Below are 144179 nucleotides of genomic sequence, written 5' to 3'. Positions count from 1 at the left end.
TCTTTATGATAGATAATTGCATGCCCTCGTACCTAGACTGTGTGACACCTGAAAACCCTATAATAGTGAGGGGACACGACCACTGGCTCCCTGCACTTAATACGGAGGGAGTCAGAGTCACCTAGAATCAAGCCAGCACGGAAACACAAATAAAGGAAAAGACTTATCTGAGGAACCAGCAGTTGCAACCGCTAGCAGTGAACACAATCCAGGAAGTAGTATAAACCGCAAAGTGAGGCAGTATGGGAGGGAATATAAAGGGAGGCAATCAGTGTAAATAGATGACAGTTGGGAGAAGGAAAAGAGATGACAAAGTGAAACCAAAACAAAGAACATCATGCAAGAGGTACAGACGAACGTCTGCCAGAGCTTCTCAGAGAGCTGGCGGTGACAACTCCCTTAGGAAGGCTGGCTTGACCGCTAACCCAAAAAAGTGCAAAATAGGGTTAGAAGAGACTAAATACCTAGGGTATGTCATTGGGCGCGGAGTCATCAAACCCCAAGTAAACAAAATAGAGGCGATACGGAATTGGCCCCGACCTGTCACCTCTAGGCAAGTAAAGTCGTTCCTTTGATACGATAGCCGAGCCATTGACAGGACTTTTGAAGGGACAAGTCCGTGATGGTTCACTGGGATGATCAGGTGGAAGAGGCATTCTCCACTTTGAAGTCGGCCCTGTGTGGGTCCCCGGTTTTGGTGACACCCGACTTCAAGTGAGAATTTATAGTACAGACGGATGCCTCCGAGGTGGGCCGAGGTGCTGTACTGTCCTAGGAAGTCAACGGGGAGGAGCATCCCGTTGTCTTCCTCAGCCGTAAGCTCACCCCAGCCGAGACCAGGTACAGTATAGTGGAGAGAGAGTGCCTCGCTATCAAGTGGGCACTCGAGTCTCTCCGCTATTATTTGTTGGGGAGAAAATTCAGCTCGGTGACCGACCACTCCCCTCTCAGGTGGATGAGCCAGGTCACCCGATGGTGAGCCAGGTCACCCGATGGTTCCTGTCTCTACAGAACTTTAAATTTACAGTGGAACACAGGGCAGGCCTGTTACAGGGAAACGCAGATGCCCTGTCCCGAGTACATTATCTGGCGAGTGTTCGCCCCCTCAGGGTTGAACAAAGGGTTTGTTTTTGCCTTGTGTGCGTCCGCTTACCCTGCCTACCAGAGCGAATCCCCACAGCCCTCGCCAGATGTTTTAATACTTCAAGTCGGGGTCAACGACATAGGAAAGATAAATACCTTGGATTTGTTATTTGAAATGAAGCGAGATGTAGGGATCTTGCGCTGCATTTTTCCAAATTCATTTTTAATCTTCTCGGAAATTAGTCCTAGATTGGTAAGGGCTTTTTTCTTGAAAGAATTAGGAGGAGAGTCAATCGAGCAATGTTCAAATTCATGCCATTGCTTGGTGGATTCTCTTACCGTCATACTGATCTAGAGGGTTTTACAGTTGGTTTATACAGAATTGACAATGTGCATCTATCAGATTAGGTCTGGATATCTTTAACAATGGTCTCATGAACATGATTAATCAATGGCTGCAGTGTTTTGGGGGGGGGCGTGGCATGTGGGAGTTTGTCACCCAGCTAATGCTGGGTGGACTGGTAGTTATGGTTTGCTGGAAGTTTAATTTATGATTTTATATGGGATGAATTTTAATTGATTAATTTATGCTAATTATTATTTATTATGGTAATTTATTATGGTAATTGTTAAGGGGGGCGTTATTAATTACCAATATTTATGTCAATACCAATAATACATTTTCCTAAATAGGCGTGAGTCATCTACTGTGACCCCGGCTATTTATTCCCTCAATATAATATAACATATGCACCCTTGCCTTGCCTGCACGCTGCGCTGAAAGCCAACTGCCTGCGCCTTACTGTAGTATAAAAATGGACCAGACACTGTGCCCTTAAATAATAAAATATTTATTACACAATAGTCTACAAATACGCTATATCTATATATGTCTATAGATCAATGGTTATAGATATATATACATATAGACGCACACATCACAGTACAGTAAGATTATTACAATAAACACCTACAACACAGATAATACTACACTACACTACACACAATCCCAATTCCACCCCACACACTATCTATACAATAACACTCACATACAAAAACCGCCCCAGCTCCTGTCTCTAAATGCTGTCCCTATGGGGGGAAACAAGAGGTTAATGGTGGCACTGTAAGAGTTAATGCAGGCCACAGATTCAGGGGTACCGCAGGGGTAAAAGAGATAATGTAGGACAGGGCCTGCAGGGCCTGAGGCTCATATATCAGCCTCAGAAACAGCTCACCTCCCTCCTCCTCAGGGATGTGACATCATAGTGTGACTGTGACGTATGCCTGCACTCAGGACAGCCAGTTGGCTCCCCTGAGGCTAGCAGCACCACACGCCCAGCCATGTCACAAACACAAGGTGGGGGAGAGCATAGTAACTAGGCTGATAAGCTAGGGAAACTCAACAAAAGGCCTCAAATCTATTGATCCCTTAACCTTTGAAGTCACCAGCCACCTGGAGAAATATCCACCCCTGCAGGAACTGGCATGCAGGAGGGGGCTGGTTAGGAAAATTGGCCGTATTTAAGTATATACAGTACAGACCAAAATTTTGGACACACATTCTCATTCAAAGAGTTTTCTTTATTTTCATTACTAGGAAAATTGTAGATTCACACTGAAGGCATCAAAACTATGAATTAACACATGTGGAATTATATACATAACAAACTCTCTGTATATATATACACACACATATATACATATATATACCTGGGGGAGAGCCATGGAAGATACACATATACAGATGTATGCACTGCATACACACATCTCCATATATACACCTACATAAGAGGGAATATATACATGGCCATACAGGGAATATATATCCCTATTGGCCATATAAGGGGGCCTATATACATACATACATACATACACATATCAATGAAGGGGCAGATACATATATACACTCACCTAAAGAATTATTAGGAACACCTGTTCTATTTCTCATTAATGCAATTATCTAGTCAACTAATCACATGGCAGTTGCTTCAATGCATTTAGGGGTGTGCTCCTGGTCAAGACAATCTCCTGAACTCCAAACTGAATGTCAGAATGGGAAAGAAAGGTGATTTAAGCAATTTTGAGCGTGGCATGGTTGTTGGTGCCAGACGGGCCGGTCTGAGTATTTCACAATCTGCTCAGTTACTGGGATTTTCACGCACAACCATTTCTAGGGTTTACAAAGAATGGTGTGAAAAGGGAAAAACATCCAGAATGCGGCAGTCCTGTGGGCAAAAATGCCTTGTGGATGCTAGAGGTCAGAGGAGAATGGACCGACTGATTCAAGCTGATAGAAGAGCAACGTTGACTGAAATAACCACTCGTTACAACCGAGGTATGCAGCAAAGCATTTGTGAAGCCACAACACGCACAACCTTGAGGCGGATGGGCTACAACAGCAGAAGACCCCACCAGGTACCACTCATCTCCACTACAAATAGGAAAAAGAGGCTACAATTTGCACGAGCTCACCAAAATTGGACTGTTGAAGACTGGAAAAATGTTGCCTGGTCTGATGAGTCTCGATTTCTGTTGAGACATTCAAATGGTAGAGTCCGAATTTGGCGTAAACAGAATGAGAACATGTATCCATCCTCTGATGGCTACTTCCAGCAGGATAATGCACCATGTCACAAAGCTCGAATCATTTCAAATTGGTTTCTTGAACATGACAATGAGTTCACTGTACTAAAATGGCACCCACAGTCACCAGATCTCAACCCAATAGAGCATCTTTGGGATGTGGTGGAATGGGAGCTTCGTGCCCTGGATGTGCATCCCTCAAATCTCCATCAACTGCAAGATGCTATCCTATCAATATGGGCCAACATTTCTAAAGAATGCTATCAGCACCTTTTTGAATCAATGCCACGTAGAATTAAGGCAGTTCTGAAGGCAAAAGGGGGTCCAACACCGTATTAGTATGGTGTTCCTAATAATTCTTTAGGTGAGTGTATATCCATATACATACGCCCACCTGACTTCCCTCTACAGTAATGTATTTATTTATTATAAGGTTATCCTTAATAAACATCACGGCCATTTATTTCCACATAGAATGTGTCTGTGTGTTTATTTTTATTAAGGATGGATTATTGACTATGTGACTTGGGCCACCATGTACTACGCTGCTGTGTTACATAATCCGCATTATGTGCAGGTACCCTTTCATTACGTCCACGTACCTTCAGTGGCTTACCTACTGCAGAATTTGCAGGAGATAACCTGCTGCAATATTCATTGCTAGGAAGTGAATGAGATGTATGGAATTGTGCATAGTGTGGGGTTCAGATGTCATTTACTGGCACCAAATATCACTGCACGTTATAAACAATGGCAGATATGTCCTGTGCTGGTGTAACCTTAGAGTATACTTGCAGGCCTTCCCCCTCTTTCCCATAATATCCATTTGGGACAATTGTATAGCTGTGTTTTTTGTTCTCTTCCACTTGCTCATTGCTCTCGTTACCGTGATCCTTCCGGCTTAAATGCAGGGTGGTCCACAAAAAAGTAGCCGCCTCCAATATCTACAAATCAAACTGCCTAATAGTAAATCTGCCTTAGTTGTTATAGCAACCAATCAGAGCTCAGATTTCATTTTTTCAGAGCCCTGTAAGAACTGACAGCTGAGCTCTGATTGGTTGCTATGGGCAACTAAGACAGATTTACTATTAGGCAGTTTGATTTGTAGATATTGGAGGCGGCTACTTATTCGTGGGCCATGTTGTATGAGGGTACAGCCACCCTGTATAAGGGTACAGCTAAGTTGAGATGTGTCGTGCATGTAATGTTTGTCAATGGTGCTGCAATGCGACAAGCAACCTGCCACAATATATTTTCAGTCCATTCATGGAGATTACTATTTTTAGGAAGCAAAACATATTTTCAGGTATTTCTTCCATAGCCGTCATTTCTTGTAAATCATCTAAGGAATTTGATGGGTGAGTCACAACAAAGTTTGACAGTTTGTTTTACTTTGGTTTGGTTAAGGCCTCTTTCACACTTGCGTTGTCCGGATCCGGCGTGTACTCCACTTGCCGGAATTACACTCCGGATCCGGAAAAACGCAAGTGTACTGAAAGCATTTGAAGACGGAACCGTCTTCCAAATGCTTTCAGTGTTACTATGGCACCCAGGACGCTATTAAAGTCCTGGTTGCCATAGTAGGAGCGGGGAGCGGGGGAGCGGTATACTTACAGTCCGTGCGGCTCCCGGGGCGCTCCAGAATGACGTCAGAGCGCCCCATGCGCATGGATGACGTGATCCATGCGATCACGTGATCCATGCGCTTGGGGCGCCCTGACGTCACTCTGGAGCGCCCGGGGAGCCGCACGGACGGTAAGTACACTGCTTCCCCGCTCCCCGCTACACTTACCATGGCTGTCAGGACTTTAGCGTCCCGGCAGCCATGGTAACCACTCTGAAAAAGCTAAATGTCGGCTCCGGCAATGCGCCGAAACGACGTTTAGCTTAAGGCCGGATCCGGATCAATGCCTTCCAATGGGCATTAATTCCGGATCCGGCCTTGCGGCAAGTGTTCCGGATTTTTGGCCGGAGCAAAAAGCGCAGCATGCTGCGGTATTTTCTCCGGCCAACAAACGTTCCGTACCGGAACTGAAGACATCCTGATGCATCCTGAACGGATTACTCTCCATTCAGAATGCATTAGGATAATCCTGATCAGGATTCTTCCGGCATAGAGCCCCGACGACGGAACTCTATGCCGGAAGACAATAACGCAGGTGTGAAAGAGCCCTAAATACAGTAAAGTTGTTTTAAAAAAAGTTTTCATGAAGTCTGTCTGTTATTTTTCAGTTAATGCATGCCACTGTGGTATAGACAGAGATTTCCTTTTGAAAGTTGATTTTCCTGTTTGTTTGTTTTTTCACTCAGAAGCAGGAATTTTTGGTGTTTATTACATTGCATTTAAATATAACCTCAACAATCAGTTGTAGACGGACTACTGAGTAGAAACTCACAGCATCTCAGATGAGTTCTGTCAGCAAAGGCTGGGTTCACATCACATTTTTGCCATTCATTTAGCGTATACAAAAAAAAGTATATGTTAACAGATGCCTGTGATGGATGTTGATGGAAAAGCGTGGTGTACTACGTGTTTGTATCCTTTTTACCCCCAACATATACGTTAAATGGATGGCAAAAATGTGAAGTGAACCCACCCTAAGGGTCCATTCACACGTCCGCAATTCTGTTCCGCATTTTGCGGAAGGCAATTGCGGACCCATTCATTTCAATGGGGCCGCACGATGTGCTGCCCGGATCCGGAGTTGCGAATCCGCACTTCCAGGTCCGCAATTCCGTTCCTGAAAAAAATAGAACATGTCCTATTCTTGTCCGCAATTGCGGACAAGATTAGGCATTTTCTATTAAGTGCCGGCAATGTCCATGTTTTGCGGATCCGTGGATCCGCAAAACACACACGGTCGTGTGAATGGACCCTAAGCCAGGGCGCTCTGGCAAGTGCAGAAGCCACATGGACCATATTTTCTAGACCACATACAATCCTGTAAGTAAACCCTTTAAAGGGTTTACTATCTCATCTTGCTGTTACTAAGGTGAGATGAGACACAGTTCCGACCACTCCCCAGCCGGCAGAGATCTCCAGTACTCTGCTGTTTCAATAGCTTCCATTGCCGTGCATGAGAGCTACAGAAACAGCGTAGCACAACAAGCTATATACTGTCTCCCTAACTCAGAAACAGTATAGCTTGTTGTGCTACACTATTTTAGTAGCTCTCATGCATGCAATGGGAGCTACTGGAACAGCAGAGTGTCGGAGCACTCTGCTGTTTCCCGGCCGGGGGGTGGTCAGAACTTTGTCTCATCTCGCCCTAGTAACAATGAGATGAGACAACCCCTTTAAGGGGTTTTCTGGGATTCATATACTTATTAGTGTTGATCGAGCACCAAAGTGCTCGGGTGCTCGGGCCGAACACCTCACAATGGAAGTCAATAGGAGAACCCGAGCATTAAACCAGGCACCCCCTGCTCTGAAGAGGGAAGGGTGTCTGGTTCACATAAAAAGGTCAGAAATTGATGAAAACACCACTGAAATGGTTCGGAAACAGCATCGGGAAAATGTCTAGATGCATCTTGGACTCCCAGGTCGCTGCTGGGAATGATGTTGTCAGAGTAGTACACTTTAACAGGCTGACTATAATACGCACAAAACCAAAGATAAAATCGATTTTAGAGGAAAATTTGTTAGGAAACATTCTTTCCTGTATATTTACTTGTATATAAAGTGCAAGTGCTGCCAAAAATTACAAGGAAGAGGCACTCCGATACAACCTGTATATCACATAATGGAGGGCCTCATTCACATTGTGGTACAATTGTTCAGGTAGTGGGACTCCTACACTTATAAAGCCTATGCACTAAGTGAAAGGGCTGCCAAAAATTACAGGGAACCGGCACTCCAATACACCCTTTATTACACATAAAGGAGAGCATCATACACCCTTGAAAAATTATGATTGATGGCCTGCTGGTGAGCTGACCCTCTAAAAAATTATATGCGAGGGCCTGCAGGTGAGCTGACCCTCTAAAATATTATATAGGAGGGCATGCAGGTGAGCTGACCCTCTAAAAAATTAAATGCAAGGGCCTACAGGTGAGCTGACCCTGTAAAAGATTGTAGGTGAGGGCCTGCAGGTGAGTTGACCCTGTAAAACATATGCGAAGGCCTACAGGTGAGCTGAACCTGTAAAACTTTATATGCGAGGGCCTGCAGGTGAGCTGACCCTGTAAAACATATGCGAGGGCCTGCAGGTGAGATGACCCTGTAAAAGATTGTAGGTGAGGGTCTGCTGGTAAGCTGACCCTCTAAAAAATTATATGCAAGGGCCTGCAGGTGAGCTGACCCTGTAAAACATTATATGCGAGGGTATATATGCAAGGGCATTATATGCGACTAATAAGCATGTTGATATGATGAAAGAGGAGAAGGAGGATGAGAAAAGGAAGATTCAACCATATACCCTTGTTTGTGGTGGAAGGGGTGCATGGGAATACAGTGTATTCAGTACATTATAAACAACACATTTAAAGTGCCTTTGTTCATCCGCTTTACTCTGGTGGAGTCGAGAAGTCATAGTCAATCCAGGCCTTGTTCATTTTTATAAGAGTCAACCTGTCAGCATTTTCAGTTGACAGGCGGATACGCTTATCTGTTATAATGCCACCAGCAGCACTAAATACCCGCTCAGACAAAACTCTGGCGGCAGGGCAGGCCAGCACCTCCAAGGCGTAGAGCGCCAGTTTTTTGCCACGTGTACAGCTTGGACACCCAGTAGTTGTAAGGCACTGAGGGATCATTGATGACGCTGACAGTCTGCTATGTACTCCTTCTCCATCTTCCAAAACTTCCAAAACTTTTCCTTCCTTGTGACAGTAGGCCGCGCATCAGGGTGAGGGTGCTGGCGGGGTGTCATGAAACTGTCCGAGGCCTTGGAGAGTGTTGCCCTGCCTCTGTTGGAACTGCTGTGTGTTCCCCTCATCTCCCCTCCTCGGTTGCCCAAGGAACTACGGACTCTGCTGCCAGCGTTGTCAGATGGAAATTTTTGGAGCAATTTTTCAACAAGGACCTTCTGGTATTGCACCATTTTGCTCATCCTCTCCACTAGAGAAATGAGAGATGAGAAGTTCTCTTTGTAGCGGGGGTCGAGAAGGGTGAACAACCAGTAATCCGTGTTGTCTAAAATGCGTATAACGCGAGCGTCGCTGGAAAGGCAGCCTAACATGAAGTCAGCCATGTGTGCCAGAGTACCAACAGGCAAGACTTCGCTGTTGTAATCAGGAGGATGACTCTCAATCTTCTCATCCTCTTCCTCCTCTTCTGCCCACCCATGCAGAACAGATTAAACTTCCATGGGTACTACCCTCTGTAGCAGAGGCAACCGTCTTCTGCTCCTCCTTCTCCTCTTCATCGTCCAATTTGCACTGAGAAGACGAACTGAGGGTGGTCTGGCTATCACCCTGTGTAATGTCTTCCCCCATTTCCACCTCTTCCACATGAAAAGCGCGGTCCTTAATTGTGAGCAGCGAGCGTTTGAGTAGACACAGAAGTGGGATGGTTATGCTAATAATAGCGTTATCGCCGCTCACCAAATGTGTTGATTCCTCAAAGTTTCTTAAAATCTCACAGAGGTAAGACATTCATGCCCACTCACCGCTTGTGAATAGCGGAAGCTGACTGGAAAGGCGACGACCATGTTGCAGCTGGTATTCCACAACTGCCCTCTGTTGTTCACAAAGCCTGGCCAACATGTGGAACGTTGAGTTCCTGAGCATGCTCACGTCGCACAACAATGGTGAGCTGGCAATTTCCAGCGCTGATGCAGCATTGACAAACCGGCGGAAGCTGTCCATGACTTGCGGAAATGTGCCCACACGCGGCGCATCTTCACCAGTAGCTCAGGCAAATTGGGGTAGGTTTTGAGAAACCGCTGAACCACTAAGTTTAGGACGTGCGCTAGGCATGGAATATGTGTGAGCTAGCCGAGTTCTAAAGCCACCAAGTTACGCCCATTATCAGACACAACCATGCCTGGTTCTAGGTTGAGTGGCGAGAGCCACAGCTCAGTCTGGTCTCTTATCCCCTGCCACAGCTCTGCGGCGGTGTGCTGTTTGTCCCCTAAGAATATTAACTTCAGCACGGTCTGTTGCCGTTTCCCCACTCCAGTGCTACACTGCTTCCAGCTACCGACTGATGGCTGACTGGTGCTGCATGCGGATAATTCCGAGGTGGAAGTGGAGGAGGAGGCGGAGGAGGAGAAGTGGGGGTTGGAGCCACTAACGTAGGTGCTGTCAAAAACCCTGATCGACATAGGGCCCACAATCCTTGGCGTCGGTAGGACCTGTGCCATCCCAGGGTACGACTCGCTCCCGGGCTCCACAACGTTCACCCAGTGTGCCGTCAGGGAAATGTAGGGTCCCTAGCCGGATGCACATGTCCATGTGTCTGTGGTTAAGTGGACCTTCCCAGTAACTGGGTTGGTCAGGGCACATGTGATGTGACGGGACACATGTTGGTGTAAGGAGGACATGGCACACCTTGAAAAATAGTGGTGGCTGGGGACTGCGTAATGCGGGACGGCCGCCGACATCAGGCTGCGGAAGGCCTCAGTGTCCACAAGCCTAAATGGCAACATTTCCAGGGCCAGTCATTTTGAAAGTTGCGCATTTAGTGCTATGGCCTGTGGGTGAGTGCCTTGATATTTGCGCTTGCGTTCAAATGCCTGGGGTAAGGACATTTGTACACTGCGCTGGGACACGGAACTGGATGTGGTCGCTGATGGTGCTCGCGAAGGTCCAGGTGCAGGGCGTGAGGCATCTGGGCCTGCGTCTTTGACAGGGGATTGGCCAGCATGTAACACAGGGGAAGAGGAGGCAGTGGTGTGTCCCACAGACACTGATTGTGGACCCAGGCATTCGTCCCACTTATTACGGTGCTTGGATGCCATGTGGCGGATCATGCTGGTGGTGGTGAGGTTGCTAGTGTTCACGCCCCGGCTCATTTTGGTACAGCACAGGTTGCAAACTACTATTCTTTTGTCATCAGCACTTTACTCCAAAAAGTGCCATACTGCGGAACACCTACTCCTTGGCAAGGGAGATTTCCGCAAGGGGGTGCTCCATGGAACAGTGCGGCTCTGTTTGGTGTGGCCCGCCTTCTCCCTTTTGCCACCCCACTGCCTCTTCCAGCTTGTTGCGGTGGAACAAATCCCTGCTGTCCTAGCTCGGCTTTTCTCCTACCCAGGTTGGGTCAGTGACTTTGTTATGGAATATATTAATATAATGGACACTTGCTTGTCACTTATAAAATGGTGTCTGTCCGAGAGACAACCCCCAGTATGCATTCTATGATTTAAACAGCAAAAACTTGAAACTGTCAGGAATTCCTCTAATTCTTTCATACATATGCCTTAAACTTATTTCCTGTTTACATTCCTTCTTGCTAAAAAACCAATCATGTGAGCCCACTGCTCCCACTTATATAAAGAGTATATAATGTGAAGCCCCCACCTAATAAATTAGAGTTATGCTTTGACCTTATATAGAGTGTCAGTGTTATCTCTCTCGCCGTGCATGCACGTATCTATATATCTAATTTGGAGCAGTGTATCAACCTACCTGACCATTGATCAGAACCAGAACAACTTCATGGTTCACCATCTCCTCTTCCACTTCCTCACTCTGCTCATCCTCCTGACTTGTTGACCTAACCACAACCTCAGTGATTGACAACTGTGTCTCATCCTCTTCCTCAGCCTCTTGAGACAGTAATTGCCGTTAACTTATTGGCAACTGTGTTTTATCATCATCCACCTCATTAAACAGTAATTGCCGTTCCCCATCGTCATCTTCCTGTGACTGTGGATGCTCAAGAGTTTGGGAATCAAGGCACAAGATCTGTCCCTCTTCAAGCGTGCTTGGCGAGAGGGCTAAATCAAGGAATGGGGCTGAAAAGCGCTCCTCGGAATATAGGAGTGTGGGATCACTTGTTTGCCCAGACTCTCCATGGTGGGAGGAAGGAGGATCAGGGTGAGGATTGTGTTGAGCAGACTCTTGGCTGCTGAGACTGGACTTGGTGGAAGACAGGGTGGTGCTTAAGCGACTGGAAGCATTATCTGCTGCAATCCAACTGACCACCTGGTGGAACTGGTCTGTCCTGTGCCGCCCAGCACACTGGGACATGAAGCTAGATATCGTGGATGATTGTTTTTCTTGTGCTCTGGCAGCAGGCACAGTTTCACCGCGCCCAGGGCCACGGCCTCTGCCCCATCCCTTACTGCTCGCCTTCTTCATATTAAATGTTATATATGCTTGAAAGTCTGTCACAGGTACAGTAGCGTAAGATTTGGAAGTGTATACGCAAACAAATTTAAAAAGGTATTTGGAATGTGAAAACGTCACACAGGAGATATCCTGCAGATAATGTCAATGTTGTCACCAGCGGCTAATAAAAAATTACATTGAATGTCACAGGTATTTGGGATGAGGAAACGTTATACAGGAGAGGTACCACCAGTAATGTCACTGTCCGCAGCGTCTGCGAAAAAAGTACACTGTATGTCACAGATAAAAATTTTCAACGCACACGTTACATGGCAGATGTGGCCCTGGTAATGTCATTGTCAGAAGCGGTCACCGTAACATAGTAACATAGTAACATAGTACATAAGGCCGAAAAAAGACAGTTCGGCCTGTCATCCTACAAGTTGATCCAGAGGAAGGCAAAAAAACCCTGTGAGGTAGAAGCCAATTTTCCTCACTTTAGGGGAATAAAAAATTCCTTCCCGACTCCAATCAGGAAATCAGAATAACTCCCTGGATCAACGACCCCTCTCTAGTAGCTATAGCCTGTAATATTATTACACTCCAGAAATACATCCAGGCCCCTCTTGAATTCCTTTATTGTACTCACCATCACCACCTCCTCAGGCAGAGAGTTCCATAGTCTCACTGCTCTTACCGTAAAGAACCCTTTTCTGTGTTTGTGTACAAACCTTCTTTCCTCCAAACGCAGAGGATGTCCCCTCGTCACAGTCACAGTCCTGGGGATAAATAGATGATGGGATAGATCTCTGTACTGCCCCCTGATATATTTATACATAGTAATTAGATCTCCCCTCAGTCGTCTTTTTTCTAACGTGAATAACCCTAATTTTGATAATCTTTCAGGGTACTGTAGTTGCCCCATTCCAGTTATTACTTTAGTTGCCCTCCTCTGGACCCTCTCCAGCTCTGCTATGTCTGCCTTGTTTACAGGAGCCCAGAACTGTACACAGTACTCCATGTGTGGTCTGACCAGTGATTTGTAAAGTAGTAGGAATATGTTCTCATCACGGGCATCTATGCCCCTTTTGATGCAACCCATTATCTTATTGGCCTTGGCAGCCGCTGCCTGACACTGTTTTTTGCAGCTTAGTTTGCTGTTTATTAAAATTCCTAGATCCTTTTCCATGTCAGTGTTACCGAGTGTTTTACCATTTAGTATGTATGGGTGACTTGCATTATTCCTTCCCATGTGCATAACTTTACATTTCTCAGTGTTAAACCTAATCTGCCACTTATCTGCCCAAGCCTCCAATCTATCCAGATCCCTCTGTAGTAGTATACTGTCCTCTTCAGTGTTAATTACTTTACACAGTTTAGTGTCATCTGCGAAAATTGATATTTTACTATGCAAGCCTTCTACAAGATCATTAATAAATATATTGAAGAGAATAGGGCCCAATACTGACCCCTGAGGTACTCCACTAGTGACAGTGACCCAATCTGAGTATGTACCGTTAATAACCACCCTCTGTTTTCTATCATTGAGCTAGTTACTTACCCACTTACAGACGTTTTCTCCGAGTCCGAGCATTCTCATTTTATATACTAACCTTTTATGAGGTACAGTGTCAAATGCTTTGGAGAAGTCCAGATACACGACATCCATTGATTCGCCGCTGTCAAGTCTAGTACTTACCTCCTCATAGAAACTGATTAAATTAGTTTGACATGACCGATCCCTCACGAAGCCATGCTGATATGGTGTTATTTGCTTATTTCCGTTAAGATGCTCTAACATAGCATCTCTCAGAAAACCTTCAAACAGTTTACCCACAACAGATGTTAAACTTACCGGCCTATAGTTTCCAGGCTCTGTTTTTGGACCCTTTTTGAATATTGGCACCACATTTGCCATGCGCCAATCCTGTGGGACATTCCCTGTCAGTACAGAGTCCGCAAATATCAGAAATAAGGGTCTGGCTATGACATTACTTAATTCCCTTAGGATACGGGGGTGTATGCCATCCGGTCCTGGTGATTTGTCTATTTTGATTTTTTTAAGTCGCTGTTGTACTTCTTCCTGGGTCAGACAGGACACTTTTAATGGCGAATTTATTTCAGCATTCAGCATTTCATCTGACAGTTTATTTTCCTCAGTGAATACACTGGAGAAAAAAATATTTAACAGCTTTGCTTTCTCCTCGTCGCTCTCTGCGACTCCCCCCTCATTACTCTTTAAAGGGCCGACACCTTCAGATTTATACTTTTTAACATTTATATAATTGAAGAACATTTTAGGGTTAGTTTTACTCTCTTTGGCAATTAATCTCTCGGTCTCTAGTTTGGCCGCTTTTATTTGTTTTTTTACATGTTCTGTTTTTTTCCTTATAGTTTTTCAGTGCTTCCGTGCTACCCTCCTGTTTTAGTGTTTTATATGCTTTCTTTTTGTCATTTATTGCTTTCTTTACAGTTCTGTTTATCCACATTGGTTTCTTTTTGTTCCTTAACCTTTTATTCCCATACGGTATGTACCTCTCACAATGAGATTTTAGGATGTTTTTAAAGATATCCCATTTTTTGGCTGTATTTTTATTTTTGAGGACTTTGTCCCAGTTAGTTAGGCCTATGGCCTCTCTTAGTTGGCTAAATTTAGCTTTTTTGAAGTTTGGTATTTTTGTTCCTCCCTGTAGAAACGCTCTTTTGAATGATAATTGGAAGGTTATTACTTTATGGTCACTATTTCCCAGGTGTCCCCCAACCTGCACGTCTGTTGTTCTGTCAGGTCTATTGGTTAATATTAAGTCCAGTATGGCCGTCCCTCTAGTCGGGTCCTGAACCAGTTGGGAGAGATAATTGTCTTTGGTTATTGCCAAGAATCTGTTTCCTTTATGAGATATACAAGTTTCAGTTTCCCAGTCTATATCTGGGTAGTTGAAGTCCCCCATAATAACCACCTCATTATGATTTGCCGCCTTGTCTATCTCGTTTAGTAGTAGATTTTCTGTGGACTCTGGTATATTAGGTGGTTTATAGTAGACTCCTATTAGTAATTTATTGTTGTTTTTAGCTCCATGTACCGTCTATTGAAAAAGTACACTGTATGTCACAGATACATTTTTTCAGTGCACACGTTACACTGCAGATGTGGCACTGGTAATGTCACTGTCAGAAGCAGACACTGTCTATTAAAAAAGTACACTGTATGTCACAGATATTTTTTGGATGTGCACACTTTACACAGGAGATGTGGCACAGCTAATGTCACTGTCCGCATCAGACACCGTCTACGGAAAAAGTACACTGGATGTCACAGATATTTTTTGGAAGTGCACACTTTACACTGGAGATGTGGCGCAGCTAATGTCACTGTCCGCAGCGGACACCGTCTATGGAAAAAGTACACTGGATGTCACAGATATTTTTTGGACACGTACACTTTACACTGGAGATGTGGCGCAGCTAATGTCACTGTCCGCAGCGAACAGCGTCTATGGAAAAAGTACACTGGATGTCACAGATAAATTTTTTCAATGCATACGTTACACTGCAGATGTGTCACTGGTAATGTTACGGTTTAGAAGCGGACACCGTCTATTGAAAAAGTACACTTTATGTCATAGATATTTTTTAGATGGGCACACTTTTACATAGGAGATATGGTGCAGCTAATGTCACTGTCCGCAGCGGACACCGTCTACGGAAAAAGTACACTGGATGTCACAGATATTTTTTGGATGCGCACACTTTACACAGGAGATGTGGCGCAGCTAATGTCACTGTCCGCAGCGGACACCGTCTACGGAAAAATGACACTGGATGACAGATATTTTTTGGATGAGCACACTTTACACAGGAGATGTGGTGCAGCTAATGTCACTGTCAGAAGCGGACACCATCTATTGAAAAATGTCACTGTTTGTCACAGATACATTTTTCAGCACACACGTTACACTGCAGATGTGCTAAAGATATATATTGCTACTGCCACACACAACAATAGTCTTTAAAAGGACTTTTGGGTCTCTGAAAAGTTTTTCTAATAAAATTATTCCTATATCACTCCCTACACTGTCTGTCCCTTCCTCAGCTCTCCCTGACTAAGACTGAGCCGAACATGCGTCATCGGGTGCTATATAGCACCCGATGAGGCGTTCCGGCCAGACAATTACTGTAATGCCAGTAACCAACATGGCTACGGCATTCCAGTGAGGGCAGTATTTACTTGATCGTTTATTGGCTGCGTAGGAGACTCGAGCATTGCGCTCGAGCACATGCGGTATTCGGCCGAATACCGCCATGTGAAGAGCATCAAGATGCTCGAGCCGAACTGGTGTTCGGCCGAACATGCTCGATCAACACTAAGGCCTCATGCACACGACCGTTGTGTGCATCCGTGTCCATTGTTCTGTTTTCCATGATTTTCTGCGGACCCATTGACTTTCAATGGATCCATTGAAAACTCGAAAAATGCACCGTTGTTCATCCGCGTCCGTGACCCGTGTTTCCTGTCCGTCAAAAAAATAGGACCTGTCCTATTTTTTTGACGGACAACGGTTCACGGACCCATTCAAGTCAATGGGTCCGTGAAAAAACACATTGTCATCCGCGTCTGTGATCCGTGTCCGTGGCTACTTTCACACAGACGGATCCGCAGATCCGTCTGCATAAAAGCTTTTTCAGATCCGACAGTATATTCTAACACAGAGGCGTTCCCATAGTGATGGGGACGCTTCAAGTTAGAATATACTACGAACTGTGTACATGACTGCCCCCTGCTGCCTGGCAGCACCCGATCTCTTACAGGGGGCTGTGATCAGCACAATTAACCCCTCAGGTGCCGCACCTGAGGGGTTAATTGTGCGTATCATAGCCCCCTGTAAGAGATCAGGTGCTGCCAGGCAGGAGGGGGCAGACCCCCCTCCCTCCCCAGTTTTAAATTCATTGGTGGCCAGTGCGGCCCCCCTCCCTCGTATTTAATTCATTGGTGGCCAGTGCGGCCCCCCTCCCTCCCCTGTATTTAATTCATTGGTGGCCAGTGCGGCCCCCCCTCCCTCCCTCCCCTGTATTTAATTCATTGGTGGCCAGTGCGGCCCCCCTCCCTCCCTCCCCAGTATTTAATTCATTGGTGGCCAGTGTGGCCTTCCCTCTCCCCCCCTTCTAATTAAACCCCCCCCCATAATTGGTGGCAGCGGAGAGTTCCGATCGGAGTCCCAGTTTAATCGCTGGGACTCCGATCGGTAACCATGGCAACCAGGATGCTACTGCAGTCCTGGCTGCCATGGTTACTTAGCAATTTTAGAAGCATTATACTTACCTGCGATGTCTGTGACCGGCCGGGCGCTCCTCCTACTGGTAAGTGACAGGTCTGTGCTATAAGCAATGCACCGCACAGACCTTTCACTTACCAGTAGGAGGAGCGCCCGGCCGGTCACAGACAGCGCAGGTAAGTTTAATGATTCTAAAATTGCTAAGTAACCATGGCAGCCAGGACTGCAGTAGCGTCCTGGTTGCCATGGTTACCGATCGGAGTCCCAGCGATTAAACTGGGACTCCGATCAGAACTCTCTGCTGCCACCAATGATGGGGGGGATTTTAATTAGGAGGGGGGGAGAGGGAGGCCGCACTGGCCACCAATGAATTTAAAACTGGGGAGGGAGGGGGGTCTGCCCCCTCCTGCCTGGCAGCACCTGATCTCTTACAGGGGGCTATGATACACACAATTAACCCCTCAGGTGCGGCATCTGAGGGGTTAACTGTGCAGATCACAGCCCCCTGTAAGAGATCAGGTGCTGCCAGGCAGCAGGGGGCAATCATGTACACAGTTCGTAGTATATTCTAACTTGAAGCGTCCCCATCACTATGGGAACGCCTCTGTGTTAGAATATACTGTCGGATCTGAAAAAGCTTTTATATACAGAATCATTGTTTCTGGGCAGCAGATCACTGTTTAATCACCTCAGCTCCCCTAGCTTAAACCCCCTTAATGACCAGACCACTTTTTACAATTCTGCACTACACTACTTTCACGGTTTATTGCTCGGTCATATAACTTACCACCCAAATGAATTTTACCTTCTTTTCTTCTCACTAATAGAGCTATGATTTGGTGATATTTCAATGCTGCTGACATTTTTACTTTTTTTGTTATTAATTGAAATATACTGAATTTTTTGCAAAAAAATGACATTTTTCACTTTCAGTTGTAAAATTTTTCAAATAAAACTACATTTATATATAAATTTTTCTCTAAATTTATTGTTATACATGTCTTTGATAAAAAAAAAATGCAATAAGTGTATATTTATTGGTTTGCGCAAAAGTTATAGCGTTTACAAACTATGGTACAAAAATGTGAATTTCCGCATTTTGAAGCAGCTCTGACTTTCTGAGCACCTGTCATGTTTCCTGAGGTTCTACAATGCCCGGACAGTAGAAACACCCCACAAATGACACCATTTCGGAAAGTAGACGCCCTAAGGTATTCGCTGATGGGAATAGTGAGTTCATAGAAGTTTTTATTTTTTGTCACAAGTTAGCGGAAAATGATGATTTTTTTTTTTTTTTTTCTTACAAAGTCTCATATTCCACTAACTTGTGACAAAAAATAAAAACTTCCATGAACTCACTATGCCCATCACGAAATACCTTGGGGTGTCTTCTTTCCAAAATGGGGTCACTTGTGGGGTATTTATACTGCCCTGGCATTTTAGGGGACCTAAAGCGTGAGAAGTAGTTTGGAATCCAAATGCTTAAAAAATGCCCTGTGAAATCGTAAAGATTCTCATTGGAATTTGGGCCCCTTTGCGCACCTAGGCTGCAAAAAAGTGTCACACATGTGGTATCGCCGTACTCAGGAGAAGTAGGGCAATGCGTTTTGGGGTGTATTTTTACATATACCTATACTGTGTGAGATAAATATCTGTGTAAAAGACAACTTTTCCCATTTTTTTATACAAAGTTGTCATTTTACAGATATATTTCTCTCACCCAGCATGGGTATATGTAAAAAATACACCCCAAAACACATTGCCCTACTTCTCCTGAGTACGGCGATACCACATGTGTGACACTTTTTTGCAGCCTAGGTGCGCAAAGGGGCCCAAATTCCAATGAGTATCTTTTAGGAGGGCATTTTTAGGCATTTGGATTCCAGACTTCTTCTCACGCTTTAGGGCCCCTAAAATGCCAGGGCAGTATAAATACCCCACATGTGACCCCATTTTGGAAAGAAGACACCCTAAGGTATTCCGTGAGGGGCATGGCGAGTTCATAGAAGTTTTTTTTTTTGCCACAAGTTAGCGGAAATTGATATTTTTTTGTTTTTTCTCACAAAGTCTCCCTTTCCGCTAACTTGTGACAAAAAGTTCAATCTTTCATGGACTCAATATGCCCCTCAGCGAATACCTTGGGGTGTCTACTTTCCGAAATGGGGTCATTTGTGGGGTGTGTTTACTGTTCTGGCATTTTGGGCGGGGCTAAATTGTGAGCAACCCTGTAAAGCCTAAAGGTACTCGTTGGACTTTCGGCCCCTTTACGCACCTAGGCTGCAAAAAAGTGTCACACATGTGGTATCGCCGTACTCAGGAGAAGTAGGGAAATGTGTTTTGGGGTGTATTTTTACATATACCCATGCTGGGTGAGAGAAATATCTCTGTAAAATGACAACTTTGTATAAAAAAAATGGGAAAAGTTGTCTTTTACAGAGATATTTATCTCACACAGTATGGGTATATGTAAAAATACACCCCAAAACACATTGCCCTACTTCTCCTAAGTACGGCGATACTACATGTGTGACACTTTTTTGTAGCCTAGGTACGCAAAGGGGCCCAAATTCCAATGAGAATCTTTACGATTTCACAAGGCATTTTTTACGCATTTGGATTCCAACTACTTCTCACGCTTTAGCGGGGTATTTATACTGCACTGGTATTTTAGGGGACTTAAAGCGTGAGAAGAAGTCTGGAATATAAATGTCTAAAAAAATTTTACGCATTTGGATTCCATGAGGGGTATGGTGAGTTCATGTGAGATTATATTTTTTGTCACAAGTTAGTGGAATATGAGACTGGCGTCTCGCGAGATGACGCGCCGATGCGTCGATGAGGAAAAAACCGACCGCCCGCAGGACGCATCCCTGCGTTAGGCGGTCGGGAGAAGGTTAAATATTATTTTATTACTGTACCAAAAAGTAATTTGTTGATAATTGTTTGAGATATCATTTAAAATGTAGCTGCCACTTACATAATCTGCCTACAGGGACAGACCCGCTCTCCAACATAATGGCAGTGTATGACAGGGACAGGTCTTCTAGATCGTTACCAAAAACAGCACAAAAAATATTACGAGCACACTCGTGGATTTCATCTGAACTTACAGGGGGTCAAGTCCTGGGAAAAAAAAGTGTGGGAGCTCACCCAAAATCCACTGCCAACCCCCCCCCCCCCCCCCCCCCCAAAAAAAAAAAAATATTTCGCAGAAAATTCAGTGCAACATAAAACGTAAACAAAAACTGGAATTTGCGCTATATGTCTGTTCAGGCATAATTCGTCTCTTTCATATTATAAGCTCCCCTTATATATAATTTACTTACAGTTCTGAAGAGACTCAGGGGTGCTGGCAGGCTTGGCCTAAGGGGTGCTGGCAGGCTTGGATTCAGGGGTGCTGACAGGCTTGGCCTCAGGGGTGCTGGCTCGCTTGGCTGGGCAGAAGGAGTGTGGGAGACTGTGAGGCCTTTTTTCTCCAAGCTGCTCCGGAAAAAAAAAAATTTCATTACACCTCAGGTCAGACCACCAATCAGACCCCCAATATTAATCAGACCTCAGCTAACAGCCCCAATAAGATCCCCAATGTTAATAAGACCCCAATAAGACCTCAGATCACACCTCAGCTCAGACTCCAATATGAATGACCCCCAATCAGACCTCAGATAAGAGCCCAATGCCTCATAGCAGCCCTCAGTAGCCTCATAGAAGCCCCCAGTAGCCTCATAGCAGCCCCCAGTAGCCTTATAGTAGCCCCCAGTAGCATTATAGCAGCCCCCAGTAGCCTCATAGCAGCCCCCAGTAGCATCATAGCAGCCCCCAGTAGCCTCATAGCAGCCCCCTGTAGCCTCTCCATCAGCCCCCAGTGCCTCTCACCAGCCCCCAGTGCCTCTCCATCAGCCCCCAGTGCCTCTCACCAGCCCCAAGTGCCTCTCCATCAGCCCCTAGTCCCTCTCCATCAGCCCTCAGTCCCTCTCCATCAGCCCCCAGTGCCTCTCCGTCGTCCCCCAGTGCCTCTCACCAGCCCCCAGTCCCTCTCCATCAGCCCCCAGTCCCTCTCCATCAGCCCCCAGTACCTCTCCATCAGCCCCAGTGCCTTTCCATCAGCCCCCAGTGCCTCTCACCAGCCCCCAGTCCCTCTCCATCAGCCCCCAGTGCCTCTCCATCAGCCCCAGTGCCTCTCCATCAGCCCCCAGTCCCTCTCCATCAGCCCCCAGTCCCTCTCCATCAGCCTTCAGTCCCTCTCACCAGCCCCCAGTGCCTCTACATCGGCCCCCAGTGCCTCTCACCAGCCCTAAGTGCCTCTCCATCAGCCCCCAGTGCCTCTGACCAGCCCCCAGTGCCTCTCCATCGTCCCCCAGTGCCTCTCCATCAGCCCCCAGTGCACCCTCCTCGGTATTAAAATCATTGGTGGGCACTGCGCCCTCCCCGGTATTAAAATCATTGGTGGGCAGTGCGCCTCCCCCCGCCCCTCCACAGTATTAAAAAAATCATTGGTGGGCAGTATTCCCAACCCTCCCTCCCCAGTATTAAAATCATTGGTGGGCAGTAAGCCCCCCCCCCATCATTGGTGGCAGCGGCAGTTCCGATCGGAGTCCCAGCAGTGTAATGCTGGGGCTCCGATCGGTTACCATGGCAGTCAGGATGCTACTGAAGTCCTGTGTGGCTGCCATGGTCAGTTAGTCAGCAGCATACTTACATGTGCTGTGGCCGGCCGGCGCTCCTTCTTCTTGTAACTCACAGGTCTGTGCGGCGCATTGTTTATGCTTATGCAATGCGCCGCACAGACCTGTGAGTTACAAGAAGAAGGAGCGCCGGTGTTCTGCCAGATTTCTATACCTTGCGAAAACTCTATACCGGAAGTGACGCGGCCGCACTGGATTAGCAAAAAATCATTCGGGAGAAGGACTCCATGCGCATGCGCGAAACTGTACACCGCGCGTGCGCCCTTAGGGGTAGGTAGATTTTTTAGCGCAAAATATTCCATCAGATCTCCCTACCACTGAGTGCGCACACGCACACGCACAAATCATCAGGAGCAGTTCATCCTTACCGGGGAGATCTGATGGAACATTTTGCGCTTTAAAATCTACCTACCTCTAAGTGCGCACGTGCGGTGTTCGGTTTTGCACATGCACATGAAGTCCTTCTCCTGCAGCGCTGCAATGATTGCTAATCCAGTGGATTTGCGCTTGCGCAGCACCGCACACCCTCCTCCAGCTGATTCCTGTGCGGCCGCGTCACTTCCAGTGTGGCCGCGTCACTTCCGGTATAGAGTTTTTGCAATGTATAGAAATCTGGCAGAACACCGGCCGGCCACAGCGCATGTAAGTATGCTGCTGACTAACTGGCCATGGCAGACAGGACTTCAGTAGCGTCCTGGCTGCCATGGTAACCGCTTCCATTACTGATAATACAACCATCTGCATCCGTTTGAACGGATCCGGTTGTATTATCGTTAACATATTTTTAACAGTGCCAAAACGGATCCATCATAAACACTATTGAAAGTCAATGGGGGACGGATCCGTTTTCTATTGTGGCAGATTGTGCCAGAGAAAATTGATCCGTCCCCATTGACTTGCATTGGGGCCATGACGGATCTGTTTTGCTCCGCATCCCCAGGACGGAAAGCAAAATACAACATGTTGCGGTTTGCTCTCCAGTCTGGGAACGCAACTAAACGGAACAGAATGCATTTTGGAGCGTTCCGTTCGGTTCAGTTCAGCTTTGTCCCTATTGACGATGAATGGGGACAAAACTGAAGCGTTTTTTTCCGGTATTGAGCCCCTATGACGGAACTCAATACCGGAAAACTTTAACGCCTGAAAGTAGCCTAATAAGTCAGTGTTAGGTACTTTACATTTAGGGCACTCTTATTGTCTATCTGGTTTAAGGGCTGTGGGGGGTAAATTAAAGGTGTATATTGCCCTGTGTATTATCTTTAACTGAGTTTCTCTCCAGCTCTCAGAAAGTACATGTCTCCTAAAGTCTACCCACCCGCTTAGGATATCCTGTTCCAACCCTACCTCTCCTAGTTGGTTAGCCTAGCCTTTGAATGTTGAGTGAGAGTCACCCTGTAGTAGTTTTAGGCCTCAGGAAAGAGTAGATGTCCGATATGGATATGGAATGTCTGTTTTTGGATGTTAGGAGTCTGTCAAAATCGTTTGAAGGAGCTTCCCTAACGATATCTTTCAGTTTTGTCGTACAATAGTGCTTGATTTGCTGGTAAGCGAAGTGTTGTGGTCCCTGCAAGTCATCATATTTATTGCATAACTCCTCTAATGTAATCTAATGAGTTACTTGAACTCAGATGACCCCAATAAATGGAGGTGCTTGGAGCATTGAAATGAAAAGTTGCATAACTTGCGTGTCTCCTTCCATGTAATTAAAGTGTCTCTATGCTAGGTTATACCCTCTTATGTTGGGGAAATTAACTCCCCCTCCATTTTGGGCCTCATCAGATTCTAGGTCTTTTTCCTGCCCAAATACATGATATGAAGTTTGAGTTTAGAGCTCTAGCATCATTATGTTTTAACAGCATCAAAATTGTTTGTGGGGGGTAGAGAAGTCGAGAGAAGCAGAACATTTTGACCAGATGACATCTTTCTATTAGGTTGAGTGGGAGTTGGGCCCATCTTCGCAAATCCACAAATATCCTCTCTAACAAGGGTCTATAATTTAGGGTGTATAGAGATGAGGGGTGATGTCCTATTTTTATTCCAAAGTATATGATATTCTCCTGTGAACAAGGCAGACATAGCAGAGCTGGAGAGGGTCCAGAGGAGGGCAACTAAAGTAATAACTGGAATGGGGCAACTACAGTACCCTGAAAGATTATCAGAAATTAGGGTTATTCACTTTAGAAAAAAGACGACTGAGGGGAGATCTAATTACTATGTATATATATATCAGGGGTCAGTACAGAGATCTATCCCATCATCTATTTATCCCCAGGACTGTGACTGTGACAAGGGGACATCCTCTGCGTCTGGAGGAAAGAAGGTTTGTACACAAACCTAGAAGAGTATTCTTTACGGTAAGAGCAGTGAGCCTATGGAACTCTCTGCCTGAGGAGGTGGTGATGGTGAGTACAATAAAAGAGTTCAAGAGGGGCCTGGATGTATTTCTGGAGTGTAATAATATTACAGGCTATAGCTACTAGAGAGGGGTCGTTGATCCAGGGAGTCATTCTGATTGCCTGATTGGAGTCGGGAAGGAATTTTTTATTCCCCTAAAGTGGGGAAAATTGGCTTCTACCTTACCGGGTTTTTTTTTTTTTTTTGCCTTCCTCTGGATCAACTTGCAGGATGACAGGCCGAACTGGATGGACAAATGTCTTTTTTCGGCCTTATGTACTATGGTACTATGGTACTATGGTACTATGGTACTATGGTACTATGGTACCCACAGTTTATGCATCCGCCTCCATTCTCCCTCTCCCAGGTGTGTTTCTTGCAATAATGCAATATTTGCCTTCAGGCTCTGTAAATGGCGAAGTACCATCATTCGCTTCTCCGGGGAGGGTAGCCCTTTAAAATTCCATGTAACTATATGCATTATGGGATGTGACTGTAATAGTGTGGCTAAGTAAAGTATCTACCTGTCGCATGGGGGACCTCTCCGTGATACTCTGTGGAGGAGTGGTTACTCCTGATTGACTGGCTCTACATTTGGAGGTTAGACCCAGAAAGTTTAAAAGAGTATAAAGTGTGAACATTTATATAAAACTATGAACCTTAACATGGACATACAAATACAGGAAGGTATGTTTGCATCTAGCACCTCTCCCCTCATTTACTCCTGTCTACCTTTCTTGGGACTTCACTTTTTTCTGGGATTAAAGCCTTTCCTTCTTCCGTTCTCCTCCCACCCTCCCTCATTATCTAAGCAGAGCAATAAAGAACTAAATAACTGCTGCAAGAAAATATCTAGCATTGCATTTGATTACTGAAAAAGCAATGCCTAAACTATTATTTTCCCCTCCTATACTTCGTAATAGATGTAAAGATATAAACGCTCCAAACAGAGTATTCAGTACTTATCAGTCCACGGCCAACAAGGAATAGCGGTTGGACTTCTGGGCTCTCCGTGACTTCGGGGCTGATCCGGAGTCAGTTGCCATATAATCTCTTATGGGTGCCTTTGTCTACTCGATCCAGCAGGTACCAGCTCCAGAGGGTTCCCTTGATCTTTCTTTATCTCCACCTTGGTGCATGGCCGATGTGCCAGCTTATGCAGTAGGGACACGGCTGTCAGTGACTGCCGGGTCCGTGCCGCTGATCAGGCGGGCGCAACTCCTGCACCCGCCCGATCAGCCCGCCGTACATGTACGGTGCTGGTCCTTATGTCACGTCCACCAGTGCCGTACATGTACGGTGGGGGTCCTTAAGGGGTTAAATATCCCCCAAACCACCAATCAACATTAGTCTCCCAATATATTACAGTTTACTTCCTGACAGTCCTTTACCTCCAACTGGTCTAGCTAGCCAAAGGCTCCATTGGAAACAACTTCCCTGTGGGCCAAAATCAATAACTAGCTATAGCAGGGAGTATAAAGCCAACTGCAACTGATTAAAAAGTCACTAACATTGTCCCAATCTTCCCTCAGTAATAGGGGTGGTATACAAAGTGGAGTAACATCTCCAGACAGCTAGGTAACTTAAAGATGCACCAAATGGTCTTGAGGCCTATGCACACGCCGTGCGGCCTAGCAGTACTGCCAGACGGAAGAGGAGAGCGGGAGAAAGCTGAGGAGAGCGGAGCTGTAGCGGCTGTACAGCGGACAGCGCCTCGGTCTTCAAAATGACACAGTTATTGCCCCCGAACTTGCTTGCGTTGTTTGCTCCCAGAGATTCAATTCCATATTTGCCACCGTTGAGGAAACTACCTCATGAAAAGCACCACAACCAGCCATACTGTGGAATAGCTCCTTATATTAGAGAATTTGAGGACCCCATAGATCATGCCCCACCACCAACAAGAGCAGAGACTCGTGATGAGCAGATGGAAAGAAAGAGGAGAGAGAAGATTGAAAGAAGACAGCAGGATGTGGAGAATGAGCTGAAAGTCTGGGATCCTCACAATGATCCAAATGCGCAAGGAGATGCCTTCAAAACACTGTTTGTCGCCAGAGTGAATTATGACACAACAGAATCAAAACTGCGAAGAGAGTTTGAAGTATATGGACCCATCAAACGGATTCACATGGTTTACAACAAACGATCAGGAAAGCCCCGTGGATATGCCTTTATCAAGTATGAGCATGAATGAGACATGCACTCGGCGTACAAACATGCAGATGGGAAGAAAATTTATGGAAGGCGTGTTTTGGTTGATGTTGAGAGAGGACGTACTGTGAAAGACTGGCGCCCATGCAGGCTTGGTGGTGGTCTTGGCGGCACCAGACATGGGGGAGCAGATGTCAACATACGGCACTCAGGCAGAGATGATATGTCTAGATATGATGAGAGGGATCGTAACAGAGAAAGGGAAAGAGACCGTCGGGACAGAAGCCGGGACCGCGATAAAGATCGTGAGAGACGTAGAAGTCATTCCAGGGAATGTCGGAGGAGGTCCCGCAGCCGTGAAAAGGATGAAAGGAAACATAGCAGAGAAAAGAGTAGGGATAAGGATAAAGACAAGGATAAGGAAAAGGACAGAGGCCGCAAGCGTAGGAGTCGTAGTAGGGACCGGAAACGAGATAGAGACCGTGACAGGGAGAAGAAAGAAGAACGTGTTGAAGGGGATTCTCAAGAAGCTGCAGAGGTTACTGCTGAAGATTTACAAACAGATGATACAGGCTTTGATGGTATTGAGCTGAAGCCTGATCAAGAAGAGAAGATTAGGGATTGTGACAGGGACAGAGAAAAGGACAGGGATTGAGACCGTGATTGAGACAACAGGAGACGCAGTCATAGAGACAGAGATAGAGACACAGAGATAGAGACCGGGACAGAGAACACAAACGGGATAGAGACCGTGATGACCGCAGCGAGAAGAGGGAGGAGCAAGTTTCAGATAACGGTATGATTCCGGAGCCAGTTGAGGAGACCAGCCATGATATGTATTTAGACCAAGAATCCATGCAATCTGGAGACGGCTATTTATCCACAGAGAACGGCTATGTGATGGAGCCTCCTAAGGAGTGACCTTGTTTAAGCTGAAGAACTCTCCATCCTCAAATGAACTTCTCTTCAATAGCCAGATTTCTTAGTGTACATTCAAGATCCACAGCCACTGTTCTCACTTGTGAATATGCAGTACGCAGCCCTGCAGGGTATTGCGATGGTGAGGTCACGAGTTACTAGGCAATCGAGGGTTGCTCTTGGTTACTCACAGTTTATAGGAAGACCCTGGACAGGCATACAGCAGTGATGGAGAGGCTGGCACAGAAGTCCTCTGGGGCACTCTCAATGTATAGGGACCAGGCCGGTGGTAGGTGAGGTGCCCTGGGTGTTGCAGGTTTAATGTGCCGGTGGCAAGGTCCCTTTAAGTTCATGACGCCAGTGCTGGTGGCACACCGATTTGTAATGGGAATAATTGAGGAACACGTTGTGGTGAACCAAAACTTCCTTTTACTGGAAACAATGAACTATTTACAGTCTTAGGTTCAGTTCCATATGACAGCAGCAGTCACAAGCAGGCTTATACAATAATGGCAGGCACAATGTTCTTGCAAGATACTCAGAGGGTTAACACACTTACAGATCAGGCTGCACTTTTCCTCAGAAATCCTGTCTGTCTTTATCCCAAGGCCCGTATGCCCTATTGTTGGCTTTATCCTTGGTTAGGGAAACTTCCTCAGGTATATATCTTTGCTTTCAATTAAATCTTTCTGCCCTTCAGCTCTCTTGTCTAGCTGGAATACTGGCTCTGCTTTGCTCTGTTATGGGAACTTGTTTCTCAGGAGGCAGGCTCTTCTCCTGGTTGCAACTAGAAGCCTGGGCTATCTAGCTGCATATCAGAGGCTAGATCCCTGCTACCCTCTGCCTAGGGTGCACACAGACTTCAGGAATCCACAACTCTGACTACTCTCTCTCTCTGGTCTAGACCTGGCCATACACACCAAGGGGTCCCCAGCTCCCTCTAACGTCTAGGAGGAGGAACCACACCCCCAACAGGCCTGGTACCCAGGAGATACACACAAACAACATAAAAATATACATTAAAATGACATATAAAATACAATGGCCCTGTTCCACGGGAGGTGGAGAACAACGTGGCCCAATTGACCCTTGTGTAGTGCCCACAATTACCTAGTGGGAAACTACAAATACAACTTGGATTCCTTCAACCACGAGTAAATGTGCAGTTACTAAACTAAGTAATGCTGTTCACCATGAGTTTCAGATAACGCCATTGGAATATTTTTTTGTCTCGCAGGTGGGTACAGTACAGACCAAAAGTTGGGACACACCTTCTCATTCAAAGAGTTTTCTTTATTTTCATGACTATGAAGGCATCAAAACTATGAATTAACACATGTGGAATTATATACATAACAAACAAGTGTGAAACAACTGAAAATATGTCATATTCTAGGTTCTTTAAAGTAGCCACCTTTTGCTTTGATTACTGCTTTGCACACTCTTGGCATTCTCTTGATGAGCTTCAAGAGGTAGTCCCCTGAAATGGTCTTCCAACAGTCTTGAGTTCCCAGAGATGCTTAGCACTTGTTGGCCCTTTTGCCTTCACTCTGCGGTCCAGCTCACCCAAAAACCATCTCGATTGGGTTTAGGTCCGGTGACTGTGGAGGCCAGGTCATCTGGCGCAGCACTCCATCACTCTCCTTCATGGTCAAATAGCCCTTACTTTCAAAGTTTTCCCAATTTTTTGGCTGACTGACTGACCTTCATTTCTTAAAGTAATGATGGCCACTCGTTTTTCTTTACTTAGCTGCTTTTTTCTTGCCATAATACAAATTCTAACAGTCTATTCAGTAGGACTATCAGCTGGGTATCCACCTGAATTCTCCTCAACGCCACTGATGGTCCCAACCCCATTTATAAGGCAAGAAATCCCACTTATTAAACCTGACAGGGCACACCTGTGAAGTGAAAACCATTTCAGGGGACTACCTCTTGAAGCTCATCAAGAGAATGCCAAGAGTGTGCAAAGCAGTAATCAAAGCAAAAGGTGGCTACTTTGAAGAACCTAGAATATGACATATTTTCAGTTGTTTCACACTTGTTTGTTATGTATATAATTCCACATGTGTTAATTCATAGTTTTGATGCCTTCAGTGTGAATCTACAATTTTCATAGTCATGAAAATAAAGAAAACTCTGAGAAGGTGTGTCCAAACTTTTGGTCTGTACTGTATGTGATGTCATGATATGGGCAGATCATCTGATAAGGGGCGGCGGCAATTTTTATCTTGCCTAGGGCAGCAAAAATCCTTGCACCGGCCCTGACTATGTGTTGCTGCTCTCCGGAAGGGATGGTAAAGTGTGATGCACTCCAGTGGGGTCAGGGTCTGCAGTAGACCAGTGTGCTTCTTTTCTGGAGGAATTCAGGTGCAAAACAATAAAGGTGAGGCAAAGGGCTAGTTTCTCCAGTCTCCTTCATGGCAGACGAAGGGTTTGATGCTGATGAAAGGCCTGAGCTAGCTGTCCCTCTCTCTCTCAGAACACTGGTACCCTGGGCAAAGGCTGGTGATACAGGGTCTGTGGGAGAGTATCTGTCACGGCTGTGTCATTGTCTGGTGTAGTGGACCATGACACTTTTCCCGTGCATGCTTGTTGCTGGTGGCAACATGTTGTTTTGCATGTTTTGACACTTTCCCTTTAAGTTGTGTGTCCTTTACCATCCTGGTGTGTTTGGGGTTAATATGTGTGCTTGGTGGAGCTGGGTGTGGCCTCTGGCTCTTCTTATACTGTGTTGTGAGCCTGAAGGTCAGGTGGTTGTTTGCCTGTATATGTGTAGGAGCTCTGCTCCTTTCTGGATGTGTCATGTTACCTGTGTGAGGGCATCCTAGTTGGACATCATTTGTCTCCCTTTGTCTCCTTTCCCCTCCTCACCTGTTATGTTGTTTGGTGTGGTTTATGTCATGTCTGTTGTTCCATGTCAGGTCGGTTTGGTGTTGTGATCTGAATGGATGATTGATATTTTCCCCAGTCTGTTGTTGAACCTAAAAGATATTTGCAGCCTTGACTGGAGCCACCGTGCATCGGTGTCCGCATGGGGGTCCAGATTGTTTTGGTGTTTTTCCATCTTTGCTGCGACAGGTAAGTGTTTTATGTTCTGGTGTGCTGTTGTTTCTCCAGGTGCTTACCTACCTTTCAAGTTGCTGCTGATTGTCTTTTCCCTTCCACCTGTTACTAGGCAGCTGGAGACTCCTGTTCGTCTGAGTCCCTGAGGAACCAGTTGTCTCCTATTCCTGACCCCTATGCCAGGGACCGTTAGGATCAGTAGGATCCAGGTTCAAGTGTATGAGCCCTCCCACCTTTAGGGGGCGCTCATACGGTCAGAAGATCAGGGTCAGGCTTAGGGCGGCTGTAGGAGGTGACCTGCTCCCTATCCCTGTTTTGTGGCCTAGTATCAGTTCCCATTATATGGTGGGGAGTTTCTCCCACTCCCCACCATGACAGTATCACCATCTCAGCATTTTCTTCTGGTCACTCAATTGTTTGCCAAAGACTCCTCTTCTAAGCACTGTTCCCTAACTGTAGAACACTAAGTTCTCTGACTGCTCTTCTTATATACAGTTTCTGGCTGTACTAGAACCTTCTAGTGGGAGGGGTGGAGTGGAGAAACTCAGCACAAACAAATACAATGTTACAACTCCTGTGTCTCATAGACTATACTATACTACTCAATGGCAACGACACAGCAGTTTTTCCGGACAAAAACAGATTTTCAGACATAACCACAGAGCTAAACCAGTTAATCAAAAGGTCCATCTGTCTGGTTTTGGTGGTAAACCAGTCTACCCTTTTCTCTCAAAAATATGGTCTTCTTTAAAGGGGTATTCCCATCTCAGACAATGGGGGCATATTGCTAGGATATGCCCCCATTGTATAATAGGTGCGGGTCGGCAACGTGAAGAAGGTCGGGCTACCCTCCACTCATTTCTATGGGGCTGCCAAAAATAGCTGAGCACTGGCTCGGCTATTTCCATCGGCCCAATAGAAATGAACGAGAGCCCACCACACTTGCGCGGCCACCGTGTACATTCACTTCAATGTGGCTGACGGAATTATCCGAGCTAGCACTCAGCTATTTTCAGAGGCCCCTTAGAAATGAATGGGGGGCGGACGCGCATGCGTGGTGCGCACTCCTTTACTTTGTCAGCTCAGTTTACGAGACCCACACCTATCAGACAATGGGGGCATATACTAGCGATATGCTCCCATTGTCTGAGATAGGAATACCCCTTTAAACCTCATAGTAGCTGTGGAAATTTACCAGCTTCTCATTATTAGCTAGAAAGTCCCAAAAGCCTCTCATTATTCATTAAACCTTTTCACATTGCTGTGCAAAAACAGTGCAAATGAACAGGATATATATCACAACATAAATATAAAATGCAGTTACACAGTAAGTCAATGCAAGTCAACCCTTTAAAATGAAATAAAGTAAGGAGTTGATGACTTTGCATAGGGAAACAGGTAAATGTCCATGAATGTCCAGACTTCAAAGTACCCCTGCTCCACAGCACTACATGTACCATGAGACTATGCAGTCACCTTATACCAGGGATGTGGAACCTTTTTGCTGCCGAGGGCCATTTGGATATTTGTAACATCGTTCGCGGGCCATACAAAATTCTCAACGCAAAAATTTGACTACTATATTTGGTCAAACATATAACCGACTTAGGGGTAAGTTACAGAAATTGCACTTCAATTTTAAAAAATCTATAGCGCTATATTTTTGCAGCACTAAATGGCACCTGCACTATATATATTACATATAGTACAGCCGCCATTTTGACAACACATAGCAGTCTAATTTTTAAGTTCAGAAAGTTATTTATTTAGTTCTTTATTTGGCATTAATGGCAGCCAAGCTAAACCCGAGGGGAGGGGGGGGGGGGGGGGGGGGGGTTTTCACCCAAATTTCATTCTGCCACTGTCTCTGCCTCTTTCTTTGCAACTGTCCCTGCCTTTGTCCCTTTCTAAGTCTCAGATCTGCCCCCCACCTCCATCAGCCTCCTATCAAACACCCTAGCCTCAAATCTGACAGCCATCAGACCTCCCAGCCTTAGATCAGACCGCCATCAGACCCTCCCCTGCCTTAGATCACACCCCCATCAGACCCTCCCTAGCCTCAGATCAGACCCTCATCAGCCCTCAGCCTCAGACCAGCCCCCATCAGACCCCCCAGCTTTAGATCAGCCCCCATCAGACCCTTCAGCCTCAGATCAGACCCCCCCAGCATCAGATCAGTCCCCATCAGACCCCCCATCCTCAGATGAAACCTTCCCCACCCTCCATTAGCCTCAGATCAGCCCCTATCAGACCCCCCAGCATCCAATCAGACCTCAGATCAGACTCCGAAAGGCACTGCCACTTGGCAGATTCACTTACCCTCCCTGGTCTTCTTCCCGCCGTGCTGTACTGTGACCTGACCCCACCCCTGCCTTATACAGTCACTAATATCAATGACATCAGCCAATTGAAGCCAGCCAATATAAGGAGATATCATGGAATCTTTTTTTTATCAACTTTGCACAATAACCTTTTTTTTTAGCTTTTTGTTCATGCGCGCAGCCAGACGAATCCAGTTTTTTTACCTATTGTTTAAGACATGTCATGATTTCTAGAATAATCCCAAACAGAATTTTAACAACATGCAATACTGTATAATGAAGTGTGGCAATTTGTTTGACAAATCGCTATACATAGCTTTACCATCTGCTGTAATAGTCCTTGTCTGCAGAGCTGTTATTTCATTGTGCACTATGCAATTAGAAGTTGTTAACAGAATTTCACGTTTCCAAACTTCTCAGCCCACATGATATAAATAGCTGTATGCAAGCAGCTTTAGTGCAATTTTTATAATTTCCCTAAATGTATTTTTACAGCACTAAAATTGAGCACCATGATATTTGGACATGGTGTCACACTAAAATTCACTGTCAGAAAGGCAGTGCACTGTGGCCAAGGAGTGTCAGAGGATCCTGTAAAGAGGCTGTTGCAGGGACCTCCAACTCTAGAGACTCCCACTCTATGACATAGGATTCAGTGTGCTAATATAACACATTATTAGCACATTGAATCCTCCTCGTATACCAGGCACGATCATGGTCCCAGTACATGGCGAGCCGAGGCCTATTGGACGCTTTAGGGTCCATTCAGACGTCTGCAACTGTTTTGCGGTCCGTAAATTGCGGATCCGCAAAACACGACACCAGCCATGTGCGTTCCGTATTTTGCGGACCGCACATGGCCAGCACTATAATAGAAATGCCTTTTCTTATCCGTTGATGCGGACAAGAATAGGACATGTTCTAGTTTTTTGTGGGGCCGCGGAACGGAAGTGCGGATGCGGACAGCACACTGTGTTCTATCCGCATCTTTTGCGGCCCCATTGAAAATGAATGGGTCTGCACTCATTCCGCAAAATTGCGGAACGGATGTGGACCCATTTTGTGGACATGTGAATGGACCCTAATGTTAAGCCCACAAGGGTGTTGTACCTCCAGTACAACCAGAATAGGTGAGCAGTGCACCCTATTGTCACCTTCTTCTTTTCCCTTCATTTACAGTCCTGCCCATATTGAGCTTATCTTGTTTTGCATGTATCACTCTATGCCAGGGATGGCCAACCTGAGGCTCTCCAGCTGTTGAAAAACTACAACTCCCAGCATGCCCAGACTGCCTGGGCATGGTAGGATTTGTAGTTTTACAACAGCTGGAGAGCCGCAGGTTGTCCATGCTCTATGCAATGTCACAATAATTATTTTTTTTGTCTTCAAATTCGCATTATACCAGGGATGCACATGAACGGCTAAAATCTCCTCCTTGTACCGTTCTTTAATGCTTCTCTGGCTTTCTGCATGGGTCTGCTCATCCATCTCTTCTGCAATTAAGTTAAAGGGGCTGTTCCATAAAAAAAATATTCAACATTTTTTCAAACCAGCACCTAAATCTGAATACTTTTGTTACTGCATGTAATTATAAATTTAGTATAGCCACTGAGTTTATTCAATAAAATCTTTCCTAAACAGAACCACCTGTTTTGTTCTTTTCTTTATTTCTCTGTCCACTTCAGTATCATTTCTCAAGAGGACATACATGCTCAGTTCCAACCTTGAACTGCCACCAGCTGTATCTACTGTTAGAAGGCATGACAGTTCAGGAGAGAAATCTGTAGCACAATTGCAACGGGTGCCTCCCCCTAGGGCCCTCTATATATAAAATGCACGTCGCAGGTGTAGGAATGCCGAGTGGTATAGCGCGGCCTAAAATGTCCCTTTATGTGTGTCACAGTGCTCCTACCTGGATACGGCTGGACCACAGGCTTTGGCTCCGAAGCAATACATAGGGGGAATAATTGAGGGATTTGAAAGAAAGATTGAGTCCAGACCTTGTATGTAGTTGAACAGCAACTTTACTTTGGTAAACGTTTCTCCAAAACAGTTTACAGACCTTGGTCCCAGCAGGCTTAAAGGGCTTCTGTCAGCCCACTAAACCGTTTTTTTTTTTTTTTGTTTACTAATAATCCCTATACTGCGAGCTCTGCATACAGTCGTGGCCAAAAGTTTTGAGAATTACATAAATATTGGAAGTTGGAAAAGTTGCTGCTTAAGTTTTTATAATAGCAATTTGCGTATACTCCAGAATGTTATGAAGAGTGATCAGATTAATTGCATAGTCCTTCTTTGCCATGAAAATTAACTTAATCCCAAAAAAACCTTTCCACTGCATTTCATTGCTGTCATTAAAGGACCTGCTGAGATCATTTCAGTAATCGCCCTTGTTAACTCAGTTGAGAATGTTGACGAGCACAAGGCTGGAGATCATTATGTCAGGCTGATTGGGTTAAAATGGCAGACTTGACATGTTAAAAGGAGGGTGATGCTTGAAATCATTGTTCTTCCACTGTTAACCATGGTGACCTGCAAAGAAACGCTTGCAGCCATCTTTGCGTTGCATAAAAATGGCTTCACAGGCAAGGATATTGTGGCTACTAAGATTGCACCTCAATCAACAATTTATAGGATCATCAAGAACTTCAAGGAAAGAGGTTCAATTCTTGTTAAGAAGGCTTCAGGGCGTCTAAGAAAGTCCAGCAAGCGCCAGGATCGTCTCCTAAAGAGGATTCAGCTGCGGGATCAGAGTGCCACCAGTGCAGAGCTTGCTCAGGAATGGCAGCAGGCAGGTGTGAGCGCATCTGAACGCACAGTGAGGCGAAGACTTTTGGAAGATGGCCTGGTGTCAAGAAGGGCAGCAAAGAAGCCACTTCTCTCCAAAAAAAACACCAGGGACAGATTGATCTTCTGCAGAAAGTATGGTGAATGGACTGCTGAGGACTGGGGCAAAGTCATATTCTCTGATGAAGCCTCTTTCCGATTGTTTGGGGCATCTGGAAAAAGGCTTATCCGGAGAAGAAAAGGTGAGCGCTACCATCAGTCCTGTGTCATTCCAACAGTAAAGCATCCTGAGACCATTCACGTGTGGGGTTGCTTCTCATCCAAGGGAGTGGGCTCACTCACAATTTTGCCCAAAAACACAGCCATGAATAAAGAATGGTACCAAAACACCCTCCAACAGCAACTTCTTCCAACAATCCAACAACAGTTTGGTGAAGAACAATGCATTTTCCAGCATTTTCCAGCACGATGGAGCACCGTGCCATAAGGCAAAAGTAATAACTAAGTGGCTCGGGGACCAAAACGTTGACATTTTGGGTCCATGGCCTGGAAACTCCCCAGATCTTAATCCCATTGAGAACTTGTGGTCAATCCTCAAGAGGCGGGTGGACAAACAAAAACCCACTAATTCTGACAAACTCCAAGAAGTGATTATGAAAGAATGGGTTGCTATCAGTCAGGAATTGGCCCAGAAGTTGATTGAGAGCATGCCCAGTCGAATTGCAGAGGTCCTGAAAAAGAAGGGCCAACACTGCAAATACTGACTCTTTGAATAAATGTCATGTAATTGTCGATAAAAGCCTTTGAAACGTATGAAGTGCGTATAAATATATTTCACTACATCACAGAAACAACTGAAACAAAGATCTAAAAGCAGTTTAGCAGCAAACTTTGTGAAAACTAATATTTGTGTCATTCTCAAAACTTTTGGCCACGACTGTACATAAGTTAAATAATCATTTTTGTTCAGTAGAATTTGATAAAAAGCGATTTTTAAAATATGCAAATTACCTTGCTACCAGCAAGTAGGGCGGCTACTTGCTGGTAGCAGCCGCATCCTCCGATCCTAATGACGCCCCCTCCGCATTGTGATTGACAGGGCCAGGGAACGGAATCGTTCTCTGCTGGCCCTGCCTGTTAGCATTCAAAATCTGGCGCCTGCGCCGCGCCCGTACCTATCTTCAATCTGCGCAGGCGCACTGAGAGACGGCCACTCGCTCGGCCGCTCCATCCTCAATGCGCCTGCGCCGATGACGTCACATCTACACCCGGCGCAGGCGAATTGAGGAGCGAGCGGCCGCCTCTCAGTGCGCCTGCGCAGATTGAAGATACGTACGGCCTGGCGCAGGCGCCAGATTTTGAATGCTAACAGGCAGGGCCAGCAGAGAACGATTCCGTTCCCTGGCCCTGTCAATCACAATGCGGAGGGGGCGTCTTTAGGATAGGAGGATGCGGCTGCTACCAGCAAGTAGCCGCCCTACTTGCTGGTAGCAAGGTAATTTGCATATTATAAAAATCGCTTTTTATCAAATTCTACTGTACAAAAATGATTATTTAACTTATGTATGCAGAGCTCGCAGTATAGGGATTATTAGTAAACAAAAAAAAAAAAAACGGTTTAGTGGGCTGACAGAAGCCCTTTAAGCATGAAACTGGCAGGCAAACTCCACCCTGCTACATCTGTCCCTCCTAGCTCCTGAGGCTCTAAGCTTTGGCCTCCATGGCCAGCAGAGCTGAGGGTGCTCTGGCCATCTTGGGCACGTCCAACAGAGACGTGCCCTGCACACCTTCCCCTAGCAGGGGGTTAGCTAGACTTACTCGAACTCGTCCCCACCCTTCCTGCAGGAAGTGGGACTAACCCACTTCTCCAGGGGGGTTAGAATAGAAGATAGTTCTGCCATATCTGCTGCCACCTGCTGGTAAACCAGGCACATTACATTTGAACATAACAGTTGCAAACAGATTAGGAATGCACAGTGTGGAGGACCTGGAATAGAATGCATAAAATGACATTAGGTTAGACCAATAAAGACAGTAGCAAGTTGCAGAAGTTGTAACACCACTCTGGGGTGTTACACAATGGACATCCCCGCCTGAATTGCCAGTCTTAAAAAAAAATCTAGCCGAGCATTTGGAACAATGAGTGAGGAGCGTTCTGGAACCATGTGAGATTAGTTCTGGTTTTGTTAGAACAAGATTGTCATGTACTATATGATGTTTGATTTTCACAGTTTTTTACATCAATCATGGGATAACCCTTTTAAATCAGTATGTCTTTGGATTTTATGCTAGAAAATACTCCTAAATTGCACAGAGTAACAATATAATTTTTTTTTTATTATTAAATATCTTTTTATTAAAAGGATATTATTACAAGGCATTATACATAATGCAGGACATGAGACATTGTAAGGAGGTAACTGGTGAGCTGTTTGTGAGTCGGCCTTATGCTCCTGTAATTTGCCCACTGGCTCCTGGTATCGCCCATACGGCTCAGGTAGGAGAGTGTTAGGTCCCGGGCTACTTGAGAAACCTTGGCGTGGTGCCGGGCTTAGACATGTTCTACACCGTAGAACATGTTGACTAATCTCTCAATTTTAAAATCAGTTTGAGGGTTTAGTGAGATTACAGAGTGCACCTATGTTTGTTATTGTTTTGTTATATTGTTACATAAGACATTGTAGAATACATAAAATATAGGGGTAGGTCAGTCCAACCTTTATAACATACAGCTTAAGACATAAATGATGAAAATAATCAAAGATACAGTGGTACATTTGATGCTGTTATCAGATATGCAAACAAATGAGCAACTCGAAATCCCTTGAAATGAATTAGACAATATAATTTTTTGAATGGACAAATATGTTAAAAGTAGTGGCCATAACAGCCACACATGTCGCATACATCATTTAAGACATTTTGCGTATGTGCAGTGCGCCAGTCCTACAGGGTGAGCGAATGTGAGGTCACAGGGGTAGTTAATAAACCGAGGGTTGCTCTTGGTACTCACATTTTTTATTTACCCTGGGCAGGTGTACAGCAGTGATGGAGAGGCTGGCACATGAATCCTCTGGGGCACTCTCTGTATATAGGGACCAGGCCAGGTGGTAGGTGAGGTGCCCTGGGTGTTGGAAGTTTAATGTGCCGGTGGCAAGATCCCTTATAGTTCGTGACGCCAGTGTCGGTAACGGTGGCACACCGATTTGTTGTAGGAATAATTGAGGTACACAAAGTTGCAGTGAACCAGAACTTCTTTTTACTGAACAGTTCAACTATTTACAGGTTTCAGTTAGTTCCACATGTACAATGTTGGTCACAGGCAGGCTTCACATAAGTGGCAGGCAAAGTCTTTGCAAGATACTCAGAGGGAATAACACTTACAGATCAGGCTGTATTTTCCTCAGATCCTGTCTGGCTTTCTCCAAGGCCCGTATGCCCTATAGCTGGCTTTATCCTTGGGTAGGGAAACCTTCCTCTGGTGTAAATCCTCTTGCTGTAAATATCCTTCTGCCCTTCAGCTTTCTACTTAGCTGGATAAAAGTGGCTCTGCACTGTACTTTTCAAGGTGCTAGATATCTTCAGGAGGCAACTTCTTCTCCTGGGTGCAAGCTAGGAACCTGGGCTATCTAGCTGCATGTCAGAAGCTGCTCTTCAGCTAACCTCTGGCTAAAATTCTCACTTGGCTTCTGACCATACTCTCCTCCTCTCCTGAACTGGACCTGACTATATATACTAGGGGTTCCCTAGCTCCCTCTACAGCTTAGGAGGAGGAACTACACCCCTAACAGGCCTGGTACAGGAGATATTCATGAAATTATACATTACAATGTAATATAAAATGCAATAGCAATTTCCCACAGGAGGTGGAGAACAACGTGACCCAATTGACCCTTGAGTAGTGCCCACCCTTACGTAGTGGGATACCCCGCTACTTTGAGGTTGCCCGACCTCGGCGCAACATAGGGGGCCCGCCCAGCTGGACACTGTGACCTGAAAGACAAAAATGCAAAGCAGGCATATACAACCGAAGGAGAAAACAAAAACGAGCGGCACTCACCGATTGTAGAAGGTACACTTTATTCCAAGGCAGGAGGGGGGTGCATGAGGTGCAAACACAGCATTAACAAGCACATAAAACCAATAAAACAATACAAATACGAGAATACAAATAATCCAGAGATAATTCATTATAGAAATACGCTCATATCTATTTTTTCATTTAGTCCCAAGGGACCCATTGCATCTGTGCGTAAGATCCATTTTGTTTCTCTTCTCAGAAGCTCCCTCTCTCTGTCACCACCTCTCTCTGTGCGATTAACTATTTCAAGACCGGCAAAGGTTAATACACTAGGATTTCCATTATGTACCCTGTTAACATGATCTATTAACCGCGGAACCCCCTTTCCTGTTTTTAAAGAGTTTAGATGTTCACGGAATCTTTTGAATAAACAGCGGATGGTTTTACCAATGTAGAAGCGTCAGCATCTACATAGAATTAAATAAACCACAAACTTGCTGCGACAGGCAATAAGTGGAAAAACCCTGTGTTCTATCCCTGCAACAGAGATCACTTGCAATTGGGAATTAAAGCTGCAGAAGGAACAGCTTCTGCATCTTTTATTCCCTTTTGGTCTTTGTTCAGACAGCCATGTAAAGCGTTTTTTTCTAAAATGGCTAGTTACTACTTGGTCACGTATTGTGTGGCACCTTCTGAACGCTATCACTGGTTTTGTATCTTTGAGTTGTGATAGTGATTCATCCCTCACTAGGATGCTCCAGTTTTTTCCTATGACCTGTTTTATTTTTTCGGCCATGGGACTAAATTTAAAGGAGAAAGCAAAGGGTGGGGGGATTTGGCTGTGGATTTTCCCTCCCTCAATTCTGTCTGGTGTACTTTTGACGCTTTTTGCATCGCTTGATTAAGCAAATCTGGGGGGTAACCTCTATGTCTCAGCCTAACGCGCAAATCCAGCGCCTGTTTTTCATAGCTCATTGGGGTAGTATTAATCCGCGCAAGTCTTCTAAATTGGCCATATGGCACTGATTTTTTCACTGTATTCGGGTGATAACTGGAGAAGTGGAGGAGGGAGTTGGCGGCGGTCGGCTTACGAAAACCCTCCGTCACCAACTCCCCCTCCACCACAGACACCACTACATCCAGAAACTCGATTCTATTGCCCCCAAACTGGTAAGATTATTGCGTTTGAAGATTATTTGCAAATCCACTATTGCTACAGGCTGAGCACCACCGTGAGGCATCACTCCTGGGTATCTGGATCCAGCATAACTATAGGTTCGGTGTAGTGCCACTGGTATACCTCTTCTATATTTTGATATGCAGGCATATACAACAATCACTACATTTGCAAGGAAAATATCAGGCAGCTCCGCTGGCAAAGGAACAAGTGCGGTGAAAAGGGGCGTCGTTCTCTTCACACAGGATAGTACAGGGAACAGGGGCGCTGACCTGGTACAGCGTATCAGAAATAACCAGGATAGTCCATAATAATAAAATATGATAGTCCCGTAAAACAGCATCTCAGAGGCATTGTGGTCATCTCTGGGCACAGTTCTTGAATTAAAATTGCATATAAAAAAGTCACAGCACAGAACTCTACACCTCAGGGATAATTTCCCCTGGCAAGTCCCGGTAGATAAAAGTAGTGGTGCAATATCCCTATTTAACCTGATAAGTGGGTTAAAAGTGTAAGGTGCGAAACAACAGGCACAAACTTGGAAATGGCACTTGAAGCAGGCAGGATGTCCTGAAAAACAAACATGGGAGAAAAGCTATTGGTATTCTCAGTGGCTTTTCAACTACCACTGGGGCGTGGGTAACTGGCAGCAGCTCATGGGGCCAAAACATAGGACTCCTGTCCTGAAACAGTTAAATTTACTGTAAGGGTCCCTCAGCAATCATGGCCTAGCAGTGTCCAGTTCATTCTGATCATCAGACGTGGTGCATCCTGGTTCCGCTCTGAGTCTTAGCCTGGAACGGGAATCCACACTTGGCTGGGCCCACAAAATAGCATTAACAGGCAAATGAAGAACAAATGGGCCTGTCAATTGCACAGGCTCCGCAAGCCTGGGGGTTAACGATGCAGGAGGCTCCATAGGTCTGGGTGTCGCCGGCTTTATGCGACGGACCCGACTCCTGGTGTAACAAAGTTTCTCGGGCACAGGCATGGTGGTCGCCAAGCTGGTGGCGACGGGATCTTTCACTGCAGGCCCGGGGACATCAGAGTTCTTGGACGAATCGCTATTGTCCGGTGGTATTGGTGCCACTCTGGACACAGCAAGTTGATGCAGGCCATCGCGATGGATTTCTAGCCTGGCGATCTGGTCCCCCAAAGTCTCATGCAATGCTCCGCTGCAGGGATCCGTACTGTCGCAGCAGGGGCAGATGCGGAGTCATGACTTTTTCCTCGCCGCAGGACATCAAGGGTCTAATGGAATTTCTGCATGTTTTCCATCTCCACTTGTGTCTTTTCCCTGCGGGGAAGCACAGTAGGCTGCCAGAAGATATTGGGGCCGGTGAAGGAACCCCTCTCCTGGTAAGTATTGCGAGCAGGCTCTGCCGGACTCTCTGGCTCGCATTCTGGACTGGTGGGCTCTTCAGGCTCTTCCCAATCCTCTGGTCCCGGCTTGGGACGGGTAATTGCCGTGGCATAAGGACCCCTCAGGCCCTCGGCGGGGGTAAATTCCACTTCTTCTCCTTCGCGGAGGTTATGCAAATGTTCGGGTAAGTAACTGCGTTTTACAGACCTCCGATTCACAAAAAGGTCTCGGCCTGTGGAGAAGTCCTTGATGAACCCGAAACCCCGGCTTTTATCAAACGTTAACACCACTCCCATCCTTCTCTCCAGACGGGGCTGAGTATTCGCATGGTGCTCGTACACCGTCTTCGCGAGCTCCTTGAAGTAGATTTTTTTCTCTGTAGTCTTTAGTATTGCCGCGGCGCGTATCTCGGCCATCAGCAAGGGCCATTGCGCACTAGGCTGGGCAAATCCACCCCGCGAGCCAGGGCACGGCTCGGGCTGCGACCGTGGTGGGAAGCAAGGTGGCCTCTCCGGTCCCGGAGTATAGGCGGATGGTGCTTCTCCCTTCTCGATCATTGCAGGCTCTGTAGTCTTGACTGTAGGTGAAGCCATTCGGTTAGAGAAATCCTCACTCTCCAACATGCTCGATCCCTTTACTGTGTATGACAGGGCGGCTCTCAGTACTTCACACAAGACCTCCCACTGCTCCGGGAGGCCGCCCCCTAGGTACTCCAACATGGGGGAAGCGGAGTCCATCTTGGCAGACATGCAAATTAGATGATAAGGCTGTGGCGCGAACATACAGTCCTTCCCGCTCTTTCAGCAGAAGGCGCCAAATTCTTCCCGCCAACAAAATACAGCGATGGCGCAGCAATAATTCCAGTCAGCTTAGGCGGCCATCTTTAAGCATAAGGCTGTCAATTCACTGACAGCAAGCGGTGACTCAGAAAGCAGCAAACAGTCCACAATATACAGTTTTTCACACCGCGATTGTCCACAGTTCTTTAGCCCAACAATTTTTAAATAAATGGATAGGGCATTTATCACTTAATAAGCAATTATGGCACACAGTTCAGATTCCACTATGGAGTCGGAATATTTTGTTCGTGATGCCAAAATATGCAGTGCGCCAGTCCTGCAGGGTGAGCGAATGTGAGGTCACAGGGGTAGTTAATAAACCGAGGGTTGCTCTTGATACTCACAGTTTTTATTCACCCTGGCCAGGCGTACAGCAGTGATGGAGAGGCTGGCACAGGAATCCTCTGGGGCACTCTCTGTGTATAGGGACTAGGCCAGGTGGTAGGTGAGGTGCCCTGGGTGTTGGAAGTTTAATGTGCCGGTGGCAAGATCCCTTATAGTTTGTGACGCCAGTGCCAGTAACGGTAGCACACCGATTTGTTGTAGGAATAATTGAGGTACACAAAGTTGCAGTGAACCAGAACTTCTTTTTACTGAACAGTTCAACTATTTACAGGTTTCAGTTAGTTCCACATGTACAATGTTGGTCACAGGCAGGCTTCACATAAGTGGCAGGCAAGGTCTTTGCAAGATACTCAGAGGGAATAACACTTACAGATCAGGCTGTATTTTCCTCAGATCCTGTCTGGCTTTCTCCAAGGCCCGTATGCCCTATAGCTGGCTTTATCCTTGGGTAGGGAAACCTTCCTCTGGTGTAAATCCTCTTGCTGTAAATATCCTTCTGCCCTTCAGCTTTCTACTTAGCTGGATAAAAGTGGCTCTGCACTGTACTTTTCAAGGTGCTAGATATCTTCAGGAGGCAACTTCTTCTCCTGGATGCAAGCTAGGAACCTGGGCTATCTAGCTGCATGTCAGAAGCTGCTCTTCAGCTAACCTCTGGCTAAAATTCTCACTTGGCTTCTGACCACTCTCCTCCTCTCCTGAACTGGACCTGACTATATATACTAGGGGTTCCCTAGCTCCCTCTACAGCTTAGGAGGAGGAACTACACCCCTAACAGGCCTGGTACAGGAGATATTCATGGAATTATACATTACAATGCAATATAAAATACAATAGCAATTTCCCACAGGAGGTGGAGAACAACGTGACCCAATTGACCCTTGAGTAGTGCCCACCCTTACGTAGAGGGATACTACATATGTTCTTCCTTGAAAAAGATACATGAAATGTGCTACGGAGGGTACGATGTGGGGACACTGCAGGAACTGTGCAAACAGACAAATAGATCATTTAGGTAGGTATTGTAGACATGCAGTTTTGTCATTGATGTGAGACTGTACCCTTTGGTGTAGGCACGGTGCCCATTGTATCTTGTCTGATTATTTTTAAGGAGATCAATATAGACGATTTCCTGCTGCGTCCACCCACTGCTCTTTTTTGTGCTATGTTTTTTAAATCTCTTATGTGATGTATGTGACCTGTGTGGCTGTTATGGCCACTGCTTTTAACATATTTGTCCATTCAATTGTTACTTTTTGTAATCTAGTAGTACTGTCTTGTCTTTTTTCATATAACTAGGCTGTTTTTGGTTCGATATATCTATGAGTATATGTATAATATCTGTGGAGTGTAGGTTTATTATATTCAAGAAAAGGGGCATAAGGAAAAAGGGGGGGGGGGGGCTCTTACATTTAGCTCTCTGTATGTGATACATTTTGCCATCTGCTGGTAAAACAGAACATTAATTTGGGGTCTTACAGAAAACCAGAAGTCCAGTCCTAGGGGTGGGAGTGCTTCTTTAAATCTCCAACATCATGGATTGCTTGAGAGCAAAGAGCATGCTCTTAGCGAAACTATAGGGGATAAGGAACAATGGCTCCTGCTACTTGAGGAGGACATCTTGTATAGCAGAAAAATGTGTAAGTGCATATGTAGTACCCCAGAGCGGGCACTACCAATCCTACACACTGCTACTGTCACTAATGGCTAGCAAATAATATAATCTATGTATTTGATTCCTGTTTTTTTGATACGGTGCCAAAATAGTATTGCTATGTAACTGTTATTCGTTGTATTTCATGCACTGTGCCTGGTTTATCAGCAGGTGCAGCTCTGTCATTTTATAATTGCAGGGACAAAGAACAGGGAAAAACCAAATGAACTTCCAGCACAACAGTCAGCTTGATGCCAGCAGTAAACCATCATTATCTTTATTATAAAATAATTGACATCCTGCTTACAATCTTGTATTTCCACTTAACTTTATTAAAAAGCCTTTGCATGCCTGCACAGAAAGCTTTCACAGAATAACAACATGACTTTGGCGACATCATATACATGTATTTCCGAATCATTCTAAACGTCGAGAAAGCAGTAGCTCAGCCTGGGTATAAACTGGTCAGCAGCTTGTGCCTAATGGGCCTCATGTGTCAGGACCCTCTCAGAGAAGAAATGCCCCAGGTGCTCAAAGCAACCAATCAGAGCTCAGCTTTGACTGTTCCAAACCCAATTTATAAAATAAAAGCTACACTCTGATTGGTTGTTATGGACAGCAAGGGAGCTCATTCACTGAGACCGTTTTGATCCATGGCCAGGGAATGTGCTATAAAATGGAGTGTGAAATTATCTATACAAAGACAGAAAGGAGATAACATACAAAAGAGTTTAAAGGGAACCTGTCACGTCTGTTTTATTGACAATGGCAGTCTATGGGGTTATTTACATAGCTGTTGTTTTTTTTTTGACGGCCAGTGATTAACAAAATTGTCAAAATGTTCTAATGCTGTCCAGTCTGTTTTTAAGGTTGTTTTTTTTTTTCACTGGTGCCTGCTGGTCGGTCTGTGAAAACGGACAATATAGAAAATGTTCTATTTTTTTATGTCCATTAATCACTGGCCATCAAAAAAATGGGAGTGTGAATAACCCCATAAAAAAGACATGTGAAGGCTGTTAAAAAAACAGACGTCACACGTGTCGTGTGAATATAGCCTGAAGTGCTGGGACACATGGTTGTTGTTTTTAAAAAGAACGCTCTTAGTGAATGCTCTAGTCTGTGGTGTGCACCCCCTGTATATCCAAGTAGGACCATAACAGGTGAGCAATGAATTTTCCAGGCAAAGAGAGAATATGAGTACATTTTATTGTATGCATAAAAACCTTTCCTTTGAATTTCCCACAGTGCTTTACTTGGGAGCATTAATTAGAGAAGAAAAAGATATGGAAGATCTGCTCACCGCAAATATCTGGCTCCAGTCCATATCACAATGCAGGAAGGGAACCACGGCACTCAAGCATCTGGTTAATTTCCTACGACATGCCGGCCGTGAACAAGGTTCCGGGACGAATCCGAACCGCGTCTTTCTGATGAAAATTGGATGGAAACAATAAACTAATTATCCAGATGTTTCAGTGCCGTGGTTGCTTGATGATAAATGTACATGGATACTTTCCCTACCACTGAGGACCAACAATCATTAGTGCAAGTCGGAGTTCCAACCATTCTCTAACAATACAGGAAGGGAAGTCCTGGGTGGGTCAGAGGAGCAGTCTCCCAATAAAGTAAGAAGACTTATGACAAACGTATGGACAATATCTCATTGTATAAAAGACTGATGCAATAGTGTTGATTAACATCAGTGTACTGTGACTATAGGAAAAGTGAAATCAATATTTTACTAAGACCAATGCTGACTTTACTGCACTCTATTATTTACTAATTTTAATAATGATAAAGATGATTATGAGGAAGTGATAACAAAATATAACAGAAGATATGAATACCTTTATACAGCACCCTGAGAAAATGTGGTGTGACTCATAAGATCCAATGATGTTTATATCGTAGAGCAATTTTTGGAAATTTCCTGCTGTTTTACCCAGGAAACTTACCTTACTCTAAAAAGAACAGCGACTCTGTTGCCTATTGATGCAAAAACAGGTTGATATTATCATTTGGCTTTGGCAAGTCTTGGAAACGGAAAAACACAGCAGCTGACAGACAACAGTGGCAGTATCATTATAATATTGTCCCCAAAAAGTAGACACTAAATTAGCTTTCTGGGACAAGTCATTCTGTCATACAAATGACTCTTCAAACTCAAGACAAAGGAGGGTAGTTTTGGTTCAAACACATATCACTCCGCACAGACAATTCATATATACTGTACAAATAGATCTAATTACAACAATCCTGAGTTTTGCTTTGGCACAAACAAAATAGAAACATGAAATACACAAAAACATCAATACAAAAAAAATCATCAGTGCATTGAACATTAAAGAGAAATGCTTGGCGTTTTCAGTCATTAGCATTTAACACATTTGGTGAAGGTTTGCGTGTCGGAAATAGAAGAGAACAAATGATTGTATGTCATTACATTCCAACATGTATAACTGAATTCACAGGGAATGATGATATTAATGAAATGACATTACCTCTTGAAACAGAAATCATACACATTCTCAAAAAAAGAAGATTAAAAATGATAAGTAGTAACATCTGTAACTGCAGAAAGGAAATGAAAGGAGTTATCCAACCCAAAAAATGCCCCCTCAAATGCCTGGGCCCCTCAAACAGATTGTACTTACCTCGGTCCCTGGCACCCCCATCTCTTCTGATCCCTGCATGGTCGTCTCTGCATCTCCCTGTTGTGCGGATCAAAACATCCAGCGACGGTGGGGGATGGGTCAGCCATTAGCAGGCCGCAATGGGAACGAGCTGAGGTAAGTACAATCTGTGTGAGGATAACCCCTTTAATTAGGTAAAATCATCATACATCATTCCTATAGAAAATGAATTAAGTAAGAGACAAAAATCACCATCAATGGTGATCAACTCTACCATGTTAAGGCATATAAACCAGGCACATTTTCTGATAGCTTGTACTTTCGGGGTAAACCTAAAGAGGCTGTCCACTTTGGACAATTCTATTTTTCTTAGAAGGGTCTCCTGAATATAGGCTGATCATAGGGTGTTGTGCTTCTAGGATGTCCAGTTATCAGCTGTATTAGGGAACCTGGCACCAATTGTTGTAGTTAGCAGGGGATGATCTACAGAAAATACCACACTTAAGGTGGAGGGAGCTGTGGCATGATTATTATTTTTTAATTTTCAAAATCACCACTGAAAATTATTTTCAAGATGGAATCCAAGGACATATGTAATTTTTGAGCCTCATTTATCGAAACTGTATAACATAAAAACTTCACATGTTCACCAATCAGAGTTTGATTACATTACTTAAAAAGGACCTGTCACCAGGATCAACCCTATATAGCGTAGTAGTGTTGATCAAGCTGTATGAAACAATACCTGTCTTTCCTTTGTAGGTGACGGCGTTGTGGAGAAATTCCAACTTTTATACCTATGCAAATGAGGCATTGGAGCACCAATAGGCTGGCTTCTGCAGTTTGAGCACCGCTCCAGCGACGCCCCTGGTGCTCCAAAAAACAACTGCGCAGGCGCGAAAAATCAGTGCTAGAAGTGAAGTCTAGCACTATCAATCTAAGGTGGAGGGTGTGTGTTTAAAACACGGGAGGCATGTGTACTCAGCATCATAAAGTGGTTCTCAAACTTCAGAATCCCGCCTCTTGGTGCTCCAATGCCTCATTTGCATAGGAATAAAAGTATGAATTTCTCCACATTGCCGTCACCTACAAAGGAAAGGCAAGGATTGTTTTACACATCATGATCAACCCTACCAAGTTATATACCTGTTTTAATAGGGTTGATCCTAGTGACAGAGCCACTTTAAACTGCACCTGTCACCAATTTTTGTGTATAAACAGTAATAATTTATTGTATTTCCTATTGTGGTTATATTTGCTTTCTGCCGTTTTTTTTTTAGTACTTTTCACTTTTTTTGTTAAAATACATACAGTAGGCCCCTTTCCTGTTTTCTTACTTCCTTCCTTTTTTCCCCCACCATGTTACATGCTGTGAAATTTCTTTTATTTTTTTTTCTTTTCTCTCTGTTTTCCTTTTTCTTGATGAATGCATAAATATATGGACACATATTTATGTATAATAACAATAATGAAAAGATACATAGGTCAAAAAATGAGCAGAATATAGACCAGAATATATTTAGAATATGATTCTATAATAATTGCTTCAAAGACAGAGAAAAACTGCAGTTTGTTGCAGACACTCTTTAAACTACTCTATTAAATTAAAGCTACCCTGTAATTAGTCACTATGGGCAACAAGGCCAGCTTTTTTTTTACACCATTTTGATAAATGAGGCCTATTGTGAAAAGCGAGAGACAGAACTCAGGAAATATTGTGTCCATAGTGCAAAGAATAATATGCAGATAAATGCCTAATTCATCGCTTTTTATTTATTTATATTGATGTCCTATACTCAGGATAGGTCATCAATATCGGATCAGCGGGGGTCCGACACCCGGCAATCAGCTGTTTGAAGAGAAGGCAGTGCTCATATGAGCGCTGCGTTCTCCTCACAGTTTACATGCTCTCTGGCACAATTGCAGCAGTGAACAGGTATAATTACAACTCTGCCATCCCACTCCTTCCTATTCAGATGAATGGGATGGCAGAGTTGTAATTAAACCTGCTCACTGCTGCAATTGTGATGGTGAGCAGGTAAATAGTAAAGAAAAGGCAGTGCTCGCACAAGCACTGTGGTCTCTTCAAACAGTTGATCTGCAGGGGTGCCGGGAGTTGCCCACCTGCCGATCTGATATTGATGACCTGAGGATAGGTCATCTATATAAAATAAGCAGAGAACCCCTTTAAGCATTTTGTGAACAGTTATCATTCTACAAAAATGAAAATAATTTATAGATTATGGATAAAAGACATATTTCCCTGAGCAGGATATATATAAATTCAAGAAAAAGCTCATTACTTCCCATAACAGTAGGAAGTCATCTGAATGACATGGAAACCAAGTCCCTCTGCTGCTCTTCAATCTTCTCAATCAAGCATTTAATTAATATAGGGTCTACTTTTGGGTCAAACTTATTTGCAAACCAGTGACCTGAATGTAGGAGCCATCGAAGTTCAGCCGCCCCATAAATGCACACACTTCGGACATGTGTTCCTGTGCAAGGTGGATAGTGATTTTCCTCAAGATATATCCATTTTACTAGTCGAGTTTTGCTATCAAGATCTGTAACCTCTGATTCTGTCCTTGAAAGTCCCCCTGGTGCACCTGGCACCCGAATTAGTGTAGCCCAAAAATGCTCATCTGGTGAATAAGTGTCTTTACTCCACTCTAAAAATTGTGCAACTAGCGGTGATTCAAAGACATACTGAATAAATGGACGGCTTAATACAAAATAGGCACTTCCAACATACATCTCAATACCTTCAGGCGGAGGAGATTTTTTTGTAAACGTTTTCATTGGCATCTGTGCATAAACAAGATTTCCCACAAAGCTGATCTCATGATGGAAGGTATAGCGATCCCTCTTTATATCTGTTGGTAGTGTTGTCTCCAACATATTATTTCCATTAAGCTTTTTCAGCTCAGAGACAAGTTCATAATTAGATTTTAGTGGCATGTCCTGGCCGCACAAATTGATGACATATTTCCATTGCACAGGTGACTTTAGCAAGTCAGACAAACAGTTGAGATCAGCTTGTAGTCTTGAAAAGTGAGCATAAATTACTGACTCAAGTTTTGACGCAATGAAAACATTGGGGAAACAGTTGGCTAGGTTTATCATGGCTTTCTTGAAGCTGGAGGAAGATTTTTGGTCATAATGGATACAATAGATATTAGTTGGACTGTATAAGGAGTACAGGAGGCGTTCCACACTTATAGCATCTTTATGTACAACCAGTGAATAAGCTATTGGAAAGTCTTTCTCGTCCTGAGAGATTTTTGAGAGTTTTTCATGGTAGTGACGTACTTTTTTATAGTCATCACAATTATTTGTCATTGTCACAACGTTTGAGTCGTCAAGATCATATATGCGTCTTCTCCTAAGTTGTAAACTCTTTCCAATCTCCATGGGTTCCAGTTCGTATATGGAGGTACAGTTGATGCTGCTAGTCAGGTCATTGGGTATAAAATTGTTGGTAACAGAAGAGAAAATATTTGGCTCCACAAAATAACTTTCAGTTCTAGGAAATATTAACTCAACTCTTAAAAGCTTCAAAATACACAGCAAGGACACAGCGATCAAGAGGACGGTAACTTTCTGTCGTTGAAGACATGATAAGCAACTTTTTGGCTTCTTCATTCTGAAAGAATACATATCACATGTAAGGAATTCAGTGAATGTGCACATTAAAATGTCTTATAAAAATAATTTTAAAGGCAGTTTAAAAAGAAAGACAACATAGACAACACCTTGGTAATGCTGACAATTAAAGAGGTTTTCTCTAAAAAAAATATTCTAGTTTTTAAACCAGCACCTGGATCTGAATACTTTTGAAATTGCATGTAATAAAAATTTAATATCACTACGGAATTATTCAATTAAATCTATCTGTATAGCTCCGCCTGCTGTTAGCTCTTTTTCTAATTTTTCTAAACCGCTACTGAGATGTAAGCACATGCTCAGTTCTATCCTTCTAATGGCACCAGCTGCAGCAGAAAGGACATGCCCTGTGAGAAAGAACACGCCACTAAGATTTCTTGAAATTAATCTGGCAGAGCAATTGGAGAAATAAATGTGGAGATCTCTGGATCCATGTGAGGTACAGGGCTGGTTCTAGCTTTGTGAGAAAGAGGTTGACACTAGATTATGTAGATTTTCATTTTTTATATTATTCATGGATAACTTCTTTAAGGACATTCTACATGTACAGCAGAAGTCTGTTCTTTAAAAATAGCGCCCACTCCACAGCACAGTAGGTGCCAAAGCCACCAGGTTTTTGCTGTTTTAAACAGCAGATACCTGGAGCCAATTTCTGTGATAAGTGACAACGTCAATCACCGACATTTAACCCCTTAGGGACACATTACGTACCAGTACAGCATGTTTCCCGAGTCCTTAAGGACACATGACGTACCGGCACGTCATGTGCTGTTCCGATCACCGCCGCCCGGCGGGCGGTGATCGGAACAAGGTGCCTGCTCAAATCATTCAGCAGGCACCTCGGCTAAATGCGCGGGGGGTCCCGTGACCCCCCCCCCGTGTCGGCGATCGCCACAAACCGCAGGTCAATTCAGACCTGCGGTTTGCGGCTTTCTATAATGCGGCGGCGGTGCCATCTGGTCCCCATGGGGCTGTCGGGGGGACCCGATGGCATGGAAGGCAGCTCGATGCCTTCCTGAGGCATCTGCGCTGCCTTCCGGTGAAGAGCCTGTGATATCCAGCCCCCTGGATCTCACAGGCCCCGGAAGCTGTATGAGTAATACACACAGTATTACTCATACAGCCAATGCATTCCAATACAGAAGTATTGGAATGCATTGTAAAGGAATATACCCCCAAAAGTCCCAAAGTGGGACTAAAAATAAAGTGAAAAAAAAAGTTGAAAAAATAAAGTTTTCCCCCCCCAAAAAATTGAAAGTTTAAAGTAAAAATAAACCAAAACGTCATTTTCCCCAAATAAAGTTAAAAAAAATTGGTAAAAAATAGGGGGGGAAAAAAAGTATACATATTGGGTATCGCCGCGTCCGTATCAACCGGCTCTATAAACATATCACATGACCTAACCCCTCAGATGAGCACCGTAAAAAATAAAAAATAAAAACTGTGCTAAATAAACAATTTTTTTGTCACCTTACATCACAAAAAGTACAACAGCAATCGATCAAAAAGGCGTTTGCCCACCAAAATAGTACCAATCTAACCGTCACCTCATCCCGCAAAAAATGAGCCCCCACCTGAGACAATCGCCCAAAAAGTAAAAAAACTATGGCTCAGAATATGGAGACACTAAAACATGATGATGATGATGATGTATAGTCTTGTGTACACGCAGTCTTACCCATCGGGCCTCGATGCGCTTAGCTGACTAATTCAACAGGGAGGAAAAAAGAAAGCATGACACATTGCCATGGGCCACAAAGGCCTAGAGAATAAGGCACCTATTCCAGAGACCAATTTCCTAGCACTTATCAAATGGAGAGTCAAGAAAAAGGGGAGAAAGGTAGGGGGATCTCAAGGTTCAAAGGGTTCGGACGAGATATAGAGAATGTGAAGAAAACAATTTAATAATCGTGGGGAAAAAGTATCTTTAAAATAAAAGAACATTACCAACCGTGAATTTATAGACTAAGATTTAAGAAAACCCCCAAAATGATATAAACCAAATAAGTGTTATATAGGAAGATCAACCGCCTGTTTGAAAAGTAAGGTTTTCAGTGCACGTCTGAATGAGAGAAGACTGGGAATCATTTTCAGGGCCAGAGGTAGGTGGTTCCAAAATCTGGCCCCTTGAGCCGAAAAGGATCTACCTCCACGTCTGATCTTGTTAACTTGCGGGATGTTAAAATTCATAGAGTTACTAGACCTCAATGTCCTCAAAAAGGGTTGCATCAGGGGGGCTTCAAATGGGACATGGTTTAAAAAAAAACAGTCCATCGGTTTACGACCACATATGTGGTGTTTCTGTAAACTAAAGAATCAGGGCCATAAATATTGAGTTTGGTTTGGCTGTTAACCCTTGCTTTGTAACTGGAAAAAAATTATTAAAATGGAAAATCTGCCAAAAAAGTGCAATTTTTAAATTGTATCTCTATTTTCCATTAATTCTTGTGGAACACCTAAAGGGTTAACGACGTTTGTAAAATCAGTTTTGAATACCTTGAGGGGTGTAGTTTCTTAGATGGGGTCACTTTTATGGAGTTTCTACTCTAGGGGTGCATCAGGGGGGCTTCAAATGGGACATGGTGTCAAAAAAACCAGTCCAGCAAAACCTGCCTTCCAAAAACCATATGGCATTCCTTTCCTTCTGCGCCCTGCCGTGTGCCCGTACTGCGGTTTACGACCACATATGGGGTGTTTCTGTAAACTACAGAATCAGGGTCATAAATATTGAGTTTGGTTTGGCTGTTAACCATTGCTTTGTAACTGGAAAAAAATTATTAAAATGGAAAATCTGCCAAAAAATTGAAATTTTGAAATTGTATCTCTATTTTCCATAAATTCTTGTGGAACTCCTAAAGCATTAACAAAGTTTATAAAATCAGTTTTGAATACCTTGAGGCGTGTAGTTTATAGAATGGGGTCATTTTTGGGTGGTTTCTATTATGTAAGCCTCGCAAAGTGACTTCAGACCTGAACAGGTCCCTAAAAATTGGGTTTTTGAAAATTTCAGAAAAATTTCAAGATTTGCTTCTAAACTTCTAAGCCTTGTAACATCCCCAAAAAATAAAATATCATTCCCAAAATGATCCAAACATGAAGAAGACATATGGGGAATGTAAAGTAATAACTATTTTTGGAGGTATTACTATGTATTATAGAAGTAGAGAAATTGAAACTTGGAAATTTGCAATTTTTAAAAAAATTTTGGTAAATTTGTTATTTTTTTTATAAATAAAAATGAATTTTTTTTACTTCATTTTACCAGTGTCATGAAGTACAATATGTGACGAAAAAACAATCTCAGAATGGCCTGTATAAGTCAAAGCGTTTTAAAGTTATCAGCATTTAAAGTGACACTGGTCAGATTTGCAAAAAATGGTCTGGTCCTTAAGGTGAAATAGGGCTGAGTCCTTAAGGGGTTAAGGGGAGCCATTTGTTTGTTGTGGTAGCTTTGGTCCCTTTGAAGGATCTGAGGCCATAACAGCAATAGTTCCTAACGACTGCATGTTCAGGTTACCTAAGTAAAAAAAAAATATACTAATATATTTTTTTTTAAATCAAATCACCCTCTTTCCACATAATACAAATAAATAAACAATAACAAATAAACATAATTAGCATCACCACATCCCAAAACGCTCTTTATTCAGGCTACTTTCACACCTGCATTCGGGTGTCCGCTCGTGAGCTCCGTTTGAAGAGGCTCACAAGCGGCCCCGAACGCAGCCATCCAGCCCTAATGCATTCTCAGTGGACGCGGATCCGCTCAGAATGCATCAGTCTGGCGGCGTTCAGCCTCCGCTCCACTCAGCGAGCGGACACCTGAACGCTGCTTGCAGCGTTCGGGTGTCCGCCTGGCCGTGTGGAGGCAAGCGGATCCGTCCAGACTTACAATGTAAGTCAATGGGGACGGATCCGTTTGAAGATGACACTATATGGCTCAATCTTCAAACGGATCCGTCCCCCATTGACTTTCAATGTAATGTCTGGACGGATCCGTTCAGGCTACTTTCACACTTAGAAATTTTTCTAAGTTATAATGCAGACGGATCCGTTCTGAACGGATGCAAACGTCTGCATTATAGGAGCGGATCCGTCTGATGAAGCATAGGAGAAGAAGACCGCGGCAGGCTCAAGTGGGTGGAGCCTGACTAATTACATACCGGAGGCTATACCGGGCGAACGGAGCGGCGCCCGGGGATAACAGTAAGTGCAGCGGGATCCCTGGGCGCCGCTCTACACTTCTGTATAGTTCGTTTAGAGGCTTTCCTCTGGTGAAAGGTCCTCTTTAATTCCTCTACTAAGAATATTCCAATTCTTTTTTAGGATCTGTCCTATCTCTACACTGTAATTAGAATATGTAGACATAAACGGTATCCTCTGAATTTTTTGGGGGAATAGGTTGTGCACGTTCCATATTAGTGTCGAGGATTATACTTTTCTGTTCATTCAACAGTTTACGAGGATAGCCACGTTCTCTGAATTTACCAGCCATCATATCCAATGTGGCCGGCAACTCAGTGTGGTCAGATACAATTCGTTTTGCCCTCAAAAATTGAGATTGAGGGAGGTGTTTGATCAGGCTACGTGGGTGATTGCTTTCAAATCGTAGGATTGTATTTCTGTCCGTCGATTTGACGAACAGACCCGTACTAATTAGGCTTTCATCCAATTTCACATTGGTATCTAGAAATGACAAATTGGTTTTAGAGTAGGATATAGTGTACTGAAGATCAGCGTCTATACTATTAAGATAGTCAATCATCCCCTTTCTGCATAATAAATACAAATCATCCCCAATACAAATCATCCCCTTTCTGCATAATAAAAACAAATAAACAATAATAAAATACACATCATTACCAACATCATGTCCCAAAATTCTCCTACTATTAAAAAATAAATATATTCATCTCGTTCTGTAATGAAAAATGGCCAATTTGCTGTTTTTTGGCGCTTCACTTCTAAAAAAATAAATAAATTTAAAAAAAACTACAGATTGCTCTGCAAAAATGACCCCCATACAGCTCTGTATATACTGTGTGTGTATATATATATATATATGTAACCCTGTGAAGTTACACCGGCTGCGTTATCTGAAATGCCCAGTAGATGGACTCAGTATGCTGTTAATAAGACATTGAGCATTGATCACATGACTGGCTGAAATGAGTCACATGGTTAGTGACATCATCGCAGGTCCTAAAACGACGCTGGCTGCACAGCTCTAAGGAGGAAGGTCCTGGAAGTTTCTGGAAGTTACGATTTGCTCAGCCAGAGAGAGGACATGTGTCTGGCATTGAGAGACTGCAGCACAGAGATAGAACCTGGCGGAGAGAACTTGCTTCACCCAAGATCACACCTGCTGAGAGAGGGACCGCTGGCAAAGACAAGCACTGAGTCCAGACGTCTGGTGAATCCAGTGAGAGGAGATTGCTGCGGACTGGCCTGGTAAATGGTGTTGTGAGGGTAAGTCAAACCTCTCCCTGTATCACCACAGGGCACCTGTCTCCTCACTCACAGTAAAGACTCTGAGGTCCAGTGACGGACATTACACAGCTCAGGCTGCTTCAGTGACCCTGCGGAGCAAGAGCTTATAAGGGCCCCAACTCTCCTATGTGCACCAACGGCCATTAGGGCGAAGATAGGGGGTGGGACGCAGGTGTGCTGGTGGGTGGGTGAGGAAGAATCCACATTACCCTGTTATTTGTGTTACTCTATTGTATTTTTCTATGTATGTTGGTTCATTTTGTTACGCATTATATAAAGTTAATTCCAGTTAGGCTGTGTCAGTCTCATTTGCACCAAGTATGTTCCCAGTGGAGCCTCACATCCCTACCCCGGATGCTCCACTGGGTGGAGGCACTGCCGCAGACATGTACCCCAACTCCCAGATAGCGGAGGCTCAGGATCCGCCTGTCAGGCATAGTGAGTTAACTAGGGTTAGGGACCCCATAGACACTAGGGGGCGCCCCCAAAACCCCGTTACATATGGAGGCACTGCTGAGATGAATTGGGGTACAACCAGTGAGAATAGATTAAATCCTCAGGCCACTCCCTCCTTTGCAAAAGAGTGGGCCCAGCAAAGAAATGTACCATTGCAGCAAGCTGTGATGTTATGCAAAGTCCCATCCTGCTGTGAGATGAATCACGTCATCTTGTGTATAGAACTTCGATTGGGAATAGGAATGGCGACCGTCAGGGATATCCTGCAGGATTCTGAAGGCCAAACTTACATGTTAATATATTGTCATACGGACTTGGGAGACCATGAGATGCCTACCAACATTCATTTATATGGAGCCCCGGATGAAGGATGCTCCTTAGTGTACGCTCTCCTTGATAAGAAAGAAAGGGTCTCGCTGCAACAACCCTTTAAATTAGAACAGAGAGATTATGTCACAGGAAATTATTCTAAGCTCCTGACTCCCATCTCCGGAAAGGCCGGAGCCATTCCTAAACAAGCTGCCCATCCTCCTAGAGAACAGGGGATGATTACTCCTAAAGCAGAATTTCATCCATCTACAGCATTACTGAAACCAGACAACCCTGAAGTCCCCACCCCGCCTACAAGAGGTAGTGATGTATCGGACATACTCCAGAAACTCTCAGAAGCCATAGTGATGGCAAACCACACCCATAGTTACCGCAAACTAAAGGTGTTTTCTGGGAATCAGCCTGTTCCTTCAGGAGAAGAGCCTTTTGAGGTCTGGAAGGATAATGCTATGCAGTTGTTGGAGGAATGGTCTTGTACGGATACCATAAAGAAACAGCGGTTGGTGGAGAGTCTTCGTTTTCCCGCTACAGACATGATAAGACTGTACAAGGGAGTAAATGGGCAAGCTACTGTGCACGACTATCTACAAGTTTTGCAGGATGCTTATGGGAAATCAGAAGATTTGGATGATCTGCTGGTTAAGTTCCTAGCCACTAAGCAGAAGGAGCATGAAAAAGCCACTGACTATATCAACCGGTTACAGCTATCGCTTGGAAAGTTATTCCATAAAGGAGCAGTTCCTGCCTCTGAGTTGGATGCTCGGCTATCTAAGCAAATTCAGAGAGGTGGTTTAATCAATAATCCAATTATGATTCTGCTGAGAGCCAAGTTGGACAATAAAGTCCTGCCTTATTCCACCTTAATAAATACAGCCAGGAGATTGGAAGACCAGATGTGTCCACCCCTACAGAAGGAGAAAGAGGATACAGAACTGTCAGCTCTTAGGAAGAAGGTGGCTGAATTGGAGTTCTTATGCAAGTCACCACCAGAGAGAGCAGATCCTCCCCCTGGAAGTGGGGGGCAACACAGGAAGACTCAGAAAAAACTGTTTCCTGAGGATTCACCCCGCCGAGGGGATTGCTTTAAATGTGGAAAGTCAGGGCATTTTCAGCGGGAGTGCCCTGCGAACTCCATGGAGGTGTATGTGGAGGTGCTGGCAACCGAGCTTGAGGAGACTCAAATGACCAGGTCTTACAAGCGAAGAAAGACCCGGCCTACCTATGGTTTATCTGTAGGAGCCAAGATTGGGCCTAAATCTTTGATACACGTGCAAGTAGAAGGAATTCAGGCTTCAGCATTGCTAGATACAGGTTCTCAAGTCACCATTATCTACCGAGACTTCTATGAACGTCATTTGAAACACATTCCTATGGAACCTGCAGGAGAGTTTCAGCTATGGGGCGTTGGTTCTCAAGCTCAACCTGTGGAGGGATGCATAAAAGTGACCATAACTATTCCCCAGTTAAACACTGGGATAATATGTCCTATGGAGCTGGAAGCTTTGATATGCCCTGCAGCCAGGAAAGTGTGTGCCCCAATAATATTGGGCACTAATGCAAAGATGGTACAGGATGTATTCAAGGCCTATCTGACAGAAGTGGGAGATGTCTCCTTAGACCGACTGATGGAGGTCAGCCCTGTCCTAGGGAAAGAGTGTAGACGACTAGCCCTTGAAACAAAACCAGGGTCGTGCCACTATTCAGGAACAGAACCTGCATTTGTGAAGCCTGGTGAGACCAAAACCTTACGAGCCATAGCCTCAATGCACCATGAAATGTTGGGGGGAACTGGACAATACCTTATTGAGTCTCTGCCTGAAGAGGATCAGAAGAAGGGGTGGACTCTGATACCTGAGGTGAAAGATTGGCGGAAAAGGTGGTGTCGGAGCTTTCCTGTGATGGTACAGAATTTAACCCCCACGGAAATCCGGATTGATCGTCATCAGAAGATTGGTGTGATACACCTTTTAGATCAAGTTTCGTCCATCATGTCTGTGAGTGCAGAACAGAAGGATCATGTGAAAGCACCTTTAGATTTTGATCTAGAAGATTCTCCTCTACCACAGGAGTGGAAAGACAGCCTTCGTTCAAAACTGGTCACCCGAGAGGGAGTGTTTTCCAGAGCAGAGATGGACGTGGGGTGTTCTAAGAGTGCCACCCATACTATAAGACTTGCTGATTCTACTCCTTTCAGAGAAAGGTCAAGAAGAATACCCCCTCGAGATGTGGAAGATGTCCGGGACATACTCCAGCAGATGGAAGGAGCAGGCATCATCACAGAGTCTCGGAGCCCCTATGCCTCACCTATTGTGGTAGTGAGAAAAAAGAATGGTTCAGTTCGGCTATGTGTGGACTACCGTACTTTGAACAAGAGGACTGTGCCAGATCAGTACACTTTGCCCCGGATAGAGGATCTTCTGAACGCCCTATCTGGCAGCCAGTGGTTCAGTGTGCTTGACTTGAGGTCTGGATATTATCAGGTACCCATGAAGAAGGAGGATCAGGAAAAGACAGCTTTCATCTGCCCTTTGGGGTTCTTCCAGTTTACCAGAATGCCACAGGGAGTCACAGGAGCTCCTGCTACTTTCCAGAGGCTGATGGAGAAAACTGTGGGGGATATGAATCCCAAAGAGTGTCTAGTGTATCTAGATGACCTAATTGTTTTCGGGAAGACACCAGAGGAGCATGAACAAAGATTGCTAAAGGTGTTGGATCGACTTCAAGCTGAAGGCCTGAAGCTATCAGTGGACAAATGCCGATTTGCCCAGAACTCTGTCACTTATGTGGGGCATATAGTCTCCGCTGAAGGAGTAGCCACAGATCCTGCTAAAATTGAAGCAGTGTTGAATTGGCCAAGACCAGATAACATCAGTGAGTTGCGGTCCTTTCTCGGATTCTGTGGTTACTACCGAAGGTTCGTGAAAGACTACTCAAAGATTGCTCGAGAGTTACATGACCTACTGAAGATTACCTCTGACGTAACGGGTGCTAAGGCACCATCTCCTAAAGACCCCTTTGGAGAGAAATGGACTTCAGGATGTGAAGATGCCTTTCTGACATTGAAGAAGAGACTTACAGAAGCTCCTGTTTTAGCCTATGCAGACCCTGAGAAACCATATATCCTCCATGTGGATGCCAGTATGGAAGGTCTAGGGGGTGTACTGCACCAAAGTTATCCAGAAGGATTGAGGCCGGTGGCTTACATAAGTAGAAGTCTTACAGGTGCAGAGAAGAACTATCCAGTCCATAAATTGGAATTTCTGGCACTCAAGTGGGCCATCGTGGATAAACTACATGACTATCTGTATGGAGCAACATTCGAAGTAAGGACTGACAACAATCCACTTACCTACATTCAGACTACAGCTAAGCTGGATGCCACATGACATAGGTGGTTGGCTGCCTTGTCAAGCTACAGTTTCAGCCTGAAGTACAAGCCTGGGCCCAAGAATGTCAGCGCAGATGCCCTGTCACGCAGACCTAGACTCCCTCCTCACCAAGAAGAAGAGGAGTGGGAAGAGATCCCTGGGCCGGGGGTAGGAGCCTTTTGTCAGATGTATGTGGTGGCTGAGAGACAAGAAGAGTTTGCCGAGCTAAGGGGGATAGACTCCATTAGCCACTCTCCAGAAGCCGTGCCTGAGGTGTTCCATGCTCCAGTCATGCTTCAACAGTGGTCCAGTATAACCACAGAAGACAAGAAGAAGGCTCAAGCGCAGGACTGGTATATTGGGATAGTTATCAGAGCAATAAAGACTAAGAATCCTAAATTGCTGACTTCTCTACCTGTGAGTCAAAGAGAATTATACCGAAGAGAATGGAGCCGACTACATCTTGAAGATGGAGTACTCTATAGGGTCGTGAAGTATCATGATCACCCTGACAGAAAACAATTGGTACTACCCCACAGATACCGTGGCATGGTCCTGAGAGCTCTCCACGATCAACATGGGCATCTCGGGGTGGACAAGACCTATGGCCTAGTACAAGATCGGTTCTATTGGCCTCGCATGAGGGAACATGTCGAGCAACATGTAAAGACATGCAGGAGGTGTATCCAGAGGAAGACCCTGCCTGTGAGAGCTGCCCCTATGGGTCATCTGAAAAGTACGGGACCCATGGATCTTGTGTGCATGGACTATCTCGGCATTGAGAGCGATACAGCGGGAATTGGAAATGTGCTGGTGGTAACGGACCATTTCACCAGATATGCTCAAGCCTTCCCCACTAAAGATCAAAAAGCTGTGACTGTAGCCAAAGTCCTTTGGCAGAAGTATTTTATTCACTATGGACTACCCAATCGGATACACTCTGATCAAGGTAGAGACTTTGAGAGTAAGTTGATCAAGGAGCTGTTGGACATGTTGCAGGTGCAGAAGTCCAGAACCACACCTTATCATCCGGAGGGTGATGCACAGCCAGAACGGTTCAATAGGACCCTTCTAGATATGCTAGGGACTCTCAAGCAAGTCGAGAAGCGGTCTTGGAGTAAACATGTGGAAGCCATGGTCCACGCATACAACTGTACAAGGCATGAATCTACAGGGTTCTCACCCTATTTCCTAATGTTCGGAAGAGAAGCTCGATTACCGGTAGATGTCCGTTTGGGAGTGTCTCCTGATGGAACAGATTCAACTTCACACTTTCAATATGTGAGGAACCTCAAACAAAACCTTCATCGGGCCTATGAGTTGGCCACCCAAGCTGCAGCAAAAATGGAGGAACGGAACAAAAGAAGGTATGATTCTAAGGTGAGATATCGGGAGATTCAAGCAGGGGATAAAGTTCTTCTCCGGAATCTAGGTGTGCCTGGAAAACACAAACTGGCTGACAGATGGAAAGATACCCTGTTTGAGGTTGTGTCCAAACTGGAAGGACTGCCAGTGTACAACATTAGGGGCCCGGAGGGCCGAATAAAGGCTTGGCATAGAAACCATCTGCTTCCAGTTGTGTATGCTGATGAAGAGGAAGAGAGTAGTGAAGAACTGGAGGGAAACCCAGCAGAGAGTCCTGGAAATGGGGTAGAGGAGACCCCGGGAACTCCCAGTGCAGAGGATCCGTGGTGGTCATCACCCGCAGAAGAAACACAGCAATTGCCTCCTTTAACTCCGGTGGTTCCACAAAGTCCTGGAACCTCTCCTGGGTCACAAAGTTCTCCAAGGTTGAATCCAGAAAGTCCATGTTTTGTGCCTGGAACTCCCCTTAGAGACTCTACTTCGAAGGCAGGAGTCGAAGTCCCACAGTTGATGTCCCAAGATCCTCTCCCACAGCGAGAACTGAGACACAGTACCAGAGTGCGGCAACCCCCTAGGGCCTTAGTTTATGATAATATAGGAGAGCCCAGTTATGCCCCGCTGACACAAGCAGCATCTAAAATGGCCACTTTCCTACATGCACTAGCTGAAGTGGTAAATGTTAGTGACTCTTTACCCTAAATAAATAGCTAGCTAGGATATTACTGTGCCAACTGTACTGTATGTATGCTAAATATATTTCTGTTGAATTTTTGTTAAGCCCCTGGCTAGGACTTGCCAGTGGAAGGCAAGTATTTTTCAAGGGGGAGCATGTAACCCTGTGAAGTTACACCGGCTGCGTTATCTGAAATGCCCAGTAGATGGACTCAGTATGCTGTTAATAAGACATTGAGCATTGATCACATGACTGGCTGAAATGAGTCACATGGTTAGTGACATCATCGCAGGTCCTAAAACGACGCTGGCTGCACAGCTCTAAGGAGGAAGGTCCTGGAAGTTTCTGGAAGTTACGATTTGCTCAGCCAGAGAGAGGACATGTGTCTGGCATTGAGAGACTGCAGCACAGAGATAGAACCTGGCGGAGAGAACTTGCTTCACCCAAGATCACACCTGCTGAGAGAGGGACCGCTGGCAAAGACAAGCACTGAGTCCAGACGTCTGGTGAATCCAGTGAGAGGAGATTGCTGCGGACTGGCCTGGTAAATGGTGTTGTGAGGGTAAGTCAAACCTCTCCCTGTATCACCACAGGGCACCTGTCTCCTCACTCACAGTAAAGACTCTGAGGTCCAGTGACGGACATTACACAGCTCAGGCTGCTTCAGTGACCCTGCGGAGCAAGAGCTTATAAGGGCCCCAACTCTCCTATGTGCACCAACGGCCATTAGGGCAAAGATAGGGGGTGGGACGCAGGTGTGCTGGTGGGTGGGTGAGGAAGAATCCACATTACCCTGTTATTTGTGTTACTCTATTGTATTTTTCTATGTATGTTGGTTCATTTTGTTACGCATTATATAAAGTTAATTCCAGTTAGGCTGTGTCAGTCTCATTTGCACCAAGTATGTTCCCAGTGGAGCCTCACATCCCTACCCCGGATGTTCCACTGGGTGGAGGCACTGCCGCAGACATGTACCCCAACTCCCAGATAGCGGAGGCTCAGGATCCGCCTGTCAGGCATAGTGAGTTAACTAGGGTTAGGGACCCCATAGACACTAGGGGGCGCCCCCAAAACCCCGTTACATATATATATATATATATATATATATTTACCGAGGGGAAGATTTATCAAACTGATGTAAAGTAGGACTGGCTTAGATGCTCATGGCAACCAATCAGATTCCACCTTTCATTTTGCAAAGAAGCTGTGAAAAATGAAACGTGGAATTTGATTTGTTGCTATGTTTAACCCCTTAAGGACATAGGACGTACCGGTACGCCCTATTTCCCGAGTCCTTAAGGACACAGGACGTACCGGTACGTCCTGACTTAAAATCTGTATTCCGGCGCCCGAGGGGTTAAACGGAACGGGATTTCGGCTGAAATCCTTCAGCCGGCATCCTGTGACAACGCCAGGGGGGGTGATGTGACCCCCCCGTGTCGGCGATCGCAGCAAACCGCAGGTCAATTCAGACCTGCGGTTTGCTGCGCTTTTTGCAGTTTCTGATCCCCGCGGTCCCTGACCGCGGCGATCAGAAACTTTAGAGTGGCTAAAATCTATATTTTTCACCCCCCCCTGCACCCCTGCATGATTTGATGCCGGCGGGTGGTGCGGGGGGGGTGTCGCATGCGGTGGGGGCGTTGCGGGAGGCGGGCGGTGCGGCAGGCGGGATCGCGATCCCCCGCCCGCCTCCCCATGAATGATCGTTGGCTTCTAGTGGGTATACCAGGGTGCCAGCACATTGCTGGCACCCTGGTATAAACGGCTGACATCTGTGCAGATGTCAGCCGTTTAACCCTTTCCATACCGCGGTCCGTACGGACCGCTGTATGGAAAAAGTTAACTGTCATCGGTCAGGGAGCTCCCTCCCTCTCCATCGGGGGGCTGCGGTGCCTTTGCAGCCCCCCGATGGAGAGGGAGAGAGCCCCCAGAGAGCCCCCCTCAGCCCTGTGCTTACCCTTCCCCGTCTGCGAAGTTCTGAGCAGACGGGGAGGGTTCCCATGGCAACAGGACGCCTGCTCAGGCGTCCTGCTGTCCATGGTGCTGAACAGATCTATGCTGAAAGCATAGCTCTGTTCAGTGTAAGTAAAATACAGTACAGAACAATATATATTGTACTGTACTGTATTATACAGACATCAGACCCACTGGATCTTCAAGAACCAAGCGGGTCTGGGTCAAAAAAATGTAAAAAAAAGTGAAAAAAGTTAAGATAAAAAAAAATAACATTTATCACTGAATAAAAATTAAAAAAATAAAATAAACTACACATATTAGGTATCGCCGCGTCCGTAACGACCTGATCTATAAAATGGTCATGTTACTTTCCCCGCACGGTGAACGCCATAAAAATAAAAAAATAAAAACTATGAGAAAATTGAAATTTTGCCCACCTTACTTCCCAAAAAAGGTAATAAAAGTGATCAAAAAAGTCGCATGTACGCCAAAATAGTACCAATCAAACCGTCATCTCATCCCGCAAAAAATGAGACCCTACTCAAGATAATCGCCCAAAAGCTGAAAAAACTATGGCTCTTAGACTATGGAAACACTAAAACATGATTTTTTTGTTTCAAAAATGAAATCATTGTGTAAAACTTACATAAATAAAAAAAATATATACATATTAGATATCGCCGCGTCCGTATCGACCGGCTCTATAAAAATATCACATGACCTAACCCCTCAGATGACCACCGTAAAAAAATAAAAATAAAAACAGTGTAAAAAAAAAGCCATTTTTTGCCATCTTATGTCACAAAAAGTGTAATAGCAAGCGATCAAAAAGTCATATGCACCCCAAAATAGTGCCAATCAAACCGTCATCTCATCCCGCAAAAAATGAGACCCTACTCAAGATAATCGCCCAAAAACTGAAAAAACTATGGCTCTTAGACTATGGAGACACTAAAACATTTTTTTGGTTTTAAAAATGAAGTTATTGTATAAAACTTACATAAATAAAAAAAATGTATACATATTAGGTACCGCCGCATCCGTGACAACCTGCTCTATAAAATTACCACATGATCTAACCTGTCAGATGAATGTTGTAAATAACAAAAAAAAAAAACGTGCCAAAAAAGCTATTTCTTGTTACCTTGCTGCACAAAAAGTGTAATATAGAGCAACCAAAAATCATATGTACCCTAAACTAGTACCAACAAAACTGCCACCCTATCCCGTAGTTTCTAAAATGGAGTCACTTTTTTGGAGTTTCCACTCTAGGGGTGCATCAGGGGGGCTTCAAATGGGACATGGTGTCAAAAAAACAGTCCAGCAAAACCTGCCTTCCAAAAACCGTATGGCATTCCTTTCCTTCTGCGCCCTGTCGTGTGCCCGTACAGCGGTTTATGAACACATATGGGGTGTTTCTGTAAACTACAGAATCAGGGCCATAAATAATGAGTTTTGTTTGGCTGTTAACCCTTGCTTTGTAACTGGAAAAAAAATATTAAAATGGAAAATCTGCCAAAAATTTGAAATTTTGAAATTGTGTCTCTATTTTCCATTAAATCTTGTGCAACACCTAAAGGGTTAACAACGTTTGTAAAATCAGTTTTGAATACCTTGAAGGGTGTAGTTTCTTAGATGGGGTCACTTTTATGGAGTTTCTACTCTAGGGGTGCATCAGGGGGGCTTCAAATGGGACATGGTGTCAAAAAAACAGTCCAGCAAAATCAGCCTTCCAAAAACCAAACGGCGCACCTTTCACTCTACGCCCCGCTGTGTGCCCGTACAGTAGTTTACGGCCACATATGGGGTGTTTATGTAAACAGCAGAGTCAGGGCAATAAAGATACAGTCTTGTTTGGCTGTTAACCCTTGCTTTGTTAGTGGAAAAAATGGGTTAAAATTGAAAATTAGGCAAAAAAATGAAATTCTCAAATTTCATCCCCATTTGCCAATAACTCTTGTGCAACACCTAAAGGGTTAACGACGTATGTAAAATCAGTTTTGAATACCTTGAGGGGTGTAGTTTCTTAGATGGGGTCACTTTTAGGGAGTTTCTCCTCTAGGGGTGCATCAGGGGGCTTCAAATGGGACATGGTGTCAAAAAACCAGTCCATAAAAATCAGCCCTCCAAAAACAAAACGGCGCACCTTTCACTCTACGCCCTACTGTGTGCCCGTACAGTAGTTTACGGCCACATATGGGGTGTTTCTGTAAACGGCAGAGTCAGGGCAATAAAGATACAATCTTGTTTGGCTGTTAACCCTTGCTTTGTTAGTGGAAAAAATGTGTTAAAATGAAAAATTAGACAAAAAAATTAAATTCTCAAATTTCCTCCCCATTTGCCAATAACTCTTGTGCAACACCTAAAGGGTTAATAATGTATGCAAAATCAGTTTTGAATACCTTGAGGGGTGTAGTTTCTTAGATGGGGTCATTTTTGGGTGGTTTCTATTATGTAAGCCTCGCAAATCGACTTCAGACCTGAACTGGTCCCTAAAAATTGAGTTTTTGTAAATTTCTGAAAAATTTCAAGATTTGCTTCTAAACTTCTAAGCCTTATAACATCCCCAAAAAATAAAATATCATTCCCAAAACAATTCAAACATGAAGTAGACATATGGGGAATGTAAAGTCATCACAATTTTTTGGGGTATTACTATGTATTACAGAAGTAGAGAAACTGAAACTTTGAAATTTGCAAATTTTTCCAAATTTTTGGTAAATTAGGTATTTTTTTGTGCAAAAAAAAATAATTTTTTTGACTTCATTTTACCAGTGTCATGAAGTACAATATGTGACGAAAAAACAATCTCAGAACGGCCTGGATAAGTCAAAGCGTTTTAAAGTTATTAGCACTTAAAGTGACAATGGTCAGATTTCCAAAAAATGGCCTGGTCCTTAAGGTGAAAATGAGCCCGGTCCTTAAGGGGTTAATACATCTCCCCCAAAGTTTTTACTTTATTAAGTATTAAAACACAAGAAAAACTATATAAATGTGGTATTGATGTAATCTTACAGAATGAAGGTAAAGTCACAGCATTTTTTTCCCAAACCACACCATTTAGAATTTTTTCCAGCTTCCCACTACAACGTATGATGGTACCATTATAAAGCATTACTTGTCCTGAAAAATAAGCTCTCATATGCCAATGTGAATGGAAAAATAAAAAAGGTATGGCTCCTGGAAAGTGGGAGTTCAAAACAAAAAAGCAAAAATGGAAAATTGCCCTGATCTCAAGGGGCTAAGCTTACTGCTTAACCCATGAAAAAAAAAAAAGGATCTGATTACCCAGTTCTGCCCTTTAATTATAATTGCTATGAACAATTTTATAAATTTGGCCTATTGACCGCTATGGGAAAATGTTGTGGCCGTGCTCTGTGTCAGGTGCAGAGGTCACTGTGCAGGAATGGATGACTTTAGACCTTACAGGGAAAATTTCCAGTGGGCCGATGCTCACGGGGCCGACGGAGCCCTCCTCACGGCCGTCCGTGGAAGTTCTTGGGGATGTATTTTGTGCTGCTGGCAGTATTTTGTGGACTGTAGCCTTTGGCTCTGTTGGGGTGGTATAATGTGTCACAATATGGTATTGCTGGCCCGCAATACCCTACTTGTGTTGGCCCTGGCTTTCATCAATTTGGAGCCGACTACAAAACATGGCCACTTTTAGTATTTTTTCCACGGCCACTTTAAGTTCCCAGTCCACCCCTGGGCTGAGCTGTCCCTATCATCTACAGCAGGCATGCTCAACCTGAGGCCCTCCAGCTGTTGTAAAATTACAACTCCCACAATTCCTAGCTGTAGGCTGTTCAGGCATGCTGGGAGTTGTAGTTTTGCAGCTGGAGGGCCGTAGGTTGAGCATGCCTGATCTACAGTCTATGTTGTAATCCTGTCCTGTTTTATCTGGCTCTGGCTTTATAAAGTGTCACCTATCATTGTAATACTCTTCCTCTGATAATGTCCAGTGGGCATAGGGCATGCCAAAATGCCTGTAAAACAGAATCATTCTATTATACAAACCATCTGAAAACTGCAAAAACTCTGGATTTTTACTCATGTGATCATATAAAAAATAATAATTTGTAAAAAAAAAGATTTGATTTAAACAATGGGTGATTTTCTATTGATAGCTTCATAGTCGACCATATGATCTGCCACCTGACTGGTGAAACATCTGCCTGGTCTCATAGATATCATGTTTTTTTTCACTAAGACTTTCAAGTATGTCAAAAAATTCCAGTCATGAAAAATTCTCATTACCTACCTGTTAGAAAATCTAACAAGAGCAATTAATTAATGATTGAACTGTTCATTAATAATTAAGAAGCGGAGAGCATTGAGGTCGTAAAACAACATGTAGCATAGCAGTATTCTGTTCTGGTAAAGTCAGAATTTATAGATGAATGTGCCACCTTAATTTTTTTTACTAATTAGAACCAGATGTTTTGATCAGTGCGATGGGGAGATGCAGTGGCGGCCGTGTGGGCATCAGAAGGGACACGGGTGTCGGGAAGCGGGGTACAGTAAGTACAACCTGTATGAGGGGCATGGGCATTATAGGGGTTGGATAACCCCTTAAATGGTATGAGCAGGGTGATTACTTGTGGCATGTAAGACTGTGTGCTCTGCAGATTTTTTACATTACAGACTTGCATGTACTGTCCCTTTATCCGGATCACCAATAAGGTGTAGATCGAGAAAGGAAGTCTGAGCTCCTTCATTATTCCCAGTAAATTGTATATTACAAGGGTTATTATTGATATACCTCAGAAACGCCGGTTTGGACGCCACATGACCATCCCAAACAATTAAGATATCATCTATGAAGCGTACGTACCAGCGTATCTCCTTCCTGAAAGGGTTATCAGTGCAGTATATGTAACTCTCTTCCCACCATGACATGAAAAAGTTAGCCAGGAATGGTGACAATTTTGCCCCCATTGGCGCACCTCTGGTTTGCAAATAATAATTTTGATCAAAAGAAAAATAGCTATGCGTTAAGAGATAATTCAACACATCAATAATGAATTTTCATAGTTCCTCTGTGTAGTGTCCATATTTATACAGGTGGTGTGATACTGCACTGATAGCCAGGTCGTGCAGGATGCAGGAATATAAAGAACAAACATCACATGTAATCCATGTGTAAGACTCCATGAAAAAGTATCAAAAATTCTTAAAACTTCCTTGCTATCATGAATGTACCCCGGGGTCCTCAACAGAAGCTGCAGGCACTCATCAAGCCATTCACACAGTTTCTCTTTAAGGGTTCCTATAACAGCTATAATAGGTCTCAGTGGTGGTGGATGCTCTTGCTTGTGGACTTTAGGGAGCCCATGAAAAATTGGGGTTACTGGAAATTCCACTACTAGATGTGCTGCTTGTTTTTCTGTTAGAATCCCCAAGTTAATGTCTTCTGTTCTTGACCACATCTTTAAAGGGTTTCTGTCACCAGATTTAACCCTACTAAGCTAGCTGACATTAGTGATGTGCTAATATTAGTCATGTGCTAATGTCAGCTAAACCTAACTAGCCTATTCCTACTTTTATCCATGCCCCGTTACGCCAGAAATCTATCTTTTATAATATGCTAATTAGCCTCTAGGAGCGGGGGGGGGGGGGGGCGTTGTTCCTGCTCCTAGAGGCTCCGTTCTCCCACCTTTGTCGCCTCCCTCCAAGTCCTGATTGACAGGGCCAGGCAGCGCTCGTATCTGTCTGCCAGCCCTGTGCTCTGGTGAAATCTTGCACCATTCAGCATTCGGCGAAGGCGCGGTGAAGAAAAGAAGCCAGCTTCCTCACCGCGCCTGTGTTTACTTTGGGTGGTATTCACACTAGGAATTAGCATATATGTGCTCAGTACCTTTTTTTTGTCTCATTGGAACTTATTCTTATTCTCAACACAAATGGTTTTTACATCAATTCATATTGTATACATATTATAAATATGAGTTTTAACTATTATGAATCTTATGTCTATATAGCTCTGCAATATATTTTTCCTGACACACAACCATTGTGTGTCTTTATGGCATGTGTTTAACTTAGGAGAGCTTTACTGGGCTTTTTCACATACATGCCCTTAAACCAGCTATGATCCACCCATACACTATGGCTCTCATCTAAGTACGCGTTCACACTGTATCCACATGTAATTCCAAATAGATGTACTGCATGCATATGCTATACATATGCCATGTAGATTGTAAGCCCTCACGGGCAGGGCCCTCTCTCTTTCTGTACCAGTCTGTAACTCGTGAAGTTTATGATTAGTGCAATTGTCTGTATTATGTATGTATAACCCTTATCATATGTACAGCGCTATGGAATGAATGGCGCTTTAATAATAAATAATAATAATGCTATGGCTCCCATACGTGTTCACACACAAATCCATATGTAATCTCAAGCAGTCGCACTCTATACAATTTTTTTTTATATTTATAAATATACAATTGGTCTTACATTTATTCATTTTGATTACATACCAGTACAAGTATAGGCTTTAAATATAATCATTACATATTTTATGTTTACATTTCGCCTGACACAACCATTGTGTGTCTTCTAAAACCTCATTCACAGATCAGTGTTTTAGGCCTCTTTCACACTACCGTATGGCTATTTCCGTGTTTTGCAGTCTGTTTTTCACGGATCCATTGTCCCGTTTTTTTGTTTCCGTTGTGTTTCTGTTTTGGTTCCGTTTTTCCGTATGGCATATACAGTATACAGTAATTACATAGAACAAATTGGGCTGGGCATAACATTTTTAATAGACGGTTCCGCAAAAAACGGAACGGATACGGAAGATATACGGATGCATTTCCGTATGCATTCTGGTTTTTTTTGCGGACCCATTGACTTTAATGGAGCCACGGAACGTTACTTGCGGGCAAATATAGGACATGTTCTATCTTTGCACGGAACGGAGGTACGGAAACACGGAAACGGAATGCATACGGAGTACATTCCGTTTTTTTTTGCGGACCCATTGAAATGAACAGGTCCGTATACGGACCGTATACAGAACGCAAAAAACGTCCTGCAAAACGGAAAAAAAAAACGGTAGTGTGAAAGAGGCCTTAGTCAATGATTTCCATCAGTGATTTTGAGCCAAAACCAGGTACGGCTATAAACACAGAACAGGAGCAGATCTTTCTCTTATGTCTGTACTGGTTTGGGCTCACAATCACTGATGGAAATCACTGACCAAAACACTGACATGTGAATGAGGCTTAAAGGGGTTGTCTCATCATAGACAATGGGGGCATAATGCTGGGATATTGTCTTATAGGTGCGAGTCCCACCGCTGGGACCCTCATCTATATATAGAACGGAGCCCCGCAAGGTGGTGGCTGGAGGACTCCGGTCCAGCCACCACCAAGCTGGATCCTAATAGAAGTGAATGGGAGCGTACCACGCATGTGTGGCCCCCGCTCCCATTCATTTCTATGGGGCCGACGGAAATAGCCGAGCCATTCATAGAAAATGAATGGAGGGCGGCTGCGCATGCGCAGTGCGCCCTCCTTCATTTGCGGGGCTCCGTTCTCGATATAGGTGCGGGTTCCAGCGGGTCATTTTTTTCTACTGTGATTCTCTGCCTAATCTGATTATTATTATTAATTTTTATTGCTTATGCCCGTGGATGTATATCTTATATTACCAGTACCTGTTTTCAAATACTTGCACTTGCACACTAACATGAGAAGTTTTCCCCATCTGAGATTTCGCCTAATCATTCAGCCATGCGGACAGCTGCAGGACAGGGGCGGGATATATTGGGTTTACTTTCCACTCCATTGGTCAATTTGCCTTTAAAATTTCTCCTGGAGAATGTCCTCACTAGGACATGACGAAGCGCATATATATTCTAAAATGCAAGGTGCTGGAACCATTGAAAATGTATTACTAATTTAATCTTCATGGACGACAATGCGCCAGCTCAGCGAGATCGCATCATTAGGGAATGGCAGCTGGAGACTGGGGTACCTCAAATGGAGTGGCCTGCACTTTCTCCAGACCTGAATCCCATTGAAAACCTATGGGATCAGCTGAGTCGCAGTGTAGTGGCTCTGTACCCCAGAACCTCAATGACCTAAGGGGCGCCCTTCAAGAAGAGTGGGATGCTATGCCTCAGCAGACAATAAGTTCACACTTTAGTTTTTTGGTCAGTTATTTCCATCAGTTATTATAAGCCAAAACCAGTAGTGAAGTCAACACAGAGATCAGGTGTAATGGAAAGATCTGCACCTGTTCTGTGTTTTTGACTTGCACCTGGTTTTGGCTCACAACAACTGATGGTAATAACTGACCAAATAACTGAAGCGTGAACTCAGCCTAAGGGCTTGTTCACACAACGTTTTTTGCGTTCCGTATATATGGGCCATTTTTGCATTCCGTATACGATCCGTATACGGAACCATTCATTTCAATGGGTCTGCAAAAGATGCGGACAGCTCTCCATGTGCTGTCCGCATTCGTTGCTCCGTTCCGTGACCTCCATTTTGCGGAAAAGAATAGGCATCTCTATAATGGGCCTCCTGTTCCGTTCCGCAAATTGCGGAAGGCACACAGGCGGCATCCGTGTTTTGCAGATGCACAATTTTACGGACCGCAAAACACGCCACGGTCACGTGAACAAGCCCTTACTGAGACACTGCCATTTTTGTGGGGGTATACACACCCGTGGTGTTGGCTTTTGTTTAAATAAATTGTTTGAGATGAGGAAATCACCCTTGCATGCTTCTACTTAAATGCGCTACTTTCATGATATAATATCACCGTAGCGTGAACCTTTTACATTTTCCATGATTTTCACCCGAAAGCCAAATATCCCTAACTTTTTGTAAGTAGTGTATATGTGTATAGTGACACCCGTTGTATTTTCTTTTCCTTACTTTTTGTCCGTCTCACTGAACTGGTCGAACATGCTCAGTTTAAACCTTCTGACAAAAGGAAAAGTACAGGTCACACGGTACAGCAGTTCTACACAGTGGCATAACTAGAACTGACTGGGCCCCACAGCAAATTTTTTAATGGGCCCCTCACTACCAACAACTCCATATAACCCTCACTCCTGCGGCTAGTTAAGATCGCTCTCTCAGACCAGGGCCAGGCAGCAGCTCCATCCGTTTCCTACACGTATATACTGTCACTGTATATAATGTCATTGTATAGGGCCTCATGCACACGACTGTTGTGTGTTTTGCGGTTGGCAAATTGCGGATCTGCAAAATATGGATTGCGTCCGTGTGCGTTCCGCAATTTGCAGAACGGCACAGACAGCCATTAATATAACTGCCTATTCTTGTCCGCAAACGGACAAGAATAGGACAGGTTACATTTTTTTTGCGGACCACGGAATGGAGCAACGGATGCGGACAGCACACTGAGAGCTGTCCGCATATTTTGCGGCCCTATTGAAGTGAATGGGTCAGCATCCAAGCTGCAAAAACTGTGGCTCGGATGTGGACCAAAACAACGTTCGTGTGCATGAAGCCTAATACTGTTCCCCTGACATTAACAATTTTTAGTGCTCCTCCCAGGTGGGCCCCTTCTGAGTTGGGGCTATGTAAAAACCACTTCCACTATAGCTACACCCCTGGTTCTACAAATTGCATACAATCAATCCAGTTAAAAAACACAAGTACCTTTGTGGTATACCTATAGTGGGAGTATGCGGTAAAATCACTACTGGGCATCTAAATATAGTGATGAGCGGGAGGTGCCATATTCGATTTCGACGAAATTCGCGAATATTCGTCTCATATACGTCGAAATCGAATATTCGTCATTATTCTAGTTATCGCTATTAATATGTGATTTAAATAATCGCGTATTGTGATTTTAACTTATGGTAACTTTGTTATTGGTTTGATATCTAGAATTAGCGAAGATGACGTATATGACGAATGTATTCATCATATTCCTCAAAACGAAGATAACGAAGTATTCTCCATCTTCGTTTTAGCTCCATATTCGTCAACTTCACTAATTCTAGCAATCAAATAGGAAAGTTGACTAGAGACAGCTAAGTTTTTAATTCGCTATGCGATAATATTACTTAGCTTTTTTTTTAATAAATAAAATAATTATAATACTTGATAATTATAATTATTCTATTTATTAAAAAAAAAGTAAAGTAATATAATCGCATAGCGAATTAAACACAGCTGTCTCTATAGTCAACTTTCCTATTTGATTGCTAGAATTTGCGAAGTTGACGAATATGGAGCTAAAACGAAGATAGAGAATACTTTGTTATCTTCGTTTTGAGGAATATGACGAATACATTCGTCATATTCGTCATCTTCGCTAATTCTACCAAGCCAACCATAGTAAACCAGGTCTAAGTTGAAATCGCAATGCGATTTCTTCAAGTTATATTAATCGAATTGCAATTTCAACTTAGAGCTGTGTTTCTAATGGGTCTGCTTGCTAGAATTAACGAAGTTAACGAATATGGAATATAGCAGTGCTAAGTTGAAATCGCAATTCGATTAATATAACTTGAAGTAATCGCATTGCGATTTCAACTTAATTCTCACATCCGACAGTACATTCTAGTATGGAGGCGTTCCCATGGTGATAGGGACGCTCCATGAGCACGGAAGTCGGCAGAAGCAGCAACGGGCACTGACTGGAGCAGCCAGGAATCCTCAGGACAGGTAAGAACTACTTTTGGGAAGTGGGAAAGAAAAAAATATAACAATAAAAAAAAAAAAAAAAAAAGAATATTCGAAATAGCAAATTTATAGTGCTATGTTCGAAATATTCACGAATTAGTGAAGTGCCGATAGTCGCTCAAAAAATTTGCTATTCGAATATTCGCGCTCAACACTATTTAAATAGGAAGGAGCTAAGCACATTTATTAAAGGGAACCTGTCATCAACTTTATGCTGCCCATACTAACAGCAGCATAAAGTAGAGACAGGTGAGTGGATTTCAGCGGTCTGTCATTTATAAGTTACAAAATAAGTGGTTGCCGAGAACCAACATCACAATCATTGCAGACTGGGCCTGGAAAAGAGTCACGGTCACCTGAGAAGAGTCCTGGTTATTCATGAATTCCTGCTTTCCTGCCCACCTGCTGATGATTGACAGTCTTCTACCTAGTTTTCTCCCTTTCTCTCTAGGAGAGAACTGCCAATCATCAGCAGATGGGTGAGAGCAGGAGATTAGGAATAACCAGGACTCTTCTCAGGTAGATGTGACTATTTTCAAGGCCTTCTAAGCAACCACTTACTTTTAGCTCATGAGTGACACAACGCTGAAATCAGCATTTCTGTCACTAATTTATATTGCCCTCAGTGGGGTCAGCACAAAGTTGATGACAGGTTCCCTTTAAGACCAGCGTTTTAGACGGTCTTAATAAAACCCCATCGCCGTTGGTGGATCCGCCGAAGTTATGAGAAGGCTCCGGTATCTTCATAACTTCAGCGGATCCTCCACCAGTTTAAAATGTAAGACAGCCTTCAAGCTGTCTTACATTTAGACCTTTTTCTACACCTAAAACAGGTGTAGAAAATGGTACAGGAGACCGGCCTGCCGGCCGTCCCCTTACCCGCCCACTTGAATATGAATACTTTCTTTTCTTTGTATATATAGATCCTTTGAAAAGGTCTTCTTCCACTAAGTCATTGTATCACTCAGCAGTAGACAGTTATGAAAGTTAGGTGGGGTCAATTAAATATTTTTGTGAGTCTCTACCTATGCTGCACCTCTGGCATTTGGCTTACGCTATTAATATTACAGGCGGTTACATGCAGGTATAAAAATGTATACAGCGATGTGTATGCTGTAGTCTGATAGTACTTTATGTTAAAGGAGTTGTGTGGGTTCAGAGCTGAACCTGGACATACCCAGAATTTCACCCAGGCAGCCACCTTTTATGAACATCGGAGCATTTCATGCTCTAATGCTCTCCCTTGCCCTGCGCTGGATCGCGCAGGGCAAGGCTTTTTTTGTTTATAATAACACACTGCTGGGCGGAGGCTTCCGTCTAACAGTGCTGCCAACGACGTCATCGGCTCTGATGGGCGGGCTTTAGCGCTGCCCTAGCCGTTTTTTATCAGAGCCAGTGACGTCACCGGGTTCACTGCTGGGCAGAAGCCTCCACCTAGATGTCCTTATGGAGAGCCCGGTACGTCACCTGAACTCCATAAAATCCTTTGCCCTTCGTGATTCAGCACAGGGCAAAGGAGAGTATTGGAGCATGACATGCTCAATGCTCATAACAGGGGGGCTGCCTGGGTGAAATTCTGGGTATGTCCGGGTTCAGCTCTGAACCCGGACAACCCCTTTAAATGTGTATTTTACTCTTTAATGTCTTGCTATCCATTATTCCTGCCTCTGTACCTTAAATGCTATGGACATTTTATGCATGGGAAACAATGATTTTTAAATATTTTTATGGTTATCTTGAGTAAAGAAAAGCTCCACTACATTTCAGACCCCCTGAGATTCAGTTTGACACCAGTTCCTACTTTCATATATGTCCCTCGCAGTAATACATCCTTGATTTCAGGTCTGTGTGTCCACGATGCTGCTGTCTTCCTCTGCAAACTGCCTTGTATGTGCTTTCCTCTCTATCTACAGCAGGCATCCTCAAACTGCGGCCCTCCAGCTGTTGTAAAACTGCAACTCCCACAATGCCCTGCTGTAGGCTGATACCTGTAGGCTGTTCGGGCATGCTGGGAGTTGTAGTTTTGCAACAGCTGGAGGGCCGCAGTTTGAGGATGCCTGATCTACAGCCTGTGTAATTTGCTCTTATTGGATCCTCTCCAAACACATCTGCCACACCTGCTGCTAGCTCTAAGGCTAGACAGGGCAAACAGGATCGCAGAGTAGCCGTGATCCCAAAGAAGTGAATAGGATTACCGTGGCAGTCACAAGAAATCCAACATTGCTGGGATTTATTGCGACCGCCGCGGAAATCCCATTCATTCTTATGGGATCACCACTACTCTGCGATCCTGGCCACGACAGCTGTTGCACCACCAGTGTCGCCGTGTAGACCTAGCCTAACACTAACAGAAGGGAGAGGGCGGTTAGAGAGCACTGTCAGAAACAGAAGCAGTGGGGGATTTAGGTTAGATTCAGAAGCTGCAGTAACTACGTGAAGGACTGACACGTACTCTGCAGAAGGAAAAATGTTGGGAAATTTTAAATGCAGATTGTTTAGAAAGTTGCTTCATTTTGTACTTAGACAGCAACGGAACTATAAATAATTGCAAACATACTGCTTTATTGTGCCTAGGATTATTTTGTGACTTTGCTTATGTTTTCTAAAATCTAAACCCATCCTGTGGTTGTTTTAGGCTCCTCAATATCTGCCCGTTCTGTATGACTTCATTTTTATGGTCTATTTTTCATTTAACTTCATATATATTATTATGCCTGTACACATCTCCTGACTGTGTAGGTGAATAATTTCTGAGTTACTGCCGGCTGCCTCCCTCCCCTCTCTATAGCAATAGATCTTGGCCTCGTTCCCTTTTCTAGCTCCACATAAACATCGGAAGGTCTGCGATTTCTCCTAAGCAAATGAGAACATCAACCATTTTATTTCTGTGCTGCTGAAATCAGATTTACCAGCAAATCATTTCCTTTACATTAAAGATGCAGTAGAGTAATCACTTATTAAAACATCATTCCTTTGACAAGTCATCGAAAGTAATTACATTAAGGGGATAACATTTCTTAAGGTAACATGCCCAGAACTTTTTTTCAGTCTTCAACCCTGTATGTTTGTGCAGTGAATACTACAGGTCTACACCAGATTCAACAGTCACCTGCAGAATTTACCAAGTAGTAAGCTTTCTGCACGCAAATCAATTTCACTGCGTTCAGTGCTTTAAGTGGGCCAAAAGAGGTGCCGGTACTCTATTAGGCGCCGGTGCTCCCCCCCCCTGCACATCAGACCCCCCCATCACACACATATATATTAGTTCCTCTATGTACCAGTACAGTACCCCCCCCCACCACCGCACATTCGTTCCTCTCTGTACCAGTACCCCCCTGCACATCAGACCCCCCCCCCCACTCATCACACACACACACATTAATTCCTCTCTGTACCAGTACCCCCCAGCGCATGCGCAGTGTCGGCCGGTGTCCTGCTGAGAACATCCATCCGATCACCGCACCTGTGCACTGGCCCATAATTTTTCCCTACCCTAACCGCCGGCGAGGCTCCCAGCGCATGCGCACTCTGCTGTGAAATTTCCCTAACCCGTCATTGTGCGCAGTGCGCCCCCCCAATATAATAAACATTGGTGGCGCAGTGCGCCCCTCCCAACACTCCAGTATAATAAACATTGGTGGCGCAGTGCGCCCCCCAATCACCCCAGTATAATAAACATTGGTGGCGCAGTGTGCCCCCCCTCAATATAATAAACATTGGTGGCGCAGTGTGCCCCCCCTCAATATAATAAACATTGGTGGCGCAGTGCGCCCCCCCTCAATATAATAAACATTGGTGGCGCAGTGGGCCCCCCCTCAATATAATAAACATTGGTGGCGCAGTGCGCCCCCCCTCAATATAATAATCATTGGTGGCGCAGTGGGCCCCCCCTCAATATAATAATCATTGGTGGCGCAGTGGGCAGTGCCAATGAGGGTTAAAAAATAAAAATAATAATTAACTCACCTCCTCCAATTGATCGTCTTCTGTTCTTTCTTCATGACCTGTCAAAGGACCTGTGGTGACATCACTGTTAGCATCACATGATCCATCACCATGGTAATGGGTCATGTGATGAGCTCAGTGACGTCACCACAGGTCTTGAAGAAAACAGGAGAACGGCAGCTACGCGATCATCTGGAGGAGGTGAGTTAAATTTTTTTTATTATTTTTTAACCCTCACTGGCACTTCCCACTGAGCCACCAATGTTTCTTATACTGGGGTGTTTGGGGGGGAAAGCGCACTGCCTACCAACGTTTCTTATACTGGGGTGTTGGGGGGCGCACTGTGCCACAAACGTTTCTTATACTGAGGGGGGGGTGGGGGCGCACTGCCTACCAACGTTTCTTATACTGGGGTGTTGGGGGGGGGGGGCGCACTGTGCCACAAACGTTTCTTATACTGAGGGGGGGGGGGGGGCGCACTGCCTACCAACGTTTCTTATACTGGGGTGTTGGGGGGGGGGGGGGGGCGCACTGTGCCACAAACGTTTCTTATACAAAAACAGGAGGCGGGTGCTGGAATCAAATAGCCGGCACCCGACCTCTGTGACAGGGAGCTGCGATCAGCTACAATTAACCCCTCCAGTACCGCACCTGAAGGGTTAACTCAACTGCAGCTGATCGCAGCTCCCTGTCACAGAGGTCGGGTGCCGGCTATTTGATTCCAGCACCCGCCTCCTGTTTTTGTATTCAGGTCAGTTATCTTCATTGGTGGCGCAGTGGCCACAGCCCCTCCCCTCCTCCTCCCGTCTCTCTTCTTATTGGCAGCGGCGGGGGCAGCAGGCAGGTCAGACAGGGGAGGAGGAACGAATCAGGTCAGACAGGGGAGGGCTAGATGGAGGGGGCGCCCCGAGGGAGAACACAAGTTCAGCCTCGCCTGCCGCATATTACATTGCGAGCTGTCGGCCGCCCAGCGCCCCTGTTACTATGGCCGCACAGCCCGCACACCCCAAAGGCCGGCCCTGCGCTCCGGTACCGGAAACCCACGTACTGGGCGCACGGAGAGGTGCTGGTACTCTCCAGGGCAATTTTTGGAAGTGGCGGTACTGAGTACCGCCGCGTTCCGGCCCACTTCAAGCACTGACTGCGTTGAATAATTGCTAAAATTTTGTAATAACTATAGCAAATATTGCATATCTAATGCCATACACATTTTACTGGTACTTACATATCGATGATCGATTCTCAGGATCCTACCTGCATCCTACATAATGAAGGACGGCTGGAATTCACAGCAGTATTCCTTTACCAATGGCCAAGATAGTAAAAAAAAACTGCTTTAAAGCCATTGAACCTATTCTGCACCTTGAAGGTTGATGATGGTGGTGACAGGAGGGAAGGGGATCCCTTTTCACTTATTCCTCAACTCTGGCACTGCAATAGTGATGCTGAGGATTTTATACTGGTAAAGTATGGAGTATTTTATATGCAACAGGCAACAATGTAACGTTATAAACTTAAATGACATCATGGAAATGTTCAAAAGTAAAAGTCCCAACAATAATTCAGTGAAAATAGATTTCTATTTTACTTGTGCTGTTGGTAATTGTGTTTTTAAAGGTTAAAATAACATTCATCACTACAAAAGGAAAAAGTTTGCAACATTTGGTACTGTAGGTCATGAATAGGGATACAGATTTGAGTATGTGCTAAGTTTGAAGAATCATACATTAGTGAGAGGAGACATATTGTCACAATTTCACCCAACTGTCTCAAGTGTGATTTCCTGAGATTGAATCTCCTCAGGGTGCTGAATCTCTTTAAAGAAGCCAGTCCTTTATGGAGACTTACTGGAAGTAATCCATGGTATGGAGACTTATTGGCAAGGCTCCATGGGAAAACAATATGCAAAGAGGTATCTCCCAAGAAAAGAGAACTATCTCGCTAGGATCACCCTGTGGAAGTGGCTCCCTATGAGTCAAAATCTGACTTTTTTCAAGCAGTGGGCTATTTTACCTTGTCATGTCCTAAAGCTTGTAAAAAATAGGATTTTGACTCATAGGGAGCCACTTCCACTTCTTATTAGCTCTTTGCACAATTAGTGTAAGTAGTCAGATGTGGGAGGGAAAAGTCAAAATCCTGCAGCTCTGTTGGCCGTAATTTCATATTACTCCTTAGAAACAAGAGTGTATAATCGAATTACTATATAACTACCCTGTTTCCCCTGAAATTAACACAGTGTCTTATATTAATTTTTGCTCCCAAAGATGCGCTAGGTCTTAATTTCAGGGATGTCTTATTTTTCCATGACACAGGGGGATCATAAGGGGGAATCAAAATGGCACAGGAGAATCAGAGGGGGGATTACATAGTTTACATTACCATTTTAGTACCCCCTTCTGATCCTCCTGTGTCATTTTGATTCCCCCCTCTGATCCCCCTGTGTCATTTTAAGTGATCCCCCTCCCCTGTGCCAGTGGACAGTGGATTATTTAGTCTCTCCCCTCCTCCCACCTTCACCAGACAACCCCCCACCACTTTATCAGACATTCCCCCCCCCCCCCCCCCCCGTGTGTCCATGCCAGCCAGATTCCACACAATGTGCCCGACTCTCTGATTTAAAGAGACCTCGCACTGCCTGAACAGCTCTGGCTGTGCTGCGGCCAATCAGTGAGTTGCGCGGCGGCGCCCGCCTTTATGGTCCAGACGATTATATTCCGGGGGGGGGCCTTATTATGGGAGAGGTCTTATGTTCGGGGGTGGCCTTATTATCGGGCAGGTCTTATTTTCGGGGGGGGGGGGGGGGGTGCCTTATATTACAGCGAGAGGCAAAACTAGAAGTAGGTCTTATTTTTGGGGAAACACAGTATATAAGCAGTTCTAAATAAGAGGCTTTGCAACTATTAGAAGTGATGGCATACTGCAAGGATATGCCATCACTTCCAGTTTGGCAATGTCCCAGTGTTCTAACCCTCAGCAGTCCTTAAAATTAAGAGACTTTGTAGAGCCTGTTAAAAGTAAAAAGGAATCAGGACTGTCACCATTCTTATTCCGTTGAAATAAGATTCTTTCTCTTTCTAAAAAATTCTACCCAAACAAATCTGTAGAAGTTCTGATTCTACGGAATCAATATTTGAAGAAGATGGGTTGGCACTGCGCTTTGCACGTGGCATTCAGGGAAGGCGTCCCACTAGTATATAGTGAAGAAGGAACGGCACTCACTTTCTTGATGATGCTATTATGCCTTGAATAAACGTCTCATATAATCAAGAAAGTGAGTGCCGGTCCTTCTTCGCTATCTACAGACTCAGTATCTTTTCAAAGATTTGGATCATATTTTGATTCTAACAAACCGATTTGCTAATCTATAATGTATATGATATTACAAAATTGTGTGTGCATTGGGTCATAAGTACTTACTTAGATGTTTCGATACTACGGACCGCTGTTAGGAAGGCAGATAAATAATCCTTTTGGTGAATACATGGCAGGATCTAAAACAAAAACAATGGCGAAATCAATGATTCAGTCATGCAAATTCTGTAAACAGTTCCTAGACTGAACTCTGCGGTACAGACTGAGCTGATGACTTCATTGTCATAACCTAGTAAGGAGTACACTCCATTGCACAATCACTAATGTCAGATACTAGAATTATTACTTCTCAGTTCCTCCCAGAGTTGCTACTGCTACCGACATTATCTCTGATAACAACAAATTAGGGCAGATTTATTACTAACACTGCAGGAACAGGTTCTGTCACTACATAACTTCCTTATTTCCTTTTCGCAAAAAAGTCCACCTTTTTAAGGAAGAACCTCTCTCCTTGTCCAGACAAGATGTCCTGTGACAGATTTTCAGTTCCACCCTATATAATGCATATTGGCCATCTTCTTTGAGATGACCACTTATCAATGCAATTTTCAGTGTTCGTCTCAAAGAGGTCTCACTGTATATGCAACTATGCAACTTTCCTGTAATCAGGGCAGCAGGTGTCTGAGGTGCCTCCATATAAAAGACAGATTTATAGATTTTGCAGTGAGGCCTAGAAGCTTCATGTTCTTTCCTTGCAAGCAAATAGCAATTGCTGTCACTTTAGCTATCACTATAAATACACTCACGTGGCCCCAGCCTTATATAGCTTCAGAAAACTTAGATGTCAGACAAATGTGGTCCAAACCATCTGCTACCATTTTCAGGACCGTCTTAAACCAGTTTCAAAGTTGCACCATATTTATAAATCTGCCCCAATGTTTTCCCAGTCCTCTCCCACAGTATGAAGATACACAAATTAAAATCTTCCTTGTTCCTGCAAATTTTCCCAGTATGTAATTGTAAACCTTTTTTAAAGGTAATTGATCACTAATGCTTCTTGCTTAACAGTATCTCTCAATATTTCTATCCAATAAACTGGTAAAGTGCTTCCAAAGCTATGATCGTCTACTGTGCTGCTGCAAATTAAAAGCACAAAATGAGCACAGTGTGAGCACCCTCAGAGACATGGCATGCACCTATGGGATACACGTACCATATTTTGAGGACCTAAGCAACCTAAGGTTGCTGTCAGACAAGCAAGCGTTGTCCGTCAAATACAGTCAGTGTGATGGATGCATTTCCTGAGCCAACTGTAGCCCATCTAAGCCGAACCCACAGCATCATAGTGATCTAGGTCCAGCTGAACCATACCCATGACATCATATGACTAGGACAGTAGACCTGCAGATAGTCTAGAACTCACAGCATCATAGTGATCTAGGTCCAGCTGAACCATACCCATGACATCATATGACTAGGACAGTAGACCTGCAGATAGTCTAGAACTCACAGCATCATAGTGATCTAGGTCCAGCTGAACCATACCCATGACATCATATGACTAGGACAGTAGACCTGCAGATGGTCTAGAACTCACAGCATCATAGTAATGTTGGACCAGCCCGACCGGAGATCTACTGTCCTATACCCAAGGCATCATATGACTATGGGACAGTAGACCCTCAGACGGTCTGGGACTCACAGGATCATAGATCCCTATGATGCAGTGAGTTTAACTCAAGCAAGCAGCCATCGTTCTGTGGAACGTGGCACTGTTCACTCTAATAGTTTTCGCATTGGCAGGCTCTGGTATTGTGATACGGTAGTAATAGATCAATCGAAAACCTTATGAACCCCATTATAAGCAAGTGGAAATTGTCAGGTTTCGTTGGGATCCATTTGAGAACTTGTTTGTCATAATGGTCTTGACTCCGTTATGGTACGAGGCCATAACAGTGTAATCAGAGTCTCACATAGGCCCATTCTCAATCAAATGCTAATGTATATGTCTATAATGAAGTGTGACAAAAATAATAAAATCATTATACCTTATAATTTTATTGCTGTTAGATAAAATAGCAAGTAAACAGGCACAGTCTCTACAAAATGTTTTCAAACTGGATTATTGTCAGGGATCAAACCTGACGAAGTTTAATTCGATCTGAATTTCAGGGAAAATACAACTCTCCGCGAAGCTAAATTTCCTTGTGCTTCATGGTAACAAATCGATTTTCCCTGAATGGCGGTAAAAAAAATAAATCATACATATCTCATCCATTTGAATGCGAAGATCCGGCCGCCACCCTCTTGATTGAAGATCTCCTGCGAAATCCCGTGCATGATGACGTATGACGTCACCATGCCGGCCGACGTGATTTCGCGCTGGAGCTCTTCTCGATTAAATGGATGAGGTAAGTATGATTTTATTATAATTTTTTTGGAATTTGACACTGTAAAATTGATGTCAGATGCCACAATCTGCTATGAATGCAGCATCTGAGGGGTACATTGACAGGGGTCTGCACTCACTACTTACAAAGAAATGCGCTTTATGATAAAGCAGCCAAATTGAATCTTTATATTTTGCTCATCACTAAACATGATAATCAGCCAGTGTAAAAGTTTAAATATGCAGATTATATATATGAAAACTATAAAATAATTATTAAATAACAAGGAGCGCTGGGTTCAGACAAGCATTACTTTTATTGAAAGCCACATTTAAAGGACTAAGTGCTTGACAAAGAAGCCAATGTCAATAAACATCATTTAAATCCATTAGCAAATATACCTGCTCACTACAGACACAAGCGGCTGTTACCCTCCACGTCTGTGTAAATAGGCAGAAGAGTGCACTAGACTGCAGGTAGAGACGGCAAGGCAGCATTAGGAGAAAAGTGCATTAGGCTTTGTGAAAGAGAAAATATACATGAGCGTCCTTATGACAGGCGCAGCACTATGAAGTGCCTTTTGCGCTGTGGCTTTAGAAGAATTTTGATATCTCTGACTTTTGGTCTAACCAGACTGTCTAGTAGAGATGGCCTTGCAGTTCGCCCGGCGGTCGTTATGCGGGGAACTTTGCGTGTTCGCGATTCGCCAAACATGCGAACATATGGAGATATTTGTGCCCGCCATATTCTTTGACATTGTGAAGAACTTTGACCCATGACACATCCATCAGGTGGTACAGGACAGCTGATTGAGACATTTCAGCACATGGACATACCCCCTACGTTATAAATAAACCTGATCTGGCCGCCATTTTACATTCAGTGTTTTGACAGTGTAGGGAGAGGTTGCTGTGTGGAGCAGGGACAGGCTGTTAGGGACACAAAATGCTAGCTAATAGGGCCACAAAAGCCTTTTTAAGGACTGGTATAGGTGTTCTATCTATGTGTGTGATACACAGAGGTGTGCGATATACTTTTATAATGAATCAAAAACACATAGATCTATATAGTGATCACCTGGAAGTCAGGGGCCTAGGGGCTAGGGGCTTACTAGGGCCATTTTTATATAGGGTAATGTTCCAGACGGGGTCGCTCTTATCAGGGCGGGTGGTCTGTGGTTAGGCTATCGGGGCCAGAACAGCAACCCCCTGTAGGGCAATATCAGGGACAGTTCTTTGCCCACCCTGTCCTTCAATACCACATCATCATTTAGCCCAGGGATAGATGTTTTTTGCTTTCCCTCTGGGATTCATGGATGTGCACTGGAACCCCCCGGATTGTGGTAGGACATATGGTTTCTGATTTAGTGCCGCCGAGCACGTGTTATTGTCTACCACATCTATGCTTTTTGCTTAACTTTAATAATTTAATTTATTTTCATTTTGAGGGATATCTTTTCCATTCACACGTCCACAAAATGCAGACCCATTCATTTTCAATGGGGTTGAAATGTGCTGTCCGCATCCGCATTTGCGGATCCGTACTTCCGCATCCGTGCTTCCGTTTCCGCAAAAAAATAGAACATGTCCTATTCTTGTCCGCAATTACAGACAAGATAATTGACATAAAGTGCCGGCGATGTGCGTTCCGCAAAATGCGGAATGCACATTGCCGGTGTCCGTGTTTTGAGGATCCGCAAAAAACACTTACGGATGTGTGAATGGACCCTCATAGTAACATTATTAAAGGTTACTTTTTATCTTTATGTCAATTATAATGGATTGCCTTCCTTGTACAATGTTATAATATACTTTCTATGTTAGAAAGTATATTATAGAGCATTTTTATTGTGCGGCAGTTGTGTGCGGTTCTGCTGCAATACTGCAGGTATATAGAGGGACAAGCGTTATTGGAACAAATAATTTCTACTGGTGTGATATACCAGTCGTCACCCAAAACAACTGATTAAAGCGGGGTGTTATATACCAATATACTTTCTTTATAGTGCATTTGGGTACTGGATAGTGCATTTGCGCATGCGCGTACGCAAAAATTATATTGCCGATATTTCGCATTGAAAAAAATAATGAATGGAGATCGCAAATTCGAATAATACATCTGGTATGTCACTGTCCATGTTGTGGGACTATTTGTGCACTTCTAGTAATTATTTATTGGCTGCAAATATGAGCTGAAGGTTTTTCAGGTTCGCCTGCCATTAAAATGAATGGGACCCGCCGCGAACTTGAGGTTCAAAAACATTTGATCTCGTTCGCACACTGTCCCGGCAGATGAACATCCATCAATACTGTCTAGTACTCTTTAATTCCTCTAGCACTGTTCTATGAAAACAGTAGGTTTAAAGAGCACACCAAATGCTTCAAATAACTTCTTTATTAACTTCAACTTTTCATAATATATAACACTGCCGCCTCCGCAGCAGATAGTCCATGTACAAAACACGTGTTGAAAAGATATCACAAAATTGCGGTAGTGATGGTTCAACTGTTCAATCTTGTCATTCAACATGAAATGGTGGATATAATTCTCTCTTGAGTATCTGTACTCTCACTTTAAGTTATTTAAGCACTTTATGATCTCTCTGAGAGGTATAACTGAGGTTTAACTAATAGTTCTGATGGCTCAACTTGGTTTGCAGTTTGCAGTATGCAATTGCTTATGATCTGGTATGAGCAGTTCTCAGTTTGTATGCAATTTGTATGGAATCTGGTTTTTATGCTTGCAATTTGTAGCTTGCAATTTGTATTTGCAATTGTATGGTTGCAATTGGTTTTGATTTGGTGGAACTGTAAGTAAACACATATATAACTGGTTCAGTATACAGTTCTAATCACTATACTAACAGTATGAACATTATATAACTGATTTAAATACCTATTTTGGCCTCTTGTTCCCATAAAAAAACACAGCTCTCAGTGGAGTGAATGTCTCTTCAGCTCCTGTCTCTGGTGAATAACGATTCTAGCAGCTCCTGCTAGGGGAATTCCCAGACAGGCTGTGTGTAAGGCTGGGTATGATTGGTGAAAACTCTTGCTGTGTGAGAAGCTGGATGTGATTAGTTTAGACTTCTGCCCAGCAACAACAGATTAACACTATGCTTTCTGTTGTTTCTGCTGTGTCACTGAGCTTACCTTACATTACAAAATGGATCTTAAAGGTATATTATCTTTTTCTGCTTCTGTGAACACAAAATATAACAGTTATATGACATCCAAAACATGTTGTCACAGTAAATAACTCTACTTTTGTCTTTAACACATAAACATAGGAACTGTATTAAGGTTATTAGCAGGTCTAGCTGTATTCACATATAAGCTATACTAGCAACCTAGGACAGGTCCTAGCTGGCCAGCTACAGTCCTATATGTCATAATATCTTACAATCCACCACTTCAGCCCGTGAACGACCTTCATTTCTTTCTGCTCTCGGAGCCTAAGCCTCCTGGCAGGGGAGAAATCTCTGCTATTCCAAAACTCTGCAGGGTTTTTTCATAAGTAAAATACTTCATAATACAAGTATTTTCAACTCTTAATCCCTTCTGTGCTCCTGCAATTGTTACTTATAACAGGGCTGTTATTCCTATAACTGTCTAGGAAAATTCCTATTTCATGACCAATAAAAATAGATGAAAGTTGCGTAATAAAATCAAAAGTCTCCAAAATTGTGTTCATCCCTAACTTAGGCCTCATGCGCACTACCATGTACAACATCCGAATTGTGAGGAGCTGTAAGGCTACATTCACACGACTGTGGTGTTTTGCGGATCCAAAAAACACGGACACCAGCCCATCTGCATTCCGCAATTTGCGGACCGCACATGCCGCCGCTATCATAAGAAATGCCTATTCTTGTCCGCAATTGCAGGCAAGAATAAGACATGTTCTATCTTTTTTGCTAGACTGCATAACAGATATATGGTGTGCTGTCCGCATCTTTTGCGGCCCCTTTGAAATAAATGGGTCTGCACCCCTTCCGCGGACTCATTCATATGGTCGTGTGAATGTATCCTCCAAGTTTGTACACAGTTCATTTTCAATCAGAATTTTATTGGGGCAGAATAAAACCGTAACAAAGCGCTATACAAAGGCACATAAAGGGGGTCTAGAGTCCTGTGGTACAGGAAGAAAGGCAATAATTCTGTCATTATTGAAGAACGCCATGTATGAATGTCCTTGCGGAAAAAAAGCCAATAAATTCCACCCCAGGGAGCAAACAGGTAATTTCTTACAACATTGCTGGTAATAGACTACATACACACAGCAGGGCTGTGCACAGCCGCATCTGTATGGTGATCTATGGGGGTTCCAGGATGGCCTTTCTTAAGGACATCCTGAAAAAAAATACTTTAACCCCTTAAGGACACAGCCTAGCTTGGTAACATAACTTTTTTATTTCATTTTATTTTTGATGTAGCAGTGGACATTTTTTGTGGCAAAAGTTGCATTTTTAATGACATAATTTTATCACATACAGTATAATGAATTTTTTTTGAGGGTGAGCCGTTGATCGCCGATATAATATACTGCAATATGTACTTCTGCCTAGCCTATTAGGCCCTACCTACATGCCAGGGATGGCCAACCTGAGGCTGTCCAGCTGTTGCAAAACTACAACTCCCAGCATGCCCAGACTGCCTAGAGCTATCAGCCTACAACAGGGTGTGGTGGGAGTTGTAGTTTTACAACAGCTGGAGAGCCGCAGGTTGGCCATCCCTGCCTTACTGGTTTGTGTACATGGAAGACCTGGGGCTCTTGTTATGCCCTGAGCTGTAATAGCAACCCATTGGTACCCTGTCATTATGTCACAGGGGCTGATGGGGAAACAAAGGACATCCCACCCCTTTATCTCACCACCTATGGGGCGTTTAAGGGGTTAAAAGGTCAGAAGTGGCATTATTTTAAATCCCAGCAGTTACAGTGGAGTGTCGGCTGTATAATAGAGCCTGCGCCTGCTAAATGATGGTGCAGTTCTCACAATGTACTATTATGGCACAGGGAATTAAGGGTTGAAATACTAAGAGCCTATCCTTAGGACAGGTCATCCGTATTTAATATGTGGGGATCCAAGCACTGCATCCAGTTGAGTACACCGCCACAGTGGTTCGTTCATATACACTAGGTGGTTGTATCTGGCACTGCAAGTTCCATTCAAGTGAATAGGACTGATACCAGATTCAGGCATACTCGAGTGAACCAGGTTCACTAAACCAAAGCTATGCAATTTGGGACCAGACCAACACGTAATATAGCAGGCCAGTACCCTGTAACGTGCAGAAGCATGGGAAGCATGCCGAAAACCCAAGTAAGCCCTCATGCACATGACTGTATTTTTCATCTGTGTGCTATCCTAAATTTTTGCACACTTCTTTTCTATGGAGCCAGGAACACCGTTCCCGTGTGGTTTGCAGATCCAAGTCCGGACATGCTCATGTGTATGAAGCCTGAGTGTGAAATGGATAAAAGTAATTCTCCCCTGCTGGATTTAAATTAGAAAAAGAGCGAATCGAATCCCAATTCGATTTGCCAAGAAGCCAAATTTCTTTGTGCTTCGTGTCAGCGAATCGATTTATCCTGAAATAGTATAAAAAAAAAAAAATTCAAACTTACCTCCTCCATTTGCTCGCGACGGGCCACCAGCCTCCATCTTGCTTGAAGATCTCAGCCGAAATCCCATGCGGCATGAGATTACATCATCACGCCAGCTGGAGTGATGATGTCATACGTCACCACGCCAGCCAGAGTGATGACGTAATCTCGCGCCACACGGGATTTTGGCCGAGATCTTCAAGCAAGATTGTGGCGGCTGGCCCATCGCGATCTAATGGAGGAGGTAAGTTTGATGTAATAGTTTTTTTATTGTTAATTTAACACAGTTTTTAAACTCATGTATGAATGCGGCATCTGAGGGGTACAATGACGGGGGCAGCGCTATCGCAGCTCCCTGTCATTGCACCCACTACTTACAAAAAAATGCGCTTTGTGACAAAGTAATTAGTCACAAAGCGAATTTTTTAGTAAAATTCGGCAAAGCAGCCAAATGGAATTTTGAAGAAATTAGCTCATCTCTAATTACAATCACGGTCACGGTGTCTGATGATAGTACTATGACATACTATGCTAGTTTACTATAACCAAGACGACGTTTTACATATCGTGGTTATTATGCAGATATCGCTAATGTCAGGTCACTTGGAGGTATAAGAAGGTGATGCACCTACCAGAGCATTCACTACAAGATATAATGGGGTACATTTATCAATAATGGCATAATTTGCGTCAAAAAATACTAACATTACAAATCAAAAGTGCTGATTTGTTTCACCTCATATATCAAAAGGCGCACACCACTTTTAAAATGTGACTTTTTAAAATATAAACTTGATTTTACGCCTATTTCTCTTGATTTGTGACATTTTAACTCCAATAATGCGACTTTTTTTAACCAGAAATGGACCATTTCAGCCACCCCTGCCAGACCACACATGCGACTTTTGAAACATATTTGTGACTTTTAAAGCCTATTTGCTCATTTCCTGTGGTAAATTGCGACTTTTGTCTCCAACTCTGGACATTTTTGGTATGGTTTTGTGTTTGTTGAATGTCAATTTACTGACAAAACCCTGTTGTTTGGCTCAATTTTATTAGATAAAAATAAACGCATCCTGTTTTAATACTTACCTATCACTTGTTCCCACGACAAGTTATTTAAATTTTTTTTCATAAATGCGACTTTTTACACAAAACACCACCACATAAGTCGGCTTAATTGTCCTCAACAATTTGAGCCATTTCTGCCCATAAGAGGATGATAAATGAGGCGTAGTATTCGCCAATGTGAAAGCCCCGCCCACTTTGATTTATATAACTCATTTCTGGCGTGATGCATTCTATATGGTGAAAATTCTGGAGAAAACAGTCGATATATTTGGCGCAAATCAAAACGCCGTTCTTTTTGGTGCATTTTACGCCATACTTCTGGTGCGACATGCTTAGCAAATGTCCCCCAATGTGTAACCTTTGTCATCTCACAGGCTTTGATAGTGGAGGTGGGTGAAGTCGTGGTGAAGGTGGATGAAAAATTGTTGTAATTGTGAATTGTTCCAGAGAGGCAGTTGTATAAGTCAACATCCAGAGACTAAAAACAATAGGGGGATGTATAAGATTGGGGTTTCATACTACGGTCTCAATCAGAAGTGCCCTGGAGCGAGATGTGCCAAATTTATCAAGAGGAAAACCTGCCAAGAAAAGCTAATCTATGCCACTTATGAGCGGAGTAGATTTGCACTGCTGTAAAAATTTATGCTAGTTTCTGGTGTAAATGGGAAGCCCTACCCAATTGTTTTGGAAAGGCAGGAGAGAGGCACAAAATAAAAAAAAAAAACAACAAAAAAATGGATGCTACAAAAATGCCACTTTTTTGTGTCAGGCCCATCATAATTCCCATCCAAATTTTTTCTAGTGCAAAATATAGGAGCTGTTATTTGGAGCAATCTGAGGGACAGTACAACATACAGGAATAAGCAAAAGATGGTGTAACGAAGTAGTGAAGGGGTTAAATGAGAGCAGAAGTACTTTCAGTGACAGTCACAAGCACCGGATGCTGGGCCAGCAAAACGAGGTTGCTGCTCACTTCTGGGTTTGCTTCTTTTATGGTTGTGAAATAGATGCAAAAGGAACTGCGCGGAGTTGTTGTTGGTCACCCACCCCTGATATCACCGTGAAGCGGCAATGATGTAATGAGCACGGCGTTCCCATCCGCACACCGTCCTATCACGACCTGTTGACAGCTTACACAAGCAGCACCGCTGTGACATTCTGCTCTGTATCAAGTCAAACAGGGTAAGTCGTCACAGGGGTCACTGCTCAGAAAAGATTCTAAATTAGGAATATCTCCGGCTCCTGCTGCCAGACTGCGCTGCATTATTTATAACAGACCCATAATAGCAGTTTATGGAGAAGTACTCAACACAAACAGTACGTGTATACAGCATAAATATATACCAGCCTATCAGTCTACAGCCACCCTACAAGTATATGGAATTCTATTAACCCCGTCTGATCAGTATCCAGAACCTGAACGTAGATGTACGAAGCATTTCATGTATGAGCATGCATTATTCTGGCCCCAGCTTTATGGTTCTCCAACCGCAGTATGCAGTGGTCCTATTATCTAAAATAATGGGCAAATATCATTTGTGTATCCACAATTTATGATTACGCACAGAATTCCATCAAAGGCTACTTTCACACTTGCGTTTGGTGCGGATCCGTCACGGATCAGTTCAGATAATACAACCGTCTGCATCCATTCAGAACGGATCCGTTTGTATTATCTGTAACATAGCCAAGACGGATCCGTCTTAAACACCACTGAAAGTCAATAGAGGACGGATCCGTTTTCTATTGTGCCAGATTGTGTCATAGAAAACGGATCCGTCCCCATTGACTTAGGCCTCCTGCACACGACCGTTGTGTGCACCCGTGGCCGTTGTGCCGTTTTCCGTTTTTTTTCGCGGACCCATTGACTTTCAATGGGTCCGTGGAAAAAACGGAAAATGCACCGTTTTGCAGCCGCATCCGTGATCCGTGTTTCATGGCCGTGAAAAAAATATGACCTGTCCTATTTTTTTCACGGCCAACGGTTCACGGACCCATTCAAGTCAATGGGTCCGTGAAAGAACACGGATGCACACAAGATTGGCATCCGTGTCCGTGATCCGTGGCCGTAGGTTAGTTTTTATACAGACGGATCCGAAGATCCGTCTGCATAAAGCTTTTTCAAAGCTGAGTTTTCACTTCGTGAAAACTCAGAACCGACAGTATATTCTAACACAGAAGCGTTCCCATGGTGATGGGGACGCTTCTAGTTAGAATACACTACAAACTGTGTACAAGACTGCCCCCTGCTGCCTGGCAGCACCCGATCTCTTACAGGGGGCCGTGATCAGCACAATTAACCCCTTCAGGTGCGGCACCTGAAAGGGTTAATTGTACTATCATATCCCCCTGTAAGAGATCAGGGCTGCCAGGCAGCAGGGGGCAGACCCCCCCCCCCCCTCCCCAGTTTGAATATCATTGATCATTGATGCCCAGTGCGGCCCCCCCCCCTCTATTGTAATTATTCGTTGGTGGCACAGTGTGCGCCCCCCCCTCCCTCCCTCTATTGTAATAATTCGTTGGTGGCACAGTGTGCGCCCCCCATCGCCCCCCCCCCCCCTCCCTCTATAGCATTAACAACATTGGTGGCCAGTGTGCGGCCTCCCATCTCCCCCCCCCCCATCATCATTGGTGGCAGCAGAGTTCCGATCGGAGTCCCAGTTTAATCGCTGGGGCTCCGATCGGTAACCATGGCAGCCAGGACGCTACTACAGTCCTGGTTGCCATGGTTACATAGCAATAGTACAATAGTAGAAGATTCATACTTACCGGCTGCTGCGATGTTCGTGTCCGGCCGGGAGCTCCACCTACTGGTAAGTGACAGCCTCAGGTCTGTGCGGCGCATTGCTAAATGAACTGTCACTTACCAGTAGGAGGAGCTCCCGGCCGGACACGAACATCGCAGCTCCCAGGTAAGTATGAATCTTTTACTATTGTACTATTGCTAGTAACCCGCTGCCACCAATGATGGGGGGGGAGATGGGAGGCCGCACACTGGCCACCAATGTTGTTAATGCTATAGAGGGAGGGGGGGGGGCGATGGGGGGCGCACACTGTGCCACCAACGATTTATTACAATAGAGGGAGGAAGGGGGGGGGCGCACACTGTGCCACCAACGATTTATTACAATAGAGGGAGGAAGGGGGGGGGCGCACTGGCCACCAATGATATTAAAACTGGGGAGGGGGGGGGGTCTGCCCCCTGCTGCCTGGCAGCCCTGATCTCTTACAGGGGGATATGATAGTACAATTAACCCCTTCAGGTGCGGCACCTGAGGGGTTAATTGTGCTGATCACGGCCCCCTGTAAGAGATCGGATGCTGCTAGGCAGCAGGGGGCAGTCATGTACACAGTTTGTAGTATATTCTAACTAGAAGCGTCCCCATCACCATGGGAACGCCTCTGTTAGAATATACTGTCGGAAATGAGGTTTCACGATCTAACTCATATCCGACAGTATATTCTAACATAGACGCGTTCCCATGGTGATGGGGACGCTTCAAGTTAAAATATACCATCGGATTGGAGAAAACTCCGATCCGATGGTATAAAAGGGACTCCAGACTTTACATTGAAAGTCAATGGGGACGGATCCGTTTGAAATGGCACCATATTGTGTCAACGACAAACGGATCCGTCCCCATTGACTTGCATTGTAATTCAGGACGGATCCGTTTGGCTCCGCACGGCCAGGCGGACACCAAAACGACTTTTTTTTCATGTCCGTGGATCCTCCAAAAATCAAGGAAGACCCACGGACGAAAAAACGGTCACGGATCACGGAAAAACGGGACCCGTTTTTGCGGACCGCAAAAAAATACGTTGTGTGCCAGGACGGATCCGTCCCCATTTGGCTCAGTTTCGTCAGACGGACACCAAAACTCTACAGGCAGCGTTTTGGTGTCCGCCTCCAAAGCGGAATGGAGACGGAACAGAGGCAAAATGATGCATTCTGAGCGGATCCTTTTCCATTCAGAATGCATTAGGGCAAAACTGATCCGTTTTGGACCGCTTGGGAGAGCCCTGAACGGATCTCACAAACGGAAAGCCAAAACGCCAGTGTGAAAGTAGTAAAAGTCAAAAGCCCTTCAACCCAAGCCTATGAGAAAGCAACAATCTGTCTCAACATTTTCTTACTTCTACACGTCGAGTATAAGGCATTCTACGGAAGCAAAACCGTCACCATGAAAGTGCCATGCAATCTGTATCATAGAGAACAGGAGGAGCAGAGCCCACTGATGTACAGCTTTGTGGGGAAACACTATAACTTGTCATTTATACATTTAAAGCCCTGTTTTTTCTATGCTTAGGAGTCCAGTGAGTAGTCCTACCTAAGTGACTGACATCCTTCCCCATCTGAATGTGAACAGATAGCAATCACCAATAAGATACACTGATAAGACACTGGGATCCTTAGAACTTCCTTCACACAACTCGATCACTCTGCTCTGCTCTTCCTGCTCTAGAACATGCTGCCTGCGGATTGCACTGCATTTTCATGGTGACAGATTCACATGTACATATCTTTCTATTAACTCTTAAGTCAAGGATATCCCATCATCATCTACTCATTCAAACAGACAAGTAGACTTCCACCTATTAACATTCAATTATGAGTATACAGTATTTGATTATACTTACCGGAGTATGCGGAATTCATGAGTATCCTGTATAAGACACAGCGAAGCACACGAGTATCATATAAACCTAATCGGACCTTCTAGGAGGACGCAGCATTCTACTGTATAAGACATTAGACACAGGAGCCACCACCATTCAGCATTCCAGGCTACTCCCTTAGGAAACATGATAGAGCATCCCAGTGGAATGGTTTACAGGTCCACCCACCTCCCAGTAACGAAGCACTGTCCCATCCTGATAGTGAAGCAAAAGTACCAGGGAGAAATGAACTTACTGGCGTGCCGTACAGATGGCCAGAGACCGAGCTACTAAAGGAAGGGACTCCAGGCTTGTCTTGCTACTAATATGCACTGAGCCTTGTGTGACAGGACAGGAAGGAGTCTGTCAGAGGTGTACGAGAAGGGGCTGGGTGATGTGAAAAAGAAATGGGAACGCTCCTCCTCCAGCAGCACAAGGAAGTGAACTGTCTGCTGTGTGCCAAATCTAACTGCTCGCAGACAAATGACATCTGGACAGAGATTTCTGTATACTGAGCTGATGACATGTTCTCACGTCTTCGCGCGGGAGGCTTCTATACACTTTGTGCACTTGACTTCAATTAGAAGTCAAGAGCCCTGCATTTAATTATCTATTACTTAGTACTCGTTATTATATGGCGGTGACATACCCTGAAGGGCTATAGACATGGCTGCGTGACTTTCAGCAGCTCTTTAATGTTGGTACGTCTGCCCGCTGGGGCTGCACATTCTGAACTGTTGCCTACTGGGAGAATGGAGCCCTCTTCTCTGCAGTTCAGAAAGTGTGTCCCTCTCCATTGCAGTTTACCTAAATTGGTGAAAAAGCTGAGTCTTTCCCTACACCCACAGACTACAAGAAAGACTCCATTTCATCTACTCCTTTTTGGAGTGCCGTACAGGGCTCAGAAGACCCTATATTTTGCCTGTATTTGTGGGTCCCAGAGATGGCCACACAGTACACCCAGGGCCGGTTTTAGACAAAATGTGGCCCTGGGCAAAATCAAAAGTGGGGCCCCAAATCTTGTAATGATGTACTAACACAGTTACATTCTGTCGATTCCGGCGCTCCCTCACAGATTTACACCCTGTAAAGCTCCTCACACAGTTCTTCACCCTCATGGCCCCAGAATATGCCACATGCCCCTTCCCCTCACAGCAATAAGTTCCCCTTACTCACGGAATCTTAGACTGTTAAAAACCAGAAGCACTGGATTCCTCTTCAGGCGTTCTTTCCCCCAGAGGAGATCAGGGAAAGCACCCTGTTCTAAAAATGAGTCGCAGCCTGTACTAGACTTCCAGGCTCATTGTTAGTATATCCCAGTTCAGGCCACTAGATGGCAGCACTGAACTGTGATAAAGTGATTTCTATACAAAATAAGGCTACATGCACACAAACGTTGATTGTTTCCGTGTCTGCTCAGTTTTTTTTGCGGATAGGATGTGGACCCATTTATTTCAATGGGTCTGCAAAAAAAATAGAACATGTCCTATTCTTGTTCGTTTTAGGCATTGTTTCAATGGATCCGCAAAAAAAAAACGGATGGCATACGGAGTACACCATCAGTACCATGTGCCACTTAATTTCTCTCTGACATGAAAAATACATGTGAGCAAGCACCAGACACAAGCATGTCTGATCAGATGGTTCGGGGCCGCACAGAGGGCCCAGGTCGTAGGTTGTGCACTCCTGCTGTAGAATCAGTTTCATAGAAAGTCCATTAAAGGGGTTGTCTTATAGTGCAGAGTGGGTTAAAGAAATTAATAACCATTACTGTTCTGATGCTTACCAGTCCCCACTTCTTCCCTTCTTGATCCCACATAAGAAACAGAAGGAGCTGCGCCACTCACTGGCCACAGTGGTTATCAGTAGTGTTGAGCAAATCGAAGTTCACGAAAATTTAAGGAAAAATTTGATTTGCCGCAAAGCTGAATCTCCTTGTGCTTCGCTGTAACTAATTGATTTTCCCTGAAATGGCAGTAAAAAAATAATAATAATCATACATGTCTCATCTATTTGAGCGTGAGGAGGTCACTAGGCCATCTTGCTTGAATATCCCACACACAAGATTTTGATATCACCACGCCAGCCAAGCTGATGACGTCATCACACGATGCGCGTGGATCTTCAAGCAAGATGGCTGAGGCTGCCTCTTCGCGATCAAATGGATGAGGTAAGTACAATTAAATTTTTTGTTTAATTAAAAAACACTAAAATCGCTTAACAACTTCACATCCGCCCATAGGATATAAACACTGGACTAGGAAGCACCTCAAGTGGCCGTCTGATGAGTAGCCACTAGAGGTGTAAATACTGCCTTTTTTTTCTGAAAAGGCAGTGTTTACATTAAAAAGCTTGCAGAGACATGCTATAGACATCAGAACTACTACGTTTAGCTGTTGCGGTTCTGGTGACTATAGTGTCCCTTATTATAGAGAAGGGAAAAAAATCAGCACAAAAGTATCAAATAAAATAGCTATATCATTATTCTAAAAATTAAAAAAGCACAACTTCTGACACAAATATATTGTATTTTGCAGATTACTTTTTTTTTTACAATGTGCAGATAGTACTGTACCCCTCCATCTCTCCCCTCCATCCCCCTTCTCCATCCCCTTCTCCAACCACCCAGCACCCTTACTCACATAAAACAAGTAATATATATAATATAGCTTACAGTGAATTACTGTAAATACTTACAGTTCTGAATACTCCAGCAGGCTCAGGATCAGTGCTCTGGGCAGTGGCCAGGTCGGCTCTGGGCACCGCTCTGCAGTTCAGGAAGGAGACCTATAAGACGCACCTAGGTTTTAGAGGGGAACAATAAGAAAAAAAAAAAAATTTATTACACCTCAGGTCAGACCACAAATCAGACCCCCAATGTTAATCAGACCTCAGCTGAAAGCCCCAATCAGACCCCCAATGTTAATAAGACCCCAATAAGACCTCAAATCAGACCCCCAATCAGACCTCAGCTCAGACCCCAATGTAAATGACCCCCAATCAGACCTCTGATGAGAGCCCCATGCCTATCATCACCCCCATATCAGCCCCAATGCCTCTCATTAGCCCCCATAATCATCCCTTATGCCTCTCAGCCCATTATCAGTCCCTTATGCCTCTCATCAGCCCCCATTATGGCTCTCAGTCCACATTATGCCTCTCAGACCCCATTATGCCTCTCAGACCCCATTATGCCGCTCTCAGCCCCCATTATGTCTCTAAGGCCCCCCATTATGCTTCTTAGGCCCCCCATTATGCCTCTCAAGCCCCATTCTGCCTCATCCCCCCTCCCCTAAACAGTGCAATCCACAGATCCCCCTCCCCTAAACAGTGCCATCCACAGATCCCCCCCTAAACAGTGCCATCCACAGATCCCCCTAAACAGTGCCATCCACAGATCCCCCTAAACAGTGCCATCCACAGATCCCCCCTAAACAGTGCCATCCACAGATCCCCCCAAAACAGTGCCATCCACAGATCCCCCCTAAACAGTGCCATCCACAGATCCCCCCTAAACAGTGCCATCCACAGATCCCCCCTCCCCTAAACAGTGCAATCCACAGATCCCCCCCTCATAACAGTGCCATCCACAGATCCCCCCCTAAACAGTGCCATCCACAGATCCCCCCTAAACAGTGCCATCCACAGATCCCACCAAAACAGTGCCATCCACAGATCCCCCTAAACAGTGCCATCCACAGATCCCCCCCCTAAACAGTGCCATCCACAGATCCCCCCTAAACAGTGCAATCCACAGATCTCCCCCCTAAACAGTGCAATCCACAGATCCCCCCTCCCCTAAACAGTGCAATCCACAGATCCCCCCCTCATAACAGTGCCATCCACAAATCCCCCCTAAACAGTGCCATCCACAGATCCCACCCCTCATAACAGTGCCATCCACAGATCCCCCCCTAAACAGTGCCATCCACAGATCCCCTTCCACGCCGCTCACAGCAGTATATTTATAAACTAATCAGTAACTACTTTAACTTTAATCATTGCTCATTGCTGAGCTCTTTACTTGGATTTTTTTGATATCTTACTCTGTCTTAGCTCCTCCGGTAACAGCAGGCAGTGCGGGGGGCGGCGCTCACTCAATGACGTCACGCGCCTGCGCCGCCTAGTGGGAGGAGCAGGCGCGTGATGTCAGTGAGTGAGCGCCGCCCCCCGCACTGCCTGCTGTTACCGGAGGAGCTAAGACAGAGTAAGAATAAGATATCCAAAAAATCCAAGTAAAGAGCTCAGCAATGAGCAATTATTAAAGTTAAAGTAGTTACTGATTAGTTTATAAATATACTGCTGTGAGCGGCGTGGCCCTGTATATTCTAACCCCCAGGCAAGCGTCCCTGTCACCATGGGAACGCCTGGGGGTTAGAATATACCATCGGATTTGAGTTTTTACAATCTCACTGAGCTCGTGAAAACTCAGATCCGATGGTTTATTCTAACCCCCAGGCAAGCGTCCCCGTCACCATGGGAACGCCTGGGGGTTAGAAAATACTATCAGATCTTCTGAGTTCTCAGTGGCCTGGCTGGAGCCTCCGCAGCCACTGTGTCGGCCCGGCCCTGCGTGTGCCCTGCTCCAGTCCTGACTCCTCCCCAGCCAGGCCCGAGCCGCAGACCGCCCGCGTCCCGCCCACTACACTAGTCTAGTGTAGTGGGCGGGCGGTCCGCGGCTCGGGCCTGGCTGCCTGTGTGTAGTGTGTGTGGAAATAAAAAATAAATAAATCAACAGAAGTCGGCACGGACGGGCCAGCGTAGGCCAGTGGCGTAGGGCCCCATAGCCACTGCTATGGTTGCTATGGCGATCCCTGCGCCACTGGAAGCTAGTGTAAGAAGTTCCCTTGCTAAGAAGGAGGCTGAGATCTCAAAGAAGAGAGCAGAAAAGGAGTCTGAGATCGCAAAGAAAGGAGCAGAAATGGAGGCTGAGAACGCAAAGAAGGAGGCAGAAATGGCAAAGAAGAAAGCAGAAATGGCGCAGATGGAGACAGAGGCAGAAGCCCAACTAAAAATTCTCCAAACAGAAAGGGAAGAAACAGCTACCTTAGCTAAACTGAAGGTCTTCGAGCAAGCATTAGGCCAAGGTACCGACCTAGACTGTTTCATCCCAGGAGAAGTGGAAGACCCAGCTGACCGCACTGCCAGATATGTGCTAAGGCAGTTATCGCCTGCATCTCCTGCTAAATCGTATGTACCAAGGCCACTTCTAAATCACCAACAGGGTGAACCCACCAAACACCAGATATCGTCACCCACAGATAACAAGGTAATTTCTAGCGTCGAGCCAGCTGATCCTCCAGAGACTAAACCACAGCTTAATCCTTATGCCACATCATTCTGTCCTGATCAATCTCAGCCTTATATGCCAGAGCGTCTACATGCCCCAGAGACACCACAATGCAATCCAGCAACAAGGAATGGGAGATCAGACATGTCGGACTTTGCCAGATACATGATGCGCAGGCAGCTGATTAACATTAGTCTCTCAAAGTATGATGACCGTGCTGAAAACTACAGAGCCTGGAAATCGACCTTTGAAGCTGTAATCAGTGGTCTTAACCTCACTGCAAAGAAAGAACTTGACTTGCTTGTCAACTGGTTAGGCCCAGAATCTGCAGAATGCATAAAGACATTAAGAGCAGTTCATGCAGGCCACTCAGAGGAAGGTCTCGCTGCAGCATGAGAGAGACTTGAACAGACCTATGGCAGTTCTGAAGCTATAGAAAGCGTCTTATTCAAGAGACTTCAAGCCTTCCCAAAGATAACTAACAAGGACAATCGCAAGCTCCAGGATCTGAGCGACCTACTAAAGGAATTAGAATTGGCTAAAATGGACCCTCATCTGCCAGGACTGAGTTACCTTGATACTGCCCATGGTGTCAATCCAGTTGTGTCGAAACTACCACACGGCATGCAAGAAAAATGGGCAGACCAGGGCTCCAGATACAAGACAGAACACAATGTGTCTTTTCCCTCATTATCTTATTTTTCCAGATTCATCAGTGACCAAGCTAGGAAGAAGAATGATCCCAGCTTTGACTTCACAGAATCCCCTTTACCTGCTTCATCCTCAAGCTCAAGGTGTGACAACACAAGTAAACGTAGAGACTTAAAGGGAACCTGTCACCTCAAAAACGCATATAAAACCGCCAGCATTACCTTATAGTAGCCCCCAGTCTGTTATTAATGATGTGTTTTATCCGGTAATCTGATGCTCCATGCATGACAAAAACGATGCTTTAATCGCCATCAGCGCTATGTCGACGGTCAGTCTGAAGTCAAGGGGGCAGTGGCCTCCTTGCTTCAAGTCAAGATAAGCACGCCCCCTAACCATTCCCTCTTCTGTGTGATTGACATCCTGCAGTGCGGCCTGGGATCGCGTTAGTCTCACGCATGCGCGGTGCGCTCCTTGTTACTGTGCGATCCCGGCTCCTGCAGTTAACCGGGTTTCATCATCACACCGCGCATGTGAAAGAATTGCTTCGAGCAGCAACGACTGAATACAAGCCAGATTTGAAACACATTGTGAAAAACAAAGATTGCCAGAAGTCTCACTAAAGCTGTCTACATTACAGGTAGGAAAAGGTGGTTAAGGCTACATGCACAAGAACGTTGTTTGTTTCCGTGTCCGTTCCGTTTTTTTGCGGATAGGATGCAGACCCATTGATTTCAATGGGTCCGCAAAAAATGCGGACAGCACACCGTGTGCTGTCCGCATCAGTATGTCTGTTCCATAGCCCCGCCCAAAAAAACAGAACATGTCCTACTCTTGTCCGTTTTAGGCATTGTTACAATGGATCGGCAAAAAAAAACGGATGTCATCAGGGTTTTTTTGCGGACCGCAAAACACATATGGTTGTGTGCATGTAGCTTTAAATACACTTTTAAATGTTTGAAAATTCAATTGCAGTAAGACTGTGGTGTGCACACATATTTGTGTAAATGTCTAGCTTGTGGCTCCTTGCAGTCATACGTTTTTTTTTCCTGGCCCTTTGTGTCTGTAAGGTTGGCCACCCCTGTTCCAATCTATTCAGATCAATCTGTACAAGTATACTTGTCAGTATTCAGTCCGTGACCTCACTGCAGTGTGGCAGACCGCAGTCTGCACACTGCACCGCCACGGATCCCAGCTCTGGCCTACCTTGCAGGAGCAGCAGGCACCCACCAGCATACCGCCGCATCCGCCCTCACTGCCAGGTCTCGTCTTGTGTGCTTTAGTGCACACGGGTGCACCTCTCCCTTTGTTATAGGAGAGGAGGAGAGCATGCTTTCTGATTACTGTCTCAGCCCGGAGGTGGGGTTACTGGTATTTAGGGCAGCTTCACTGACCATGAAGTGCCCAAGCGTGGTTGTTATAACTGTGTTTTACCTTTGTTTCAAGTGACTTTTGTCTACCTTATGCCAGTAAAGATCATCTGTTCCATTACTCTGCCTTTGTTGGACTCTGTACACACTCCTGCTGTTAGCTGCTTTCTGGGTGACTGGTATAAACACCAGGGTCTGGACTCTGGGAGTCAGCAATTTGTGGTACCTTGGAACTGAACCTGAGTTCGGGAAATTGTTTTTTTACAGTACAAATTAATTTATGAAGTTATTGCCCGAAGTCTCGCGAGACTTTGCGAAGCAATAACTTCGGCTCACCGGAACCAATACATTCTAATACTGTGCGGAGCAAGAGCTTCGTACAGTATTAGAACAAAGTTTTATGCGAATCGATTTCGGGTGTTTTATCCAAAGTCAATTCACTCAGAACAAAGTTTTATGTTAATCGACTTGGGATGTTTCATCCGAAGTCAATTCGCTCTTCCCTAGTCGTGACAATACTGTTTCACATCATCAGCAAAAATAGATATTTTACTGTGCAACCCTTGATTAACAAAATGGTTAAGAAATATATTGAAGAGAATAGGGCCCAATACAGACCCCTGAGGTACCCCACTAGTGACAGTGACCCGATCTGAGTGTGTACCGTTAATAACCACCCTCTGATTTCTGTCACTGAGCCAGTTAATTACCCATATACACACATTTTCCCCCATTCTCAGCAGTCCATTGACTCATCACTGTGATCCAGTCTAGAACTTCCGTCCTCATACAAACTGATTAGATTAGTTTGACAGGACTGATCCCTCATAAACCAGTGGTGATACAGTGTTATACGCATTACAGTAATGTCATAGGCAGACATTACAGCAGTGTATGCCATCTGGACTCGGTAATTTGTCTATTTTAATCTTTTTAAGATGCTGCTGCATTTTTTTCAATCCATTCAGTATGCATCAAGATGTCTTCCGTTCCGTCCCTTGCACGGTATTTGACCGGAAAAAATACTGCAGCTTGCTGTATTTTTTTTTTTCGGCCAAAATACCAGAACAATGCCGCACTTGCCGGATCCGGCATTAATTTCCATTGAGATGTATTAATGCCGGTACCAAATGTTCTGGAAACTGCCGTGTCGCCGGATCCGGTTTTATGGTCTGCGCCTGCGCCAGGATATAGGATGAGCTGGTTTCGCCGCTTCCTGTTTGCGTCTTTGCTCCAGCCTGTGAGGAAGTCGGCAGCATGCCATTGAAGGTGAGTATAAAGTTTTTTTTTTGTTTTTTTTTGTTGTGTAACAATAAAAAAATGAAATAAAAGCAACTCCTATGTACTTATACATAGGAGCTGTATGTTATAAGTACATAGGTGATGCTAGGGGTAGTAGTACCTAGGACTACTACTCCTAGCATCCCCTATGTACTTATACTACCTGCAGTCCCTATGTACTATTGCATAGGGACTGCAGGTAGTATAAGTACATAGGGGATACTAGGAGTAGTAGTCCTAGGTACTTCAACTCCTAGCATCCCCTACATACTTCTACTACCTGCAGTCCCTATGTACTATTGCATAGTGACTGCAGGTTGTACAAGTACATAAGGGGTGCAAGGAGTAGTTCCTAGGTACTGCAACTGCTAGCATCCCCTATGTACTTATACTACCTGCAGTCCCTATTTTTTTTCGGAAAAAAAAAGCAAGCCTGCTGCCAGACAGCCCGCCACACAGGCCACCAGACAGCCCGCCGCACAAGCCACCAGACAGCCCGCCACACAGGGCGCCAGACAGCCAGTCTGACATGCTGCCAGGCTGCCACACAGCCTGCCAGACTATAAAAAAAGTTCCATAAATGGAAAGTAAGTAATGTTTAAATGGGTCTGCTTGTCGTATGTAAAGTTCAAATATTATTATTATTTTTTCAATAGACATATCTTCTTCAAGTGAGGCCGGGAGCACTCCTCCTCGCTGACGTCGCCGACCTGATATGGTATGTCAAGTTGGATTATAGCAAGCCCCACTGTAATATTTTGCCATTATTCTAAATATGTTTTTTATTTTTTCTCGCAGTTATCGTCTGTGGAAGCAATTGCAGAGGGGGGAAGTGGGGATGGAGGAGAGCAAATGGTAGGTGTTTACTTTTCTATTTTTCCCCCCAAAAAATACATGTTATTGTATGTTCTGAATATTTAAATATTTAAATATTTTACAGCCATCTCATCCCGTTGCCTCTCAGAGAGGTCCTCGAGCCTCTGCCAGAGGAAGTTGGGGAGCACGCGGCAGTCGGGGTTGTGTGAGTATTTGCAATCAAAGTCTTTTAAAGTAAAAAAAAGTTTCAAACAGTATTTTGAATATTTTTTATTTTTTAATATTTTTTTAGGGTTCCATAGTCTCCACCAGAATGGATGAGGAGGAGGTCAGCTTTTTCATAGATAATGACCTCCTCATCCAGACCCGGCTGCTCTGGCACGATCAGAATCTCAGACTCCCTAAATAAAAACCGACCAGAACTTAAAATAGACACCAGACCTCTGAAAAAATAGAGACCAGACCAGACCCCTGAATAAATACAGACCCAGCATACATACCTCTGACAAGACCCCAGAATAAATAGGCCTTATGCCACACTCCAGAATACAGACCCTTGAATAAATACATACTTTGGACCAGACCAAAAAAAACAACACAAACTTCAAATGAGACAACCTAAATAAATATGAACCCAAGAACAGACTAAAATAAATATGGACCCCAGAATAAATAAAACCCTAGAATACAGTTCTGTAATCAAATATAGACCACACATATGATTCCAACATCATCCCAACAACCCCCAAAATAACTACAGACTTCAGACCACCCTAAATAAAAACAATCTAGACCCCCTAAATGCAGACCCCAGACTTGATTACTTAAGTACAGAACTCAGAGTAGTCACTGTAAACAAAGACCCCAGATTAGACCCTCTAAATACAGACCCCAAAACAAATGCAGTTTCCTGAACAAACATACCCAGTATCAGACTTAGTGATGGACGAACATCGGCCAGCACGGTTCGCAAACGCAAACGCGCGTTCGCGATCAAATGTTCGCGAACCGCGCATTTGCGGCGGGCCCCATTGACTTTAATGGCAGGCGAACCTGAAAAACCTTCAGGTTATATTTGCAGCCACCAAATACGTACTAGAAGTGCACAAATAGTCCCACAACACGGACAATGACATACCAAAGGGGATCATTGGCAAAAATTCCCACAAAAAACATGTATTTTAATCAGGGGCCATTTTTATGCGTCTTAAAGGGAAACTCTCAAAAATGTGCCCTCCTGGAGCCTAGAAAATTTTTATTTTAGGCCATGGGAGTACAGGCCCCAAAAATTAGGCATTCACCTGACAGAAAAGAACTTGTGTTTATGTGGCTGGGGGTTCTGTACATTAGGCGGTCACTGGCTAAAAATTTTACTGTAGGCCAGTACAGGCCCCAAAAATTAGGCATTCACCTGACAAAAAAGAACTTGTGATTATGTGGCTGGAGGTACATTAGGCGGTCACTGGATAAAAAATTTTCTGTAGGCCACTGGACTACAGACCCCAAAATTTAGGCATTCACCTGACAGAAGAGAACTTGTGATTATGTGGCTGGAGGTGCATTAGGCAGTCACTGGCTAAAATTTTTACTGTAGGCTATTACAGGCCCCAAAAATGAGGCATTCACCTGACAGAAAAGAACTTGTGATTATGTGGCTGGAGGTACATTAGGCGGTCACTGGCTAAAAATTTTTCTGTAGGCCAGTACAGGCCCCAAAATTTAGGCATTCATCTGACAGAAAAGAACTTGTGATTATGTGGCTGGAGGTACATTAGGCGGTCACTGGCTAAAAATTTTACTGTAGGCCAGTACACGCCCCAAAATTTAGGCATTCACCTGACAGAAAAGAACTTGTGATGATGTGGCTGGAGGTACATTAGGCAGTCACTGGATAAAAATTTTACTGTAGGCCACTGGAGTGCAGACCCCAAAAATTAGGCATTCACCTAACAGAAAATAACTTGTGATTATGTGACTGGAGGTACATTAGGCGGTCACTGGCTAAAAATTTTACTGTAGGCCATTACAGACCCCAAAAATTAGGCATTCACCTGACAGAAAAGGCCTTTTATGCCACTGTATATACATAAGAAAAGGACCATTCTTTGTTTTGGGTGGTGGCGTATATGTGTACTGTAGGCCACTTGAGTACAGGCCCCAAAAATTAGGCAATCAACTCACAGAAAAGAGCTTGTGATTATGTGGCTGGAGGTACATTAGGCGGTCACTGGATAAAAATCTTACTGTAGGCCAGTACAGGCCCCAAAAATTAGGCATTCATCTGACAGAAAAGAACTTGTGATTATGTGGCTGGAGGTACATTAGGCGGTCACTGGATAAAAATTTTAATGTAGGCCACTGGAGTAGAGGCCTCAAAAATTACGCATTCGCCTGACAGAAAAGGCCTTTTTTGCCACAGGTCAAGCCTGCACACCCAGTAGTCCAGGGGTTCCTCGTTTCTCAGAGCATCCACATCGGCCGTTAACCCGATGTAGTCAGACACCTGTCGGTCTAGGCATTCCCTGAGGCTGGTTCTGGAGGGCGGCTGTCGATAGGTTGGCTGCAAGAATGATCTCGTATCTGAAGTGACCAACACATCTTCAAACCATCCTCTTCTTGCAGGCGCAGTAGGATTGGTACACGCACCTGTTTCACTGTGGGTTGAAATTCCTCTGCCAGCACCCGCAAAAGCAGAATGCAGCATCTCTCGCAGCAAGGCCTGGAAATGCTGCCTTTTTCCAGCCCTCTGTGATGCTGATAACATGTCCACCATTTTGTGTTTGTACCGGGGGTCTAAGTACGTTGCCACCCAGTACGGGTCCTTGCCCTTTATGCTTTTTATACCGGGGTCCCTCTTCAAACTGGAGCATGAAGCACTAAATTGGAAGCAGTGAAGCGCCCTGGCTCCTGCTCATCGCCCAGGAGAATGTCGTCCTCGGTCTCCTCTCCCCAGCCACGGACAACACCAGGGATCCCCGAAAAGTTTAAAGTCCCCCTCAAAGCCTACTCTTCCTGTTCCTCCTCCCCCCAGCCACTATCCTCCTCTGACTCCTCTTCAGACTCCTGCTGACTTGTCTCAGATGAAGTATCCCCCCCAGGGAATTTATTCCGCATTGCGACTTCCTCATATTCCAGCTCCTGCTCCTTGACGGCTTGATCAATGACACGACGCAATGCACGCTCCAGAAAGGAGGCGTAAGCTATGATGTCACTAATGGCGCCTTGGCTGAGACTGAACGGTTTGGTGATCTCATCAAATGGCTGCAGAAGTCTGCATGCGTCGTGCATGGGCAGTCACTGGCGCGGTGAAAAGAAACCAAGCTCCCCAGAACCTGTTCTGCTGCAGAGTTCGTACAGGTAGTTGTTAACGGCAGCGCGTCAGGCTGTCACAAATCAGACGGGAAAGTGGCGTCGCTGCTGAATGTCAGCAAGGCGAGCCATGGCCGTGTAAGATCTAAAATGGCCAGAGATTTTCCTGGCCTGCCGCAAGACATCCTGGACCCCGGGGTATTTGGCAACGAATCGCTGCACGACTAAGTTCAGGATGTGTGTCATTTTGCCCTGTTTCAGCATACTCAGCAGATTGGCACCGTTGTCGCACACCACTTTACCAACTGTCAAATTGAGCGGGGTTTGCCATTGATCGGCCTGTGACCGCAGAGCTGAAAACAGTGCAGGACTGGTGTGGCTCTTGGCTTCCAGGCACAATAGCCGCAGCACAGCATGCCAACGTCTCACCTGGGACGTCGTATAGGTTCTGGGGAGCTTGGGGGGTGCAGCGGAAGAGGCGGTAGCAGTGGAAAAGGAGGAGTCAGCCAAAGAGGAGACAGAGGATGGAGTAGAAGGAGGAGAAAAAGAGGCAGGCCTGCATGCAATCCTTGGCGGTAACACCAAATCCACACGGGAGCCACGGGTTACATGCTTGACGGCCGTCAGAAGGTAGACCCAGTGGGCAGTAAAAGTTATGTACCTTCCCTGTGCGTGTTTGCTAGACCACGTGTCTGTGGTCAGACTTCATCAACATTTTACGCTTGAACATTTGGGCCACGGAAGCCTGCCTTCTGCCGATGAACGCGACGACGGCACGGTGGAAGGTGGAGTGGAGGACAAATAGGAGGAGAGAGGAGAAGGAGAAGAGGCCGGACGTGGATCATCGGGAGTATGGCTTGTGGGTTCTGACAGCGTTGCTCCCACTGGGCTCGGGTATGGAAGGCCAGGTGCCTTCTTAAGGCGGTCGTCCCCAAGGAAGTGTTGGGCGTACCACAACTTATGCGTTGACAGCACAGACTGCAGATGGCAACACTATTGCTGACACGTTAAAAACAGCCCAAACTGCGGAGCCATGTGCCGGCGTCCTGGGAGCGCCAGATGTGACCATGCATGGTGGATGGCTCGCTCCAGATACATTTTCAGTCTGCTTTTTACCTCCTGTGCCCTTTGAGCTCTGCCTGCTTCTCCTCCTTTTTCTCCCTCTCTGCTGCTCTGTCTCTCCCTCTGAACTCACCTTCTTTCTTGTGGGCAACCACGTGACTTCCATCGACATGTCATCATCGTCGCCTTCACCACCACTTTGAGATCTCGGATAGGCAGCAACAGCGGGGACCTCCCTCCTTAGGCTGATCTGGGTACTGTCTTCAGACCGCTGGGTGGAGGCCGTTGCTACCTCCTCTACATCATCCGATGTGTGGCTGCACATCGGTAAGGTCTCAGAATGGATTAAAAAAAAATTCCTCTGACTCGAGTGGGGGGCTATGGTGGTGGTGGTGGTGTATTTGGGGTGCACACAGTAGAGAGTGAGGAGGGTGCAGATACAGAGGATGAGGAAGGTGCAGAAGCGGAAGGCTGAGTGAGCAACTCAACCAACTCTGGTGCGCCCTTTGAAGTAATCGCACGTGCCTTCTCCAACTTCCCACTTAGGCTCTGGCCTGGTACACCTGCCCGACCCCTACCACCCCTGCGGAATGGCCTACCTCTTCCTCTGCCTGTCATTTTTTAAAATTACCCTGTGTCTAAGTCCCTAGAGAACAGCAGTATTTGTGGAAGCAGGTATATCGCAGGCCTTAATCAGAATTTTGTGGAAGCAGGCATGACAAACCCCTTAATCAGTATTTTGTGGAAGCAGGTATATCAAACCTCTAAATCAGTATTTTGTGGAAGAAGGTATATCGCAGGTCTCAATCAATATTTGGGGGAAACTGGTATATCGAACCCCATAATCAGTATTTTGTGGAAGCAGGTATCTTGCAGCCCTTAATCAGAATTTTGTGGAAGCAGGTATAGCAAACCCCTTAATCAGTATTTTGTGGAAGCAGGTATATCAAACCTCTAAATCAGTATTTTGTGGAAGAAGGTATATCGCAGGTCTTAATCAATATTTGGGGGAAACTGGTATATCGAACCCCTTAATCGATATTTTGTGGAAGCAGGTATATCGCAGGCCTCAATCAGTAGTTTGTGGAAGCAAGTATATCAAACCCCTAAATCTGTATTTTGTGGAAGGAGGTATATCGCAGGTCTTAATCAATATTTGGAGGACACTGATATATCGAACCCCTTAATCGATATTTTGTGGAAGCAGGTATTTTGTGGAAGCAGCTATATCGCAGCCATCAATCAGTATTTTGTGGAAGCAGGCATATCAAACCCCATAATCAGTATTTTGTGGAACCAGGTACAGTACAGACCAAAAGTTTGGACACACCTTCTCATTCAAAGAGTTTTCTTTATTTTCATGACTATGAAGGCATCAAAACTATGAATTAACACATGTGGAATTATATACATAACAAACAAGTGTGAATCAACTGAAAATATGTCATATTCTAGGTTCTTCAAAGTAGCCACCTTTTGCTTTGATTACTGCTTTGCACTCTTGGCATTCTCTTGATGAGCTTCAAGAGGTAGTCACCTGAAATGGTCTTCCAACAGTCTTGAAGGAGTTCCCAGAGATGCTTAGCACTTGTTGGCCCTTTTGCCTTCACTTTGGTTCAGGTCCGGTGACTGTGGAGGCCAGGTCATCTGGCGCAGCACCCCATCACTCTCCTTCATGGTCAAATAGCCCTTACTTTCAAAGTTTTCCCAATTTTTCGGCTGACTGACTGACCTTCATTTCTTAAAGTAATGATGGCCACTCGTTTTTCTTTACTTAGCTGCTTTTTTCTTGCCATAATACAAATTCTAACAGTCTATTCAGTAGGACTATTAGCTGTGTATCCACCTGACTTCTCCTCAACGCAACTGATGGTCCCAACCCCATTTATAAGGCAAGAAATCCCACTTATTAAACCTGACAGGGCACACCTGTGAAGTGAAAACCATTTCAGGGGACTACCTCTTGAAGCTCATCAAGAGAATGCCAAGAGTGTGCAAAGCAGTAATCAAAGCAAAAGGTGGCTACTTTGAAGAACCTAGAATATGACATATTTTCAGTTGTTTCACACTTGTTTGTTATGTATATAATTCCACATGTGTTAATTCATAGTTTTGATGCCTTCAGTGTGAATCTACAATTTTCATAGTCATGAAAATAAAGAAAACTCTTTGAATGAGAAGGTGTGTCCAAACTTTTGGTCTGTACTGTATATCGCAGGCCTCAATCAATATTTGCTAGAAACAGATATATCAAACCCCTTAATCGGTATTTTGTGGAAACAGGTATATCGCAGGCCTCAATCAATATTTGGTAGAAACAGGTATATTGAACCCCTTAATCAGTATTTTGTGGAAGCAGGTATATTGCAGCCCTCAATCAGTATTTTGTGGAAGTACGTATATCAAACCCCTTAATCAGTATTTTGTGGAAGCAGGTATATAACAGCCATCAATCAGTATTTTGTGGAAGCAGGTATATCAAACCCCTTAATCAGTATTTTGTGGAAGCAGGTATATTGCAAGCCTCAATCAATATTTGGTGGAAACAGGTATATCGAACCCCTTAATCTGTATTTTGTGGAAGCAGGTATATCGCAGGCCTCAATCAATATTTGGTAGAAACAGGTATATCGAACCCCTTATTTATTTTTTGTGGAAGCATGTATATTGCAGCACTCAATCAGTATTTTGTGGAAGCAGGTATATTAAACCCCTTAATCAGTATTTTGTGGAAGCAGGTATATCGCAGGCCTCAATCAAAATTTGGTGGAAACAGGTATATCGAACCCCTTAATCAGTATTTTGTGGAAGCAGGTATATCGCAGCCTTCAATCAGTATTTTGTGAAAGCAGGTATATCAAACCCCTTAATCAGTATTTTGTAGAAGAAGGTATATCCCAGGCCTCAGTCAATATTTGGTAGAAACAGGTATATCGAACCCCTTAAAGGGAACCTGTCATCTGGATTTTGGGTATAGAGCTGAGGATATGGGTTGCTAGATGGCCGCTAGCACATCTGCAATACCCAGTCCCCATAGCTCTGTGTGCTTTTATTATGTAAACAAACCGATTTGATACATATGCAAATTAACCTGAAATGAGTCCTGTCCCTGAGTCATCTCACATACAGGACTCATCTCAGGTTAATTTGCATATGTATCAAATCAGTTTTTTTACACAATAAAAGCACACAGAGCTATGGGGACTGGGTATTGCGGATGTGCTAGCGGCCATCTAGAAACCCATGTCCAGAGCTCTATACCCAAAATCCAGGTGACAGGTTCCCTTTAATCAGTATTTTGTGGAAGCAGGTATATAGCAGCCCTCAATCAATATTTAGTGGAAGCAGGTATATCAAACCCCTTAATCAGTATTTTGTGGAAGCAGGCATATCAAACCCCTTAATCAGTTTTGTGGAAGCAGGTATATCACAGACCTCAATCAATATTTAGTGGAAACAGGTATATCGAACCCCCTAATCAATATTTTGTGGAAGCAGGTATATCGCAGCCCTCAATCAGTATTTTGTGGAAGCAGGTATATTACCCACCTCAGCTCCCCTAGCTTAAACCCCCTTAATGACCAGACCACTTTTTACAATTCTGCACTACATTACTTTAACGGTTTATTGCTCGGTCATACAACTTGCCACCCAAATGAATTTTACCTCCTAATCTTCTCACTAATAGAGCTTTCATTTGGGGGTTTTTCATTGCTGCTGACATTTTTACTTTTTTTGTTATTAATCAAAATTTAACGAAATTTTTCATTTTCTGTTGTAAAATTTTTCAAATATAACTACATTTCTATATAAATTTTTCTCTAAATTTATTGTTCTACATGTCTTTGATAAAAAAAAATTCAATAAGTGTATATTTATTGGTTTGCGCAAAAGTTATAACGTTTACAAACTATGGTACAAAAATGTGAATTTCCGCATTTTGAAGCAGCTCTGACTTTCTGAGGTTCCTGAGGTTCTACAATGCCCAGACAGTAAAAACACCCCACAAATGACCCCATTTCGGAAAGTAGACACCCTAAGGTATTCGTTGATGGGCATAGTGAGTTCATAGAAGTTTTTATTTTTTGTCATAAGTTAGCTGAAAATGATGATTTTTTTTTTTTTTTTTTTTTTTACAAAGTCTCATATTCCACTAACTTGTGACAAAAAATAAAAACTTCCATGAACTCACTATGCCCATCACGAAATACCTTGGGGTGTCTTCTTTCCAAAATGGGGTCACTTGTAGGGTATTTATACTGCCCTGGCATTTTAGGGGACCTAAAGCGTGAGAAGAAGTCTGGAATCCAAATGCCTAAAAAATGCCCTGTGAAATCCTAAAGGTGCTCTTTAGAATTTGGGCCCCTTTGGGCACCTAGGCTGCAAAAAAGTGTCACACATGTGGTATCGCCGTACTCAGAAGAAGTAGGGCAATGTGTTTTGGAGTGTATTTTTACATATACCCATGCTGGGTGAGAGAAATATCTCTCTAAAAGTCAAATTTTCAATTTTTTTTTATACAAAGTTGTCATTTTAGAGAGATATTTCTCTCACTCAGCATGGGTATATGTAAAAAGACACCCCAAAACACATTGCCTAACTTCTCCTGAGTACGGCGATACCACATGTGTGACACTTTTTTGCAGCCTAGGTGCCCAAAGGGGCCCAAATTCTAAAGAGCACCTTTAGGATTTCACAGGGCATTTTTTAGGCATTTGGATTCCAGACTTCTTCTCACGCTTTAGGTCTCTTAAAATGCCAGTGCAGTATAAATACCCCACAAGTGACCCCATTTTGGAAAGAAGACACCCCAATATATTCTGTGAGAGGCATGGCGAGTTCATAGAAGTTTTTTTTTTGGCACAAATTAGCGGAAATTGATTTTTTTTGTTTTTTCTTACAAAGTCTCCCTTTCCGCTAACTTGTGACAAAAAGTTCAATCTTTCATGGACTCAATATGCCCCTCAGTGAATACATTGGGGTGTCTACTTTCCAAAATGGGGTCATTTGTGGGGTGTGTTTACTGTTCTGGCATTTTGGGCGGGGCTAAATTGTGAGCAACCCTGTAAAGCCTAAAGGTACTCGTTGGACTTTCGGCCCCTTTACGCACCTAGCCTGCAAAAAAGTGTCACACATGTGGTATCGCCGTACTCAGGAGAAGTAGGGCAATGTGTTTTGGGGTGTATTTTTACATATACCCATGCTGGGTGAGAGGAATATCTCTGTAAATTGACAACTTTGTATAAAACAATTTAAAAAGTTGTCATTTACAGAGATATTTCTCTCACCCAGCATGGGTATATGTAAAAATATACCCCTACTTCTCCTGAGTACTGCGATACCACATGTGTGACACTTTTTTGCAGCCTAGGTGCGCAAAGGGGCCCAAATTCCAATGAGAATATTTACGATTTCACAGGGCATTTTTTACGCATTTGGATTCCAAACTACTTCTCACGCTTTAGGGCCCCTAAAATACCAGGGCAGTATAAATACCCCACAAGTGACCCCATTTTAGAAAGAAGACACCCCAAGGTATTCCGTGAGGGGCATGGCGAGTTCCTAGAATATTTTTTTTTGGCACAAGTTAGCCGAAAATGATTTTTTATTTTTTTTCCTCCTACAAAGTCTCATATTCCACTAACTTGTGACAAAAAATAAAATTTTACATGAAAGCGCCATGCCCCTCACAAAATACCTTGGTGTGTCTTCTTTCCAAAATGGGGTCACATGTGGGGTATTTATACTGCCCTGGCATTTTAGGGGCCCTGAAGCATGAGAAGAAGTCTGGAATCCAAATGTCTAAAAAATTTTACGCATTTGGATTCTGTGAGGGGTATGGTGAGTTCATGTGAGATTTTATTTTTTGTCACAAGTTAGTGGAATATGAGACTTTGTAAGAAAAAACAAAAAAAATAAAAATATTTCTGCTAACTTGTGACAAAAAAAATAAAAAGTGATCTTTTTATAGCGCCGCAGCGATTTTACGGTGTTTTTGCAGTGATCAGAAAAAAAAAATATTCTGTCACTGCGGTGGGGCGGACTGAACGCAAGTGTGCGCACAAGATCAGGCCTGATCGGGCAAACACTGCGTTTTTTGTAGAGCCTATAGAACATGTCCTATTCTTGTCCGCAATTGCGGACAACAAAAGGCATTTTCTATATAGTTCTGGCAACGTGCGGATCCGCAAAATGCGGAAAGCACATTGCCGGTGTCCGTGTTTAGCGGATCCGCGGTGTCCGTGTTTTGCGGATCCGCGGATTCGCAAAACACATACGGACGTCTGAATGGAGCCTTACAGGGGGGTGATCAATGACAGGGGGGTGATCAGGGAGTCTTTATGGGGTGATCACCCCCTGTAAGGCTCCATTCAGATGTCCGTATGTGTTTTGCGGATCCGCGAATCCGTGGATCCGCAAAATACATACGGACGTCTGAATGGAGCCTTACAGGGAGGTGATCAATGACAGGGGGGTGATCAGGGAGTCTATATGGGGTGATCACCCCCCTGTCATTGATCACCCCCCTGTAAGGCTCCATTCAGACGTCCGCATGTGTTTTGCGGATCCGCGGATCCAATCCGTGGATCCGCGGATCCGCAAAACACATACGGACATCTGAAAGGAGCCTTACAGGGGGGTGATCAATGACAGGGGGGTGATCAGGGAGTCTAATATGGGGTGATCAGGGGTTAATAAGGGGTTAATAAGTGACAGGGGGGTGTAGTGTAGTGGTGTTTGGTGCTACTTTACAGAGCAGCCTGTGTCCTCTGGTGGTCGATCCAAGCAAAAGGGACCACTAGAGGACCAGGTAGCAGGTATATTAGACGCTGTTAACAAAACAGCGTCTAATATACCTTTCAGGGGTTAAAAAAATCGCATCTACAGCCTGCCAGCGAACGATCGCCGCTGGCAGGCTGTAGATCAGCTTGTTTACCTGCAGTTCCTGTGAACGCGCGCTCCTGTGTGCGTGCGTTTACAGGAAATCTCGCATCTCGCGTCCAAGAGGAATGAAACGACCGCCTCCGGAACGCAATCCTGCGTTAGGCGGTCCGGAGGCGGTTAAACCCCTTAATCAGTATTTTGTGGAAGCAGGTATATCGCAGGCCTCAATCAATATTTGGTGAAAACAGGTATATTAAACCCCTTAATCTGTATTTTGTGGAAGCAGGTATATCGAACCCCTTAATCAGTATTTTGTGGAAGCAGGTATATCGCAGCCCTCAATCAGTAATTTGTGAAAGGAGGTATATCAAACCCCTTAATCAGAATTTTGTAGAAGCAGGTTTATTGCAGGCCTAAATCAATATTTGGTGGAAACAGGTATATTGAACCCCATAATCGGTATTTTGTGGAAGCAGGTATATCGCATGCCTCAATCAATATTTGGTGGAAACAGGTAAATCAAACCCCTTAATTAGTATTTTGTGGAAGCAGGTATATAACAGCTTTCCCTCAATCAATATTTGATGGAAGCAGGCATATCAAACCCCATAATCAGTATTTTGTGGAAGCAGGTATATCGCAGGCCTCAATCAATATTTGCTAGAAACAGATATATCGAACCCCTTAATCAGTATTTTGTGGAAGCAGGTATATTGCAGCCCTCAATCTGTATTTTGTGGAAGTAGGTATATCAAACCCCTTAATCAGTATTTTGTGGAAGCAGGTATATCAAACCCCTTAATCAGTATTTTGTGGAAGCAGGTATATTGCAGCCATCAATCAGTATTTTGTGGAAGCAGGTATATCAAACCCCTTAATCAGTATTTTGTGGAAGCAGGTATATTGCAAGCCTCAATCAATATTTGGTGGAAACAGGTATATCGAACCCCTTAATCGGTATTTTGTGGAAGCAGGTATATCGCAGGCCTCAATCAATATTTGGTAGAAACAGGTATATCGAACCCCTTATTTATTTTTTGTGGAAGCATGTATATCGCAGCCCTCAATCAGTATTTTGTGGAAGCAGGTATATTGAACCCCTTAATCAGTATTTTGTGGAAGCAGGTATATCGCAGGCCTCAATCAATATTTGGTGGAAACAGGTATATTAAACCATTTAATCGGTATTTTGTGGAAGCAGGTATATCGCAGGCCTCAATCAATATTTGGTGGAAACAGGTATATCGAACCCCTTAATCAGTATTTTGTGGAAGCAGGTATATCGCAGCCCTCAATCAGTATTTTGTGAAAGCAGGTATATTGGACCCCTTAATCAGTATTTTGTGGAAGCAGGTATATCACAGCCCTCAATCAGTATTTTTTTGAAGCAGGTATATCGCAGCCCTCAATCAGTATTTTGTGGAAGCAGGTATATTGAACCCCTTAATCAGTATGTTGTGGAAGCAGGTATATTGCAGGCCTCAATCAATATTTGGTGGAAACAGGTATATTGAACCCCTTAATCGGTATTTTGTGAAAGCAGGTATATCGTATGCCTCAATCAATATTTGGTGGAAACAGGTATATCAAACCCCTTAATCAGTATTTTGTGGAAGCAGGTATATCGCAGCTCTCAATCAATATTTTGGAGGTCTAATAGCGTTCTGGAGGTCTGATATGGGGGTCTGGTCTGAGGTCTGATATGTATGTCTGGAGGTCTAATGGGTGAAGAGGATGCAGTGGTGTGACCCGCAGACACAGATTGTGGACCCAGGCGTTCAGCCCACCTATTACCGTGCTTTGATGCCATGTGGCGATTCATGCTGGTGGTGGTGAGGTTGCTAGTATTAACGCCCCTGCTCATTTTTGTATGGCACAGGTTGCAAATTACAATTCTTTTGTCGTCAGCACTTTCCTTAAAAAAAGCGCCAGACTGCGGAACACCTACCCCTTGGCAAGGGACATTTTTTTCTGCAAGGGTGTGCTACGGGGAACAGTTGCGGGCCTGTTTGGTGTGGCCCGCCTTCTCCCTTTTGCCACCCCACTGCCTCTTCCAGCCTGTTGCAGTGCTGTGGATCCCTCTCCCTCTGTTCTGCTGTGCTCGCTCGGCTTGCCACCTTCCCAGGTTGGGTCAGTGACTCATCGTCCACCACCTCCTCTTCCACTTCCTCACTCTGCTCATCCTCCTGACTTGTTGACCTAACAACAACCTTAGTTATTGACATTGTCTCATCCTCATCATCAACCTCTTGAGACGCTAATCACCGTTGACTTATTGGCAACTGTGTCTCATCATCGTCATCCACCTCGTGAAACACTAATTGCCGTACCCCACTGCCATCTTCTTGTGATTGTGAATGCTCAAGAGTTTGGGAATCAGGGCACAAGATCTCATTTCCCTCTTCAAGCGGGCTTGTCGAGAGGCCCAAATGAAGGAATGGCGCTGAAAAGAGCTCCTCGGAATATCAGAGTGTGGGATCACTTGTTTGGAAAGACTCTCCATGGTGGGAGGAAGGAGGATCAGGGTGAGGATTGTGTTGACCAGACTCTTGGCTACTGAGACTGGACTTGGTGGAAGACAGGGTGGTGCTTAACTGACTGAAAGCATTATCTGCTGCAATCCAACCGACCACCTGGTCGCACTGGTCTGACTTTGAGAGTGTTGTCCTACACCGCCCTGCATACTGGGACATGAAGCTAGGTATCGTGGATGATTGTTTTTCTTGTGCTCTGGCAGTAGGCACAGTTTCAACGTGCCCAGGGCCACGGCCTCTGTGTGCAACATCAACACCACGGCCACTTCCCTTTCCCTTACTGCTCGCCTTCTTCATATTAAATGTTATATATGCTTGAAAGTATGTCACACATACAGTAGCGTAGGATTTGTAAGTGTATGCGCAAAAAAATTAAAAAAGGTATTTGGGATATGAAAACGTCACACAGGAGATATACCGCAGATAATGTCGCCATTGATAGCTTTCAGAAGAAGCCATACTCTGAGAGACAGGCTAGAGAGGAGTCGTTTCACTGAGAAAAAAAATTAGCATGTGGTTAGGGAACTGGACCCCAAAAGGGAATCGTAGATGTGGGCATTGCTCCTACTGCAGGTTTAACCCCCAATGGGATGTTTTGACCTTTGGAGGGTTACAACATAGAGTCAATTCTCTAATCACATGTAAAAGTAAGTTTGTAGTCTATCTCATACAATGTAATTGCGGCCGCTTTTACATAGGTAAAACTATTAGATGCTTGTGTGACAGGTTTAGGGAACATGTCAATTCCATAGTGACAGGAAAGGGGTGCCCTAGACTCATAGAATATGTAAGGTCAATTCATAATGGAGATAGCAAGGCATTGAGCTTTGCAGGTTTTGAAATTGTCCAAAATCCCCCACAAGGAGGTGATAGACACACGCTTATTATTGAGAAAAGAAGCTAGCTGGATTATACGCTCAGGAGCCCTTTAGGCCTGAATTATAAAAACAATATGAGCGTGTTCTTGTAAACATTGTAATTGTTATGCTTTAGATTTTTAGTTATTTGTTTGTTATATTGCTTGTTGTGTTGTAATTTGTATGGATTATAGATATCCGACTCATCTACGGCGGTATTCGTTAATCCCGCCTAGTTGACCCGGCGCATAAGAGGTGACGCATGAGCGTCATCGTGTTAATGGCCTGAGGAAGCGCTGCCAACGGCCGTCGCCACAAGTGTTTGCCTGCAGTGTGTGGTCCGCCCAATGCCTGTCATACCTTTATCCAAATAAAGAAATACTACTTCACATTTTTGGTGAGCGCCGCCCTATTTTTCGACATATCTGTTTATATCTAAAGGACTATGTGGCAGAGCACCACCAGCAGTGAGTTGGTGTCGTAGTCCAGTCACGGCTGATCCAGTGTGCCTGTTTGTGAAAAGGAGGCTGAGCAGTGCCACCCCATCTATGCGCTTTATCTTTATGTTTGTAGATTCTTTATTTAGGTCTAAAATGTTTTCTATTTCGTAGTAACTAATATACTAGTATGCTTTTATGCTTAACCACTTGCCATCTGGGCCATTTGCCCCCTTCCTGACTAGGCCAAATTTTGCAAAACTGACATATCTCACTTTATGTGGTAATAACTTTGGAACGCCTTTATTTATCCAAGTCATTCAGAGATTGTTTTCTCGTGACACATTGTACTTCATGACAAAACCCACTTTTTAAGGACCAGTTCAGGTATGAAGTCACTTTGTGGGGCCTACATAGTAAATACCCCATAAATGACCCCATTGTAGAAACTACACCCCTCAAGGTATTCAAAACCGATTTTACAAACTTTGTTAACCCTTTAGGCGTTCCACAAGAATTAAAGGAAAATGGAGATCAAATTCTTAAATTTCACTTTTTTGGCAGATTTTCCATTTTAATCAATTTTTTTCTTTAACACATCGATGGTTAACAGCCAAACAAAACTCAATATTTATTACCCAGATTCTGCGGTTTACAGAAACACCCCACATGTGGTTATAAACTGCTGTATGGGCATACGGCAGGCCGCAGAAGAAAAGGAACTCCACATGGTTTTTAGATGCCATGTCCCATTTGAAGCCCCCTGATGCACCCTTACAGTAGAAACTCCCAAGAAGTGACCCCATTTTAGAAACTAGGGGATAAGGTGCCAGTTTTATTAGTACTATTTTTGGGTACATATGATTTTTTGATCATTCATTATAACACTTTATGGGGCAAGGTGACCAAAAAATTGGTTGTTTTAGCACAGTTTCTATTTATTTATTTTTACAGCGTTCACCTGAGGGGTTCAGTCAAGTGACATTTTTATAGAGCAGATTATTACGGACGTGGCGATACCTAATATGTATACTTTTTCTCATTTATTAAAGTTTTACACAATAATAGCATTTTTGAAACAAAAAAATTATGTTTTAATGTGTCCATGTTCTGAGAGCTATATTTTTTTTATTTTTTGAGAGATTTTCTTATGTAGGGGCTCATTTTTTGCGGGATGAGGTGACGGTTTTATTGGTACTATTTTGTGGGACATACGCGTTTTTGATCACTTGGTGTTGCACCTTTTGTGATGCAAGGTGACAAAAATTGCTTGTTTTGACACAGTTTTTATTTTTTATTTTTTAGCCCCAGTTACAGGACAAATACACCCCTAGAGAGGCTGTACAGCAGCAATCCAGCGTTGTACAGCCTCAGAGCAGGGCTGATCGAGGTCTCTGAGAGACCTCACACAGCCCCTGCACTCTCCGGTCACGGCGGTCACATGACCGCCAGGCCGAAACAGGAAGCGCATAGCGCTTCCTGCTCTGCATACACAGCGCTCGGTGAGCGCTGTGTCTGCAGCGATCCGGAAGGCAGGGACACCTGGGCACTGTCCCTGCCTCCTCTCTGGCTTCCCCTGCTGTCACTTACAGCGGGCAACCCCATCAGCAGCTGCACGATTAGCGTGCAGCTGCTATTTCTGAAAAGACGTTTTAAAACGTGCTTTCAGAAATAGACGTCCACCCATAGGACGTTTATATCCTATGGGCGGACGTAAAGCGGTTAAATAGTTGCAAGCAGGGGCGGACTGGGAATTTAAAGTGGTCCTGGAAATAAAACTAAAAGTAGCCACATGTTGTGGGGGTTCCAAATTGAGAAAATATTGTCCTAGCAGAACCGACTGGGCCGACTTCTCTGTCGGCTACAGGCTCTATCGTAGGCATGGGCTGCACCTCAATGGGGAAGGGGCAGATGTTTTGGGGGAGAAGATGGCTAGAAGGTTGGAGGAGTGTTTAATCTAGGGACTGGGGGGGCAGTAATTACGTTATAGGAGGGAAAGATAGCGCACATAGAGACTGGGGGCAAGGTAATGGAACTAGGGGAGGAATGAAAGGAGGGACTAGAACAGTTCAAAAGGAAAGGTGTAGGGTAAAAAAATATACATAAACCTCTTAATTATATGTACACTAATGCCAGAAGTCTGACTAATAAAACTTGTTAACTGGAATTAGTATTGTGTGAGGAGGACTATGACATAGTGGGAATAACTGAGACATGGCTGGATGATAGCTATGACTGGGCGGTTAATGTACAGGGTTACAGTCTATTTAGAAAGGATCGCCAAAACCGGAGAGGGGGAGGGGACTGCCTTTATGTAAAGTCCTGTCTAAAGCCAACACTCAGGAAAGATATAAGTGAGGGACATGAACATGTGGAGTCACTGTGGGTAGAAATACATGAAGGCAAAAGCAAAAATTAAATACAGATAGGGGTTTGTTATAAGCCACCTAATATAACAGAGTCCACAGAAAATCTACTTCTAAACGAAACAGACGAGGCGGCAAATCATAATGAGGTCGTTATTATGGGGGACTTCAACTACCTAGATATAGACTGAAAAACTGAAACCTGTACATCTCATAAAGGAAACAGGTTCTTGGCAATAACCAAAGACAATTACCTTTCCCAACTGGTTCAGGACCCGACTAGAGGGACGGCCACACTGGACTTAGTATTGACCAATAGACCTGACAGAACTACAAATGTGCAGGTTCGGGGACACCTGGGAAATAGTGACCATAAAGTAATAACTTTCCAATTGTCATTCAAAAGAGTGTTTCTTGAGGGAGGAACAAAAATACCAAACTTCAAAAAAGCTAAATTTAGCCAACTAAGAGAAGCCATAGGTCTAACTAACTGGGACAAAGTCCTCAAAAATAAAAATACAGCCACAAAATGGGATATTTTTAAAAGCATCCTAAAATCTAATTGTGAGAGTGTAACAGCGGCTGTCGTGCACCGCTGTCCCCCCCGCCGCGGACCTGGGCGCCATGCTCAGCATTGATTCTTCTGTCCACCGCTGCAGTCCTGGACTCCGTCGCCTGTACGTGCTGTGGTAAAGAGGATTCCGACTCCATGGGTTCCATTTAGCCCTGGCCATAGCATGCTTGTTGCTGGTGTCTGGTTTCACTGCCCTAGGTCAGGTGACTTCGCTGACCAACCCTGGCTCTCCTGCAGGTATTTAAGTGGCTCAGCCCTCTTCCTGGAAGCCTCAGAGTCAAAGTCCTAGTCTGTTGCTAAAGAGCTTGATAGCCACTTGTGTTTCTGACCTGTATTTCGTTCCTGGACTCTGCTTTTCTTCTGATCCCTGCCTGCATGCTTTGTCTCTCCCGTTGCCGACCCGGATTGTCTGACCTTGCTCCTGTGCCGCTTGCCCTGACCCTTTGCTCGTCCTGACTATGTCTCTGCCTCATCCTCTGGTTCCTGTTTTCTTGCTCCTGGTAACGACCCTGCCTGGCTTACTACGTCTATACTGTCGGTACCTTCGCAGGTACCTCCAGGTCTGCCTGGGCAAGTTGTCACTGTCTGGTTTACGTCCAGAGTAGCCCCTGGCAACTACTGATGGTCAATTCTATCCTCACCATCTGAGACTCTAGTGAAATCCAGGGAAGTTGCTTAGTCATGTCCCTCTGGAGTATTGCTAGTCAGTGGCACAGTGGGTCCACATCCACTGATCCCATACATTATGGGAATAAAAGGTTAAGGAACAAGAAAAAACACTATGTCGATAAATAGAAATGTAAAGAAAGCAATAAATGACAAAAAGAAAGCATTTAAATCACTAAAACAGGAGGGTAGTGAGGAAGCATTGAAACTAATAATTGCCAAAGAGAGTAAAACTAACTCTAAAATGTTCTTCAATTATATAAATGTTAAAAAGTATATATCTGAAGGTGTTGGCCCTTTACAGAGAAATGAGGGGGGAGTTGCAGAAAGCGATGAGGAGAAAGCAAAGCTATTAAATCCACTGTTATAATAGATGCAGTGTGTACAAAAATATGTGGTCAGTTATATATTATGGTCACTGTCTGCGAGGTAAATGAGGTAGTGGTGATAGTAACTGTCTGCAGTGCTATACAGTTGCAAGAAAAAGTATGTGAACCCTTTGGAATGATATGGAATACTGCACAAATTGGTCATAAAATGTGATCTGATCTTCATCTAAGTCACAACAATAGACAATCACAGTCTGCTTAAACTAATAACACACAAAGAATTAAATGTTACCATGTTTTTATTGAACACACCATGTAAACATTCACAGTGCAGGTGGAAAAAGTATGTGAACCCTTGGATTTAATAACTGGTTGAACCTCCTTTGGCAGCAATAACTTTAACCAAATGTTTCCTGTAGTTGCAGATCAGACGTGCACAACGGTGAGGAGTAATTCTTGACCATTCCTCTTTACAGAACTGTTTCAGTTCAGCAATATTCTTGGGATGTCTGGTGTGAATCGCTTTCTTGAGGTCATGCCACAGCATCTCAATCAGGTTGAGGTCAGGACTCTAACTGGGCCACTCCAGAAGGCGTATTTTCTTCTGTTTAAGCCATTCTATTGTTGATTTACTTCTATGCTTTGGGTCGTTGTCCTGTTGCAACACCCATCTTCTGTTGAGCTTCAGCTGGTGGACAGATGGCCTTAAGTTCTTCTGCAAAATGTCTTGATAAACTTGGGAATACATTTTTCCTTCAATGATAGCAATCCGTCCAGGCCCTGATGCAGCAAAGCAGCCCCAAACCATGATGCCCCTACCACCATACTTCACAGTTGGGATGAGGTTTTGATGTTGGTGTGCTGTGCCTCTTTTTCTCCACACATAGTGTTGTGTGTTTCTTCCAAACAACTGAAGATTGGTTTTATCTGTCCACAGAATATTTTGCCAGTACTGCTGTGGAACATCCAGGTGCTCTTGTGCAAACTGTAAACGTGCAGCAATGTTTTTTTTGGACAGCAATGGCTTCCTCTGTGGTATCCTCCCATGAAATCCATTCTTGTTTAGTGTTTTACGTATCGTAGATTCGCTAACAGGGATGTTAGCATATGCCAGAGACTTTTGTAAGTCTTTAGCTGACACTCTAGGATTCTTCTTCACCTCATTGAGCAGTCTGCGCTGTGCTCTTGCAGTCATCGTTACAGGAAGGCCAGTCCTAGGGAGAGTAGCAGCAGTGCTGAGCTTTCTCCATTTATAGATAATTTGTCTTACCGTGGACTAATGAACAGCAAGGCTTTTGGAGATACTTTTATAACCCTTTCCAGCTTTATGCAAGTCAACAATTCTTAATTGTAGGTCTTCTGAGAGCTCTTTTGTGCGAGGCATCATTCACATCAGGCAATGCTTCTTGTGAAAAGCAAACCCAGAACTGGTTTGTGTTTTTTTATAGGGCAGGGCAGCTGTAACCAACACCTCCAATCTCATCTCATTGATTGGACTCCAGTTGGCTGAAACCTCACTCCAATTAGCTCTTGGAGATGTCATTAGTCTAGGGGTTCACATACTTTTTCCACCTGCACTGTAAATGTTCACATGGTGTGTTTAATAAAAACATGGTAACATTTAATTCTTTGTGTGTTATTAGTTTAAGCAGACTGTGATTGTCTATTGTTGTGACTTAGATGAAGATCAGATGACATTTTATGACCAATTTGTGCAGAAATCCATATCATTCCAAAGGGTTCACATACTTTTTCTTGCAACTGTATATGAGTGAGCAATGTGTAAAAACAGGGCATGGGTGGTGGGCAAATGAAGAGAAATGTGGAGGACCTCCTCTTACCACACCATTCCAGTCTCAATGGATCAATACAGAGCTCATTGTGCACTTCTAATCCTTGCTATTAGGGGTTGAATGACCTGTGATGATGTCGTCATAGGTCCTGGCAGATGCACCTTTCAAACCTGGGAACTACACCATTCTTGGTGCAGTTCCTTTGCTAGGTCCTGCAAGACCTGTGATGCTGAAGAGGATGTTATCATCTTCCTGGCAGATGCACTGTTCTACACTGTTGGGAACTACACTACTCTCTGTGCAGTTCCATTGCTAGATGTACAGGACATTTGATGACATCATCAAAGGTCCTTTAGCTTTCTCCACTGACAATAGAAATTTTAGACTGAAGATGGAAGGAGCCTGTATTGAAGGTAATTAGGGTGTGGGGCCTATCCTCTACTGCAGGCCCCCCTTCCCCACGAGCCCCATAGCAGCTGTGTGGTCTGCCTGTATGGGAGGTACGCCACTGCTAATCACAGAGTAGGGCATGTTACTGCAGAATACTGAACTGCCTCATACTTCTCTCTGCTCTGCTTGTCAGGGATTATGATCCTAAATACAGCTGATAGGATTTTCAGCTGAATCTCTGTGGGAATGGAGTTCATGAAGAGACATGAAGTACAGAGAGGACGGACAGGACAGATTGTGGTAATGTGGGGCTGTGGTAATGGCGACTGCATACAAGTGCTGCTGCTTCTTATCTACATCCCCACCTCCTGTCTGTACTTCATGTCTCCTTATGAACTCCATTCCCACAGAGATTCAGCTGGAGATCTTATCATCTGTATTCAGGATCATAATGTAATGATCGGCGTCACGCAAAGGGAGGGAAATGGGAAGGCCCTGTCCAAGGGAGAGGGAAAGGTGGTGACCCCTGACTCACCTTGCGGCTGGCACCTGACTGCCCTGACATCCCTAGATGGGTTCCTCACCCGTACGCCGATCACGTGCCTAAACCCTGGCTTTCCCTAGGATGAGCCCTATGTAGTGAACGGGGCGGTGGGATCACTAGTCCGCACCACTGACACTAAAAGGAAAACACCAAGGAGAGGACAGACAATACAGACAAACATATAATCCCAGGTGGGCGACAACAGCAGACCACAAAGGCCCAACAGGGATCCGGAGGGTAACGTTCTGGAACAACAACCAGGGAACACAGCTACACAGCTCCAGTGGGTCAGTATAGAAGTCCAGGCAGGAAGCTCTATATCTGGCAACCAGAGAAGTGAGAGAGGGGAATATAAGGAGGTTAGGAGTGCTGGACAAGAAACAGCTGAGGAGAAGAAGCTACGGATCCCTGAGTGAGCCAAAAAGGGTTGCAAGGCAAACCCAGAAAGCTACCATTAAGACACAGCACTATCTTTATACATAGAACGCGCAGCCACCCGCTGCGACTTCCTGACCCCGGGTATAACGGAGTCAGACGTGGCTCTTGACACCCTCGTGACAGTACCCCCCCTTCCACGAGGGGCCTCCGGACACTCAGGACTAGGTCTCTCAGGATGAGAGGCATGAAAAACCCGAACTAACCTGTCGGCGTTTACCTCAGACGCTGGAACCCACATTCTTTCCTCGGGACCGTAACCCCTCCAATGCACCAGATATTGAAGAGAACGGCGGACCCGACGAGAATCAACAATTTTGGATATTTGAAACTCTAGATTACCATCCACAATAACAGGAGGGGGTGGCAGCGGTGATGGTTCTAGAGGTGGAACATACTTTTTGAGTAACGACTTATGGAAGACGTTATGAATTTTAAAAGTCTGAGGTAGCTCCAGGCGAAAAGCCACGGGGTTATTGATGGCTACTATTTTGTAAGGACCAATAAACCTAGGACCCAGTTTCCAAGAGGGAACCTTTAATTTAATATTCCTAGTAGATAACCACACATAGTCATTCACTCCTAGGTCCGGACCTGGTGACCGCTTTTTATCAGCCATGCATTTATATTTACCTCCCATATTTTTCAAATTAGCTTACACTTTCTTCCATACAGATGAAAGAGATGACGAAAACCGTTCCTCTTCGGGAACCCCAGAAGACCCCCCCTCTTTGAAAGTACAGAATTGGGGATGAAAACCATATGCACCAAGAAATGGTAACTTGCCAGTAGATTGCTGACGGCGATTATTTATGGCAAACTCGGCTAACGGTAAATATGATGACCACACCTCTTGGTTTTCAGACACAAAACATCTTAGATATGTCTCAAGGTTTTGGTCGGTACGCTCAGTCTGTCCATTCGACTGAGGATGGAAAGCTGAGGAAAAGGACAAGTGTACCCCCAAACGGGAACAAAAAGCTTTCCAAAATTTAGAAATAAACTGGGTTCCCCGATCCGAAACAACATCGGAAGGGACCCCGTGAAGCTTCACGATTTCACTGACGAATACCTGAGCAAGAGTCTTAGCATTAGGTAGTGCGGGTAACGCAATGAAGTGTACCATTTTGCTAAACCTGTCCACTACTACCAAGATAACTGTTTTACCCGCAGACAAAGGTAAGTCAGTGATAAAATCCATTGACAGATGTGTCCATGGCCTATTGGGAATGACAAGTGGCAATAAAGACCCTGCAGGACGTGTATGAAAGACTTTTGCGCGCGCACAAGTAGAACAAGAAGACACAAAATCCATTACATCCTGACGCAACCTTGGCCACCAAAAACAACGAGACAATAGCTCCAAGGTTGCTTTACTACCCGGGTGCCCAGCAAGTGCCGAATTATGATGTTCCTTTAATAATTCGAGACGCAGGTTTAACGGTACAAACAATTTCTCTGAGGGGCAAGAGACCGAGGCGTACCCTGGGCCTCTAACACCTTCCCCTCCAGAACAGAGTGTACCACAGAGACAACCACTCCTCTTTGTAGAATGGGTACCGGATCACTCACATTACCCCCTCCAGGGAAACAACTAGATAATGCATCTGCCTTGGTATTTTTTGCCCCAGGACGATAGGTAATAACAAAGTTAAACCTGTTAAAAAATAGCGACCACCTAGCTTGTCTAGGGGTGAGACGCTTAGCTGATTCGAGGTACAGAAGATTTTTGTGGTCCGTAATCACAGTGACGGGGTGGATTGCCCCCTCTAAAAAGTGACGCCATTCTTCAAACGCTAGTTTAATAACTAATAGTTCCCTATTGCCAATATCATAGTTCTTCCTTTTGGATAACCCAGAGAAGAACTGACTCCTGAGAGCCGGGTCATTCCACTGGGTATCCGTAGCCCACCTACGGAACTCTGAGCAATACTCCTCTACTGGCCGCTCTCCCTGTAGGAGTCTCCGTAATTTTGATTCAGCCAGTGCGACTCGGTCAGGGTCATCATATATGAGACCCAAGGTCCCAAAAAATTCATCCACTGACCGGAGAGCCTGGGAATCAGTGGGTAAAGAGAACGCCCAGGATTGCGGGTCCCCCTGCAGCAGGGAAATAACAACCCCCACCCGCTGTTCTTCATTACCAGAGGAGTAAGGGCGCAGCTTAAAATATAATTTACAGGCCTCACGGAACGTCACAAATTTGTCCCTTCCCCCAGAAAATCTGTCAGAAAGAGCAACCTTGGGTTCCGCAACAACCTGGTTACCTGTAGCAACCGCTGGGCTTGCGGACTGTTGCAATTGCTGCTGTTGCTGGAGGACCAACACCTTCAATCCTGCCACCTCCAAAGACAGGCCTTGAAGTTGCTTTGACAAAGCAGCAATTGGATCCATACTGGATTCTAAGTAGGTAGAAAGAAAAAGTAGATTTTTTTTTTATTTTTTTTTTACCTACACAAAATAAGGGCCAGATATAATGTAATGACCGGCGTCACGCAAAGGGAGGGAAATGGGAAGGCCCTGTCCAATGGAGAGGGAAAGGTGGTGACCCCTGACTCACCTTGCGGCTGGCACCTGACTGCCCTGACGTCCCTAGACGGGTTCCTCACCCGTACGCCGATCACGTGCCTAAACCCTGGCTTTCCCTAGGATGAGACTGAAACAAACAAGTGGAAGTACTGTATCAAAATATCATTTATTAAAAAATATAAAGAATGGGGAGACAACAGGATGGTATACAGTATACGGAGAAGCACAGGGCCAATGACACCAAAAAACTACCAGTCAACCTGTGCAATGTGAAACACAGGTAAGTACAACGAAATAGATCAAAAACTTATAGCTCAAGGATAACCAGGATAGTATGACACAAGAGGGTCGCCACAATAGGGCTATGTACACAAGGTACAAGTGACCATACCTGGTGAACCGTGAGCTGTCACACACATACCAAAATGCATAGGCGCCGAGACTAACCAATATAATGATAAATCCTGAATAGGAATCAATATCTAAGTCTCAAAGATAACAAGCACCTAGATCTAGGGGACCCACTATGGATATATACGGAGGTACCCTATAGGAAATGTGAGGCTGTACTATTGACAGGACGTACCTGAAGACATGGTAGTGAGGTGGATGTCGGACCCTGAGCGCGAGACCTCGACGCGCGTTTCACCTCAACGGCTTCGTCAGGAGGTACTAAGTGATAGGCAGGCAGGGTATATATAGGCTAGAATGGGGGTGGGATGATGGGGAAGTATTACCTGAATACGACGCACCTGCGGTACACACAATCGGGCGCGGAGAATACCATGATCCACGGCGCCATCTCTCAGCGCGTCCACGTCTGCGCACCGCGCATGCGTGGCGCTTGCAGACGTCACAGAGCGCGTCGAGATGGCATCGTGCAGCGCATGCGCACCCTGCGGCCCAGTGGAACGCAGGTGACCCGCAACTCACAGCGATGAATAGGGGACTAGAGATGAACACGATCACGTGATTAATATGACCGATACTGCGGGAAGCACACTCCCTTCCCGTCCACGACCAGGGAGTGCGGGCATCTAGATCCTTTTTGGCTATGTCCGATTATGATAACAACATGATCGAATTTATTTTATTAGAATTTATGCTCACGCATAATTATTTTTTGTTTAAGGTCCGCCTCTTTCTACAGCTCCAGGGGACAGCTATGGGGGCATCTTGTGCCCCCTCATATGCCAACCTGTTCCTGGGGCTGTGGGAGAGGGAGATTGTTCAGGACACGCCTGGATACGATGCCGCACTCCTATGGTCGAGGTATATAGACGATGTGTTCTTCCTGTGGCAGGATACCATTCCTGCTTTAGAAAACTTTCTGGCTTGTTTGAACATCAACACACGCAATATTAAACTCACTTGGAAGTACAGTCTCACGAATGTTGAATTTTTGGACATTATGATCACAAAGGAGCCTGATGGATATTTGTCCACCGATCTCTTTAGGAAGTCCACAGCCGTCAATGCCCTTCTCCACGCCTCCTCTGCTCACCATCCGAAAAGTATACAGGCAATACCCACAGGGCAATTCCTAAGAACCCGCAGGATCTGCTCCAATGATGAGCAGTTTGAACAGCAGGCATCTGCCTTGACGCAGCGTTTCCTTGAAAGGGGATATCAATTTAATACCATACAGCGGGGCTACGAGAGAGCCAAAAAAACAACAAGAGACTCCTTGCTGGTGAGTAGAATTAAAAAAATCGGGACACAGGTGTGAGATTCATCACCCAATTTAACAATAAATGGCGGCTCATCCAGAACATTCTATGTAGACATTGGCCGGTCTTACACACGGATGGGGATCTGGCGGTAGGCCTTCCCGCATACCCCCAGATCACTTGGAGGAGGTCACGCAATCTACGTGACATCCTGACCAAGAGCCACTATGTCCCTAAACCTGTAGGAGGCATTTTTGAGAGTAAGGGCCCCAAATGGGGGTATTTCTCTTGTGGATCCTGTGCTGCTTGTAAATACATGGTCCGCTCCACTGCCTTCTGTGATTCTTCCGGCCTGAAGAATTTCAAGATTGTACATAACATAAATTGTAACACAGAGGCAGTGATATATTTGATCACATGCCCATGTAATCTGTTTTACATCGGCATGACTAAGAGAGCTCTCAAGATACGGGTTTTAGAACACATTTGCAAGATCCGATCAGCCGCAGAGATACTGGAGAGGGATTGGGAATCACTACAAGCCGTCCCGCGACATTTTTATAAGTTCCATGGGTCTGATCCAGGGGGATTGACAGTGAAAGGTATCGGTAGAATCCATCTGTGATCCAGAGGTGGGAATATTAAAATGGCTTTACTCCGCAGAGAAACTAGATGGATACTGTCACTCCGTACGGCCTTAATGAATCCAATAGCTTCTCCTCCTTTCTATGAATACTGCGCAAATTTTAATTGCAGGGTATAACTTTCTTTGGTTTTTATACATATTTTCTTATCACTATAATATTGTTGTTTCTTTTTCCTTCTTTTTGAGATCAATCTATTCAGCTCTCTTGGGGATTTGGTGGTGACGGAAACAGTAATCAATCAAGGGAGGATACGACCGATATAAGGGACGAGACTTTCCAAGATCTTCTAACAACATATGTATATGCACCTAAGAGAATGTACTTGATTATTTAAATATGTATGGTACATAACTATTTTACTACATATGCTAGTGATCTCTCTGGCTTATTTGAGTCAGGGTGATCTCTCGTCCTGATACCATGATGTTCCCCATTGGTGGGGATCCATTGATGGACCCTGTTTTTTATAGTTCGGTTTGTTTTGATTCTATCCATCTCTGTTGGTTTGGGAGTGCCTTGGTCGACCCCACTGGCGGCCTTTGCGCCTGTGGTGCCGCCCCTGTCACTCCCACCCCATATCCTTGTTATTATTGACGTTGTCATTTAATTATTTCTTGAGGCATTTTACCATGCGGGTCCGATGAGCACAGTGAATTTGTTTCACTTATTAATTAGGAAGAACCTTCCTACATTTTATGAATTGTCTTTGTATCTATTCACTTTTTATGCCTTTATGATATGCTTTTCTTCCATCATGGACATATGATTTTGTTCTGAATTATAGAGATCATGTTCTGATGAATAATTACACTATCATATTCATTTTCAGTGCCGTACGTATGAGCAACCATTGAAGAGCAACTATTGATTCATATTGATCATGGTTGATTATGCGTACATCACTGCATCGATCGTATGTCCATCATAGATGGCAGCAGTTTATCCATTTTTGATCCATATGGATTGCGTTTTAATCAAGTGTCATATTGTCCGGTATCATATACCACACTGTTAATCATGAACATTCTAATTATGTTTTTGTGATCATGGATTTTATTGACTATATGCATAACACTGATGGAACATATATTTATTCACATGTGATTTTTATAATTTTTTATTTGCATTTATATATTTTTTCACGCTCACATATGGTACTCTCGTTCCATTTATTATGGTTCCTCTGTACATCACTTTTCTTTCACTTATGTCCCACTGTGTGGGCGGGTTATAATTCTATCTGTATACAGCTAGACAAATAGATTCTTCCCACATACACATATAACTTTTTTCAATTTACTTCACTGGTAGGTCCTCTCCGCGGGTGCTATGTACTCTGGACTATACGGTGTCACGGGGTTCCGAAGGTGCACTCGGTCCCCCATTGCCCGCAGAACTGTTGCTTAGCTTTTGGAATGAGGTTCTGTGTTTGACCTCATTCCCAGGGTGGCTTTACTAGCTGGGTGGCTCCCTGCTCCTAGTCTGCCTTGAGCGCCGAGCTGATCACTCGGTGCTCGACTGGTTGGTCTGTTGGTCATGTTACGCTGGCCACGTCACATGACCCTCACTCCCCACTATAAATACAGGCAGCCTGCTGGCTACAGGTTGCCTGTTAATTTCTAGGTTCCTGGCTATTTGTTGGACTGCTGAATACTTACCTGATCCTGTTCCCTGACCATCCTTTTGTCTGCTCCTCCTGTACTGCGCTTCCGTCCTGGTATTGTGACCTCGGCTCCCACCTGACTACTCTCTTAGGACTCCTCTTGTACTTCTCTGCTCTCCTGGTATTTATGACCCCGGCTTCTCCTGACAATTCTCTGCTAGCTCCATTTGTACTTTGCAGCTTTCCTGGTATTGACTCGGTCCGTTCACGTCCTGTTGTTTGTCTGTCTGTCATCCCTGCACTTACTCCAAGTTAGGGATTGCCGTCCAGTTGTCCCCTGTCATTAGGACTAGCGAGGCAAGTAGGCAGGGCCAGGGGTAAGGGTGGAGCGCAGTGGTCACTTCCCTCCCCCCTGTGTGTGTGTGTGTGTACGTGACCGTTACAGATTAACAGGCCCAATAACCACTGTATTATGAATTCTCTGGTGACCCTGACTGACCATGTCTCTAATCTGACGCAGAGGGTGCAGGAGTTAGGGGAAAAACTCAGTTCTTTTGAGTTAGGGCAAGGTTCTTCCACTCCTCAGGCCTCCAGTCCGCATTTTGAGCCCCAGATTAAGCTCCCAGAACCCTTTTCTGGAGACCGGAGGAAGTTTCTCTCTTTTAAGGAGAGTTGCAAACTTTACTTCCGTTTGCCTGCTGGCACCAGTTGTTTATATTCTGTGGAGGGGTTCTTTCAGGCCTTGGGTACCCTCTATGATGAACGCAGACGTGGAGAATGCTTTTACTGTGGAGATCCTGACCATTGGATCAACCAGTGTCCTAAGAAGGTCCTCTCTGTCAAGTCTCCTAAGACAAGGCAACCTAAAGACCAGGTACACCCTGAATTTTCTAAATGTAAGCTTTTGGTACCCATTACGATTTCTCTGGGAGTAGATAAATGGCCGGGTAAGGCCTTTATTGATTCTGGCTCAGCGGCTAGCTTTATTGACTCTGAGTATGCTGTAAGATTGGGTATTCCTATGTTTGCCTTACCAACTCCTATCCATGTCATGGCTATTGATGCTACTCCTCTTATTGGTGGTACGGTGAGCTTATGTACCTCAGAGATTTCTCTAACCGTGGGTGTGTGCCACTCAGAGAGATGTTCGCTTCTAGTCCTGGAGAACCTACCTGCTGAGGTGGTACAAGGGTTGCCTTGGCTCCGACTACATAACCCCACTATAGATTGGTCCAATGGGGAGTTGGTAAGATGGGGGCCTAAGTGTGACTCGTGCTTGTCCGTGGTACAGGCTGGGGTCTCAGTAAAGTCTGATACTTTACCCTCTGTTGTTAGAGAATATTCTGATGTATTCTCATCACCAACCCCGGAGGTTCTACCCCCCCATAGACCTTATGATTGTACCATAGAGTTAGTAGAGGGGGCCAAGTTTCCTAAAGGACGAATTTATAATCTTTCTATGCCCGAACGCAAGGCCATGGAAGATTATATTAAGGAGAGCCTTGGTAAAGGGCATATTAGACCTTCTGTCTCTCCTATGGGGGCGGGGTTTTTCTTCGTTAAGAAAAAAGATGGTGGTCTTAGGCCATGTATCGATTACCGGAGATTAAATAAAATCACTGTCCAGAATAGATACTCCCTCCCATTGATTCCGGATTTATTTAACCAGGTTCTGGGGGCAACCTGGTTTTCCAAATTGACCTGAAAGGGGCATACAATCTAATCCGAATCAAGGAGGGAGACGAATGGAAGACGGCGTTCAATACTCCGGTAGGACACTTTGAATATCAAGTGATGCCTTTTGGACTCAGCAATGCCCCAGCTGTGTTCCAAAACTTCATGAATGACATTCTTAGGGAGTACTTAGGTAAATTTGTTATTGTCTATCTTGACGACATTTTGATATTCTCTCCTGACTTCGAATCCCATGTGTCTCATGTTAAACAAGTATTAGAGGTGTTGAGGGAGAATCAGCTATCCGCTAAACAAGAGAAATGTGTCTTTGGAGTACAGGAGATTCTGTTTCTAGGGCATGTTCTGACTCCTCACGCCTTCAAGATGGATCCTGGTAAGGTACTAGCAATTAAGAAATGGGTAAGACCTTCATCCTTAAAGGCCTTACAACGGTTCTTAGGTTTCGCCAATTACTATCGTAAATTTATTATGAATTTTTTCGGAATTGCTAAACCGTTGACCGACCTTACTAAGAAAGGGGCGGATTTGGAGAATTGGTCTACTGAGGCCATTTCTTCATTTGAAAAATTAAAAAAGGCATTTAGTAGCGCTCCCATTCTGATCCAGCATGATCAGGAGAAACCTTTTATTGTGGAGGTGGATGCGTCCGAGGACGGCGTAGGAGCAGTCCTTTCACAAGGTCCTGCTAGCCTCACTAATCTGAGACCATGTGCCTTCTTCTCCAGGAAATTCTCTCCCACGGAGAGAAACTACGACATAGGGAATAGGGAGCTGCTGGCCATTAAATGGGCATTTGAAGAGTGGAGGCATTTCCTGGAGGAGGCAAGACATTGTGTAACTGTTGTCACTGACCATAAAAACCTTATGTTTCTCGAGTCTGCTAAGAGGTTGAATCCCCGTCAAGCCAGATGGGCTCTGTTTTTTACTCGTTTTGATTTTTCCATCACGTTCAGGCCGGGAAGTAAAAATGTGAAGGCGGACGCATTATCTCGGAGCTTCCAGGCTTTTCAACCTACTGAGGTACCACCTGAATCCATCCTACCAGCAAAAATCTTCTTAGCAGCTCTTACCCAGGATATCTCGGCTCGCATTAGGTCTGAACAACATCTGGCACCGGTATCCACCCCAACATATAAGTTGTTTGTTCCCGTACAATTTCGTCTCCAGCTGTTGGGTGAGTGTCACGATTCTGCCTTTTGTGGACATCCGGGTGTTGAGGGCACTAAGGATCTGGTTTCTAGATCTTATTGGTAGCCCACTCTAACTAGGGATGTCAAGTCCTACGTGTCAGCCTGTGAGGTTTGTGCCAGGTCCAAGACACCTAAGACTCGCCCTGCTGGTAACCTACGACCCCTACCCATTCCCAGTAGACCCTGGTCCCATATCTCGATGGACTTTATAACTGACCTACCGCTGGCGGAGGGTAAGACTGTGGTTTGGGTAGTGGTCGATAGGTTTAGCAAGATGGTTCATTTCATTCCCCTGTCTAAATTTCGAATGCTAAAACCCTGGCATCTATTTTTGTGAGAGAGATTGTTCGTTTACATGGCATCCCGGAAAATATTGTTTCTGACAGGGGTGTGCAGTTTGTGTCCAAATTCTGGAGGGCCTTCTGTCAAAGATGTAAAATTTCATTGTCTTTTTCTTCCGCCTACCATCCTGAGAGTAATGGGCAGACTGAACGCCTTAATCAGTCTGTGGAACAATTCTTGAGGTTGTATGTTGCTGATTACCAGCAATTATGGGTCAAATTCCTTCCGTTGGCTGAATTTGCTTTGAATAACCGTGTCAATTCTTCTGCTGGGGTCTCCCCTTTCTTTTGTAACCATGGTTTTCATCCCCGTTTTCATTCTGGGTCGTCCGTCTCCTCCTCTAACCCTGAAGCGGATAAACTCTCCTCCGAACTGTGCACAGTTTGGGCCCGGGTTCAATCGAACCTAGAAAAGGCTCAATGTTCTCAAAAACTCAAGGCCGATAGGAGACGTTCAAGGGGGGTAAACTTTCAGGTTGGGGATAAAGTATGGTTGTCCTCCAAGAATCTATCTCTCAAGGTAACTTCTAAAAAATTTGCTCCTCGTTTTATTGGACCATATAAGATCACGGAAGTGATTAACCCAGTATCTTTTAGGTTGGAGCTGCCTGAGTCATTCCACATTCATAATGTGTTCCATAAATCTCTGCTTAAAAAATATTTTGAACCGATAGTACCATCAAAAGCCTCGCCTCCGCCGGTTCTTGTTAATGATGCTGTCGAGTATGTGGTGTCTAAAATAGTGGATGTCAGGAAGGTGCGTAATTCCTTGCAGTACCTGATTCACTGGAAGGGGTATGGACCTGAAGAGAGATCTTGGGTACCTGCCAGGGAGGTTCATGCTCCTAGACTTGTTCGTAAATTTCATTTAGAACACCCTGAAAAGCCATCGCCTGAAGTCTTGGGTCTGGTGGCCCCTCGTAAAAGGGGGGGTACTGTCACGGGGTTCCGAAGGTGCACTCGGTCCCCCATTGCCCGCAGAACTGTTGCTTAGCTTTTGGAATGAGGTTCTGTGTTTGACCTCATTCCCAGGGCGGCTTTACTAGCTGGGTGGCTCCCTGCTCCTAGTCTGCCTTGACCGCCGAGCTGATCACTCGGTGCTCGACTGGTTGGTCTGTCGGTCATGTGACGCTGGCCACGTCACATGACCCTCACTCCCCACTATAAATACAGGCAGCCTGCTGGCTACAGGTTGCCTGTTAATTTCTAGGTTCCTGGCTATTTGTTGGACTGCTGAATACTTACCTGATCCTGTTCCCTGACCATCCTTTTGTCTGCTCCTCCTGTACTGCGCTTCCGTCCTGGTATTGTGACCTCGGCTCCCACCTGACTACTCTCTTAGGACTCCTCTTGTACTTCTCTGCTCTCCTGGTATTTATGACCCCGGCTTCTCCTGACAATTCTCTGCAAGCTCCATTTGTACTTTGCAGCTTTCCTGGTATTGACTCGGTCTGTTCACGTCCTGTTGTTTGTCTGTCTGTCATCCCTGCACTTACTCCAAGTTAGGGATTGCCGTCCAGTTGTCCCCTGTCATTAGGACTCGCGAGGCAAGTAGGCAGGGCCAGGGGTAAGGGTGGAGCGCAGTGGTCACTTCCCTCCCCCCTGTGTGTGTGTGTGTGTACGTGACCGTTACATACGGGACCCAATATGGATATAGGGAGTGTGCTTCCCGCAGTATCGGTCATATTAATCACGTGATCGTGTTCATCTCTAGTCCCCTATTCATCGCTGTGAGTTGCGGGTCACCTGCGTTCCACTAGGCCACGGGGTGCGCATGCGCTGCACGACGCCATCTCAACGCGCTCCGTGACGTCTGCAAGCGCCGTGCATGCGCGGTGCGCAGACGTGGACGCGCTGAGAGATGGCGCCGTGGATCATGGTATTCTCCGCGCCCGATTGTGTGTACCGCAGGTGCGTCGTATTCAGGTAATACTTCCCCATCATCCCACCCCCATTCTAGCCTATATATACCCTGCCTGCCTATCACTTAGTACCTCCTGACTAAGCCGTTGAGGTGAAACGCGCGTCGAGGTCTCACGCTCAGGGTCCGACATCCACCTCACTACCATGTCTTCAGGTACGTCCTGTCAATAGTACAGCCTCACATTTCCTATAGGGTACCTCCGTATATATCCATAGTGGGTCCCCTAGATCTAGGTGCTTGTTATCTTTGAGACTTAGATATTGATTCCTATTCAGGATTTATCATTATATTGGTTAGTCTCGGCGCCTATGCATTTTGGTATGTGTGTGACAGCTCACGGTTCACCAGGTATGGTCACTTGTACCTTGTGTACATAGCCCTATTGTGGCGACCCTCTTGTGTCATACTATCCTGGTTATCCTTGAGCTATAAGTTTTTGATCTATTTCGTTGTACTTACCTGTGTTTCACATTGCACAGGTTGACTGGTAGTTTTTTGGTGTCATTGGCCCTGTGCTTCTCCGTATACTGTATACCATCCTGTTGTCTCCCCATTCTTTATATTTTATAATAAATGATATTTTGATACAGTACTTCCACTTGTTTGTTTCAGTCTATTCCGGATGTTGTACAAGTGGTAATTGTAGCTGTCTAGTCTGACAGAGCAGCCTTTGTGTAGGTTAATAGTATTTCCCTAGGATGAGCCCTATGTAGTGAACGGGGCGGTGGGATCACTAGTCCGCACCACTGACACTAAAAGGAAAACACCAAGGAGAGGACAGACAATACAGACAAACATATAATCCCAGGTGGGCGACAACAGCAGACCACAAAGGCCCAACAGGGATCCGAAGGGTAACGTTCTGGAACAACAACCAGGGAACACAGCTACACAGCTCCAGTGGGTCAGTATAGAAGTCCAGGCAGGAAGCTCTATATCTGGCAACCAGAAGTGAGAGAGGGGAATATAAAGAGGTTAGGAGTGCTGGACAAGAAACAGCTGAGGAGAAGAAGCTACGGATCCCTGAGTGAGCCAAAAAGAGTTGCAAGGCAAACCCAGAAAGCTACCATTAAGACACAGCACTTTTTCTTTATACATAGAACGCGCAGCCACCCGCTGCGACTTCCTGACCCCGGGTATAACGGAGTCAGACGTGGCTCTTGACACCCTCGTGACACATAATTCTTGACAAGAAGAGCAGAGAGGAGGATGAGGCAGCTTTTTACCTCAGTGTTATGAAGTAACTTGTCCTGCTGTGTGATTAGGACAGGTTTTGTGTGTACTAATAGGACAGCGGCCATTTTATTTCCCTTGATGATTGCTCCCTATACAAAACTAGCTATTATAGCTAAAGAAAGGTATTTGGGAATATATATTTATAATAAAGTAATATTTAGGTATTTTCAGTAATTTCATTTTCTTAATTCCCAGAGTACCCCTTTAATGACCTATGCTGAGGATTCACCAACAATATAAAAGTACTGGAAAACCCTTTTAAGTAAATTTTGATTCCTCAGTTTAACATATTTTAGCCTTAAAGGGGTTATCCATGCCCGGGCCCAAATGCCCGGGCCCTCACACAAATTGTACGTACCCCGCTCTCCAGCACCCGTGGCTCTTCTGGTGCCCACCTGGCTGCCGCCTCTCTAGAATAACTGGTGATTGGCTGCCCCGCCCCTGGTCACCAAATGTTTTCATCCGCACAACAGGGAGATGCAGTGGCGGCTGTGCGAGCATCAGAAGTGACGTGTGTGTCGGGGAGTTGGATAATCCCTTTAAGGACCAGTAAAAATATTTTCCCTTTTCCACTGGTCATTATTTTTTAAACATTTTGCCATCAATGTTGCTGTATGAGGCCTTGTATTTTGCTGCACCAGTTGCATATACAGTATTTTTTTTTTTTTTGGGGGGGGATAGAAAAAAAACCTGAAATTGTTTTTAATGGGGGGGGGGGGATTTTTAGAGATTTCGTAAATACGCATGAAATACACAGTTCATTGCAGTGGACATAAGAAACAGCCTATCTGACTTGACCATTCACAGTCATATGATAAATGAACCTCACGAGAACTTGAAAAAGGCACAATGCAGCCTCTGTATGGTGACCTTGTGAAGTTCCTGCTGCCTTCATTTACTTATTCAATAAACTTAACATAAAATACAGCTCTGAGTCATAAATAAATAATAGTAAGCCTATTATTACTGTATATTAATATGTCAGAAGTGAGGTTTGAGTGATACAGTATCCACTGCAGGATCTAAAAAAAAAAAATGCTTAAAAAATGACTGTATATTATATCCACTGAAGCTGCTGTTCCTATGCTTAACCCCTTAAGGACCGGGCTCATTTTCACCTTAAGGACCAGACCATTTTTTGCAAATCTGACCAGTGTCACTTTATGTGTGAATAACTTTAAAACGCTTTTACTTATGCAGGCAATTCTGAGATAGTTTTTTTGTCACATATTGTACTTCATGACACTGGTAAAATGGAGTCAAATATCAAATTTACCAAAAATATGAAAAAATTAGCAAATTTCCAAGTTTCGATTTCTCTACTTCTATGATACATAGTAATACCTCCAAAAATAGTTATTACTTTACATTCCCCATATGTCTACTTCAAGTTTGGATAATTTTGGGAATGCCATTTTATTTTGTGGGGATGTTGCAAGGCTTAGAAGTTTAGAAGCAAATTTCCAAAAACCCACTTTTTAAGGACCAGTTCAGGTCTGAAGTCACTTTGTGAGGCTTACATAAGAGAAACCACCCAAAAATGACTCCATTCTAGAAACTACACCCCTCAAGGTATTCAAAACTGATTTTACAAACGTTAACCCTTTAGGTGTTCCACAAGAACAGAATTTCGATTTTTGGGCAAATTTTCCATTTTAATCCATTTTTTTCCAGTAACAAAGCAAGGGTTAACAGCCAAACAAAACTCAATATTTATGGCCCTAATTCTGTAGTTTACAGAAACACCCCATATTTGGTCGTAAACTTCTGTACGGGCACACGGCAGGGCACAGAAGGAAAGGAATGACATACGGTTTTTGGAAGGCAGGTTTTGCTGGACTGGTTTTTTGACTCCATGTCCCATTTGAAGCCCCCCTGATGCACCCCTAGAGTAGAAACTCCAAAAAAGTGACCCCATTTTGGAAACTACAAGATAGGGTGGCAGTTTTGTTGGTACTATTTTAGGGTACATATGATTTTTGCTTGCTCTATATTACACTTTTTGTGAGGCAAGGTAACAAGAAATAGCTGTTTTGGCACCGTTTTTTATTTTTTTATTTACAACATTCATTTGACAGGTTAGATCATGTGGTATTTTTATAGAGCAGGTTATTACGGACGCGGCGATACCTAATATGTCTACTTTTCTTTATTTCTGTACATTTTATACAATTATTTCATTTTTGAAACACAAAAAATCTTGTTTTAGTGTCTCCATAGTCCGAGAGCCATAGTTTTTTCAGTTTTTGGGCGATTATCTTGGGTAGGGTATGATTTTTGCGGGATGAGATGACGGCGCGACCGACCGCCCCCCCCCCCCCCCCCCCCCCCCAGCACCGCCCACACCTCCCCCCGCTGTGCCCGCCGGCAGATAACAATGAGGGCTGCAGGGGGGGTTAAAAATGAAATTTTTCCGGTCACCACTTGCCGGCGGTGATCGGAAATACACAGGGCGTACAGGTACGCCCTGTGTCCTTAAGTACCAGGACATCAGGGCGTACCTGTACGCCCTGTGTCCTTAACAGGTTAAAGGGTCCCTTCTGGTCTCTACTACCTTATCCTATGTTAATATAGAGCCTGGAGATGCCTATTCAGCAAGCCACTGATTACAATGATTACTCTACTTTCCCAATATTTGTTTAGCACTTTAACCCTTTTTATCCATTTTCAGTAGCACTGCAGACATCACTCTTGATCAATCCCAATTTTTCCTTGGACCAAATCAGGGATTACATACTGTATGTAAACACGACTGGTGACTGCACTATGGACTTTCTTCTCTGCATGTGCTGCTCTCTGGAAATGTTTCTGTGTTCTCAGTGCTGCCTATTTTAAAGGGGTTGTCTCACTTCAGTAAATGACATTGATCATGTAGAGAAACTGAATACAAGGAAACCTCCATTGCTGGCTTGATTCATTTTTCTATCACATTACACACTGCTTGCATCCAAGGGTTACGACCACCCTGCAATCCAACAGCTCTCCCACACTCTCTGATGACCAGGACTGTGGGAGCGCACATAGACACATATGTGTTGTAGCTCCTGTCCCAGCTATCTCGTATCTGCCCTGCAACGGTGTTTGTAACCCCTCAATACGAACAATGTATAAGGTAATGGAAATAGGAATGAAGCCAAAGGAGGCAATATGGACAATCACAATATATTAGTAAGTGCCTTGTATTAACTTTCTCAACATTATAAAGGCCATCTGCAGAAGTGAGACTACCTCTTTAACTATATGTCACTGTCATCCTTTCTGATTGGCTTTGAGGGCACTGAACCTGTAAT

The 144179-nt window shown here is 44.5% G+C and overlaps 1 protein-coding gene and 1 pseudogene across 11 annotated transcripts; one reads left to right on the top strand and one right to left on the bottom strand.

Moving 5' to 3' along the window:
• Positions 1–25838: 25838 nt before the first annotated feature.
• On the top strand, positions 25839–27099 carry LOC120992449 (annotated as a pseudogene).
• A 22064-nt stretch (positions 27100–49163) lies between these two features.
• GCNT4 (glucosaminyl (N-acetyl) transferase 4) lies at positions 49164–96833 on the bottom strand. 11 transcript variants are annotated; one of them, XM_040421431.1, is made up of 5 exons: positions 96451–96824; positions 88284–88330; positions 82847–82920; positions 80655–80708; positions 49164–51147 (listed from the first exon to the last, which is right to left on the bottom strand). In XM_040421431.1, the coding sequence occupies exon 5, from the start codon at positions 51144–51146 to the stop codon at positions 49824–49826; it is 1323 nt and encodes a 440-aa protein (XP_040277365.1). In that variant the 5' UTR covers position 51147; positions 80655–80708; positions 82847–82920; positions 88284–88330; positions 96451–96824; the 3' UTR covers positions 49164–49823. The 11 variants fall into 11 exon arrangements, with proteins under 11 accessions (XP_040277365.1, XP_040277372.1, XP_040277371.1 ...); XM_040421438.1 differs by having other exon boundaries at positions 96725–96809; XM_040421437.1 differs by lacking the exon at positions 96451–96824 and adding an exon at positions 92857–92923.
• Positions 96834–144179: the final 47346 nt, after the last annotated feature.

This window comes from Bufo bufo, chromosome 2 (genome assembly GCF_905171765.1).
Source record: "Bufo bufo chromosome 2, aBufBuf1.1, whole genome shotgun sequence".
Classification (NCBI taxonomy): Eukaryota; Metazoa; Chordata; class Amphibia; order Anura; family Bufonidae; genus Bufo; species Bufo bufo.
This window is presented reverse-complemented; position numbering and strand designations above follow the sequence as displayed.

Excerpts from the sequence above, each read along its gene's own strand:
- GCNT4 (XM_040421433.1), bottom strand. The coding sequence starts at position 51,146 with ATGAAGAAGCCAAAAAGTTGCTTATCATGTCTTCAACGACAGAAAGTT.